The 144,179-nt window shown below is 43.3% G+C and overlaps 2 protein-coding genes across 8 annotated transcripts in view; both read right to left on the bottom strand.

Moving 5' to 3' along the window:
• LOC134169874 (putative autophagy-related protein 11) overlaps positions 1-15,712 on the bottom strand; it is a 17,845-nt gene extending 2,133 nt beyond the window's left edge. The window contains exons 1-10 of one of the 6 annotated variants that reach the window (XR_009967043.1): positions 15,314-15,707; positions 11,521-11,606; positions 9,504-9,615; positions 7,489-7,624; positions 6,410-6,638; positions 5,494-5,616; positions 4,155-4,266; positions 2,635-2,716; positions 1,220-1,345; positions 990-1,100 (exon numbers count right to left, since the gene is read on the bottom strand). Coding sequence is in view for 2 of the 6 variants with exons in the window: in XM_062630779.1 (XP_062486763.1) it covers positions 990-1,100; positions 1,209-1,345; positions 2,635-2,716; positions 4,155-4,177 (353 nt within the window). In the remaining 4 variants the exon portion in view is untranslated. Of the gene's footprint in view, positions 1-989; positions 1,101-1,208; positions 1,346-2,634; positions 2,717-4,154; positions 4,267-5,493; positions 5,617-6,409; positions 6,639-6,794; positions 6,933-7,488; positions 7,625-9,503; positions 9,616-11,520; positions 11,607-13,958; positions 14,993-15,313 lie in introns of those variants that run through there. The other 5 variants (XR_009967041.1, XR_009967042.1, XR_009967044.1 and 2 more) reach the window with 5 other exon arrangements.
• Positions 15,713-25,108: 9,396 nt separating this feature from the next.
• Positions 25,109-142,598, bottom strand: RTN1 (reticulon 1). 2 transcript variants are annotated; one of them, XM_062630777.1, is made up of 9 exons: positions 142,063-142,598; positions 79,831-80,568; positions 74,746-75,522; positions 30,264-30,471; positions 29,064-29,202; positions 28,138-28,207; positions 27,717-27,763; positions 27,568-27,626; positions 25,109-25,914 (listed from the first exon to the last, which is right to left on the bottom strand). In XM_062630777.1, the coding sequence occupies exons 1-9, from the start codon at positions 142,250-142,252 to the stop codon at positions 25,872-25,874; spliced, it is 2,271 nt and encodes a 756-aa protein (XP_062486761.1). In that variant the 5' UTR covers positions 142,253-142,598; the 3' UTR covers positions 25,109-25,871. The 2 variants fall into 2 exon arrangements, with proteins under 2 accessions (XP_062486761.1, XP_062486762.1); XM_062630778.1 differs by lacking the exons at positions 74,746-75,522; positions 79,831-80,568; positions 142,063-142,598 and adding an exon at positions 42,417-42,748.
• Positions 142,599-144,179: the final 1,581 nt, after the last annotated feature.

The following is a 144,179-nucleotide window of genomic DNA, read 5'->3' as shown; positions in this document are numbered from 1 at the left end:
TTTCTTACTTTTTAATTATAATTATATCCATAAGTAGGGCAACTCCACAATAACAGATCATTCCTCAGAAGGATTTAAGTAGCAGGTAGACCCTAGGAGCGCAGCCACTTCAGTGCCACACTGTGAAAAAGTTCCACAGAACCAGCACTATTGGTGTCACTCAAAACACAGAGTGTGTGAATATATTTGGCTCTCCTAGGTTTGAGGGATGTAAGATTAATCGGCTGAACCTGTTAACGTTTTCTTGCAAAGAATGACACTCCAGCAGAGAAAAAAAGAAAGGCTCTCCCTTTTCTCAGGATTAACCTTCTTACAAGACAGAAATTCGTTATTAGTGTTCAACATAAGGCCTTGTTCTCCTGATTCTCTAGGAAATAAAGGAACTAGATCCAAAGCAGGATATCTGGGCTCAGAACACACAGGCTTGTCCTCACCTATTGCAGCAAAATCCCAAATCTCTTCCACCAACTACAGGCTAATAGAGAGCTGTAGTTCTTTGGCCACACTCCTCCCAGCCATGCCCTAATTCATAGGGCACAAGGAGACTGTTCTGCCTAGACTACACAAGACAATGATTTCCTTTTTCAGAACACTTCTGTGCACAGGGCAAATCTCTGCTTACTAGATTTATCTGAGTAAAAGCAGATTTTCTTAGATGCCACCATAACAAACAGGGAATTGCTTGGTCCCAAACCTGGTACCACAGTACGCAGTTCACAGTCACAACTATTTGTGAAGTTTTACATATTGCTCTGCTTCAATACCCTTCATCATCTGTAGGTTCATTGGCTGGTGGTAAGAAACTGCAGATCAAATTAGGGTAACTGGCAGCTAACCTCTTTGTTTCATGAAAATCCATAACAGCCTACTAGTACAGTTTACAAACCCATTCAACTTCCCTACTGAATGTTTATTTCAGTATCTCTTTAATCAGCTGAAGTGCTGAGCAAACTGACATTTACCATTGTCAGTATTTAAAGATTACATACAGTAGGTTGTCTTCGAGATTTTTAATTATTTTCTCTAGGTGTTTCTTTTTCGTCGCAAGATTTTCCAGTGATCTAAACTTTTTCTTCAATAAAAAAGAGAATTCCTCCCATCTACCAGAAGAAAAAAGTAAGTTAGATACTCTGTCAGCAAGAAAAGCCTTAGTAATGAAATCACAAACTTAAAATATCTGTCTTCAAGAGCTGAGGGGTAAAACCTACTTTGCCACTACCTCATCTCTTTCTATAGTCCAGAGCTGCTGTTTTTCCAGTACTTGTTCATAATTTTGGCGCAGAGCTTCAGTTTCTAATTTCAGTTTTTTATTCAGGTATTTAGCATTGCATAGATCTTCCTTAGTCTACAAATAAGGACCACAGATGTTAGCTTATTATTATTTCTGTCTCTGTTTTACCTTATAATAATATTCTATACTTCTAGAGTGCCTTTAATAAAAAAAACCTCAAAAAACTTGAAAATGAACCAAGATTCACAGCATGTATGTAATTAACATACATGGATATTATATCAAGATTGTTTCTGTATCCTCATTTCCATTGCCTCATTTAAACCAGCCACTTTGAAACAGTCTGCAAGCTGTGTGCTGCTCCCAGACACATGGTGCCTTGCCCCAACTGGAGGTAGTGACTTCCACTGTATGGACTACAGAGCAATAAAGTGGAAACAGGGAAGGCTTGATGATGTAGGAACACTGGGACGGTGAGAACTCCATATCAAGATGGAGGAAAGCAGGAGTCATTGGTCATGGCTGAAGGATGCAAGGGCAGGAAGACGGAAGAGAAAAAGGAAATAGGAAGATGATGGCTGTGGTTCTGGCTTTTGATGGTAGGAATTCAGTAGAAGAGCAGGAAGGGTTATCATGGGATGGGTAGAATGTGGCTCCCAGCTAGTGCTGCCTAATGCCAATATGGCAGAGGTTTTAATGGACCAACATTTTATTTGATATGTACACCTTCAGAGGAGAGGTCAGGAACGCAACAAGGAAACCATGCCAATAGATGTGTATAACATCTACATAACAATGATGTCAGGCAGCTGGCATTCTTTCACAGGTTCAGCAGATGGAAAGCCACCACTAGTTAGATTTTCTCCATATGTAATAAGAGCTAAAAAAATGTAAAAAAGCATGAAACAAGTCGTCAAGAATGACTATCAAAACTGCACGCTCGGCCTCCCATCTCAACTTCATCCTTGTTAACAAATCTCGTCAATCTTTCTACATACATCTGTCTGTCCCATTCTCTTTTATACTCCTTCCAAATCAATATCCCCTAATCTCATAAACCCTTGCATCCCAGCACACAAAGCTATATATACCCTCAAGCTCAGCCCACTTCTCAGTGCCCCTTAAGTCTTTTAACATCAGTCCGTGGCCTCAGTTGAAGAGTAGATCTCGCCTCTACATCCAGCATGACCTCCTAAGCATGAGTAGAAGGTAGAGTTCTCATGTCCTGCAAGTGTTTGTGTTCCTTGTCCCTGCTCACGCTCATTAAGCACAGAGGCACAGGCAAATCAAAGCACCTAAAGCACTTCATGTCACACTTCCTGCAGGTCTGTCCTCATTGAGTGTTTCAGCAAGACAAGGCCTAGTAAAATCTCTGAGCCAGAATAAGAAAAAAAATCTCTTACTTTTACAAGTTCCTTATTGAAATGCTCCTTTTCTTGGGCAATTTTTGATTGTAAAAGCAATAATTCAGATTCAAGCTGAATCCTATTAAACAAAGCCAATGTAGACACATTTAGGAGAGGATTAACAAAATACGCATGTTTAAAATTAATTAAAAAATCATGCATTCTTACTTTCAGACCCCTCATGTGAATGCAAGCTATATCTACATATATTTGAGTTGTATTCCATTCAAGCATCTTTATTAATTACTTCCCTTTGATATATCTGATGAGAAACTACCAAACCCTACAAAGAAGGTAAGGACTTACAGAACTAGTAGGTTTTCTACTACAAGATTTCAAAATACAAGCCAAGAATGACTTGTGGGGAAAGACAATATTTTCTGTAGACAAACTTTGAGAGTATGTGCCAAACACTGTGAAGGTAAAAAAAAATACATTGACCAGATCCTTTCTTTGTCTTAACAGCCTAACTCACCTGCTACATCAAATAGTAAAATAAGTTATGAAGGACAAATGCTCTAAAACAAATAAAGACATCCATAACACTGAGCAGCTATAAAAATGCAGCAAAAAAAGAACACAGACAGCGTATTTGGTATGCTTGGGCTATGAAACTCAGCACAGCCTACACCTCTATGGTCATCACCAGATCATAACTGTTTGGACTCTTGAAACATGAGTGTGGTCAACATCCCTAGCACCAATATTTTTACTGAAGTTAAACTTCAGGAGAGCAAAGATAAGCAATTTATAACTGTCTGCAGGATCAAGGGCCACAGCCGGATGCTAGCTGCAGCTCATTTTTTACAGTAATTACATTGTTAATTAATGGTAACATTAATTTCATGAAGACATTAATGAATTAGTTCTGCCATGACGAAAAATAGTAGAATTCAGAGCAATAATTTTACCCAAGTTTCCAAGAACTCATATTTTTTTTCTCTGTAAGGATTCTTAGCTCAGATTGTAAAGGGAAATGGGTTGAAACAAAAAGCTTGAATCACCAGGAAGAGTCTCAACTTTTTTCCCCATCACTTTGGTCATACAACCTTTCAGAAGGCCTATGGCATAGTCAGAAGAGAAGCAGTTATGGACCTAGGTTGGATAATGATAAATTGAGGATCTCCATATTAAGTTCCCTGAATGTAACATAGAGAGGTCCATAGAATGATATTTGGATTATATTGCTTATTCACATCAGTTGTGATACTTTGCATCTCGGGTAACATACAGAAGAAGAACCAATCTCTGTGCCATAGCAAATGTAAGTATTCCAGCTGATAGGATGATGACAGCATATACAGGGAGTAATGACTACTCTCCTAACCAGACATATTGTTAGAATAACAGTATAACCCTCTTCCAAAGGGCACATTTGTGAATATTTGTTCCTAACAGCTAATTTAGATTAACTCCAACTGTCCTCCAAGTCTTTACTGAAGCCAGTAGAAAGATTCCCTCAGAAAACACTGATACAGGTTTAGTAAAAAGATCGAATCAAATAGTTTAATACTTACTTCTGTTCTAAGAGTGCCAGCATATCTGTTTTTTCTAAATTCCAAGCTTTTTTTCAACTTGCTTGCTTTCTTCTCTCAGTTTTTCTAAGGCAATTTCTTCATCAAGTAGAACCTATAAAAATACAACAGACTATGTCAAAATATGTGAAGTTTCCAAAACAGCAGATAATGAATCACTTCATTGCCACTGGTCTGTTATTTTTATTTTTTTTATTTTTTTAATTTCCTAACGTACACATGAAACTCTACTATTTTCTAGTCACTGAGATTTCAAAGTAAAAATTACTACAGCCTGCAAAGAATGAATTCTCAGAAGCAATGGGTAAGGCTGTATTTATTTTACCACTTAAAGAGGTAAAAAAATAAATTAAAAAAATCAATGCAGGTTGGTAAGGAAAAGAAATTAAAAAAAAAACCAAAACCAATGAAATCTGTCATTTAAGGGAACCTCAGTGCAGATTTAACTCCGGTACAATTCTGAGTTTTCACTAATATTCAGACAGAAAGGACTTTTATCGTCAAGGCAGCAGTGCTTGAAACAGAAGTTGTCAAGATTAGGGCAGAAAATTATGTTTTACAGTTCAGTTTCTCTCAACTCCTTACACAAGTATTACTTTTGCAGTATGGTTATTTTCAGTAGTGCTGAGATAACTCAGCAGATCTTAAACTGGATGCACAGAGTTTGAATTTATGCTACAAGAAATCATAAAAGGAAAGATGAAGACAATGATCTTCCCCTATTTTCTCTGATAAGTTATTCCTGATAAAAGGGAAAAGTAGTTCTAGCGTAGGCAGGGTTGAACTGGAAACCAATATTAAATAGGTGGTAGACAGAGAAAGCCTGGGTGTTTTTTCAGTCTATTAGCTTTGACTTTCCGTGTCAAAAAATTGTCATGTCCACCAGTGTGGAGTTATGTTGCTGAATGAATTCCCAGGCAGCTGAACATAATATAGTCTCCTTAGTTTAGTTTCTACAACACTTTCCCAGTGCAAACTCTTTCACACTATCTGAACAGTCTTCCCTAAATTTCTCCCAGTGTCTTCTCCTTATATCATAGTTTGCATCCACTAAATATCTGTGATTATAATTTCTCTTTTTCAGCTCATCCTCCAGCTAGCTCCACTAGCAGTATGTGGATGACTGAGATCCAAGACTTTTTTAATACCCCCTGTATGTCCCGATAAATAGCTTGACCAGCACAGAGTAGCTGGCTGGTTTATTATGCTGGTAAAAACAGTCTATATGGACATTCTATTTTTCAATTTTGATAATTTTTTTTATGATTCAATTTTGATCTTTGCCCTAGTAAACCAAAACAATTCTATATATATAACTTACTGTTGAATTCAGACTTATCAAATGCTGCAGATCTGAAGATTTTACATTCAAGTTCTCAAATTCATGCTTTTTCTGGGATGTTTTTGCCTCCTGAGATTCAAGGAATTTTTTCATTTCTGTATTCTACATTGAAAATAATACAATTAATAGAGCAATGTACTATGTATTGTTTAAAGTGTATAATAAAACATTTGAAGCCTTCTAAAATTAAATAAGCACAAAATTTACACTAGAAGAAAATAAGTTTCTGAAAAGCCACAGCTATGTACCAAATGACAATTCTATGTGAAAAAGAAACAATTAATATAACATGCAGATTAGTACCTGATCTGCCAAAATTTCATGTGATTTTATTCCAGTATAGGAACATGACTATACCATATTTTCTACTAGAAAGTTTTCTTTTAATCTGATCGTCTGTTTTATGTTATCATTTAGAAAAGTATCAAATATACACAACTGGAAGTAAAGCAGAATATAAAAAAATAGTAAAACCTTATCTCAGAGCTTGCTGGAAAATATAGGTACCTTTATTTTAAGCAGTTTGCCTGGGGGGATTGATTTCCTGGTACATGATTATTTGTCCCACAGTTAGTAAGAAGCACCAGTGCATGACATTCTTAGATGTGCTGCTAGAAAACAAATTTCATATACCATGCAATTTTGGTGTGGCATGTTTGTGGGTGTATGCATACATGTATTCATACCACAAACACAATCACATGTATACAGAAATCAAAAAAGCATGTGTGCACCCAGTGTCAGAGTCACTTTTCTGCTTGTGATGCTGTGGAAATATATGTTAGCTCCATAAGAGAAAGAAAAATGCAACATCTGGAATAATTTCTAAGGCAATTTCCTTTTTTGGCACTATATCTGTAAAACTTTTAAAAAAATTACATTTCAAAACCTTTACCTCTTTATCATATTCTTCTTTCTCTTTTTCAAGTTTACTCATTTTTTCAGCTATTTTTTCTTTAAGTCCTGCTAATGCTGCCTTTGTACTGATTATTTCTTTTTCTTTCACTCTTGTTTTATCACAAGTTTCAGTTAAGAGAGCATTTGTGTTAACTTTTGTTGCCATCCTTTCATTCAGCAAGTCTACTCTTTCTTTATGCTGTGTCTGCAAATATTCTTGCTCCTTACTGGAAAAAATACCACAACAGATGAAAAGTATATTTCCTACCATTCATTCAGATCAAAGACTTGGTTCAGATGTTCATTGAAACAAATACTTGCCTACACACACATTATCAGCTCAGTCTGTTACAGCGCTATACATGCATGACATGCACTGGTACCTGCGATGAAGACCATCTAAGACCTTCCATTCCAATGAAATGGCTTTCGGTTATTTGTATTGTAACTTTTAAAAAGTTTTACTTTTTCTGATGTGATTATTTTCCACACGTTTCAGTAAAAATGGAGTGGCTGCTTGCAAGTTCCAAAAGAACAAGGAAAGCAGGCGCGCTTCCCTTAAGAAAATACATTGTGATTTATTTTTGAACAGCTCTTGCAGCGTGGCAGAAGGTGACAGTAACATGAAATCTGGCAGGGAGAAAAATATCTCCCAGCTCTCTATATCTTCTTGGGGTAACTCTTGAAAAGGAAGGTGGATCTCTAGCACAGTTGCTAATTCAGAGTTCCTGCCTCTTTTTAAACTGAAAACTATGAATTTTGCCTGTAGTAGTTCCTTAACATTAATTGTTGAAAGAGAAAACTCTCCCTTGCAAGTGTGAGAAGCAAAGCTGCAGACAGTTTTCTCTAAGCGAGCTTATCTGGGCTACAGAGGGCATGCAGCAGCGGGCAGGCTCTGCTGTTCATGAAAAGACATCTTAAAAATTAGTCTTGCTGCTGCAGCAGAGTTGCCTAGGAACATTTGTGGCAAGCTGCAGGGGTGAGGCCAAGCACTACTTACCATGCTTTGGTAACATTTCAATTCTCCTTAATCATCTTGTCAGTATTTATTTTTCGCTTGTTCAAATTAATACATACCACAGTTCAGCATTCTGTCTTTCACAAAGGGCTTGCTTCTCAGTCAGTAATTCAATTTTATAAGCAATGCTTTCCAATGCAGACAGCAGCTGATGTATCCTAGCAGCACTAGATGCACATGCAGCAGTGACAAGAGCTAAAAAGTAAATACAAAACATACAGAAAATAGTACATTAAGTGATTGATCCATAATCTTTAATTCACTACTATTAGTATTGTCACCTGGAAAGGGACAGCTGTGATTCTAAGACACTAATATCCCTGAAGTTGCATACTTTATTTTGATAGTTTCATCTTATCACATTTTCCCTGAGTCAACTGCATTTACCAACAAGAGACAGCCTGATGCGTTTGCACAGAATAATTGCTCTTTTTCTTACTATATGTCTAAGAAATTTCCTAAACATATAGTGAACTGATAAAAATTACTCCTTTCCCCCCCAGTGATCTGCACAACCAGCTCTGGCAGCCAGGGATAAGAATCAGGATCACCTGGCTTGAAACTGAATAGCATTTCTCCCAGAAGAGCCACTGCTGTGTGGAAGTGAAGAGCCTGCATGAAGAGGCTCTGTGGATAATGCTCTTCTGTGCATGGGTGTTGTACCACAGCACCTTTTCAGCTGCTGAGTGAAGAGTAACATTACTGTGCATCCACCCATGCAAACACACTTAGGCAGTGCAGAATGGGAGTAGCTAGTATAAACAACTAACTGCACAGCAACCACGTGCTGTAGGCAAAGAGAAAGTGAGGGAGGAAATCGGCTACAAGAAAGTAATCAACAAACATAGAATGTATCTGGGGGGAAAAGGAAAAGACACTGAAAGGAGATGAGTGAGGGGAAGAGGAAGTTCTGTTTGCTGTTTCATGATGAACCTAAAGCTGATCTAACTCCATCATACTCTAAAAGGAGTAGTCCTACTCTCCCTGGTGACCCTGCCATCCCTCCTCCTGTGCCACCACTAACAATCATACTTAGCTCATGGTTAGCTAGATAAAAAACTCTAACTTCCTTACTTCTCACAAAAAAGAAGAAATCCAAGCATTCATCTAGATCAACTGACTGCTTTGCTTTACGACTACAGTGCAAATAGAGGGGTGATAGCAGAATATGCCTTGGTCATCTTAAAAGTAAAGCCATATCTGAGAAAAAAAAAAAAAAAAGAGAAATAGAGCTCAAAGTTTGTTTTCATCCAGATACCTACATTTGACCTAAGGCTTTAGCCTCCCTTCAGTGGAGAGAAAGAAGCAGTTCTAGCCCATGATCCTTCTGACTTGCTTTAAAACATTTATTATGGAGTGAGATGAACCAGGCATGAGGAAGACATTTTTTACAGTGAAGGTGGTGAAATGCTGGAGCAGGTTGTCCAGAGAGGTGCTGGATGCACTGTCCCTAGAGACATTCAAGACCAGACTGGATGTGCCTGGGTGTGGAGTAACCTGGTCTAGTAGATGCTGCTGCTCATTAAAAGAGGGTTGGACTAGATGACCTTTGAAGATCCCTTCCAACCCAAACTATTCTATGATTCTATGCCTAGAAACGCCTCTTTCTCTTCACTGTCTACAAGAGACAGTTGATAATCATTTGCAAAATGAACTCCACCCAAAAGTAATGTCACATCAGATAAGCATCCCCTGCTTCAGAACAGGGGAATTTGCAGCACAGAGCACTCAAGTGCTCCATCTCAAGGATCAGACAAAGGTTGTGGCATGGCTGGGATCCAGATTGAATGCTGCACTTCTCCAGTCATTCCTGTAGTGCTTGTGCATGGTCTCCAGTGCAGGTATCTCTAATTTATACACTTATGTGAGAGAATAGTCCCTCACAGTATCATACATCAGCAAACACTTATCTTCATCCATTAATAAGTTATTATAGAAAGTGATTTACCTTTAGCAGTAAGATTTATTTTATAGAATACTTCAAATTGTTTAAGCTCACAGAAACTCATAGAAACTCATAGAAAATTCAGTTCTCTTAAGGGGAGGTTTTTAGAGCTGTTTAAGTCAATACTACCTGTCATCTCTTCAATATTCTCTCCTGAAAAATTCTGTATTCTGAAGCAAAGATTGCTGTTTTTTATAGTCTCCTCTTCTAGGCATTCAAGGGTATGTCTTCGAATTTCTTCCTGCCAATTAAAAAATCCACTAGTGAGAACCAAGTAGTACAACAGATGAAAAAGCACTTTCTCCTTACGAAACCATTATTTTTCTTTTTTTTTTTTTTTTTTTAGTTAGTTGATACTGGGTATTTTCCATGCCTAGCTATATCATTCCCATTCCTCCTACTTGCTCTCTTTTCTCTTTTCTTTCACTCTTTGAAATAACAATTAATTTGTTCTACAGGTAGCTGAACAAATCTATGCATCTCCAGGAACTGCTGGCTTCTGACCAGCAACAATCTTGAGGAGTCTGTTACCTACATCTCTGCTATAAAAGCTGTGCTGGCAGGAAGGTCTCAACTGTCAGCTTCTGCCACTGTGCACAAAAGGTGTTATTTAAGAAACAGAGAACTGCATTGCCCTATGTCCTGAAGCTTTGCTGAAGAAGGGAGACTGTAACTGGCCCTGAGACATGCTAGAAAGTAATCTTCTGGTTCATGGTTAATAGTATGATAAGGGTCACTTTTAGAGTGAAGACAGAGCAAGAGAAAACAGACTGAACGGACTGTGGGAGAAGCCCTCCAACAAATGAATCCCAAATCTGAAAGACTGAGAATTGTAGGTGAGTTAAAGCCCCTAATGTCTGGGAAATCGGTTCTTAAGTGGATGTTGACTTTGGCATCACAACTTATGCATAAAACCACTCCTATCTTTCTCCTTTGGTTTCGCCAGCAGTTGCAATCACCAGCTGAGACACTGTGAGAAGAAAATACACTTTTGAATTTTACTGTCTCTAGAGCAAATTCTATATGCATGCATATAAATTATTCTCATTTCCTTGAGAAGATGAAATATTTAGAGGTGTAAAATAAATGTGTAGAAGGTTTTAATTTCATATGGGTTACATCTTCAATTAGCTGAAACAGAGAAAAAGAAAACTTTATGATTTCAGAACATTACATAAAACAATCATCTGATAGACTAATGCAGAGATGGCCTGAAACTGATGATTTAGAGGTCTCCTGAGAGAGAAAGTCAAGTTTTACAAGATTTACATCTACCTAAACAAATACATTATGGAGATACTTTTAAAACAGTCTTTGAAGCCATTCTGGCTTTAATGGCTCCAGAAATCTTACAGCAAAAGTTAGCTACCTATGAACAGCCATCCTCAGCTCATAATTGCTGTAACATCTCTCATTATCACACATAATGCAATTGTTTCAAGGAAAAACAAACTCTTAAAAAAAAATAAATCCTTTTGCACCTAGTCATAGGGCAAACCACCTGCCTGATGAAGTCTGTACCATCTGCTGAATGCACTAACACTAGCGGGTGTATCCTCACAGCAGCCCTGAGAGAGAAGCATGATTTTTCTCCCTTGCACTTGATGGCATTAAAGCCCTTATGACGTAAAAGTCTCTACATAAGTAGGCCTTTACCTTCAAGTGATTTTTGTGATGTTCCTACTAAGTCACTGTAAGGTCAGAGATTATACTTCTTACACAAACTATGAAGACACGATAGACCTGGGAACAAAATTTCAACCCTAAGTCCCAGTTTAATCTGCTAGACGTAAGATCCTTTCTCTTTTTACTTCAACAGAAGTCTGGATATGCCTAAAATGTCACTAATACCTAGTGTAAACAGCATCTACTGCTCCCGCATCAAAACACCAGCAGGTGAGCTAAGGCTTGGATCAACTGTGTATCTAAACTAGTCAGGTTGGCTTGTTCTATCATAGCCAGACTTCTGCAGCTAGCAAAGTGCATGCAAGCACCCACCAACTTCACTCCAAACTGCCTGTCTCTCTCTTAAAGGTAGACTGTAACTCACACAAGAGAACACTTCTAATAGTGTAAAAGAGTAGTTACATGGTTATCAACTAATCCTTTCCCATGTATTGGAAACTAAATACTAGATCTTTCTTACCAATTTCTTAATAGCAGCAATAGTACCTTCAAGACACTGCACAGTTTCCCCACTGAATGAAATATCTTCATTTTTCAAGTGTTTTTCTAAATGAAATTAGAATGTAGTTTTAAATCTTCAAATATTGCTCCATCGTTCTGCAAGAATTATTCTGAAAGAGGAGGAGTTATTTTCTAATTATTTGCTAAATCTGTTTTCCCTTGTTCTAAAGTAGGTCAGCATCTTTCACACTCCTCTTTCTGGTGCATAGAAAAGCAGATGGAAGAGCGGCATATGAAGTCCACAGGACCTGGTAAAATTTTCAGTCACAAAATCCGTCCAAATTCATATCTGCAGCATTAATCTTTTAAAAGAGTAAATCAGAGAAGTTTACAGAGGTTATTAAGATGAAGTAAAAGCTATGGGTCAAAATAATTTCCCTTTAAGCAGGGTGTAGCTAATCTTTAGAACTTTTCAAAGCAGTCATGGCTTCATTATGTCTCTTTCCAACCAAAAATACTAATCCGGATTCATCAAAGCCTGAAGTGAGATTTACATTATTCCAGAAGCTACTCTTTGTATTGTTAAATTTAATTTATCTTGAGCTCAAAGAATAATTGCAAGGATTTGAATTCATCCAAAAGATTATTGTACCTGTTACAGTGGCATGAAATTTTTTATATACTGATTTTGTAACAGAGACTAAATCCTCACAGAAAGGGGGGAAAAGAAAATTTGTAAATCCAGGCATAAGTGAATTTGTAGTGAAGACAAGGCACTCAGCGAGCTCTCGTTTTAATTTGACATACTAACTTGTTTGCAAACTAGCAGCTGACCCATTTCACTAGGACCTTTATCTGGAGTTGATGGGAAGAAAGGTCGGGTGCAGCCTCTGCTTCTGCCCTACTTGCCTGTTTTCAGGCCTGATGATGAGCACCTACCAGTATGTAACTTTCTGTTAGGAGCAGGAGAGATGGCAGAAAACAAGCCTATGTATGTGGCAAACAGCAGAGTGGGTGGCATAAGAGCAGAATTTGCCCAAGCTTCACAAATTCGTAATAATTCTAGACAATTATTTCTAATGATAGTAGTCTGAAACCACAGTCTTTTTACCATCTTAGAATCAACAGAACTATGAGCTATTTTTTTCATAAACAACAGAATTTAAGGCATCTTGGGCATAAAAGAAAATCAGTATTAATATCTAATATAAGTTCTGCTTGTGAAGACTTTTTTTCAGTCCTTGAGATCTTCTCTCTTCCAGACCCTCTTTTGATTTCTTTTTATCTATTTAATTTTCTCTCCACTTTTGTACTTGCTCTCTCAAAACCTCTATTTCCTAGATGAAATATCTCCTTCAGAAAAAAGTTGAGATAAAGCATTCAGACATTTTCAGTTGCCTTCTATGCCTCTTATAAAACCAAAACTAAATGCCAGACTTGAACTAACATTAGTGAAGTACTGAAATACAGGTTTCCCAAATACAGAGTTTTTATTTAAAAAAAAAAATTAAAAATGCCTCTGAAAAGTCTTGGCGTTTTTCCCTACATGCTGCTACAAAATCCAGCCAGCCTTTTGTCTCATCAAGGTGATATGCAAACAATTGTCAGCTATCCATTTTTCATCCCTCCTGCCATCTCTCATTCAGTGCCTCTCAGCACAAACTTCCAGCTGCGGAACAGCATCAGTTTATTCTCCCAGCACAGTAGAGCACTACTTGCATACCACATTCTCAAAACCTATAGTCACTGCTTTGTCCACCTGAATCCTTCCTCAACCCCCCTGGCTCTTTTGGGATGAACGGCAACCTTACAGTGGCCAGGAGGGCAGAGTACCAAGACCACAGACATTTACTGGTGAAGTGTTTCCACATCATCTTAGATCTTATGCTACAGCTTATGTCACCCCAAACCATTTGTCTCATTTGTGTACACCTTTTTGTGACCTCTAGGGTATAAGTTCTTTGAGGGACATTATATTCATACAGCCTTTCAAACCAAGCAGTTGAGATAATGCCCTGCAACCAATCTCAAATGTAACAGGAAAGCTCAGGCCCTAGTTCCATACAGTCCTTAGTCTGACAGCTGAGGCCTCCAGAAGTGAATATTTTGTGATATACGTCTATAACCATAAACTATGGCCAATCCTCGCTATCTATAATAGACCAGTTTTGTTAGACAAGAATATCTTTCCATTAAACAGATTTGACAGCGATGGAAAGTTTCGAATGTTCTGAAATTGGAAAATGTGAAATGCTAACCAGAGGCAGTGTCCACCAGCAGCATGGAATCCATCCCTAGAGGCTGCTCAGCTGTAATACATGTCTGTTCCTAGCTCTCAAAGAGGAGTATTTCAGAGACATATAAAATCTGTTTGAAATGCATCTCTTGGTACTTAGTTTATTTGGTGCTTTTTTGTCTGGCTAACTTCATTACTCATAGTGCAATTTCTTTGCTTACATTTGAAGCAATCGTTCTCTTGCATGATGATTAATCTTTCCTTCTAAAGCAAATTTATTCTGGTTTTAGTCGTTACTTGATCTTCTTCACAACAAGTTCTGATTGCTGAATTGTTCCAGTTTTGCACTTCTGTAATCCATCCAACTACCCTGAAAGCAGGCTATATTTCTTACAAGAGAAACTGTGATAAATGTGATTCTATAGGTCACATTTATCTTCTGAGAAAGCCCAACATCTCCATAAACAGGTTCTTGTCTGATATGACACAGGAAAAAAAATAACATTCAGGACAATTCAAGGGCTTGTAACCTCTCAGGACCTGAGGGGGATGAATTTGTGCTTTAAACATAGTTTAGATTTCTTTCTGCCATGCCACATGCTCACCTCAGAGGCTGAGGGGACCTCAAGCATCTGTCTCACACCACCTGTCACAACTCCTGAAGCACCATGCAAAGTGCATTTGCTTTCTTCATGTGACACCAGACTTGTAGTTGAAGCAGGACTTTTCTCAACGTTGTGCTGCAGTGTCAGCACTGGTGACAGTGAGAAGGTTTGTGTTACAGGTAGAGACTGCCCACAAAAACTTTTTTAAGCAGGGTTTCTAGAAATAAGATGTAGTAGAAAGGCTTGAAGAGGAAAAACCCTAGACATCTTCACGCATGTGCTTGCCAGAAAGTCTTGGGAGTCCCACAGAGGAACCAGATGGTCCCATATGTGATAGCAAAACCAAAGAGACAAGGGGGAAATGCATTAATAACCATGGCAGCCAGCTCATTTAGAAACACATGGCCCACACATGGCCCTTCCCCATCAAACATTTGCAGTGACTCTTCCCTTCAGATTTTGTGTCTTCTACACTAACTCCAGCAAACCAGGTAAACAGGATAAGAAAGCCCCCAGACACTGCAGCCACGAGGATAACATTAGCCATGTTTTCTTAAGCAGATATTTAAAATGACAAAAAATGGTAAGGTAAAATAATAACCATCCTCCCTATTAAGCCCTGGCCCCACACATTCCCACAGTAGAAAATATATGTACAATACAAGATTTGGGTCTTTCCCTGCTTCTGCCAACCCAGCACTGTCCCAAGGAGACCAGCCCTCCCTCCCAGCGCTGGGGCAGAAGGCACCTCAGCAGCCCCCAGGCCCTGTGCACACGTACCCAAGCTCTGCGGGCGGTGAGGGTGGCCGGTGCCACCGCAGAGAACAAGAGCGCTGTGGTGATGGAGCAGGCCGCATCATGGCTACCAGGCGGACCCTCAGCAAAGTGGCTGGACCTTGCTGTTGCCAGGCAACAAGGGCCCTAGGGCACAGCTGTGCTCCATCCTCTCTTCCCGGGGCAGAGGGACAGACCTCCTGCTTATCAGGCTGGGACTGTCCCCGATAGACCTCAGGTGGTTACAAGGGGTGTAATAACCCACACCCAGGCCAGCCTCCCAGTGGTGCTGATGAGGAAGTCACAATGTCCACAGGCACCTGAGAGAGGCCCTGGGCAGGAGAAAACCTGACCACCTTCCACAGATCACATCCATGGGTACAACAGCCAGGATGCTATTCCTTTAATTGCTGTAAGGTCTCTCATTATCACACATAACACAGTTGTTTCAAGGAAAGACAAATTGTTAAAAAGAGAAAGAAGAAGAAGTCAGTTTTGGCTAGTGGTTGGTTGATCAAGAATTTTCTTCCTTGTTGCAACCTCTGTGCTTCTGGTTCAAGGCTATCCTCCATCATGGTTAATGCATCACTTCGAGATTATATCAAAAGATTACAATAAACCTAGAAGAGTCTTGGCCAACATAGGAAATAGTCATCTCACAAAACAGAGCGCATACAGTACTTTTAGGTCCTAGCAGTTGAACTTGATAATTTCTGGCCTTGGAGACCAACCTTTCAAAACATGTAAGATTTTAAAATATTAGTAATAAAGCTTAGATTCTTTATTTGCTTTTCCAGGCCTGCAGACTGCTGTTGAGTTGCATTTTGAAGCTTTTCTCTAGATCTTTTTAAATGCAGGCAGCTATTTTACAGTTATCACTGTAAAAACGGGCTTTAAGAACAAATATCCTTTCATCAAAATGGAAGATAAAATAGTGATTGTATGAGGGGATATCAGGTAGCAGGGTCGATTATTTCTGTGTGAACTACTCTAATACAGACAAATAATCAGCAGGATAATATCACCTCTTCTTAATTATCTAAAGGAGTGACTAATAAAAAGTGCTGCAACTTTGCTCTGGAGAGAACAGGCTTGTCAGGAGATGTTCCCTTTCTTTCCTACATATTTATGGCTGCTGCCACCTGGTCAAGCTATTACCAGAGACCTTCCTCGTTCACAATCAGTGTCAATTTATGGCTCAGCAAGGGACAATCAGCAAAGGTGTTATCATCCTTCACCTCCAGCACTTTGAGAAATTGCTTTGGAAATTGAACTGTGCCAAGAACAGCCATGTGTTAAATGATCTGCTGTTAATCCTGTATGTTGGGTACATACACAGGTCCTGATCAAAAGCAAGATGTGTGTCTTCTCTTCCTCCTGGTGTTTGTAGGAGATGAGGGCAATCGGTGTCCACTGCCTTGTAGACTGTGGTAACGCTCTTCTACAGTTTGAACACACACAGTATCTCTAGTTATCCCTCAGATAGATCCATGTCTTCATTTCACTATTGACAGAATACAACTATCTGGGTGAACATACTAATCCCTGGACTAGTAGAAGATCTGCTCATCAACCTGGACTAGTAGAAGACATATCTTATCTGGCTTAAAATAGTCATCTGTTCATTGCATGACAGCCAGTTTAGTAATTACAAGATAACTCTTTGCTAGGAAGAAGGGAAGGGCTCTGTTTTCTTGAAAATCTTTCCAAGTCTTAAACAGGAGTCAGGCCTCACTGAACTCAGTAGTTGCAGAGTGCAGGCAGTTTCGTATGCAACTGAAATTCAGGCACCTCTGTGCCAAGTAAACAAACTGATTTCTATAACATCAAAGTAATGGGGGCGAGTTCTCAATTCACTTGGTGAGTTTAGCCCCTCAACTGGAAATTACACTTGAGAAAAATATATAGATTTTTTCCTTTTCAAATAATTAAGCATTTCTAGATAGAAAATTTACCCATTCTTCCTGGGGTTTTTGGTTTTGTGGTTTTGCTGTTTTGGTGGGGATTTTTGTTTTGTTGGTTTTGTTGTTGTTGTTGTTGAGGATTTTTATATTATGGTCCCATTGTTGTAAATTTTTTTTTGCAGAAGATATTTCAAGACAGGACTTCACTAGAACTTAAAGCACTTCTGCAGAGCTGCAGAGGACTTCAAGCTCTTTAACACTTAACAGAAAATTTCTAGTGGCTCTTACACAAAAGATCCTATCTCCTCTCCTAGGACAGGCCTTTTCAATTGCCTGTCCTGACTTACGCAAGCCCAATAAGATGTTGCTTGCAGATGTTGCTTTCAAACTCCTGTCAAAGATGAGGGTGGTAAATATGGTACAGACATCTAAAGTGCACACAGGATCAAAGAATAGGTCATAAACTCAGATGGGTTTACAAGTGCTGCAGGACATTTAAGCTAATAAGTGGTTTGATTTCTAGCTCTAAAATTATAAGAATTTATTGCTGCCCTGTACCTGAAGTAAATTTAGCAACTGCATTGATCAGCAGTTCCGGAAAGTCAAATCCTTGCCCAGCCTTATGGTGAGAGTAGATGGGCAGTGCAGCATTAGCTTACAAAAGCTACTAGGATATTAGATTTGATTAAGCAGAGGAAATTTTGGCTAGGAGGAGCGGCTCCCTCCTTCTCCTTTACTACAACTCACAGTCCGAACATTGATAAAGCAAATGCATATTCAGCGTGAAGAAGAAATTTATAAGTCTCATAAATCATTTTCTTCCTGACAAGTTCATTAGAGTAAAAAACTATGAAGGGGATTCCAGTAGACTTCCCTCCTCTGTTTACTTATGCCGGGAAAAAAAACTTCTGTTTTGCTTGCACTCACTTCTATTAACCTATCCATCACAACCTGAATCTAATCTGCTTACCCTTTTCCCTGCATACAAAATTACGTCGCAGCAAACAGGATTCATAGGCCAGTCATTCTTTTAGCATCTTGCTAACTCCCAGGAAGCAAGAGGAGGCATGAAGCCCTATGTGTATTTGCAAGAATTGATAAACCTTTGAAATTTGAACGCAAGCCTAACGATGGCCTCAGTGAGGCCTGGATGTCTATGCTGAGCCTGGAATACATTTCTTGGGATCACAAAGATTACCAGTTAATAATAAATGACAAGGGCAATTTTTTCTTCCCAAAGAGAACAGGACAAATTTTGAGCTCATAGGATCTGAGAGAGCTGCTCTGACTTCAGTAGATCTACTTGGCCACATCAGATGGGCATCTGTAATATTCTCTTCCTGATAGATAAACATGGAGACTCTCTACTGGTTAATGTGCTAGTGCAATAAACGCTGTGGGAAAAAAATGTGCATAACTCCCTTCAACCATCTCTTGTAAATTCACTTTCAGCACAAAAGAAAAAAAAGGAGCCACATGGGGAACTGCCATCTGCTTATTTTATCAACAAGGCAGTTGGCATTGTATGTAATCTATTTCCTGCACCTTGAACAACTGAGATTCACAATGCTTGTTTCTAGCTCCTATTTAGGAGCTAGTGTTAATTTCTCTGACCAATAATAAATTTTAATTTCCAAACCAAAACCATGAATGTATTTTTTTTCCCTGTGTCATCATTAAGTTGCTTAATTAAGGACCAGCTTAAACAGCCTTTAACCTTCCTGGTGCTTACTCCTAGTGTACATGTAAAAAGCAGCTATATCCCCCCTTCCCAGCCTTTATTTTGCTAAAGTAACAGAACCAAACTCTTCTCCACTCCATTCCTGTAATGGCACCTACATTCCCTTGGACACCCCTAATAGCACTGTCATACTGTGTTTGACCAGGGTTTTCTCATCAATATTTGTTTATAAACATCAACTTTCTAGCCAACAAGAGAATTTGCTGTTACCAATCCAGGACACAACTCTGCATTTGTGATGCAAAATATCATCTGATTTTTATTCTTCATAAGCTTTAAGATTATCCAGTTTCTTTCATAGGGCATCCCAGGGTCTCCTCAGAAGACTTCACCACTACACCACCAAAGAACTTTAGCAAAGTCCATTAGCATCCTCTGCATATTTTATTTATTTTTATTTTATGTATGGAAAGTTGAAAACCAGATGATATTTGGGAAACTTGAGTACTGACCTCTCCTTTTAATGCTACCAATTACCACCTGCTTCTGAAGGTGCCCTCAAAATCTTCTGTTATACTTCAGAATTTTATCTGCTCCACTCATAATTTCTCTCATTGCACCATATCAGAGACTCGAGGTACACAACTCTCTAGCAGCTTCTGATGTTTTTGTAAAACTTATGATACCATAGTTCATCCTGCATAACAGAGACCACAGCATTTCACTCTAGAAGGCAGACTTACTCAAGTCTCTTGTGACTGGAGAGCTGTGGGAGTACCTTTGGCTGAATGGCAGTAGGAACAACGTTTTCTTTTAATTTGCAGTATTGGTATAGTATGTGAGTCATAGACTTGTGATTGCTGTTGGGAAAGTGGGCGAGTTAAAACACTTGAGATGAAGAGAGATTCTTGGTCATATCCTGATGTTAGAATTAAAATTTAAGCTTACTTCTCAACATCTGGTGCTCAAAAGTGACACCAGCAGTATCAGAATTTTATGCCCCTTTAGTTTTTATAAGCTGGCATGAAAACTTGGAGTACACTTTTTGATAGTTTTGCTCTCCGTAGTTTGTCAGATCTCTGTATTTCAGCTGAAAAAGTTTTAAATTGTCTAGCTTTTGAGAGGGGAGATTGGTGAGGAAGGATTCAAAATTTCTAACTAGAAGGAACATAAGAGGAGCTTCCTCAAATGAGCTCTTCTAAGAAAGTTAAGCTCCACCTCTCCCTAATTAAGTGCTGCAAATTTGCTGAGAACTGACAAGTTAAACTGACTTTCTGCTGGTAATAGCTCAGTTTAGCTTGCGCCAAAGGTGATACTTTTTCACTCAATGGCGGGCTAATAGTCGTGTGGATAGTGGTTTCTCTAAGCAAGTGTCTGTGGAACAAGGAGAAATTAGATTAAGGCCTCATGCCTAACTTGGTAAACAAAGAATATTTAGGGTAAAGACACCTGCTGTTCCAGTCACTCCACCTGGATGTTATATATATATATTTTTTTTCCCGCATCTATAAAACATTATCGATATTTTTGGACTGGTCTGGGATACCTCACATCACTTTAGCTAAATTAGCAGCCTGTAAAAAAGAAGTGAAAATGTAACTAATATCCTCTTTAAAGCTCCCTCATAAAGGAAAATATATGCAGAGGGAACTTACTGTGAATGATGATTAGCTACACTGGACTGAATTATTTTTCAGCTCAAACAAAAAGGGCCGTGGGAAGCATAAATTGCAACCTTGAGGCTGAATCACTTTGATATTCAGTGAACATGAGAAATTTATCTTGCATGCTCATTAAGGGGCAGACAGGTGGAAAAAGCAATGAAACATGTCAGCACAGGGCTACCTTGTCTTTTGGGTTCCTTAGATAGACTCCTTCTGCATCTGTATCTCACCTTCTTCTTTTGATCCTGGTCCCTTCAGCATCTCCCGGCATTTTGGCTGAGGCAGAGCAGGAATGAAAGGGAAGGTGAGAACACTATCAACGTGCCTGCCCACCTGTGTAACTTTACACACGCTGCACGCACACGTTGATGGCCCCCTGATTAGACACTTGGCAAACTTACATGTTTAGCACTCTTTCTGTGGAAACCACAGAGGTGGTGAAGATAGCAGGGCTTGCAGCATGTTCAGGGGCTCAGGTGCCCTTCCTGGCTCTGCAGAGCTCATCCTTCCTCAGTAACAGCTACCCATACAAAGAAGAAAGTAGAGTTGTAGAAGTGGCAAGCTGTAGGCATCTGACTTGCTAGCCTGAAGTTCGATTAGTCGTTGACCAGAGGAGAACACCAACAGATGGTTCACTTCCAAGCAAACACCAAAGACAAGGAAATGGGCAGCTCAGGTAAGAGAGAGAAGCAGGTCAAGCCCATGTACCTGCTTACAGTCAACTCCCATTTCCATATGCATCTGTGGAGAAGGACAGTCCACTCTCAGTAACGTTGTAACTTTCCCTTACTAAGGCAGAGGGTAAGCTTTTGCCACTCTCTCCTGTAAAGGTGCTGAGCAGCAAGAAAGCCTGGAAGAAATTAATAGAGATCATTCCTCCTTCCATTTTCAGGTGCTGCAGCTATTGACTCTTTCATCAGTGGACATATCTCACCTTTACCTAAACACCGTATATCCTGCATTGGTTGCAAGTGCCAGCCAGTCTTACCAGGCTTCTTCGTGCCAGCAGCCTCACTTTGCTGATTCCTGGCATCCCAGGAAGCTCATCTGCAAGTTCACTGATGGATCATCTTTTAATTCTGTGTCTGAGAAAAGAATATATTAAGAGAAGCCAGGAAGAAATACAACACATTTGGTGTTTTCGAAGATGCACTGGGCAAACACATGGGCTTGCCACACGTTTCCCTGGGCCCATATGGAGAAGGAAAGGCTGATAAGCTTACAGTTGACTGACTTGTAACCCACCAGGACAGGGACAGGAGCCAGCTGCCATCTGAAAGTGTGCAGGGAGATAGCAAAAGCTATGGGGAAGCAGACAGACTCTCTTTAACTGGATTAGCTGCTTGCAGAATTTTAGATCATTCTTATCTCCTCCCAATTCCAGGACTTCCCTGACACTGATGTGTTTTATGATCCTGCTCTCAGTAGCTTAATATTAAAGAGCAGAGGAAGCACAAAACAGATTAGTAATAGCTCTGAGGCAAATACATAAGCTAGAGGAAGAGGGGAATACTGCTGAAGCACCATGAAACATGGAAAAAAACCCAAATATTCTGAAAAGCTTAAACCAAACTTTACAGTATTCACCTTTCACATCAATCTACCAATGAGCATTCATTTCAGGGTAGAGAAACAGACACCAGAGTTACATAAAGCACTGGCAGGTCTCTCCAGTAACTATCAAACATCTCCTTAAAAGGCAGCCACTTAGGAGCAAGTTCATAAGGTTTCTGAAAGGTACAAGTGAAACCATGGAGAAGAAATTTTAAAGCCCTAGAGTATAAAAAAGACACATTTGCAGGTGCTCTAACAATTTCTTCTTCTCCCAAGAGCATGCCACTCCTTACTTCATGTCCCCAAGCCCGAGTTAAACTGGTTTCAGTTCAAATCAGCACAGTCATTTGGGCTGGATTTCAAACTTAGCAGGTAGACCTGTTATCTTCCTGGAAAGGCAAAACCATGTTAAGCAGATCAAAACACAGCTGTCTTCTTTACATTAGTCAGCCCATTCCCAGCCTGGAAAGGCCTGGTCCAAATCTGTCCTTACATCTAAACAAGACTCCCAGCTGAGACACCCACCTCAGAAATTTCTCCGATTCCTCTCCAGAAAGGGAGTATCAGCATCTCAGACTACCCAGAGACAGAGGATGAGAGACACTGCTCAAAGTCTTGAGCACCCACCTAATTCCAGCCACCTGAACAACTTAGCTAGTGGTAGTCTTCAAAACACCCATACGCTTGCATATTTTCTTTAAGCCACCTTTGAACCAGGACAAGGTGACTTCTGAAGCACAAGTGATGTGGTATAATGTCCAGGTTCCTCTAGCAAGGAACATTTTGAAGAGAAAAGAATGGTTTAATGCCCCCACCCCCATACAGTGTAAGCTGCTTCCCAGGTTTCACCTGCATAAACACCTCACAAATTTGCCACTTTTACTATTCAAGCTTGTCTCCAGCTGCTCTTCATTTTGAATGGAAATGAAGATCAGAAACAAAAGGGCTTTACAGCCTGTGTACCTCAGACCACAGCTTAGCCCATGAATGTACAGTATTGTGGTAAGTAGCTTCAGTCATCTATAGAATCACACCAAAATATTTTGAAATATCAGTGTAGTTTTTTCCCTTGAAGCTTATTAGAAAACAACAAAATATGGAGCTGTCATCACTTCTCATAGCATTGCTCTATGAACGAGACTTAGCAAGGAACACCAGGGGTATCACAAGCTTTCACTCCCTGTATGCACAGGCTCTCTGTTGCAAGTGGTAGAGCAGGACATTAGTATATTGAGTTAGTAGAGGTTTGCAAACAAGGCTTATGGGAGTCTTCATGTTCAAAGGTCATGGAAGGCACTGCTGTGTTTCCAGTAAGGTGATAGTGGCCATGGGTAGCACAAGCAATCCAATCTCTGGCTAAACTCCTCCGCTTCTGATATATCCTAGCATGGTCTTCCAGATTGGCTCCACCCACCACATCAACCCACCCCAGATGCTCAGGGGTGAAAAGTTAGGGTGACTGCAAGAAGTTTGAGGGCTGGGTTGGAAAAGTAAGATGTGAGAAAAGATAGAAATAAAAGGTATGGGTTCAAGAGGTGCATGTGCAGAGTATGGTCGGGGTGGTGAGGGCCAGGAGTGGAGGGCTGTGGGTTTTGAGAGAATGTGATGTTGGAGGAAACAAGAATGGGGCTTTTGGTCTCTGTTGGTTTAGGCTCTTTGGAATATTTGGACTGTGCCAGAAGGTTTTATTTTGTTTGATTTCCAAATATACAACAGATACACCTTTAAATCGTGCTTAGGGTTCGGCATTGCACAAGGCTGAACTAGCAAAGGCTGGTCTTGGGTATAACTGCATCGGTGGTGCTAGGGAAGAACACATACATGGGACCAGTTGGATGGGACATTAAATGTGCTCATTTTCAAAATTAACGTGTTGGATCCATGTATTTATCTTGTAAGTAGTAAGAATTCTGAAGGTCAATCTTTATCCTCAAGGACACTCATACAGGCTGTACTGTCTTCCTCAGAGATAGATACAGGCTATATTCTGGCCATTTGAATGCACTGGTACAAAAGTCTTGGGGGCAGTTAAAGCTTGGGGTAGATCTTGAATTGCAACTCCTGGTTGAAACTACACATGCTATAACAAACATATTCCACTAGATCAAAGGCAATATATATCACTGAAATGATCAGTTTTCATTGAGAAAAAAAGTTCATATCTAGCTGCAGGTGTCATTTAAAATATAGCCTATTATTTTTAAATAAGAATAAAAAAAGAATATTTAAATATAAGCCTTAAATGAAAATAAGGGTATTTGAAGATCATCACAAGAATTAAGTAGCCCAGAGCCATACCAGTGCTTCTACCAATCCCTTACATTTGTTTGGTTTGTACATTTATATACAAACAGAACTGCAGCCTGACCTAGGACAGATCTCACCATGTCCATGTGTAACTGAGAGGAAGATGCATTAAATGAATGAACCTAAGGAAAGACTTCAATTCAAAAAGTTGGTCTAAGTATTTAAAGATCTGGTTCTTTGTAGAAAAATTAATTTCTACATAAAAACTTCTGTGGGAGAAAAAAGGAAAATGGCTGAAAATGTTTTGATGTTTATACTTGTATAAAAATTCATAAAAGAAATAAACAGGTATGTTCAACAAATGGGCAAATTATTCAGGACTTAAGCAGCTGTTTTGAAGCTCTTTAGAAAATGTTTGACAGCTGTTTCTTTTGTCTAATAGTTCTGAAACACCAAATGCCAACTTTTAAAAACCTTCACCTTTGAACAACAGCAAAAGTTTATTTCAGTTCCCAGCCTCCAGATTCCATATTGGTCCCACAGTTTAAAGCAGATTTAAAAAAACAGGTTTGGATAAGAGAGGAACACGATGATATGAAAAATGAAAAGTCCTTTGTGTTGTGCTGACCCCTCGCAGAGTCTGTTGTTTATGATTTGCACAACACACAAATGGAGGAAGAGACAATTATTTGTGCTCCTGCTATTTGCTAACACCACCACCAAAAAAACCCCAACTATGCACTAAGATCCTTCTTTTATTGCCATACTCATCAAGATGTGAAACTGAGGGTGAGATACGTACAGATGATCTTGTTGGACTGCACCATTTTGTAAGAGCAAAGTGTGTGCGGATCTCAAGGGGGAAGAGAGAAAATGCTTCTTTTTCATAGCATGTGTCTTGTTTGCAAATGTCAAGATAATCCCAGTGGCAACAAGAGGGAGAACTTTTTACATTTAGTAACATTTATTTCTGCATTCGGTATCAAGTACATAAGTGCAAATATTCAGAGTCCATAATTAAGTCCATTAGGAACTACAGAGTATGTAATACAAATTGTAATAAATTTAACATGCTGGAACTTTCCAGTTACCATACATGTAAATCAGCCTGTCAATCCTTTACGACAAAAGTACTGGGTTTTGTTTTCATTTTTTTTTGAGTTATACAAAACTGATTACCATAAGTACTGATTACTGTTTATTTTATTTGTGCTGGAAAACACTAAAACATCAGTCTACAATTCTATATAGTTAATAAAGATGAATCCAACCAGCAACCCAGTGACGTAGAAGCAATTTTAACTATTGCATCAGTGCGCTAAGCAGGAAAGCCCCTAGCCACATGTAACATTAAAAGTTATAGAAGCAATGCCAATAGAAGAAGGAAAAACACTAAAAAAATAAAATAAAAAGGTCAATATTATTTAGGCTTTCACCATCATGCACTTTATAAGCAACACAAAAAACCACATCTAGTACACTTTTCTCTTTACTATACTTTAGTGCTTGACACAAGTGATTGCAAATATTCTAAGTGCAGAAGCAGCAGGGGAAAAGCACTGCTTCTGAGTTTTATGTTTCTAAGATCATGGTGTGGAGAAAAAAAAAGAACAATAAATTTGCAGTAAAGTGTAAGAACAGAGCTGTTTCATTCCAGATTCCCCTATTATTCACTACTGTAGTCGATGAATTCTTGGTGTCTGCTTTACTCTGCCTTTCTCTTAGCACCTGGGATTTTAGCTTGAATCCTAGAAATAAAAGGAAAAAAAAAAAAAAGAAGAGGATTATACGGTGAGGTAGCTATTCCATTCCAGTGGATCCCCATTTGGAGTCTTATCCAGATGTAATCTCTAGCTTGCACTCACTGTGTTATCACAACAGGTGGACTAGTGTCTAATAAGAAAAAGAAGTGATGCCCCATCTGTGTGCTCTGACAGGCTGCTACTTGTAAATGGCCCAGTTTGGGTGGTTCATGTAATCATGGGATATGCCCAGTGATATTCTCCTCCCTTCATTATTCTACCATGGTCTATTTTATATTGGAAGTCAGGAATGAAGCAAAGAATTTTCAGTACATATTTCTAGTCCTGCCCAAGGCTAAGGGTTTTGCTGAATAACAGAAATATTAGCTGGAAAGTATCCCTGGAAGTCTTTGAATCAACTTCCTATGTGAGGCAGGACTATCACCAATGCTAAATTAGATTGGCCACGGCTTTGTCTTGTTGCATCTTGCAAACCTCCAAGGAAGGAGGCTCTGGCACCTCCCTATGTAGCCTGCTGTGGTCCTGTCCTAAAATCTAGTGAAAAAGTTTCTCCTAATGTTCAACATCAACCTCCTAAGTTGAATTTATGTTGTTGCTCCTTGTTATAACATCTGCCAAAACTCAGAAGAGTTTTGCTTTATCATTTTGTAACTCCCTATCAAGTACTTATAGGCTACTATGAAATCACTCCTTAGTTCCCTCCTTGCCAGGCTAAAGAAGCCCAGTTTCCTCAGCATCTCTTCATAGGTCACTTGCTCTCTGTACCTCACAATTTTTTAAGTGTTTAAGGCCAAGTTGGAAGATGCTTTGAGCAATCTAGTCCAGTGGAAGGTGTGCCTGTCCATGGCAGCAGGGTTGGAACTAGACGAGCTTTAAGGTCTCTTCCAGCCCAAACCATTCTATGATTCTATGATTCTATTTTTAACCTTCCACCTGTTAGTTAGCCAACTTCTGCAAATCTATGGATATAAACTGCTGAGATGTACAGGATCCATCTTCCAGACCAGCCACCCTGCTTCAGTAATTCTCAAGTTTTGAGAACTGTGTTTAGATTCCCACTCACCCTTAGAGATTACAGAAAAGCTTTTGATACAGGAAACACATTAGGAACTAGAGCAGACTGCTTCAAAAATTCCAGCCAGGCCTTTTGCCTATTCCATGCTGGTTTGAAACACTCAAGATCATGGTGCTCCCAGGTATTTTCTTTCAGTGACAGGGCAGCGTTCTAATTCCCACTTTGTTTGTTAATGGTGTTATTAACTCTAAAGGACAGAAACCCTGAATGCAAAACCCCAGGCTTGGAGTGGTCAGTGGGGAAGGGGGTTAACATATTCTTTCCTGTTTTTCTTGGCCAAGTAGAAGAATAGACATGTGTCTGGTTGGGCTGCTCTGTCCACCCCCCCCAAATGGTAGGAGATGTGAGAAGGATGTAGGGTCACAGCTCTGCCTTCGTCTGTGCTCAGCTGAGAAGGCCTGTTTCTTCAGGGGTCTGCCCTCCCACAATCTCTTACATTTTGGGAGCTGAGGAGGATATCATTCATCAGGCATGTTGTCCCCAGGACCACCCAGCTTTTAGCCACCCCCAGTGTATCGCAACTTCACAGCAAGACTTCTGGTCAAGTCTGCTGCTGAACTCACTTTGCCACAACAGTGTTTATGTGGGTCCGCACAAGTCCCAAGTACTGATCAATCTGTGCCTGCAAAGAGCAAAGGGAGACCAAGTCAATCAGGCATCCAGAAGGCAGAACCACCCATTCACGTGAACTATGCCAAACTGACAGACTTACCTGGTACTTGTCATATACAACGGGGAGAGTAAACATAGACACCACAGCTGAGGAGAAAAAGAGCACACTGTTATATTCCTGTCAATCAGGTTCCTCCAGAGAACAGACCTACTTCAGTGACAAACACACATCATGCCACTTGGTCAGTTGATCCACTAGGGATCTTTGTGTTAGAAGCAAACTTTGCTCAAACCTTCCAAAAATGGAATTTCCCATTGCTCTAGTAGCTGCAAAACCATAAACCACAAACTAGTTCTAGCAGGAGGGACAATGTAATGGGAATAATGTATATTTACCAGGAAGGGAAAAAGAAATTGATGGTTTAACTGTGAGGAAGGCACACTGAGGATAGGCTATTTTGTCTAAGTAGAAATCACAAGGGGGTTAAAGTTAAAGATTTTAAAAGAAATGTTGCTTTTACCCATTATCAGAAGAGTCAGGCCATTGAAGAGGGCTCCCACATAAGTCAGCAGCCACATTAGTACTGCAAACTAAATTAAAGATGGATCATTACATCACCTCCAGTGTCAGCATCTGAAGAAATTAGTTCCCTTAACTAGCTAACATAACAGTACATTAGCCTTTTTCAATGTGTAATGGGAGTAATTAAGTAAGACGCATTAGGAACTAGGTACTTTTACTGGGTGTATAAACCCCATTCTCCTTTCTGGTGTTCACTGCTTCTCAGCCTCTTAGCTGAGCTTTCATGTATGTTTAGGGCTTAATTGAAGACATTTAGGACTCTGAATTGAGCAAGACATAGGCAGATTTTTGCATCCATTTTTGATGATGGCAGGGATCATCCCATACAGGTTAGTCACAGCCCAACAGTGATGAACCCAGTGACTGAAAACTCTTGAGGCTGGGAGATGGGTGCATTTTTCTAAAAATCTTTAGAGCCTAACCTATGTCTCCTCTCTTAATGATCTTCCCTTTGTCTGAAGAACACCTATTTGGGTGTAAGGCTGAAAATAAATAATTATTTCAGAAGGAAGGGAAAGAAGATCCATAGCAGGAAATGCCACCATTAGAGGAAATCCAGATAAACAGAGCTATTAACGCACTATTTTGTGGCAAAGTAATACAAAGCATAACACAGAGATGCTTCTAGAACTGCAGTGTTCCTTTTATAACTCCTGTATTACATATCAATAAGTTCAAATGCAGATTGCCAAACCTCTAAACTGCTGGAAGCAAGCAACTTGGAAATCAAAAAGGAGAGCAACTTTTATATTTGGAGCTACACAAACCTAGATTTTACGACAACATTGTCAACATGGGAAGCAGAACTTTGAAATGTAGACTGATCCTCTAGAGAAGGGTTAAAAATGTTTAAAGCAATCCTACTTTTAAAGAATCCACGAGGTCCTGAACGAGAAACAGTCTCCTCAGCTCTTTGACTGTGCTGTTGACATATAGCTGGAGACAGTCTGTGTATTTCTGAATCTGGTCCTGTGAAAGATTCATTTCCATCTCCAAGTAGGCTCTGCCAGGAACACAGGTCCAGTTACAAACCCAGGCAGGTTCACCTGTTATACACACTTGTGACTGTCTACCCCATCACACCCTCCTCCCCAGATCACATTTTCATGCTGGAGCAACACGTCCCCTTTCCTGTAGGCACAGAGCCACCAGAACACATTGTCTTCACCTTGCATGACCCATCTCGCTGCACTGTGGCTGTTTGCCTCCAGCCTTGCCCTCTCCCTATACAGAGCCTGGTCTTAAGGGGATCTCTCTTCAATCCACCCAAAGGGAGATGCAAATCCTCGCTGGATGGAGGTTCCCCACAAAGTTCTGTGCAACACTGCTGTGGCAGCCTTTGGAGGAACAAAAGCTGCTGTCTGGCCATGTATCACCTTTAGCAGCAGCACACCTTCTATCTCCTCCATCCTCTCCCTGCCCTGCACCTCTGAGCTATGCCCATGTCATGAGTTGCACCTCAGAACTGACCCAAGTGAAATAGAAGGACCAGCACCCCAACAAGACTTTTTTCAAAACCAGTTCCATGGCCTCGTTTACCAACTTGTTGGCAGAGGAGAGGAGAAAGCATTGGTGCTTTCCTGGAGCAAACCACCCAGACCCTACAGAGTGTGGGGAGGGCATGGACACTGGCACCAGCACCACCACCGAGGCTAATGGATTGCCACATCACAGCCAAGCAGTGCTAGAGAAAAGATATAAATAGTTTCCCTCTATGCCCAATATACTCCTGCTTGAAGAGATACTGTATTATCATTATCTGTAATTAAACTATTTTTCTGTGTTTGCTGAAAAGTTTATGGATCTTTTGAATTCCAAAAAAAAGAATTCCCATGTTTCAGAGGACAATGGGTTTTGTATTGTTTGTTTTTCCCCCAGGATCTGAGCCAATACAGCCTTACAGCTGTTGAGACACTGGACAACAGAAACAAATATTTTCTCTGTTTTCATCAAGAAAAGAATTTTATCCATTATACAAGCAGCAGGTAAAGAAACTTGAATTGCCAGTGGGAATCAATCCTTTGCAAGGTAAGTGGCCCCTGGCCATGACTTCAAAGCACTCACTTGAATGGGTGGCCCTCGTCCGTCTTCTGCACAGCCTGTAGGACCGATTTGTAGATTCTGAAGCTAATGGTGGCCGAGAGGCCAGCAAGGGCCAGATAGGCCACGACGCTGACAACGCTGAACTGGGTCAGGGAGAAGAGCAGCAGCAGCAGGCTGCCAAAGACAATCCCTGTCTGCTTGATGTCACGCCAGTACAACAGGTCGATAGCTGGAGAGAGAAGACCAACATGTTAAAGGCAGGAGCTAGAAGAGCAGGATAGCCACCATGGCCACTGTGATGCTTGGAGTCCTTGCAGAAGGGTAAAGGAAGGAGTGATGTTCCTACCAACATCAGCATCAATAGGAACTCCTCAACAGAAGCAGTGATGTGAGTTCTGTGATGTGCTGAGGAAATTACAAGCAACAACCTACTTCAAATCCTTGTATTTCATGTATCTGTGTTTTGGTTAGATAAGATGGATGAATACCTCCAACCACGGCACAGTGGGTCTCTTACAGCAGCAAGGTAAATGCACGCACGGGGTTGTGTTGTTGCTAGGATTGTATGGAAATTTTCAGCCTAGCTTGCATTTCCTTACTCTGTGTCGTGGTTTAAGCCCAGGCCGTAAGTCAGCCACACAGTCCTCTGGCTCACTCCCAACCTTTCTTCCCTGCCTCCCCACCTCCTCGGCTCCCGGAGGGATGGGGAGGAGAATCGAAAGAATGCAACTCCCACGAGTTGAGATAAGAACAGCACAGTAACTAAGGTATAACACAAATCACTGCTGCTGCCACCAATGATAATAATGATGGCTTGGCTTCGCAAATGAAGATCTGGGAAGGGCTTTACCCACACTTACTACAAGTGTGATGAGGACTAAAAGGCCACTGTGGGATAGGCAAATCCGGTTGGAAAAAAGGCTGCTTGGTCATTCAGGATGTTGCCGAACAAGACTGTCATCTCCTGGGTCAATCTCGAATGACCAATGTACTGAACAGCCTGCATGCAGGGTTGGGTCTGTGGCTTCCAGTGCACCTTATCACCTGCCGTTTCGTCCCTCACCTATCGCTACAGGGCTTTGCAAGTGTGGGTAAACCCTTCAGGCCTGGATTTTTTAGGTGAGGCACAGCCTGCGCAGAACTGGCCCCACCCTTTACACCTGAGGTTTATGTGCCAGGGCCTAGCGAGCTTGGATGGTGACAGCGAAGTCCTCAGGTCGTAGGTTTGGTTAGAGTGTCCTTCTCTTAGATGGAAGCCCTTACAGGGCTAGACGAGCTCCATCATCGTGCTTGTGGTGGGCGTGGGTGAAGCCCTTCCCAGGTCTTTGTTTGCGAAGCCAAGCCACCATCAATCAATCCTGTTCACTAGCCTTTGGGCAACCATTCTAGGAGAAGGAAAACTCTAAATTCACCAGTAATAACAATGATAAGGGAAATAACAAGGGAAGAGAATACAACCGCTCACCACCCGCCAACTAATGCCCAGCCCGACCAAGCAGTGATCTAGTCTTTCCCGGTAACTGGCCCCAGTTTATATAGTGGGCATGATGTGCTGTGGTATGTAATACCTCTTTGATCAGTTTGGGTCCGGTGTCCTGTCTCTGCTTTTTCCTGTCTTCTTGTGCCCCTCCTCACTGGCAGAGCATGAGACTCAAAAAGTTTTTGGTCGGAATAAACATTACTGAGCAACAACTAAAAACATCAATGTTATCAGTGTGGCTCCCAGGCTGAAAGTCAAAACCACAGCACTGCACGAGCTACTAAGAGTGAGAAAAATGACTGCTACTGCTGAACCCAGGACACTCTGGAAACTCTGAATTGGTTTTATTATGTCACCAGTCCAAATGCTTGATCAAAGCATTTTCTGGTTTTTGGTTGTTGATAAATGAGTGCAAAAGTTTGGGGTTAGTCACAATAAAGCACTTTCCCAATCAAAGTTTTGACAATATGGTTTGGTTATTTCATGTTTTGGGAAAGGAAAAGACTCCTGGTTTTACCACTGCTTAATAGTTACACAGTAGGAAGGCCCTTTTTTCAGATGGGGCCTTAAAATACAGAATAAATCCCTTTTGCTACTCAAATCCAACCACCTCAGAAATATATATTAAGAAAAAAGCTTTCTGCTTGTGAGATAATTTCCCTTGCTTAGGTCGATGGGAGGTGGTAGTTAGAAGAAAGCAAACGCAGAAAACCACGTTCAACCAATATATTTTTATGTTTAAAAGCAATTAATAATGACAGTGTTTTTCACCCAGTCTGTATAGTTATTCCAGGCCCTTTAGTAAACCATCTTACCATCAAGAATAGCCACTATAAAAGCAAAATTTTATGAAATGATTGTTGAAAATACAGTTCACAAAGGGGAATTTAATTTCTGTACATCCACACCCTGTTTCTGGGAGGACTCTTCATTCAGCCAAAGGACATGCTCATGATAATCGAAACAAAACAGCTTTAATTTCACACACTGCACAAGTCCTCATGAACAGCTTGAACACACCACCAGCCAAACAGACTTCATGGATGCCACTTGTCAAATCATTCTGAACAAAGAATAAATTCAAGAAAATTGCAATCTGTCACACCCCTCCCCCCCCCCAAATACAAAAAGAAACAAAATTAATCCAGCCTAGTAGCTCTTATCATCTAATCTCCAAAACCTGTGAGTCACCATGGCATGTTGCCTTGAGTCAATGAGCTATATTACTCATTACTATCACACATATTAGCATTGCTTTTCAAAGTAATGGGCTTGAATGCAGAAATTGTTATTACCGAGCTCTTTTCTCTTCATGAAACATCCCACTATATTCTCCATCAATATACACAACACCTCTTCCATATTTTTAAGTGTCAGACTTCAGCACTGGACCTGTGATCATATCACACAAGAAAGATCTGCATGGAAGGCAAGGGATGGGGGACCTTAGTGGCATATGCTGGGGTCCTGGGTGCTGACTTTACAAATCGGGGACCAGGCCAGAGTCTTTCCACATATATGCCCAGGTTTTCTTCCTACAGAAACCCAGGGGCATGGACTAGGGAATGCTCCGAAAATGTAGTTGCACAGAGTCAGAGCATGCACCTATGTCAGGGAATTTGGCAGGCATCATAAATTGCTTACAGCGTCAGGGTGCTGGAGTATGCAACTTGCAAACCATCCTTACAAAATGGCATGCAGTACACAAGTATGAAGGTTTTACCATTTTTCATACTCTTTTTCAGTCAAAGCGCTGCAAAACTCTGCAGCACAGCATAGCAACTGGGGTGCTTTTACCAACAAGCATTTTGACAGGCAGTATTCTTTATAGCCCAGTCATTTTTTCGCTTAAAAATTTCTCTGTCAGAGGATGATACTGTAAATTTGTACAAATTTCACTTTTTAATTACTTGAATTTTATACCGCACAATACCTTCATGTTAAATGAAATACACACAGATGAGCTCGCGCAGGATGATGCACTTGGAACATCATCTTCTGATGAAAGAAAAATGCCACACACTAGGGGAAAACACTATGTGGGACACAGGTAATAGACAGGCAAACAAATGAGAACTGAGCCAGAAAGTACAAAAGACAACTCATGTAGACTTTCCTAAGACAATTCCAACTGATGATAAGACCCAAAGTGAGCAACTAAGACCTCTCTCTTTCCTTTGAGGATCTTCCACCTCATATTCCTGCAGACTGGAAGTGTGCTGTATTCTCATGCAGAAAGATGCTGAACTGCATTTTCCTATTCCCCTCAATACAGAAAATGCTGAATGACTCAAGACTGACTTGACCAAGTGTGTGTATGTCCTGAAATATGCCCCCTTCTGCTATGAAATAGCTGGGATATTTACTAAGCTGTATCAGGTGAGGAAAGGCTTGTCACAACTCAGAGTGAGATGGACAGAGGCCAAATGACACAGTTCTGGGAATACCTGCATGCATGAGAGAGGAGATAAAAAGGCAGATGGCCTCTTTCACCAGCCAAATGAGACCTGGGAGAAAATGATCCTGTGTCTATTACACCTGAGGCAAATATTCCCATGTGCATAGAAAAAATATGTGCCAACTGCTAGGTGGAAAATCTCAGTACAGAGGAAGGAGATATGAGTTGAATGATTTTTATGTGGCTGTGCAGCTGCCCAGGTCCAGCCTGGGAATACACACACACACTCACACCCTGCAGCCTGCAATAGGTAAAGTTAGGATTTTCAAGGGGAGGAACCAAATCCGCCTTTTCCTTGTCTCCCCTGCAGGAATGGGGAGCTGTGGCACTGCTGCAATGTCCAGTTGTTCAGGCCAGATTTGCCACTCCTTCAGCCATTCCTCCTCTTCTCCCTTAGGGAGAAGGGAGTGAGCCAAACCACCTTGCAAAAGGCAGTGCAAGACAGAGATGAACCTCATGGTTCCTTGCACAGGGAAAGGGGAGAAGGAGCGTTGAGAGCTAGAAATCAGTGGAGACTTTTGGGGTACAGCCATGGTCCCTGGGCTTCCTTGGAGAAAGGACTATTTTTTTTGGCTGACAGTCTTCAGGGATTTGAGATGAATCAGTTCCCCTGATTTACGGATTTTATGAATTTAGATGCTGCTGAAAACACCTGAGCTATGTGTCAGAGGCATGTTAGCTCCTTTAGGTGCAGCTGCAGTCACTCCACTGGGTGTAGAATCCCCTAGCTGGTATCCTTTGCCTGGCTTCCTCAGGTTGCCATTTTCTTCTGTAATTACTTTACACAAGAACAAAAGTACCTGTCACATCAGTGTCTGGGCTTGTAAATAGATACCAAGGGGCAAAGGAATGACGCCAGGTTGGATGGGGCTTTCAGCAACCTGGTCTAGTGGGAGGTCCCTGCCCATTGCTGGGGGGTTGGAACTAGATGGTCTTTAAGGTCCTTTCCAACCCAAACTATTCTATGATTCCTTGACTCGATGAAATTTGCTCCTTCACCATCAGGTGAACCAAGAAGTGGGTGCATCAACCCCCTCCGTACCACTTTTTTATTATTATGAATGGGATGAGGTTGTTCACCACATTTATGTGTCTGCATTGAATTTCATCTCATCCTATATTCATATAAAACTGATTAATGTAGCTAACAACTCCCTCAAACACTTGCTGACCCCTCAGATTTACTGCCCTTAACAGGTCATAGAATAAAAGGTCCTAGAGTGGTGAAGGGTCCTGCAAGCTCTGGGTGTGTTGCACACGTGGTGTATGTGTGTGAGTGTGTGTGCACGCACTGTGCAGACCTGACTATAATGGCATGATTCTGAGCAATGCATGTTGAATATGCATGAAGCAGGAGGCTGGTGCCACGTAAGCCTGTCGATATGTGATGTATACACTTGGACAGTGGGTCAATCTGCCTGGCTAAGCAAGATACACTGTTGAGAACCTAACTGCCAATTTCAAACCACCTCAGGTTTGCAGCTAGGGTTTGGAAAACAGGAACTGAAATCAGCCTTGGCTCATAGAGGTTTGGGTTCCTTCCTTTTTAAAAGTCACAACTGTAAAATCCAGACCATGCCCATTAACATGCAGAAGCTGTTCAGCTCTAGCTCGCCATGATCTCCCTTAAGCCTCCTGGAAGGAGAGAAGCAGGGTCGGTCACTGCACTCTTTCCAGTACAACACACCAGAGCCCTGGCTCATTTGTGGAGGCATAAAAGGACTCTGGGTTTTGCCAGAACTGCCTCAGGCTCAAAAGTATTTGTATTTAGTAAGGAGGATTTGCCAGACATCTCTAAGACAGCAGTGCTGCAGGTCACTGCAACTGCCTTTTAAGAATTTTTCTAGAGAAGCATGTCTGGTGAGCTATTTATCTGAAAGTAGGGCCTGCCCATGTTTTTAAATGACAGCAGAACTTGTAAAATGCTACTCAAGTAGCCTTCTATTTGAAAGAAAAAGTTTTCAAGGGTGCCAAATCACCACCTCAACTATACTTTATAACTTTACCTCATTAAACTAATGTATGCATGAACATAAACTCTATGATACAAGCAACCATTTGTTACTATGAGTAGCTGATAAGTACCCATATTTGTGATGGAAGCTAAAACTAACCTTGCAAATATAAGTAACAGCAGCAGCACACAATGCTTGTGTCAGCCAGGAACTGCTACTGAGTACAGTGCCTGGAAGATCTACCAGCTCTCAACAGGCTTTCAGCAGAAAATGTTTCTGCTCATCAATATTTGACATCAAAAAAGCCAGAAGACAGACCTGGGGGGCTAGAAAGGGAAGCGCTGGAGGTAAGGGGTGAACAACTTGAGACAGCCAAAGTGGACTAGGCAGTGGTGCTCCTGAATCTATTCTCCCCGAGAGCTGGAGGAAACATGAGGACGCAGCCCTGGTGGTTTACATGGTCCCCAGAAGCACCATGGTGTGGGGCAACTGCAGCACAAGTCTTCTGAGCGGAGATCTCAGAGGGAGAATAGAGGATTCAAACTAACCTGTAAATAAAATGTCCACATACCTTCATACTCCTGCATGGTTATGTTTTTGAAAAATATTTCTGAAACAGAAATAGGAATCTTTCCATTCCATGTCTCAAAGAAAGCATTTTAACATGGAAATTAATGAAGATCAATGGAGCACAGACTGGACAATTCATATCTTCCACAGCTTCTCCCTTCCTGCCTCTGAAAACCCCTGTTCTCTCCTTCTTACCATGCCAGTTTTTCCTCTACTGCAGCAACTGTATGAAAAAAGAACATTCATCAAGAGCATGTACATGGAAGCTATTATAAAAAGTGTGTGCAAAACCCTTGTATCCAGCCTTAAATGAGGTCCTTGTGCCTTGATCATCAAATAAAAGGTTATATGCTCTTCTTCATTCAGTTATTAGCATACTAATAACACCTTTGGATGTGAGCAAGCTGCCTTCCACATAATGGAGGTCCTACTGGGCCTCTGTAGGAGGTAATATCAATTGGTTGTACAGCTTAATTCCCTATGTAATATTAGTAGTAACTAGAAGTGAGGAAAACCTACACACAGCCTTTAATTCTGTACACAGATACAGTATAGTGTTATGATTCCATAAATATAAATGACTTCATAAGGCATATCTCAGACTACTGGAATTGAAAATATCAGTATTTTAAGAAGAGCAATCTTCTTTATAGCATTGTCACAATAATATTTGAAAGAAATGCAACAAAGCTGTAAGTCTTTGAATAGGCTCACACTCAAAGAAATTCCAGTTTGCAGCTTTAACCACAAGCTGGAGGACCAGGCTTTCCCTTTTCTCACCAGTGAAGGATCCAACGTGGTCACTGATCTGCTCCCTACAACAGATCTGATTCAAATAAAATACAGATGGATACACCATCTAATGAGCAGTCTGGTGCCTTCAGGAGACTGCTGTGATTAACAGCAGAGCCAAGACAAAATATCTGTGCTGCTTCATGAGGCATCTCTCCTTATCCTTTATCTCTAGCCTTGAGGGATCTCACTATACTTCTCACTCTTGTACACACTTTGTTTATTAACCTCCTTGTCCTCAGCTCAGCTTTATACCTTTATTATCCACCTGCCCCAAGACTCAACTTGAAAGTTCAGACTTTCTTGCTCCCCAAACTCCAATGAGAGGAGATCTGGAGTAGGAATAGGACCAGGGAAAAGTCTATATATAGGATGCCCTCCACATTATATCCTATTCCACCTGCAAGATCAAGATGTGAGCAAAAAAGTATTAACGGACTGTCATATGTGAGGAACTAGAGTGGGCTTGGGTTGGCAATAAAAAGAGGATTGGAAATAAAAAAATCAGCCCTACAACCATGCTGCAAACAAGTCTATTGCATTATTATTGTTAATAATGTTATTATTGTTATTATTATTGATGCTATTATAATTTTCACAAGAAGATGTTTTAAGACCAGGATTTAATAGAGTGGCAGGAGAAAGCCTCCTTCACACACCTCTTGCTCATCAAATGATATCAGTACCTGCCTTGGCCAGTTTCTGTGAAGGATGTTATTGCTGTCACCCTAAGTGAGCAGAAACCAAAGAGACCAAGCAGACTCTGTGAATGCAGTCTCTGAATACATATAATGCTATGGAAATGTTCAGATGTTCCCAAAATGCTCCTGGACCAAAATAATAGAATTGGACCCTTCCCAACTATAGCCAAACATTTGAAAATAGGCAGATTTTCAAAATGAATGGCTCAGAACTATGTTGTTTCTGAACATTAAATATGACATGGAGAGAGTATCCCTTCTGATATCAAAAAAAGCCTCACCAAACCTTACTTCCAAGAGACTTAATGAAAGCAAAAGCAGCCCTCCAATGTTGCCTTCAACTACTGCCCCATCATCACCCTCTTGCTAGAGTTTAAATGACTCTAAAAGATGAAAAGCAAATCTGAAAGTGGAAAAAAATGACAAAATTAATTCAAATTTCACAGGAAATCAACTGTGAAATTAGGGAGTCAATTCCTCATAAATTAATGTACTTTTGTGAATATTAGCTAAATTGGTTACATCAGGTTATGGCTTGGTTCCAAGATTTTATCTCTAACAAGGTCCAACATAAGAACCAACTACTGGGACAAATCTTTAGATGCTAAAAAGAGGGATTGCTCATCTGAACAAGACATGTGGGTCCCAGCTGAGAGTTCAGCCCACAGTATTTTCTGGAAAGCACTCAAGGTACCAACTGGCTGAAGGTATATTCTCATGCTAATATCTGTAATTAGACTACAGAACTGTCAATAAGACTATAGATTAATAGCATGCACCAATATTATTGCCACTGACTTCTTTATCTGTCTGAAAGTGGGGACTGTTGCCACGAATAGTTGGTGTAGCTTCTCAGCACTCTTTGGAAATCAATTGATATATCAGTCAAGGGTATATCAACTGACACCAGGCCAATCTAGACAATCAGCAAGGAAGCTGGTTGTCTAGAAACAACTGCCAGGAAAATGCCACTCAGTAACTCCAGTCCCAGTGGAGTTATGTCATCTAGATGGATTTGGTGAAGTCTGCAGTCCTTTCCCACATTGAGTTATAATTATAATGTGGATAATATTTAGTATCATTTCTATGAACAGTTCACAGGCCTTTTTCTCTGCATCTTTCAGATTTTCTTTCTAATAAGTCTTCCAGGTGGTTGAAGCTGCAGGAACAAGCGTATCACTTATGACCACCCAAGAGCTGGCATGTAGAAGAAATAGGGGAAGAGGGAATACTCATGGGGACCAGTGCACTGTCATCAAATAGCTTCACCAAATTGTGGTGCAAAGACCTTCCTAATCTTCCTACTCTCCAGTTAGGTGTACGGATGAGTCCTGCCAAGCTGGGCCGAGTCTCTGGGGAAGGCACAAAGACTCCACCACCTGAACCTGAAGGCACACCTCATCCAGCAGCTCCCCACTAGAAGCTGTGCACTGTGATGCATCACGCAGCTGGCACTGGCTATAGGCTGTTACACGGAGGCCCACATCAACCAGCATGCCCAGTTGCTCATGAATTATGCATGGATCTATCCCAGCCTACTTCAAATGCATCACCTTCCAATGCGAAAGATGACTTGGGTGTGGAAGTCTGCTGCAATTCCCCAAAGCCGCCTATGACAACATGTTGAGTGAAGCATATGCCCAGCAGGGGCAAATTACTCTCTCATACCCCTGAGGGGCGGTATCATGAATTACTATTGATATAATCACTCTGAACATGCAGGGTGAACAGGTAAAACACACTGCAATATTTCTAAATCGACGCAGCAGTATCAGTTGCTTCATTGCAAGGAACATAAAAGTGTGTTAATTTAGTGGGCAAAGCCAAGACTTCACCAAACGTCCCTGCAGCTTCTTAAGATCCCCACCCAATTTTACAACAATTTTACACCAATTATAAGTACTATAAGGTCAAACCAATGATACAGCTAGTGGTGACTGCCTTTAATTAAAACTTATGTTAACCTCAATGTTGTATCTCCATAATTTTAGTAAAAATATGCTCTGTATTTACTGAGGTTGCATCTGCATCTGTTATGTTCACAGACATATTCCAGAGTTTTCAGAGGGGAACCATAATTCCATTGATAATGAAGCTGGCAAAATTATACAACTCCAGGTTTGCAAGAAACTGATATTCTGGGTTGAGACAGAGACTACATGAATAATAGATACTGAAAGAATCAATGAATCAAGTCTTTAGTCTTCATTCTTCTGAATTTTAAATTTCTTCTATTTTATCTGGGACTGATCAAAGAATTTTGCCGACAGAAATAATACTCTATGACTATTTCATGTTTGCTGCAGGACCATTTTTGAATCATAAAGCACCACCCAGGAGAAAGAAAAAGATATGCAAATGATGGGGAAGTGAGGCAAGTGATTTATTTTAGCTGCGTTGACTTTTTCAGGTCTGTTTTTTTTTTTCCAAATCAGAATGGGGCATACTGTGTCATTTAATTTTCAGGAAATCTAACTCCGTTTCAAAAAGGAAAGTGTAGAAGGAGAGAAAGCCCACTATTGTTAGTAATAATTATTGATTAAAGAAATAGCAGTATGCTCTTTGTTATTCCCCTCCTTTTAATTTATGATTTTTTTTCTGATGAAGAGGGAGAATATTCAGTTCGCCTCTAAATACAGGTGATTCAGCAATCTGACTCAGGAAATAAATGCTTTTATAAGGATCAGCAAAATATTGAGCCTTTTTGGAAACAAAAAAACCCAAACCCCACCTAACAAGGAAGTTTATCTGCAAAGCTCAGACGAAAAGACCCTGAAGTTTGGTTGTGGCTCTCCCATATAAGCTTAATGAATCAAGCAATCCTCTAGATATCGTATAGACAGAAACTTTATTAAGGTATGGAAAGCCCGAGCTGCTGGAGTCTGGCATTTAACAGGTGCATCTGTTTACTTTCCAGCTACTCATCCTCCTTAAAGAAAAACCCCTCAGACTATAAACGCAATTAAGTGCTGATTTAAGATTGGAAAAATATCACCTCCCCCAGGACAAGTGTCCGTCTGAAAGATCTCCCCTGCCCTGCCCTCTCGTCCCCTCCGCTCCCCCCAGAAAACACTTTTGGAGGGGTTTCTGGCTTCTGTTACATTAAGCTGTGCTTATAAAATTATGTCTGCGAGCATCTTGGACCCTCTAATGAGATGATGCTACAGAGTAATCTCTCTCCCAGAGACCCTGTTGAAAGCATCAACATTATGTACTGACTATTCAGCATAAACACGTACCTTAAAATTAAAAAAAAATACACTCAAACAAAGCCTGCCCAAAGCAGACAGCCGCCTGCCTGGCAGGATCAGCCGCTAGCTTTTCTCCCTCTAATCTGCCCACTGAGCAGCGTCACAGAGACTGTCTTTTATCAAAACAAAGGCTGGATGCTGGCTGGGAAGTGTGAAGCCGACTAAAAATGGCTGAAAAGCTGTGCAAGGCACCCGGGAAGGTAGCCAGCCCCACCCAGCACAGACACCGACCTGCTCAAAATAAGCTGAAAATAAGCCCAAAAGGGAGATGCTATTGTTCCCCTCACCTCCTCAGCAGTAAAACAACATCATCACAGTATTTTGCCCTGAATGGCTCCGCAGAATGCTTGAAAGCATAACGAAAGGATTAATTATTTCTTTTGAAGCAATCCTACAGCAAAGTACGAAGCGGGTGGCAGTGCCACGGCTGCCTCGGTACTATCGCACTTCTTGCCGAAGCTGCGTTTTCTTTGTGTCGACGCTAGGCTAAGCCCTCTCTATGGGTGTGTCCACAGGCAGGATGCACCCAGGAGCCCAACGCAACCGCCTCGAACCCTCACGAGCCCGAGCCTGCACAAATTCACAGTCACCCAGCTTTCATAAAACCCGAAAGGGATGAAATCATGCCAGAGGCAGCCCGATGGAGAGAGTCGGGATGAGAAATGAAACTGCTAACGGCAAGGGGGGATGCTTTGGGAATGAGCTGTAAGGTGGGAAGGATGGTCCTGTATCCTGGATGCTTTCAGGGTGAGACATCTGGAGACGGGAGATATACATTCAACGAACAGAATTACGGGCTTTTTTATCTTTCTTTCTTAAATTACCCCCAAAGTAAAGCTTCACAGGGAGGGAGAGAAAACAGCATGCAAAGGCCCGCAGGTGAACAATGCAAAAATGGATGGATCCTGCCTTTGCCTCCTCTGACATGCAGTCTTTCTAGCATGCAACACTAGAATAGATATAATACCCTGACATTTCCAGTTGCTCCAAAGACAGTCCATCTTGGTGGAATCAGCACTGGCTTGCATCTCGGAGAGCTGAGGAATTGCCGGTCCTTTCGTCGGAGGCACTGCGTTACCAGTCAGGCATTCCCGAGCATGGGTGGGTTAGCGGGTATCGCTCCCGTCTCCCCGCTCGGCTCCGGACTGATGCTGTAAGCAGCACAGGCGGAGGGGGGAGGGCATATTGTACGCGCTGCGGTCTCCACTGCAGCAAATCAGCAGTGTGATGTGGTTGCCCTAGGGAGCAGGCTCCTTTGAAAAGGGGATGCAGTCCCCTTTCAAATCAAAAGCTTGTGCTTGGCAGCTTAGCCTCCTAAGCCATGGAAATGGTTAAGGCAACCTGACGGCAAAGAAATAAAAACAAATTGGGTGTGGGTGGATGGGGGGGTAGCAGCGTTTCCTATGTGACTGTATGGTTGTGACTATTCATGTTCCAGAAATTTCTTGAGAGTGATGAATCTGGTGTTTTCTTGTTTTGGTTTTGGTTGTGTTTTTTTTTGTTTGTTTTTGTGTGGGCCAAATTTTACCCAGTCCCTCTAGGTTCCAGTACCCCCTTCTCATCTGCCCATCTCCATGAGGTCAGGGAGAAGGCAGAAGAAAACTAAGGTCAGAATCTGACCCCAACACAGCAACCCCCATTTTGCAATTTTTTGGACAAAACTATTTCAGAAATAGAAGAAAAGAGCAGAGTACCCACACCACCAGGATCACCCTTCTCCCCTGCAGATGTGAGTACCTGCAGGCACAGGGTGACCCACATGGCCTCCCAGCCCCTCATGCCAAGCCCTGCTACACCAGGATGCCAAGGTTAGGATGCAGAGTGTATGGGCGTTGCCTCCTCTTGCTGCTCAAATGCTGCATAAACCAGGATTGTAGGTGTAAGAGTGCAGGTAAACGGGACAATTTGGGAAAAAAACATGTGCTCTCTGTAGTAACTGTGAGCCTACTAACAGCTGAATTGTAACACCAGCCTAAATACTCTTACCCGAGTAAGACACTGCCTTTGCCTCAGTTTCCCCATCAATAACCTACTATAAGTAAACTTGTAGAGACATCATAATGAGGCAACAGCTGTACATGGCCAATACTGAGAAAGAAAATTCTTTACATCCACCCAGCCTGTTTGTCTTTTCAAATTTGGGGGTTGTTATTAATCACATAGAACCTCCCCCAAAAGTCACCCCATTTCACTGAGGAGTGCCCTGAGATACAGCATATCAGACTTGGTCCAGCCATTGTTGACAGAATTATCCCAGCTGGGAATACACCTTTGAGGCTGTATTTAATTTTTATGAAATCTGCTACTTTATGAAACTATTTTACTTTAGCCATGTTATACTGAATTTAGGTTTTTCATGTGCAAACTGATACCAGCACAGACACAGTGGGTCATGTACACTTCATCATGGAGAACAGAGTTTGAACTTTTCTGCTCTTTTAGCTCCAAAACTAGTCTTTAATGCCTGAATTAACAGAGATCTCCAACTGGCAGTAGTAGGTCACTTATCCTTCCCTCAGGTAACTCATCTCATAGAAGACAGCCAAAATTTAAGGAGAGATTCACCGCAGTGTGGTCTTAACCTTTACCTAGGAAACTCTGCTGGGATTACAGGGTCCAAGAGCCATTGTTCATAGAATCACAGAATCATATAATAGTTAGGGTTCATATTTTAAAACCATATTTAAAATTCCCCAACAGACTTACTTAGGCCTGAATACAGCATCTTTGGTCCCTTAACAGGGAAATAATTAACTGATTGGTGCAGAACTAGCTTCAGCTGTCATTGCATACAGTAAGATTAAATAATCTACAATGTTACAAGTCTAGATTTTCTGCTTTTTCCTGGCTTTGTTAAAAAAAGTAAGAAACAGGTTGGTAAAGGGTGATTTTTCAGCATGGACTGATTGGTTTAGACCCTTTGCAAGTGCAGAAAATACCCCTACTGGTACATTTTGCCCTGAATACTGTTTGTATCTCGGCGATGCCGTTCCCAGCACCAATCCATAATACAAGGTATTTACAGTGCATATGAAATAGAGCCATCATTCACATGAAATTCCTAAATCCTGGAGTCTCTGAAAAAAAAAGCTGAAGAGACCTCAAACTTAGTGCATCAGTGAAACTCGTGGCTATTTATCACATACCACCAGCAACGCATCAGTGAGAAGACTCAGAATCTCTGCTTAGTCTCACTGTCACCAACATTTTGAAGACAGGTATAAAAGACAAATTTCTTTGGACAGATGAGTGGTCTATGTACATTTAACATCCCAGGGTTGTATGAAACAGTGATGATGTCTCTTTTCCTTCACTGTTGGTTGGGATTTGTCTTGCCCCTGGTCTCCAACTCCCTCCTCAGGCTGCCAAAATAAATCATACCATCAGTTTTCCTGCTTTAATTCTTACTTCCCTTTGGAAAAGTGTCTCTTCAGACCTGGTCCATGTAAGTATTCCCGTGCTACTTCCAGAACTATTTTAATTCACAGGAAAGAAGGTCTTCCAGCATGCACTCATTTATCCCAAGAGCCAAGTCAGGTGAGGAACAGAGGCAGTGCCTGGCATTAACACTGTACGTGTGTCTACACAGATGTGCCAAAAAGTTTAACAAATCCCAGTCAGCACTGGGTGGATCCAAGACTAAAATGGCAATTAGTAAAATATGCATTTCTGCAACGAGAATTTAAATTATGCATTCAGTAAGTAGTGAGCCAGAATTAGAACTAAGTGGTTGGCCATCAACAGACAGAGAGTGAAAACTGGGTGAGAACTACTTCTTTCTAACAGAACTAAACCAGAACTAAAACTAAACATTGACTGAGCAGACTGAAAAGTACAAAAAACAAACATAGCACTGCCTGGATCTTGAAAGGGTGACAGTGCACAGGTCAGAGATCTTGGCATCAACCGCTGCATACTGAAATTTTGGAGGAGAGATTTTCTGCGATCATGAATAGAAGTAAGATTAAAAGCAGCAAGGGAATTTATTTCCTATCAGAGCACTCTCCATGGGAAGCCTCTTGCTGCAGGATGTCACTGAAATGATTACAGATCTTAAGATGTCTTACTGAGGTCATCTAAAGCTCAGTGTGTATGGCACAGCCACAAGCCAAGTGGGCTCATCAGTATTTGCCTGTTAAGTTGCTTTGATGGAGATAATGACCCATATATGTAGGATGTGTGGGGTAAGGACTCAGCCAAATAAAGCTACCTGTTTGCTTTCAGCCCACCCTAACCTCCCTTTGAGGAAAACCTCTGACCATATTAACACGAGTAGGGTGTTGCTGTCTGCCTCATTCCTTTCCATGTTATTACAGCCCTACATCAGGACTAGCTCTCCAACCCTACCTTGCTTTGAAAAGTGGGAGGGAAGTCCTCCCACTTTCACAGTGACCCAGCCTGCCTGTGCACTGCTGATGAGCTCTGATGAGGTCAGAGTTGGCAACATTTAAGGTTTTTTAGGTAAATATATTTGAATTGACATAACAGTCCATAGGAGCTCGGAAGTACCCACTGTTCTACCAGGCGAAGTCTCACACATACCCCTAAACTTCAGGATTGTCCCTTAACAATCCTGCTAGAGTACAGGGTGGAAATCAGCATTGGTTTCAAATAATATTTAATGTTAACAAATTCAGAGATAGAGCTGAAACCATCACAAGTTCTGTTCTAAGTGAAGTGACTTTGAAAACACTTTGGACTGATTATGCTTTTCAGAACAGCTCTCTGCATCACTCCGCGTCAACGCATTGTGGGACACATTGAGGGCAGCGCCAGATCTGCAACATGGTGCTATAAGATCCTGACATTTATCACTTTAGAACAATGGCATTAAGGGAGATCATTGTGTTTTTCTTCTACGTTAATTTGTTCTTAGCATTAGCAACAAAAATAGGGGGGATGCTATTTTAGAAGTTGCATTAGTATGTCCCAAAGCTCTAAAAAGCAATGAGGAAATTTTGCCTGAGTACTCCACACCAAGGGCAGCCAGCAATTACATTTTTGTGAGGAGGCTGTCAATAGCAGAGGGATGGGCCAGATCCTGGCTCTGTTCTCATTCCTTCTACTGTTTTGCATTTGTTCTTGCACGTCTTCTGGGCTGCAGAATTGCTCAGAGGCAGATTGGGTGAAAAGGTTATGAGCTAGGAGATGGGATAGCTATTTCAGGTCCATGGCTATTCACAATATAGAGGGTACACAGACAGCTCTGTCCTTGCTGTCTTTTGCCCAGGTCTTTGGTATTTTCTCTCAGGAAATGAAACACAGTGATAAATATTTTTTTTTATTTTTTTTTTACCTCAGGTCAGGACCACAGAAAGTATCAATAAACCGGTAAAAAAGACAACAAGGTCTGCTGAAAAAGTCTGGAGCTGAATACTCGTAACAAAAGAAGCCCTGTGTCCCAGAACATCACATAGTGTTCCAGCTTTCCTGCAATTTCTTTTAGAAGCCATTAAATGCCTGAGTTGATGAGGGTTTTTTTAAATCATCGATCAAAATATTTGGGTTGTTCACAAGAAGTGTGTTTAGAGATGTGTTGCTAAGCTCCTGCTCTGCTGCCTCTGTTTCACTTTCTGCTCAGCAGTGTTCTTTATGCACATTTTTGCTCAACTTCTGAGGTTATTATAAGGTCTTCAGCAACAACCATGTGACATGAGTCAAATGAGTGGGTGAAAGCAACAGGTGAGACACTTCATACTTGCTTCCCTCCCTGGAAATGAGGTGGCCTTTCTCTGAATCCTAATAAATGAGCCATGTGGGGGATAGTCCTCAGGTTTGGTACTATTGATAAGAAACAATTCTCCATTTTGGTTTTTGAACCACTGATGTGCAGTCCCTTGGCAAACCTGGCACATACCCTCTTCACCAGCCATCCCAGAGGTAGCTGATGCTTCTGCAGTGGCATTTCAGCTCACTGGCTACTGCAGACAACAGCACATCTAACACATAAGAATAAGCTTTGATTTATTCCTGTTTCTTCAGCAGTGGATCATTTCTCTTGGTCCTTTAATGTTATTTTTTGAACCATGAGTATCATAGAAATGAAGGCTCTATTCCTGCAGTTAATCAAGAAAAGTCTTTTGATTCTTTCCAGTGGGACTACTTTTTTCAGTTGCTAGGAACCTTAAAATTGGGTGTTTCTCTCCTCTGGGGGAGGTAGTTGGTACATCTTCCTTCCTCTGTTGACATTTGATCAGCGAAGCTGCTGAGACCCTTAAGCTCTGTCTGACCTACTGCATTTCCCCATTGCAGACAGCTCTTCTGGCACTTGCAGCCTACCCCCATTTTCAAGCCTTCCACTTTTATGCCTGTGCTGCTAAATTTTTCCCTCTTACAGCATTGCTGGTGCTGCAGCTGGCATTATTAATTCCATTTCACTAACCAGTCTTCCTAATGGACTGGAAGACAAAAGAGAAGACACCCTTGAGACAACAGTGTGGCTGGGCCTCAGGAGATCTAAGTTTAGTCCTCCTGCCTGCCACAGGCTTCCTATGTGACCTTGGGAATCATTTTGCTTAGGTCTCTGGGTCTGCTTGGTCTATTTAAATTTGGGGCATCATCTGCTTTTCAAGCTTTATTTCTGCACCAACCAGCCCAAGAATCTGCTGCTCTAGCAAAGGAGCCTCACCATTTTCACAATACATCTTGCAGGCTGCTGTTACTGGCTCTCATTCTTGGACCAGAGGAGGGCAAGCAAGACTGTAAAGATGAATTGGGGTTGCATTGCTCTTGGAAATGGTGAAATCCTGCCTGGTGCTCTGCAAGGATGCTGGGGGACAGAGGAGACCCCTCTTTGGCAAGCATGCCCAGAAGAAATGAAGAAGACACACTTTTATTAGATTCTCAAAGCAAGGTCTGGCAGCCAGTGCCTGAGCTGGGGAAACGAGGTCTGGACTTTGCCTCATGGGTGTGCCACAAGCCAACAGGGACCCCATCCCTGCCTGGGCAACGTCCTGTGCTGGGAGCAGAGGAGGGGGCCCTGGAGCATCCCACCTCACTGCACTGCAGCCGCCCTGCAGGACAGGCACAGCCCCTCTGAGCTGCTCTGCTGGGAGGAAGAGGCAATAGGAGGCAGAAATAAGAGCTCAAGCAGGGCCTACACCAGTGCGAGCCCACAAGCACAGTGCATAGGGGTGCACAGAGTGAGCCATGCAGGCAGCCCTGCTGCGAGCCCAGGCAAAGTGCCACACCAAGGCAGCTCTGCTGCACAGCAACACTAGACAGATCCTGCCTGGCCAAGTCCTGCCCTGTGCTCCTCCATACATCCAGGTTTAGGGCTGAGGCAGGTCTGGTGCAGCACCCAGGAAAGATGTGCCCTCACAAATGCCTGAAGCCTTGCTTACAGTTTACAGTGGCCACCCCTCACTCCTGCCCTACTGGGTTCAGGCCCAAGTTTGGAATCTCCAGGGGCTGATTCAGGGGCTAGGATGTTCTGTCCAAAATGCAACTATAAATTGTGCAAATGTGCCTGCAAATTAAACCAGCAGTCTGCAGGTAGAGGCTCAGAAGACTGAGGTTTCATTTGCAGCAGTGCCACAAGCCCTTAATTCAGGTTGAGAGTCTCAGAAGCAGCCAGGGGTGTTAGCAAATAAGCTCTGTTTTGTAGCATTTCTGCTGGTACCTCTGCTTCTTTACCCACCATTCCTCCTGCTGACTCAAGCTAGGTGGGTGAGAGAAGGTGCAGAAAGACCAAGCCACTTCCCCAGCCATTGTTACTTCCAAAAAAGCCATTTTCTGTGGGGAACGGAGTCAGTGAGCAGGCCCTGAGCTGCTCACCCCTCTGCATGGTGCTGGAGAGCTGCTTTGAATATCTCAGCATGAACATCTTTGCATCCTCTGCCACTGTTCCCACCCCACTGCACAGGGAGTCTGGGAGGATAATGCATTAGTGGCGGAGGTATGTGTGGATGCTGCGGCCATGCACACACCGGCATATCTGACACAGAATTGTCATGGCAACCCCAGCTTTCCCCAGAGAACAGCAACAGATCACTAATACACTGCTGGATGCAATAGCCACAACCGCTGCTCTATGGATGTGAGACACCTGGGTACCAAAACGCTTTCTGCACAGGGAGGGGTGGTGCTTGCAGAGCCACAGCTCTAGATCATACTTCACCTGGGAAGCTGGCTGCTAATATGGAAAAATCTTGGCAGAGGTTATAGAGGAAGGGGGGATAGGGGATAGGCAGGGGCAGGTGAAAAAGCAGATGCTCCTGCCCTGAACAAATGCAACCCCACAGAGCTGGCAAAGGTGATGGAGGAGGCAGAGTGTGGCTGCTTATTGCAGCAATACTAACAGTGCTGCATGGCATGAAGGGTTTATGCACAAGGAGTGTGTTAGTGCTGTCCAAGGGGAAGAAAAAAGCCAACAACAAAATGAACAAAAGGAGAAGTGAAGGACATAAAATACTAGTGTGTATGACAGGAATGTCAGTGCAAGGTTGTGGGAAGGGGAAAGCAAAGAAGGAGTATGAGCAGGGCTCTGGGAAGAGCCAGTATGAGTACTGGCTAGAGAAACGCTTTGGACAGTGAAGCAGCACTCTGATTTTTAAATGTTATTATGGGCCTCTAGGGTAATTAGAAGAATTAGATCAGGAAATGATGTGCCAGAAGTGTTGCCTGAAAAGTGGTCAGGGTTGTATTTGCTGTGGAAATGAGCAGGAAGAATGGCTTTGTGGAGTATTTTAGGACATCAGTTGGAAGAAACGCTACACAGAAGCACAGTGATGGTTTGAGTACCAGAGGGGGTGTCCCTGCCCTGGCACATCACCTCACATGTTGCAGTGGGAAGAGAAAAGTATGGATCATATGTATATATCTCATGGAAGATACCACAAGCAAGGTAAAGAAAGCTTCCAGCATCAAATCAGCAAAACATACAGTGAAAATCCACACCCTGGAGCCAGCTCATTAGGAACTTAATATCAGTCATCCCTAAAACTAGGTATCTTATGTGTACAGATGCAAAATGATGAAAAAGACAAGAAAAAAATGCAGAACCCAGATAAACCCACCAAATTTGTGGAAATGGGTTTCTCTCTGAAAAATAGATTCCATCTCTGAGTATTAGAGTATCATGTATCCTCACTCCCCCTCTCTGCACACAGTGAGAAAGTCCTAATTTGGATGCTGACGTCGAATATCAGAGAAAAGACAATTTCATTTCCCATTCTCAAGCCAAAGGATTAAAGATAGATTAGCAAGACTATTTCACATTTAAAAACCAAACTAGAAGGCCTAAGGAATTCAGATTTCATCATTAAACACCATAAGCCACATTTTCCTGATTGCTCTTGCAAAGGAATAATAGCCCTCTACTCTGGGATGAGCATGAATTTATAATAGGAGGTATAGAGTGAATATATATGCAAAATGGAGTTATTTTACCATCTTTATCATTAAGCAGCATGAAAGTTCACTGGACAAAATGGAACAAAGAGAAATGTTTTCCTTCTATCACAGTATATTTAACCACTGCTTCAATAATGGATAGCATGTGGATATGGCAGAAGTAGCATTGATTTCAGAGCAAAAGTGTAGATTTGCAGATACAGAAATAGCTGTTACCCCAGAGCACTGCACATGAACAATATGAGATGGAAGGATAGCATACTAAGTTTTGTACATGAATAGTGAATTCCCTTGCAACGGGTTTGGCTTTTGCAGAAACTGGGTAATTCCAAAGATAATAGTAAAATAGATTTGGGTGAGCATTACAGAAGGTCTGCTGGGACTTCTGAACTGCTTTCCATAAGTGTTTCACTCCCTGCAAAGATTTAAGTACATGTGGCTTTGCTAAAACTCCCTGAGACAAGTACCACAAAATATCCCTTTATATAACATCAGATACCTCATTCTTAATAAAAACATCCAGGGACCAAAAGCACGATATCCCTGTGTCCCTTCTAAAATGTTATCATATTCCAGATACTTAAAGTTGATTTATTTCAAACAAATCAGAGATAAAACATAATGGCATGACATTGATTTTAAATTACCATAAATTCAAGAAAACCACAGTCCTTATATATGCAAAAAGCCCCAAACCCAAACTCCATGTTTTGTTCAGATGAACCTCATCTTTCACAGGTATGGTAGATGTGCTTTTGCTGAATGCCAGGCAGATACCTGAATCCTGCTGGTTCTCAGCACCTACAGGTCAGGGCTTTGGAAGCCTCTGTTTGAAACTGAGAGACATCAGCTCTCTAGATTAGGATGTTGTGCTGGTTTTGGCTGGGATAATTTTCTTCATAGTAGCTAGTATGGGGCCATGGTCTGGATCTGTGCTGAAAACAGTGTTGATAACCAGAGATGTTTAAGTTACTGCTGAGCAGTGCTTACACAGAGTCAAGGCCTTTCCTGCCTCGTACACCACCCCACCAGTGAGCAGGCTGGGGGTGCACCAGACGTTAGGAAGGGACACAGACAGGACCACTGACCCCAACTGTGTAGTACTGGGGACCAGAAGAGAAGGGATTGAGACTTCATTTTTGAAGTAGCAGCTCTTACCTTTTCCAAAATACTCTTTTTTTTTAACTGTACTTTATTTTAATCCTCCCCTGCCCCCCCACCCCCCCCACCCCCATGTTTCCTGACATTTGAAATGATCAAAGCTTCCTGTGAACCACAGCTTCTAAATTTCAGATAAATATAGCCCTCTGCTCTGCATTTGTTTGTTTTCCTCAGGTTGCAATCCTGCAGTCAAGACCTACTTATTTTGGAGCAGGGAGAGCTGCTGCTTGTCACCACGTGCTTCAGCAACCAGGGAGGAGCACAGTCCTGCCTGTGCAGGATGCAGCACCGCACCACTCGAACGCAGGGTCTAATCCTGACCTGGCAACTCAGAGCAAATTAACCAGCAGCCCCTGTGCTGGCTCCAGGGACCAGAGCAACCCTGGAGTGGGCAGAAAGCAAAGGGAGGCGTGATGCATGGAGACAGGTTGCTCACAGGGGTGCACAGAGGGGATGATGGATGTGGGCATGGCTGAGCGTTGTGACATGTCCAGCCCACGCTGGCACACAGGGGGACAACCCTGAGCCCTTCGAGACATGGTGAAACTCTGTGGTCTCCAGGGTACAGATGAAACCTCATGCAAAGGCAGGAAGGTCCTGACCCCACCTCTCCCTTGGCCACCCACGTGTACCCGATCAGCCCACTGCAATTTATTTTGGCTTCCCCATTTGCTGAGAAATAAATGTGGCAATTACTTTGCACATCTGAAGTGTCAGAACCCTTCAGCACATTTCCCTGAAGCTAAATAATTAATGAGGGGCTCTGATTAGTCTGAATCTTGTGGAGTTATCAGACAGTGCTGAGTGATTTTTACCTCTCAGCACCTGAGATGGGGCTTTGTTAAGAGGCCAAGGATGGATGGACTTCCCAGCCACCAAACTGGGAGGCTTCCTGCAGCCAAAAGGGCTTGGCTTGTTGTTTATTTTAGAAAAGTAAGTTTCTGCCCTGCTTTGTGCTTAGGTTGCCACAGACAGAAGCAGCTTTCAAAATCTGAATGCTTTGCATGGATGTGATGGACGATAAAGTACACTTCCATGCAAGAAAGATATCCTGTGTAAGTAGCACCCAGCAACTCAATTCACCTCAGTGTCTCAGTAGAGGGACCTCACCTAAGAGGATTTTTTTGCCTTTCACCAACAAATAGGGGTCAAGTAGAAGGTACCAGGTGTGCAACTGCCAGGGGTGATCCTGCAAACCAGATCACTACAGCAGGACCTAGCTCCCACAGCAGGATCAGACCCTATGGAGTCACGCCTGTGGCAGTGGGTTTCCAGCTCAGCCTCCGGCAGCAGAGTGAGCTGATGTCCACATGGGGTGAGAGCCCCTTAGCAAGAGCTTGCTGCATGAGGGATGCAGGAAGAGCTGGTGGCTGTTGCTTAAGGTCCATTTTCTCCTACAGATTCTTTCTTTCTTAATCAATTCCCCATAATATGCAAGCCACCCAAAAAGCTATACTGAGCCCTGCTTATGCCATGCAGGTTTGTGTGAGCCACTGCCCTTTCCCTAGCCCTCTCTCATTTTGCCTCCAAACTGCAAATCTGTTTTTTACAATGACCCGGGAAGGAGAGAGTGTGCCCAGCAGACACATGCAGCTACTACATGAGCAAACTGGGTATCTTTGTGGTCCAGAAGTGCAGAAGACGGTATGATCTTCACATCTCCATGGAGGAGATGAAGATAAAAGGGATTACACTAAACCTGAACTCTCCTCACCCCAAATGCCACAGCCATAATGACACCAACTGCAAAACCCACTGTTCCTGCCCTGCTTCACACATTTCACCTCTGAGCAGCAAAGGGGCATATTCACAGGAGGACACTTTCAACTCTCACAACACCACCAGTCACGCACCTCAAAAAGTTGCCTCTCCCTGAAGGCATTTCCCCCTCACCCGGAGTTTTGTACAAACAGGAGGTAAAGCACTCCTTGCAAAGAAAAGCAAAGAAAGGTCTATGCCTGGTTTTGCCTCATCCAACATGTGTTTCCATGGAAGCAGAGGAGGGAGCGGGCAGCCTGCGGCTGCAAATCTCAGCTATCTCACTGCCTGCTCCCATGTCTGAAGAGACAAATGGATCATTAAAAATACGACTGAAATTTAAAAAATCCCCTTTGATAGTAGATAGCTGATGCTTAGTGCTGCGATGCTGTTTTTAGGGACTGGGGCTCAAGCATATCACAGCTGAAGGAAACCAAACAGGCTCATTCTCAGAGGAAACAGAGAGTATGCACTGAATAAAATGATTTTTGTTCTTTGTTGATCACATTGGTGTAGCAATTGTGTAAGCACAGAGAACAACAGCACAACACACAAAGGGAGTTATGTAAATAGATTAAAAAGATGTTTTCAACATGGTTTCAGAAGTGTATTGCAAAGATGGTTTAGGGAGTACAGATTGTTTAGGAAAATGAAAGGTTTGATCCAATCCAAAATGTTGATCCAATCCAGGTTCTGATCTCAGGGCTGAGTCTCCTGAATTCAGTCTTATTTTTAAATATCTGAAGGGGGCCTATAGGGATGCTGGAGAGGGACTCTTCATTAGAGACTGTAGTGACAGGACAAGGGGTAACGGGTTCAAACTTAAACAGGGGAAGTTTAGGTTGGATATAAGGAGGAAATTCTTTCCTGTTAGGGTGGTGAGGCACTGGAATGGGTTTCCCAGGGAGGTTGTGAATGCTCCATCCCTGGCAGTGTTCAAGGCCAGGTTGGACGAGGCCTTGGGTGATATGATTTAGCATAAGGTGTCCCTGCCCATGGCAGGGGGGTTGGAACTAGATGATCTTAAGGTCCTTTCCAACCCTAACGATTCTATGATTCTATGATAAATATAAACCACAAAGGTTTCCTGGCCCTAAACTAGCATCTTGAGGCATCACCACATTCAAACAACGTGCAGTTCCCAGCAGCTTGCAAGCACGTTGCAGATACATCTTCTTGCTGCTGAGCCAGGCACGTTTCACTGGGAGTAATTACCATATATCCTCAGGTAGGAGCTGCCTCTTACCCAAACTGTTGCACTCAGTGTCTTGAAAGTAGCTGCTGCACACAACCTCTCTTGAGTGACTGAGCTGGATCTAGCCGGTCGCCTTGTGCCAGCTCCCAGCAAGGTAATAAGGCTGATACACGTGCAGCCATTACATGAGCAAATGCAAAATGTCCTTCCTGCATTCATCCCTCTCAGAAAAATACAGAGCTGTTTTACGGCAGCCTGCCTTCTCCCGAAAGGCAGCAGAATTTCTCACCAGGAGATTTTTTTCTGTCTTTCTTGACTATCAGGCAAGAAAAATTAGACACACTTACAAAACCTGCCAATTAGAAAACACAGTTGCAGTCTCTAGAGAGTTAAAAATCCTGAGTTCTTAGTGCGTGTGAGATTTCCTCCCCACAGCTCTGTGTAATGGATTTGGAGCTGTTCTCTACAGCTGTCTGAATGCTGAATTTTTGAATCCTGTGATCAATACTGTATTGAATACCAATGCCTGGGATCTGATGACAGCTCTGCATGCATCTATTACTTAAGTTTAGTTGATAGCTTTCAAGGGGAGAATAGCAAAAACTGAAAGATGGGTCAAACCAATCTGAGTTTGTTAAATACTACATCCAAACATGAAATACGTGAGACAAAAATAAATCTACTGGGGAAAATGAAGAGATTTAGCTTGGATCAAGACTGACCCTATTTCCAGAGCCTGCAAAGGTTCCAGTCAACTCTATACCAGCAAATCCCAATGAGCAAATGGCAATGATGTGACCATAGGTATCACTCTTGCTTATTTTAGCCTCTGAAACCCATTGCTGAAAGGGGGGTTCAAGCCAGCAAATCCAGACAGGAGAGGGCCCTGCAAAAACCTTTATGTACAGGCTGGAGGCAAAGTCAGCAATGGTGCCAAGGACCAGTATCCTGGTAGGACCTGCAAGGAGTAGGGAAGCACTGGTTTGGTTTTCATCTCTGGTTAGTGCTTGGTTTCTCCAGCCCACCAACAGGAATTGCCTGGTGGTGCTGGGTGGTACCATGGACCAATAACCCAGCATTTCTTCTTTTTTTTTTTTTTTTTAAATATGGACATCAAATCGTAATAGTCATTTGTGGCTTGTTTCTACCTGTGCTATTGATGAGTGAGCCATTAATCATCTACTGGGAACAATGAAGGTAAAATGCTCTTGTGACCCATTCCCAGCCTGAAACCATGAGGACAAGGCCCTGCAAGTTCTACAAACACGTAACTCAGCAAGAACAGTGTACCTAAATTCTTGGACCAAGTAGGAATGAACTGGAAGCTGAGTGGAAAACTCACAGATGAGTACACATGAGTCTGGAGGATATCAGAAAAGCATTTGCTTCTAGACAGTGTGGGAGCACATGCTGGACAGAAAGCATCCAAAATGCATTAGAAATTAGCTGAGGGAAAGGAAGCAAGCTGACAACAAAATCAAGCAGTGAGAGGAGGAAGGAGGCTAGCAGTGCAGCTAGCACTGGAGGTATGGGTGTTTACCTTGCGCTGTGTATCAGTGACCTTGAGAGTGATGCCATTACCTAATAATGCCAAATTGTAGGAGGCACAGAGCAAATTAATTACAAATAGGAGATTAGGCTTACGGTCTGATAAGCAGCTCATGGAGTTCAATGAAGAGAAGTTTTAATGAGATTAAGTGACAAAGCCATCACTTAAAAGGAAGCATTAAACAGACTACAGACAAGGAGAAAGAACTGGGGTTGAAAGCAGAGAACTATTAAAACCATCTGTGTTATTAAAAGAAGAGTAAACAATGCCTGTGCCTCTCTGGGAGAAATGGATATTAAGGCATGCTAGCACTGCCAGTGGGAATTCTTCCCTTGAATGCGTTGTACACAGCATCTGAGTCAGGCTTTGGGGGATATTGATAGAGCACAGCAAGGAAAACCCAGCACGCATTTAGGACCAACACGAGGAGCAAAGCACTGACTGGCTTGGTTTGAATTATAGCAAGTAACAGCCCTGAGAATTGGTCGAGGAAGCCTGGGTTACTGGGGGACAGCAATGGGTTGGAAACAGCTTGATGGAGAAGAGCTTTGCTGTGGCCCACTTCAAATGCAAATGCATCAGGGCGCTGGGTGGTAATAATCAAGAAAAGAAACAGGCTAGCACTTAATATTTCAGGCTAAGAAGGGCAGCTCTTAAATGAGAATGGCTGCTGCTAATGATGAATAATTAAAGCAGACCATTTGGTCCTCCAGACCTTATGTAGTTCTGTTACTCTAATGTACAGCAGTAGCATCATTCATAGTACATGGCCTCACACAGTGCACTCACATGGACTGGCTGGGGTTCATCTTCTACCAAACCCACTGCATCCTTTTTATGAGCTGTATTTAAAGCTGAGTTCAAATGCAACAGGAATGGGAGCAGCTTCAAATCAGACTGATGCAACACTTTGGGTGTAAAGGCAGCCCCATCTTACCAAACCTGTGTAAGGGTAGAGATTGGTGCTAACACTCCTTGTTTACATTACCTGCAAGTAAAAGGTCAAAGCAGTTTCTGAAGAGAAGGAGACACTTATATTTCAGTATTTCACATTTCTGTATGTCTGCTTTATAAAGCAAATATTAGACACATTTCCTCATCTTTCTTCTTCGTGATGGGACAAGCACAGTTGAGGTACATGGGGCTGCCTGACATTGCTAGGTGTGTAGTGGCTTACTGGCACAAGAGTTTACCAATTCTCACTTCTCAAAAGGATCCAATAAGGGAAGAGGTTTGGGTAAAAAGTAGAGCAGACCCCTTGCTTGCTTTCCCCCTCCCTCACCTTTCCATCTAAACGTCCACTGTCTGCAAGGGGATTGGGGGCTGAAAAAAGGAATGGGCACCCGGTAAAGCAGACCTGACCTTCAGCCCACACAAACTGGTGAATGTCCTAGTTCCATGCATTAAACAATCCTTCTTAGACTGAAATTCAGCCTGAAAACTCTCTAAGGACAGGACCTTACTGCGTCCTGTTATCCTCACTAACAAAAGAGCCTGATCTTGACTGGGACTCCAGGCACTGCAACTAAAATAAGATCTAAAAACAATAATCAGTGCAGAGCTTTCTTTTTTGTTATGAAATGAGGGAGCAATTTGTGCACATTAAGAAACACATCTAGCACTACAGCCTTTCAAAGTCATCTGCCATTCCCCTGATTTCTCTTGCAATGCAGATTATCCAAATGTGGATCCCTGGATGCCCTCTGATATACATCTCCAGGAAATATTTACATCCCCTCTCTTCTTATTTTGGTTTGAAATATGCTAAAAGGATGCATAGGGGGTGCCTCATTACTTTGGTCAGCAAAAGTAAAATCCTGCAGAAGTGTCAGCCAAAAGCATGTTACATTCTCACCCTTCTGGAAAGAGTCAAACCCCTACAGTCACATCTTGTTTTAAAAAACTGCACAAACTCAAAGTGTTGCAGAACCTTCTTTAGTGATTTGATTTTTCAGATCTCTTTTCCTTTCAGTGGGGATTATCTAAGATAGGCTAACAGATGGGCACTCCCCATTTCTTAGCATCTGTCACTGAGGAAAATACGGACGTCAATCCTGAGAAAACACAAATCTTGGTGGTTTAGGATGCACACACATTGTGAATGCTTCCATGTTTGTATATCATTTTCCTGGGCAAGTGTTGATAGGGATGAGATAACTTGGCCCACATACTTGGTCATACCTCATGTGATCTGGGTGCAAGATGCCAAGGAAACCTGAGCATGAGCTGGATGGGGGCTATGGGTCCTTCTGACAAGCCCCTGTCCTGAATGATGGGGACAAGGACCTCAGGGCTCACCACAGCATGCCCCAGCAGGAACATCTTTAGAGACTGGTCATAGAACAGTTTGGGTTGGAAGGGACGTTGAAGATTATCAGTTCCAACCCCCCTGCCACAGGCAGGGACACCTTCCACTAGACCAGGTTGCGCAAAGCCCCATCCAACCTGGCCTTGAACATTTCCAGATTTCTTGTAAGCCCCCTTTGGACACTGGGGGCTGCTTTAAGGTATCCGCAGAGCCTTCTCTTCTCCAGGCTGAACAATCCCATCTCTCTCAGCCTGTCTCCAGAGGAGAGGAGCTCCAGCCCCCTGATCATCTCTGTGGCCTCCTCTGGACTTGCTCCAAACTGATCCACATCCCTTTTGTGTTGCGGGCCCCAGAGCTGAATGCAGGACTGCAGGTGAGACCTCAACACAATGAAGTAGAGGAGGAGAATCACCCCCCTTGACCTTTTGATGCTCCTTTTGATGCAGCCCAGCACACGACTGGCCTTCTGGGCTGCATTTCTGCAGGGTCATATTGAGTTTTTTGTCAATCAACACCCCCAAGACTCTCTCCTCAGGGCTGCTCTCAATCCAGTCTCTCTCTGCCCAGCCTGTATTTGTGCTTGGAATTGCCCCAAGCCAGGTGCAGGACCTTGCACTTGGCTTTGTTGAACTTTGTGAGGTCTGCACTTTCCCACATCTCCAGCCTGTCCGCGTCCCTCTGGATGGCATCCCTTCCTCCAGTGTGCCAACAGCACCACACAGCTCGGTGTCCTTGGCAAACTTGCTGAGGGTGCACTTGATCCTACTGTCCATGTTGCTGACAAAGCTGTTAAACAGCACCAGTCCCAATACCACCCCCTGAGGAACACCACTCATCACTGATTTCCACTTGGACATTGAGCCGTTGACTACAACTCTTTGAGTGCGACAATCCAGCCGGTTCCTTATCCACAAAGTGGTCCATCTGTCAAATTCATGTCTCTTCAATTTAGAGACAGTGTCAAATGTCTTGCACAAGGGTCAGCTGTGAACACCAGCTGCCACAATTGTTTTGTGGCATTTGCTGGAAGTAGACAGTATGGTTTACCCTCAGGTGTCAGTGGAGCTCAGCTCTGGTGGGGATGGCAGAGGGTTTGCCTTGCTTTCAGGTCTAGGAGCAGGAAGGGGCATTGGAGTCTGCAGGAGCCCAGAGAAACCAAAAATATGGTACTTGGATGCAGCTGGGCACAGCTGGACATGCTGATGTCGGCTTTGCAAAAGCCCAGACGATTCCTGCTGTATGTGTTGATGCTGCATGATTGTCCCTTGCTTTCTCTGCAAAACCTCCATTTAGCAGCATTGAGAACTCTCTACTGAGCAAACACAGAGCAGGCTAGAGGAGATGGCAAGGCTTAGGTATAGTAATATACATATGATATGCATCTATGGCTGACTCAAATCCATGAATAGAAACTGTAGATCTGAACTCCACCCTTGCCCATAGGGCAAAAGCAAAGCTTGCATCTGAATAAATCCCGTCAATCTCAGCTGCCAACCTCTCCAAATCAGAGCAACAACAGGAGCTGAAGCCAAGTGCTCTGAATATTTTCTTCCAGAATACCCAGGAGAGCTCAGCTATATGTAGCAGAGCCATTTACATGGTGCTTGAGGCAACATTTCTAGTCCTAGCAGACATAGAGTTGCTAGGAAATGATTCTGCTCCCCAGGCAGGACTGAAACCGCAGCATAGCCAGGCCTGTGAGTCCATGATTATCACATTGATCTTTCCAGTGCTCCCATGTAGCATAAAGCATGTGCTGGATAGCTACTGTTCATCCCAGATATGCATCTTAGCTACTGCTACAGGTTATATGCACTGAATACTGCAAAGGAAATGCCTCTACTCAGCCTTTCCTGAGGGCCGGATCCTAACCATGCTAAAGATAGGGCTTCATTTCCCTCCCTTCCCACAAAGCACAGTGGTGTAACACAGAACAGTTTGATGAGACACTGTTTCCCTGTTTCAACAAGATTTGAAGTTGAGGGAAGAGGAAAGGATACCTGCATACAACTGCCCAGATTGGTCAGGGAAAGGGGCTCTCACCTTGAGAAGGAGCACTGGGGGAAAACACTGCAAAACTTGTGACTGATTTTTAAGTGAGGGTGCAGGAACAGAAGAAAGCAAGGCACCTTTAAAAGGGCTAAGAGGAGATGGCATGTTCTCCAGACAGTTGTGACTGACAAAGGTTAATCTTCCAGATTTAATGGCTCTACCTGCTATATCACAGTTTTCCCCATCACCATCTCTGGCCCTAGACAGCTGCCTGCCAGCCATTACCTGCTCTTTGCAGTACCTCCCCTCAAAGGGAAGGTCCCCCATCACAAACTGAGCTAATGTGGTCCCACAGGCATCAGCAAAGTAGTACCTGTGTGTATGGCCAAAGCGTTCACTCTCTTCTTTACAAAAGGCTTGCACCTGGCAGCAACTGGCACTAATCCCCTGTGAAACCTGTGACACTGGGGCATTTTGCTAACACATCATTTGGCATTTTTTCTCCAGCACCCTTACTTATTTGCCTTTACCATGTCAGTTTGCCCAGCCAGATCAATAAATAATTCAGCACTGTTGAGCACGTGCCAAAGCCACTTCAGCACTTAGTAGGATCAGTTCTTTGGTTCTTTTCTCCATTTAAACTGCATTCCAACATAATTTCCTCTTCATTGCTGCTAGACAAACAAGACCTACAAGTAGAAAGCACATTGCCATATCTATATGGAAATATAGCTATATATATGGAAATCACCCCTTTGATAGAAATTATGTGTTGCTAACCATTCTGCTCGATTCATGGTGCCTTGCTGCTTGTGCTCACTGCCACTTTGAATGATGGAGAAGCCTGGTATTTTTTTACAGACATTTATTGGAGGTAAGGGTCAATGGCCTGGCCATAAACATGATCTCACAAACCAGGATTCAGAAAAACCTGAGGTCATTTCCCAGTTCTGTTGTGCATTCCTGGTGTTATTGCAGTGAGATCAATTCACTACACCAACAAATCAATTAAGCATATGATATACTAGTCAATCTCAGTCCCTTCTTCAGCAGCTTTTCTAGACAAAGGGGCTTTAAGATGGGCATGCACATGTTTCAGCATCGCAGTTTAAGATGACAATATCATCTCCTTTCTTGCCTTGCCTGGAGATTTGGACTATTTCACTGTCCCTTGCTGCCAGCCGGCAGTGTTGAGAGAACTGGGGCTCTCAGCATGGACAAAACCTGTAGATTCACTGCTTCTAGCGGCCCTGTTACTGTGATCAAGACATTTCTACTTCAGTCCCCCAAAATGGGACTACTTAGATCCTTTCCCTGAAAGGACTGAGAGCTGTTTCTCTGGAACATTAGACATAATTGCACATGCAATTTCTGATCCAGTTTACATGTGCAATTACCGTGTCTGGGAGCACCAGGCAGCAGAGTCAGCACATAATATCCCACTGCAATAACTGTACAAATAAACTGTATATATGAGTGCTCGTTTCAGAAGGACAATTGCTACTATGCCTTTTATTAAATCCCACTCATTTTATGACTCCCTGCTTGGAAAAATAAAGCCTTCGCTTTCAGCTAAGGGTATACATGGAACTGCTGTTTCAGTGACAGCAGCAAAGCTCCCGCAGCTCCAGTAGCTCCAGTGCAGGCATTTGAGAGAAAGAGCAAAGGCAGCTTTAGGAAGTAACTTCCATTCTTTGGAGAACCTCTTGCACTTAACCCAAGCAAGTAAGCATAGCTGCTTGTGTTTCAATGGTACATTAGCCAACAAAGTAACCTTCAGAAATCCTGACTATTAATCTCCACCGGATTTTCTGTAAGCTTTCCTACCCTGCTCCTTGCTCGTTGCCCAGATACAGGCCTTGTTTTGTTGATGCTATCAGCATTTCATTAGGATGCGTGCAATAACTCCCCCATGTCTCTGTAAGGAACCATCTATATTTCTAAAAGAGAGCAGAAAAACCTTCCTCTACAATGCCTGCTTCTGCCAACAGCACTCACTGAGTGAGTATAGGTCCTATGTTGCTTTTAAATGAGTCACAGTGCAAACAGGGTCTCTGGGATTGTGAAAAGCTGGATTTTGATCTTACACAACTGTGGATCCCAAGAAACAACAAGGAAGGCAAAGGGTTTATACCAGCCAGGCTGTGCGTGGTATCAGACCTTGGAAATCTGCATCTGTTTTTCCCTGAAATTTTTCAATCTTATCGCATCTTCTATTCAAAAGATAAGAAGCAATTAAAAAAAAATACATTTTGCTCATTTACACGAAATGTCCTGCTCCAACAGTATCTACATATACCCAGATGATTTAGCAACACCAAGAGCTGCTTCCCTGTCAAAGTATTCTTTAGGATTGAGTCTGTAAGGGGACAGTCTTTACTGAGATTCCTTCTTCACCTGACAATCTGGACAGTCTAATGCCAAGTTCTTCACGCAAGCTTAATTTGATGCCTTGGAAGATGTCTCTAAGACATGGCTTTTGCAAGTAATACTGAATATCTTTGTCCTTTCTGTGCTTCTCAAGTTACCCCAGCTCTGGAGGACTCCTGAGGTCACATCTCAGTAGTTTGTACTTGAACTGAGTTATAGATTATTTCCATAGGAACTGTGAGAAAGCTTGCACACCTTTTACAGTGACATTAGAGAATTGCAGGAAAGTACTGGAGGAATGATGACACCTGGGTGGACCTAATCAGTGCCACATTACATAAGACTCCTACGGGAAATCACGGCATGAAGCAAACTCTAACACCAGCTGAAACCTTTGGAAAAGATCACCAATTCCACATAAAATCACATGGCACCAGTTAAGAACAGGGTTTTCTGAGCAAGTGATACCGAAGGGCTCTAAATGCCCTTTTAAAACTGCAAGTCAACAGGTCCTGAAAGGAAAAAGCTTTCTTGAAAGGAAGAGCTTCCTGAAGCTGAAAGGAAGATAAACCCTAAAACGAGGTTTCTACTAAAGCAAAGAGTTTTCCACCAAAAAGCAGCCCCACTGGCAGAGCTTTTTCCCCACAAAATATTCACTGCTGTATAATGTAGCATAATGCTTTGTGTCTCCTGAGCCCTGAATACACAGGAAAAAACAGTCCTTTTGAATGGAGAAACACCTATTTCAGAAGCACAAGGATATTAGTAAGCCAAACAATGCTCAGATGAAGCCTCCCACACTCAGACCACTTGTAAAACCTATCATCACTACCAAAATTACAAACCTTTGCAGAACTAATTTAATGAACCTTGACATCACCACATATCCCCACCACAGCCAGGGTAGCATTTGCAGGTAAAACTGTGGTGGAGGTAGAAGATTATTGCCATCCAAACCAACATGTCTTAATGTAGCACTAGTTTTTTTTCTGTGCGTGTTTGTATTCCTCACACAAAAAATGAAATGCTGTGAAACCAAAACACCAGAATGACCTCTCACTGCTGCAGTTCCTGTGTCACCACTGAGCTGCTCTCAGAGCTGGAGGGAGAAGAGATGGTATCTGTGATACCTATCTGGAAAAAACAGTGGGCAAAATCACGCAAGTTGGGTAAAGGCCAAGAGAATTAGAAAAAAAAATATTACAGTAGGAGAATAAACCAAAAGAAAATAGCAATCAAAATGAGATTAAAAGTGACAACACCACCAGACGGTCTTTCTTTTGGAGGAAATCAAGCCCTCTGAATGTTGAATCATTGTATGTCACTTATTTTCTATGTTGTTCTGAACTGACACAACACAGCAGCCTCCCAGTGAAAAGTCTCCTATCACATGCCCACCCTTCACTACAGTCAAATATGTTAATTTTAACCTCATGCTAACTACCAGATACAAATAGCAATATTCAGGGAAGTACTTACTCCTCTTAACATCTGAAGAATTAGAGCCACTCTGAAACAGGCAGACATATTCCAAAGTTTGTATTTCACCTCTGCTTGAGAGCTAGAGATGTATTTTCTATCACCAGGCCTTAATCATAAATTTAAATCTGTCCTGAAACGAGTCCAAACTCTTCATTTGAATCAATCAATCAATCAATCAATCAATGAAACCGGTCACAGAGCATTGCAGAGGTTCAGAAGTGGCATTTCTAGCAGATCAGAAAACAAAATATACCAGAAGTTCCCTGCAACACACTATATTTATAAGAATATTGCATTAAGATGCAAAATATTGTGTGCTAATTAAAGAAAAATATTCTGATTTTTCCTTACCTGATTTGTATTATAGTATATAAACTTCCCCAAGCACCTTCTGAGCTAAAAACTTGAATTGGTGCAGGGAATGCTCTTTAATATCATTTGTAGAAAAGCCTTGCAACCAGTACAGCTTTTCCTTTTCATTATATGCAGGTTGTTCATTGTTTCTGGGTGCCCAGAATAAACTATATATTGTGTCAGCCACAGAAAAGTTAGCAGTAGGTGTTAGATTTCTCTGTCAACAGAGATCTTTGAGGGATAACTATCTCTAGGCACCTGGGAAAAAACAGCTGCCATCAGACTGTCAGTGTCACAGCCTTGCCTGAAAGCTGAGTCACTGGTCACTGATGCCAAGAGAATCCAAAATGGACACCGTGTCAAGATTCTGGCTTTTAAATCGTGCTTGAACTGTGATTCTGCAATTGAGGTGTGTCCACATGAACAGAAAAATCATTCATGCGCAGTTATCTTCTTGCTGTCTTCCCCAAAAGCAGGACTGAGTTCACCTCGGGAGCTTGGCTTTGCAGGGCATGGACATGGATATGGACAAGGGCAAACCAAGCAGTGGGCTTGTGCAGCCCAGCTCACTAAGATAGGTCTTAGCAGATTACATATCTTTTTTCTTCGGACGTCTTCTCAGCAGGTTCCTGCTCGCATACAGATACCCACCCGCTCACTGTGCTTGGCTTAGACTTTGCCATTCATGGCTTTGATAATTAAACATTAAACATAACCATCAGGCATCTGTGTAAAGTCAAACAAGTAGCTCTATCACTGGTCACAATGTAATCTTGACCTGGCAGAACCATTTTATAACACCACCATCTTGTGTCCTATCAAAAAGGTCTGTATACTTCTGTCTGAGTGCTATGACTAATGACAGCTCCTCAGAGGCAGTCCTTTGCTCTAGAAAGGAAGACATATGAAAAGGAAGGATAAAGCCTATAAATTTTTATAGCTCCGTACTTAACTCACAGACAAGCAGTGGAGTGGACAGCAGTCCCAAGAGAAGATGTATGATCCCCCTACGTTAGGCTATGCCCAATTTTAAAAGCACTTCTGAGCATCCAGACACTGTGCTTAAGATGCTTTGACACGCATTAAAAGTTTGACCTTACCCAACACATGGGAAGTAATTTTCATAAGCACAGCCAAAACTCAGGGGAGGAAACAGATGCCAGAGGTGAAATGTCCAAATGCTCAGGCTATGAAGAGCAAAGGTTGTGATCTGAAGGGCATGAGATTTATTGAGACATTTCTGAAGGTCACATCAAGGTCACTCTCTGATGTATATACATGGTGCCTCATGATAGGGCATCACTGCACTTGGTGGTTACTGATCCCTGCTATGCTCCCACCAGACCAGAACTCCGGGGAGAACCCCAGAGCCAGCATCTGACCAGCTCTGCTTTACCCCTCTACAGAGTTCCTGCAACCACTCCTGAGCCCAGAAAATGCCAAACTCCTCCTCTGAAAAAAAATGGTATGGGAGAAGCGGAAGAGAAATCGTGTATAGTACAATCTTGCTGTTGTGCACACTGCTCATTCCCACCACCATGACCTGCACATCTCCAGGTTTCTCCAGCTCAGCTCCAATTATCACAGTTGACTGCTGTAACAAGCTGTCATATGGCAGCTGAACTGCATTACCTGGCCAGAAATGTGGAAGGCAGGCCATACCATGCTCCAACGACAGAAACATTTCCATCTGCTTGGCCCACAGTGAAAAAGTGTAGCTGTGAAGTGTCCACTCCTACTCCATGGGCAGAGGAACATGCCTATGAGTGGCTGCTGAGGCAGCTCAACAAGGATGGAGAACCTCCTCCAGTTACAGTTCTTGGGGTCCTACTGCCTCGGTATTTCAAAAGTCTCTGGAGTGTGACCCTGTGAAATGAGACCATCTGGATTTGTCTGCAGATTCTGTGTCATCACAGCCCACTGTTTGAATCCTATCACATGTTCACAGTAATCCTTTAGATTCCTTTTAGACTCTGAGAAAGCAGAGCTGCAAGTAGCCAGAAGTCAAGACCTCTTGGTCTACCAATCTACTGCTGAACTTCCCAAAATATACATACCATGGAAAGCTGAATCCCTATTCTTCATATGAAAACCACCTCTCCTTGCCACAGCTCTGTATAGAATCATAAAATCGTTAGGGTTGGAAAGGACCTTAAGATCATCAAGTTCCAACCCCCCTGCCATGGGCAGGGACACCTCACACTAAAACATATCACCCAAGGCTTCATCCAACCTGGCCTTGAACACCACCAGGGATGGAGCATTCACAACCTCCCTGGGCAACCTATTCCAGTGCCTCACCACCCTTACAGTAAAGAACTTCTTCCTTATATCCAATCTAAACTTCCCTTGTTTAAGTTTGAACCCATTACCCCTCGTCCTGTCACTACAGTCTCTAATGAAGAGTCCCTCTCCAGCATCCCTATAGCCCCCCTTCAGATACTGGAAGGCTGCTATGAGGTCTCCACGCAGCCTTCTCTTCTCCAGAATGAACAGCCCCAACTTTCACAGCCTGTCTTCATACAGGAGGTGCTCCAGTCCCCTGATCATCCTTGTGGCCCTCCTCTGGACTTGTTCCAACAGTTCCGTGTCCTTTTTATGTTGAGGACACCAAAACTGCACACAATACTCTAAGTGAGGTCTCACAAGATGCCCCAGATGCTTTCATTTGGAACTGCTTTCTTACTCTTTACTGACCATTTTTGATCAATTTAGCCAATAAATACCTAATCAAACACTTTTGCCATAACTTTGGGTTGCTAGGCTACAAAGTCAAGGAAGAACATGCATCAGAGCAGAGAGACAAGAGCAGGCTGAAACATGCCTTTGCTGCATTTTCTCCTGTCCACTGCCTTAGTCTTAAATTCATCCCTGACCTTACACCAGGGAAGCCAAGTAGAGTCATGGAAGTAGAAGACTGGCCTGGACAACAGACTAATTGCCAGTGCTCCAGGTGTGTCCCTAGCATGGGGTTTAGGAATGCAGGTGTCATTTCTTCCTCTAAGACCCTCTATACTTAAGGTACTTCACTGGTTTCAGACTGAGACTGCACATTATAAGTTCCTAAAGAGGACAGATTGAGGAAGGGCCATGAATACAGCAGAGTAAGAGGAGATTTGTGAACCACTGTGGGCTGTAGGATCAGACATCCCAGGAGAAAAAGAAACTATTTTGCTCAGGTGAAGAGTCCGGAAGATTTGTGGAAAAGCTGTAAGTCATGCCCACAGGACCTCTTTCACTCAACACTTGTTCATGGTTCTTGGAAAACACCCACCTCCATAGGTTCATCTGCTCTGCATTAACTGAGCAAGCCCACTTCAGGTGGCATTCTATCTGAACAGTAAGTCATTCAAGTTTCTCTGTTTCTCGGAAGTGGGCAAGCTTATCATGGTTAACTCCATCTTTTCTACTGGGCTTCCCCAACCCTTCGAAAGATTCCTCTATCCCTGTTATCATGCAGAAAATTAACAGAGTCAAATGAGTCCAAGTAGGGAAAGGTGGGTCAGCACACTATGCTGCAGAAGTCTGAAGAGACATTTCCAAGCAATATGGAAGAGATCCCACCTGCAGCAAAGGAACTCATATTGTGCTGCTGCAGTGGGCTGTACAAGCCCAGTCCTACCCTGTAGGGCAGGCAAGTAGCCCACCATCAATGTGAGGATGGCCTCCATGCAAGCATTCTCTCCAGTTTGCTTCAAAAGGATTCAGCCAATGGTAGAAAAGAACAAAGGGAACAAGAAGACAGTTCGGAAAGCTCAAAAACATGACCAAAGAGGAAAAACTGAAGCGGCTAGAACTGCTTAGCCTGAAGTAAAGAATGATGGAAGAACAGCAACTGTTTTCGATAGATGCCTCCGAGCTGGTAGAGGATCTGCCAACAGAGGCTTTTCCAAATGAGTCACAAGCATCTGTCAAGGAATCCTGGCTGTGGGCCAGGATATGGGCTCTCTGGACCTTGTAAAGTTCCTGCCAGCCCACACTGTATGAAGCTACACTGAGTGGTATCTCTAATTTATCCTGCTCTGCAGTGTGCCTGCAGCTCATGGCGCTGAGGCAGCATCACAGGACTAACCCAGATTTGCAGGCTCCAACTCTCAGCTACCCCAAACCTCTGCCTTTGCTGTTCTCAGCATGTTCAGATGGACAGGTAAACAAGACCCTAAGCAAGCTGACCTAACTGCTTTGAGTAAGGGGCTGGATCAGGGACCTCCACAGGTCCCTTTCCACCTAAACCATTCCATGTGGGAGGCAAGCTCAGAGAGATTCACCAACCTAAGATTTGTGGCAAGGCCAGGCCTATATTCACATGTTTACTTCTCCAGGCAGGTTTTACCCCACTCCTCCTACAGCATCACATGGTGAAGCCACTCTAGACCCAGGCAGGAGATCCTTCTCCCTGCACCTTTCACGAACAGGGATTTTCCAAAGGATGCAAAGCTACCGGAGCCCCATAAAAACCAAACTGAAGCACACAAAACAGATGGGTGGGAGTGTGGCGGCACTTACAGCAGATGGCACTAAAATATTAAACTAACATTATCATATGCTTAAGCTGCGGCCTGGCTTACTGATGACTACAGAGCCAGTCTGGTGAAAGCACACAGATGAGAAATGAGCCTCAGGTTGCTAAATCACCCTTCCAAACATCCCCTTCCCACAGGAAAATGCCTCACTAGCAACTTCTCCAACAGCAGGGACATGCTAACGCGATGCAGATGATGTTTTGTTGAACAAAATGAGTTCCAAATAACTTCGTGTCTCTCCTAGATCTCTGCCGCAAAACCACCTCCTTGAGAAACTGTGCAAAATCAGTGTCTGGGGGACCAAGTGCAGCAGGGGGCATGGACCACATTGGGAGATTAAAGGGGAAAAACCCACACTGCTTTGTGCTTGTCCACTGCAGGACAAGCCCTGAACACTATAGGATGCGTCATGAGAGGCACCAGGGAGAAGGGGAAACATGTTCTTCGACTCATGGCATTTGCCAACGACACCTCAAAACCAGAAGTGATCCTGACTGCAGTTTATGATACTACCTGAGAGACACCTGGCCACCGCATAGAGATGGGTGGCTATGAACCTTAAGGGTGCGTTGTAAGTACACACACTTGTAGGGCACTAACCAGATTAATGCTACAAAAAGCCTTTTCTAAGGCATAAAAATCAGGATGCCTCATAGCACGGTAGCATAGGACTGTGCTGGAACCCTGTCTGGAGCCTGGGTCCTGCCAGTTGTGCCATCTAGCATGAGTCACAGCACAACCCCATAGCTCTGGGCCTGGTTTTTCCTTTTCCTTTGCTATATTCTGACATGAAATGAAAAGAAAATGAAAGTAAACATTACTGTGAATGTCCACATCCTTTTCTTTCTTGTTAATCTGAGCTCAGACATCTGATATGAAACGTAATAAGCTGCTGCACGTTTCATTAAAAGGATCAAGCAGAAGGAATCTCCTAAGATACTCACTGAAGGAGAGACTCAAGAGAGACATGATGACCCAGCACAGGGGAAATCTCTGACCAGGACCAGGTCCCCAGGTTGTGGGACACCAGCATACAGTAAGACAGGCCACCCTGGCTGAGAGCAACCAACATGCATGGCAAGAGAAGACGGGAAAGCATTCACAGCCAGAATGCTTCTTCCAAGCCCACTTTGGCCCAGGCTTCTCATAAACTGCCTCTGGCTAAAGGAAACAAGAAGCAAGTCTTTTCTGGAATTTCCTGCATGCACAGCCTGGATGTCACCAGGGCTATGCAATGTCACAGCCCTGTGCAGGGCACACCAACCAGTTGAATTATCTCCCAAAGTTTGTGAAAAATCTCTTGCAAGACAGGGTTTTCTTAGAATAAACCTAAAAATCTGCACTCCTTGCTCTGGCTACTGCAAAACACAAATGCATCTGGTCTTCCTTCTCTGTGGCTGAAACCTCCTTTCCTGCAGAGCCAGATGTGCTCTAAGCACTGTTGTGTAACAGCTGTGTCCACCTCTGGGAGGAGATGCCAGCAGTAAAGTGGGAGCAGCAACAACAGAACAGCAGATGTCTTGGTACAGCTTTACCTTCCCCTCTGCAGGAGTCAAAGGAGTCATAGATAGCAACTGCGTAACTGGCCAAAACAAAGCCTGTGTTGCTACAAGCAACGAGATCTTTCTGACCATGCACAAAAGCATGACCATGTTTAGCAGCTAAAAGCATGGGAATAGCTCCACTCCTTCAAATTATGATAGGCAGCTCCAGTAAAATGGAGGTAGGAAGTCGCTGCCCATTTTTGTTATTGCCACTGGATGGCAACAGACGTTAAGCAGAGACGTTGAGTTATTACTGCACAAACCACACATGCGCTTGTTGTGATCTACCTTCTATTTAAGGGGAATGTGCTTTCAGCACACCTAGAAGACCCACCAGAAAGGCCTCTGAGGGATTAAGCCACAGGCTGACAATAACAGAGCCAGCAGGACTGTTCCAGGGTCAGGTTGAACGCTGGACATTCACTTTGTACAGCTTCTCCATGTATTTCCTGGAGCATGCACTCAAAATCAATTTTTGTCTTGCCAGCCCAGGGCAAACTCTTCTGATAAGACATGCAAAGTATATTTAATGCCATGGGTATCAGTGAAAAACTACTTGGTGGAATGAAAGCATCACGCTGGGAAATAGTTAACACTTGTATGTGAAACTGACGGCTGACTTTTGAAAGTTACATAAACCTGGCTATGCACTGGCCAACAGACACAGATTTACGCATAAGTGTTAAAAACACATCCAGGCTGTTGAACAGTTTCACCTGAGCCATCAGTTTCCTATGAACCTCCGGAAATACTGGACTAGCACTGACTTGCAGTGGTACCACAATTTGGAGGTGACATGTTACAAGGAGTTAACAGGAAACAACGAAGGTTTTTCTGTTTTCTATCTTCTAACAAGCACATACTCACACCTTGTTGCTATTCTCTTAATGACAGATAACTATAATTAAGATAATTCTCAGGTAATGAATGACGACAGCGTTCTTGCTTTGGGTGACATCTCTCTGCTGCACCTCCATTGTGCGGCACTGCCACATCTCCCTCTATTCTCATCACTTTGGCTGAGTGTGGCCCATGACAAATGCCTGCCAGGTGCATCTGAGTTGGTGTATGACACACATGATGCAGTGACGAAAAGCTCTACCAAGACCTCAAGTTCATGCTATGAAGTCCCTGTCCCCTTGGATGTGCTCTGCCACATCATTTCACTGCCAGCCAATGTGGCTCCAGGCTGATGGAGGCTAGGAGGACCCATGGAGATTGTCTGGTCCCACCAAGCCCATTAACACATCCCTGAATTCACCTTTGATAACTTAAAGACTGCTGAAGGGTTTCACATTAAATCTCCAAGTGAGGGACAAGCTCTCCTTTCCTAGGTCAGAAGGAAAAGCCCTATACTTTCAAGGTGAAAATTTAACTAGCACCCAGACATGGCAACCTATGCAGCAAATACCCATGACTGGAAGGTAGTGTAAACTAGACCCCATTACCACCTGTATATCCTTATCCTGTGCCCACCTTGCAATACCTTGGAATCAGCTTTAAAATGTTACACAAGATTTAGCAATAATCTTCTTGAGAGGCTTGGGTTTGTTTTCCTTGCCTTGGGCACTAGAGTGTCTCAAGGGAGAAAAGCACATACTGAATTAGCCTTTGACACACCACAATTAGCTGTCTTGTGTCTGTCCTGGAGGAAAAGTGCTTGCCACTACTGTCCTATGGGAATGCAGATAGGAAACATGGACACACTGCAACAGAGAGAAAGTCTGCTTATGCACGCAGGGATTTTCTCTGACCACCATATGCGAACAAAGCTCTGTTAGCATCAGTCTAGTAATAGAAATTAAATGAGACACAAACAATAGGCAAAAAAAAAAATCTGAATACAATCAAGAAGCACTGAAAACATCAAAACTGAGGGACAGTCAATTAGGTGCCTGTGTGATATTCTCCAACTTCTTTCCCAAGTCCAAGACCAAACTGTTACTTGTCTGCCCAGAACAGCACACAGAATACAACACAGCTGCAGAGCCCCAATGCTAGACACTGCAGGAAGGCTGTGTAAGGCAAATTTAATCAGCCCTACAATCAGCTTCTAGGGTTTGCGCAGGGCCTGGGCCAGTCCCAGTCCCACAAAAGGGGAATTTAGGTAGGGAGAAGGAGATGATTGGAACTCATTCTAATTTTGAGCAAACTAAGCGATGGGCAGCATGACATTGTGACCTCTGAGAATCTGTCAGGAAAACATAAGTATTAATCATGTTCCTATTCAGCCTATTAATGTAATTACCACTAAGATTATCAGTATTAACATCTTATATTGCCCTACAGATCTTGCAGTCCTCAGCACACTGTGCAAGATCAGGCTGTTTCCTTACTAGATTTACACGCTTGGGTTCACAGCACTAGATAAATCAGTTGTAAAAGTGTGCCACTTAAACAAGTCTACCACATCTCCAGGCCATCATGTGGTCAAACACACAAATGCAGACAGAGGAAGATGCTCTCTAGGCAGCAGGGCTGGGGTTTGCCCGCCTCCACCTCTAGCCAGCTGTTTTCAAGGAAGCAGCAGCTCTCTCAATTGCAAAACAACACCTGACACTACAGCTGTGGACAGCCGCTGCCTCCCAGCCCAGCCCTGGGAGATGGCAGAGCAGGAGCGGGGCAGCCCCACTGCCGCTCCCTCTCTCTCACATCAGCCTACAAAGCCAGAGGCACACGAAGGTCCTGGCTATTAGAGCTGCATCTTGCAAAGAATGAAATGCCTTTTCCTCTTGTGTGCCTTTTTAACTAAGCTGGTTACAGGCTGCAGGGACACTGGCAGTGTCAGCGTGCGCTGACCGTGTGCTACCCCTTGGTCCTCGGGGTCTAGTTCAGACCAAAAGCTGGTAGTGCCTCTAGAGGTTTGGTGGGTCCAGGCAGACCTCAGTGCCTGGCACAGCAAGCCCACACCTGGCTGGCTGTACACTGGCTTTGGACGGATCCTATGGGGAGACAAGTGCCCTTGAGCCCACCTGTGTACCTGGGAAGTGTCCTGCCTTCCATCTCCCAGAGCTGGATTAGGGAAGGGGCTTTCAGAGGGACACACAGGATGCCCCCGCAAGGCACACAGAGCTGGGATGAGCATGCCCAAACCACTCGCCACCCTGCACTAGCCTGGAAGCGTATACAAACCCCTCATTATTCAGGATGGATGGTGTCAGCCACTGTGAGAGATTCATTTAAGCTGAACCAGCTTCAGAAACATCCAGACCCATCAAACTCAACCCCTGTCCTACAAATATCTTTTTTTTTGTCTAAACTTATCTTCAAAGACATTATCCTTACATTTCTGGGAGGGACAGGACCACCTCCCTGGTTGCACCCTTTTCCTGGGGCAAGGCAGGTATTTCAAAAGAAACAGTAATTTGTTGCTCTTTGTCCTCCAGATGCCTGATGTACAAATCAGCCTTATACTACTGGGGTTCCTGCTTGATCCAGTATACATTTAAGCCTGAAAGTTATTGTTGCTGGCATCTTTTATTGTTTCCCCAAAACAATAAAAGGGGAAGGAGAAAAAGATGATGATGGGAAGGTGTGATCATAGGTGCATTGTCACAGGCATGCCCAGCTTTGAGCTGAGGTTTTCTAGTGACAGCAGCTCCTCCTGCTCTGCACTACTAACATCTGCCCTGCAAGGAACAGCCACTGCTTCCTCCTCCCACTTCTCATCAACACTTCAAAGAACAGCATAAACATCTGCATTTACCTTTCTGCTTATTTAAAAATGGCAGTAGGGGTGAAGCCAAGAGACTTCTCTTTCCAGAGTCCTTGGAAGATACTTTACTTTGGTTAACAACAGTTTCTTCAATGGGTTTCTTCAGGATTATTCTTTCCTTCAGCTCCTCAGTGCTGATGGCAGAGGCTGGGGCTTCAGCACTTACTTTTGGTGCAGCAAAGGAGCATTTCAGATAGGATGTGGACTCTGCCAGGTTTTCCCTGTTCATCCTGCTCTCTGTCGTTTTACTTGCTTCATAGTCTGAGGCATCAGTGCGCGAACTGTTCTCTTCCTTGATAATGTCCATAGGCTTCATCACAGGGGAGTCCTGCTCCCTCTTTGGGCTCTCTTCAGAGGCCGATGAGGCATCACAGGACTCAATGATGAGCTCACTGTCGAGCTCAGCCTCCCGCTCCTCTCGTAGGATGCTGTACTGTATGGAGGGGGAGGCAGGTGATGGAGGGGGCCCTCCAATATGGCTGAAGGTCATGTAGTTGGAGTGCAGCACCTCCTCAGCAGCCAGTGGGTCCTCTGAGACCAGCTCGATCTCAGAGTCCCCTGATTCAGCGCTGCTGGCTTCATTATCCAGGGGTGAGGAGGCGGTAGGGCGCCCAGGTTTGACCCGCTGGTCTCTCTTCTCAGTGGAAAGGGCTGGCGACTGCTGCACCTCTGGGGTCTCAAAGGAAAAGCTTTTTGCTTCCTTGATGGCACTGATGAGTTCATCCTCCGACAGGCTGCCTTTGCCCTGCGACTCTGAACCGGATGGTTCTGCCATCCAGAAAGGAAGAGGAGAAAAAGGGAAAAAAGTGTTAAGAATGAGATTTTCTGGCTGCTTAGGCAACAAACACAACAGATTTCATGCCAGCACAGATCCCTCTGGCAGGGCTGGCAACACAGGCAGAAAGTCTCCCCATCTGGGATGACTAACAGTAATAACAGCTTGCCCTTACAGAGCATTTCCCATGCACATACTTGTTACAACAGAGGTATCATTAGTATCGTTTACTGAGGAAACAGCTGGAGAACAAGGCAGTGCTGCTCAGTGCTTGGCCAGTGGCTCAGCAGTATGGTTTTTACCAGGAAAACCACCCACCATGAGGAACACAGGCTCAGGCCACACATGACAGTGTCTGACTGTCACCAACAGATACAGGTCTGTTCCAGGGACAAACACACACAACAGGGCTGGTGGATTTCTGACACCACTGGTCATAACAAGCTATGTGCAGTAGTTTTGTCAAACTTTAACTTTCAGGTATGGAAAGTTTCAGGTCAGAGTTTTTTCTAAGCTTTTTTCAGGAGAGCAGGTGGCGAATTTTCTGTTTGATTTTATCTCAATTAGGTCCAAGACTGAAACTCCTATTTTTACCTTAATTCTTTATAACATTGAGAACTATGTTAACCAAAATCGTAACTGATCAACTTGTCACTCAAAATTTGAAACAAAAAAATTCTTCTGCATTTTCTGGCTCACACTGGAAGAAGATAGAGAGTAAAAATGAACCCTTGAAAAGGCTGCCTGGTCACCCAGGATTAGCAAGGAGATCACATCCCCTACTAGAAGTGGACCCAGCACCAGAATTTCTGCCTGTTCTGGCTGTATACCACTTTACCATGTAGGATTTTGTAATGAAATAACAAATAAAGTAAAACTGCATGCAAAACGTTCACAACATGAGGCAACGGAGACAGCACGAACCACTGTCCTGTGTTAGCGCGTGGGCAAAGATTTCCCTTGATCATTCACAGAGCACCAGCCAGCACAGATGCCCTGGAGCACCAGAAGCAAGGCCAGCCAGGCTGCCTCAGCCCATCTGTGCCACGGGGGACCACAGCAGCAGTGCACACCCTATCTCCAGCCAGCACCTGGCTGCCACTGCCTCCTGCTTTCCACCTCCCACATCACTGACCCAGAGATCTCTGCCATCCACACACAAGACCCTCCCTGTTGAGGGGAAGAAGGGCTGAATTCCCCAGTGTTGTTGAAACAGCCATCAAGCACACAGGTAAACTGTCCTCTGAGCGAAGTGCTCATTCACTAATTTTATATCATTATTAATGTGACAGAGGTCACTGAGCGGCATTGCAGGCGGTGGAGGTTCAAGAAAGCCATCAGAAAGGTAGACCATCAGGTTTCCTTTTGCTGATGCTGGTGAAGAGACTCATGCAGCATGCAGCCTGCATCCACATATCTGGGGATGCCATCAGGGGTAAGTTTTCCACCCCCTTGGTTGCAGGTGGGATCCCTGAGCTGACCTGTTCCCAGTGATATTTGCCTTCAGCCCAACTCCGCTTCAGGTGCAGCCACTGGCATCAGCCCCCCCAAGCCCACTCAGCAACACTGACCACCTCACGAAGCTCCTCTACAACAGGGGGTGGGAAAGAGATTTTATCAGACCTGACCTGGGATAAAAAAATACTATTTCTGAATATTTCCTGAATAAATTTTTCACGGCAATAGCACGATTTCTTCCTGGTCATATGCTTTCCCCAGGATGAATCAGATAAAGGGGGAGATTTTAATTATAGCACCCAAGCCATGATGTTCTGCTGGGAAATGGGAAGAAAAACAACCTCCCCATATCCCTTCAAGCAATTCTGGTTTGAACGTCTGCAGTACACATCATCGGTAATTTTGAGCACGTATCGTTGCCATGTCTGCAGCTCCTCCAACAAAACATCTCTCTTGTAACACATTCCTCTCACATGAGAAAGTCCTTCTGCAACCCATGGTATGGCCATAGTCAGGATGAAGGTGTTTGGGGCTGTTCCGACACACTACTGCGTGGACGCTGCTAAGTTTCTGTCGCATTGGCTGCGCTGAGCAGGAGCCTGCGCACCCTTTTCCTCCGGCTGCAGGAAGCCTGCGTGAGCTGCGCCACTCTCCCGCATTCCCATGTGTGAGCGTTTTCTCCCTGAGCGATGACTTAATCCGGCAGGCATCCGAACAGGCATGTGACTGCCAGCCCTTGCAGCGCAGCAACGCACGGTCGCTCGGCTTCACCCCACTCCTGCCCTCGCTGGCAGTTTGTAACTCTCAGCCATGGCATTTACCTTGCAAACAAAGTCCTTTGTGGCCAGCAGCAGGGTGTCACATCTACCACTGGCACGGGAAAGCATGTAAATACCCACCGCCTGTCAGCACCAGCACGGTGCATAAACAGACCACGTCTTCCTTCCCCAGAAAGAAGATGGCCAGTAATTAAAAGTAAACCCTTTTAAAAAGCCCTGATCCAAGCAGGGGGGAAGGAGGGGTTTTGCCAGAATACTTGAGGTGTACCTAGGAGGGACAACTTTGCTGGGTCACTGAGTAGAAACAGGGGGTTTCTACCCAGCCGTAGGTTTTACATTTCTTCCTCACTTACGAACACAGAGTCTGGCGCTGCATGTCCCTGGCTACAGGAAAGGGGGAAAATCGAGAGAAAACACTCTGCAGGAGCCAGCCCCTAAAAGAACCTGCCTGCTTCTTTCCTTAACGCAGTAGGATCAGTAGTGATTCTGGCTTTCCAGCACCCAGAGGCAAGGCAGTGGGACCTCCCAGGGCTACTCGGGCAGTGCTGGGGATCAGCTTTGCCCACGGAAAGGTACATTTCTGTGTTGACAATTACGCCAGCCGCTCCAGTGCCTCCCAGTCAGGCAGCAGTTATGAGGCTCAGCCACGCACTGTTCAGCTACTTCGATGGAATACGGTTATCAAGAGTCACAAAGGCAGCCTTGAACAGTCATCGAAGACTGAATAAATAACAATTAGTGCCTGGAGTTCTTAATTACCTTGTAGTGCAAAAAGTGTAAATCGATAAAAAAATGGCACATCTCTGAAGTAGCATGTGATGTCACCTAGTCAGATAGAAGAAGAAAAAATGGGATTCTGAAGTCTATTTACAAGCTAAAGTTTCTGGCTGATGAAGGCAGGATAAACTCACAGCTGCAGTGAACTCTATCTCTTTTCTTTGTGTGTGAAAAGTGTACAAATGCATACACAGTTTTGGGTAGGAGCTAGGTATTTCTCTAAGGGTAGGTATTAGTCTGGGTGGAAATCCCAAACTGGAATTTTAAGGAAATTCCAGTTGATTTTTAAATGTTTCTAGATGCCATCAAAGCAATGGAAATTTCAGCTTGGGGATGTTCATTGTCAGATGTTCCTTGACAAAGGGCTAGGATTCCAGGACACTGAAATTTAGTTTTAAGCCTGAAAATTCTTTTTCCTGTTACAGAACTTTATTCCTTTTTAAAACACTACCCTGCTTTTGTATTTTAGCAGTGTGAAGAGGGAAAATGAAGAATAGGTATTAAGTACTACTGCAGTAATCAGGCAATAAAGAAATGTATAAATATGGGATTTTAATGTCCACCCAACAGGAATCAAGAGCCTTTATAAAAGACTGGCCCTTTGATCCTCCAGTCCTCTTTGTAAATAAGGTGACAGCATTTCCCTCAGCACTTTTTAAAAGCAGCTCTTTCACTTGAAAACAGCACTTACTTTTAACAATTTAACCTTATACTCTACAAGAGGAAAGAGGTGTTAAAACAGACAGTAATATTTAAAATATGAACCCAGATGTTTGCAGTGCCCTGGTCCCACACATCTCATTTCCTTTGCGGAGCATGGCCAGCCATGGTGACTCCAAAATCACCATGATCCAGCCCGAACTGTTGCCTGGCTGACAATGTCCTCAGTGACACACACCAGCTCACAACTTCCTCTTAAGGAGAAATCCCCTTGGGTACCAGGCTCAGCAAGCCTGTATCTGGCCCCAGCCATCCTCCTGGGCAGCTCTCTTCAACATACTTCTGTAGATCCCCAGCCCTGTCTTCCCCTGTTCTCACAGAGAAAGGGCAGCCCACCCTGAGCAGTGTGTTAGTGATGGGCAGCACAGTTTGCACTCCGCTTCAGTCTGGCAATGTAACTGATGCTTGAGCAGATCAGAAAAGCCTCCAGATATGGACACCCATTAATGTCTGCTCACACCCACCTGGACCCACCCCACAAACCCATATTAATTCTCTAGCATGCAGGGCTACAATTGCAACCACTCTCTGAATACAAAAATAACCAGTGCCGTGCACCAGCATTACCTGTGCCAGAAGACGGTGGCGTGACAGACCCCGGGCTGTCATCTTCTGGCTCTGACACTGTCACTGTTGGTACCACCTCGTGGCTTGGCTTCAGGCCAGTCTCTGGCTGAGCTGGGCTTGACTCTTTGCTGACAGCTTCCCCAGCATTTTCTGTCTTGGTGAGTGTGATCTTGATGGGGGCTGTAATGTCAGAGGCACTGTGCTGATCTCCAGACCTTGTGTCTTCAAGCTGATCTTGCTCTTTGGCTTCCTTCATGCTCTCTGAAGCCGGTCGCTGAGGTTCAGCAGTGTGGCTGGATCTGGTGGATATTCCCTGGTACTTATCGATAAGGTCTGGGCTCTCGTCTTCTGAGTCAGGCTCATGTTTCTCTTGGTACTTTATTTCTTCTGATCTACTTATGTCCATGTATTTATAAGCTTCTGCTTTCATCGGATCTGCTAAGGTTTTATCAACTTCGGTAGACTCTGCAGGGGTCATCTCTATTCCCGAATCTGAGCTAAACAAACCATGGGACTCAAACCCAGTCACATCTTGAACAGGATGCCCCAGTGCGTTAAACCCCTCTGTGCTGCCCGAGCAGGGAATGGGGCTGTTTTCCTGCTGATAAATGCCCATGTAATAGGTGGAGTCCCGTGGGGTGGTGTAGTGGACGTCCGAGATCAGAGAGGTGTAGAAGGAGCTGTCACCCCCATTGGCAGTGGAGCCGTAGTCAAAGAGGTGTGAGGAGCCTGTGACACCTAAAGCAAAGACACAAAAATAATGCACAGTGAAGAGACAAGTGCCTGCATGCATCAATCTTTCTGCGAAGCTGTACTCACTCCCTGCAGATTTTAGATTCAGTTTGTGCACTGAGCTTAGCTTTGCTTGCAAGCTCTTTGGGACTGTCTCTTACTATACCTTTGGGCAATAGTGGCACATCTGTCAGACAAAGCTTCCAGCTGCTGTTGTATCTTAAAATAGCTATAACGATGCTGATAGCTGCTAAGAGTTCCTGGCCAATATTTATCCAGCCTGTGTATAAAAATCTTCAGTGGCAATCCCACAACCTCCCTCACAATCCAACCCAGGAGCTCACCATCAAATATTCTTAAAAAAAAATAAAATCTAATGTCCAATACAAACCAAATCTAGAGCTAAAAGGGGTTGGGTTGGTTTTGTTTTTGTTTGTTTGTTTTTGTTTGTTTGGTTTTTTTTGCTTTTAATGCAGAGGAATGGAAGAGTTTCAACCTAATGAAACTTTTAACAAAATAAATCTGCTGGGCAGAAATTTAGGTGCAAAGTTTGTAGGCAGCTTTAGATTTCATTTTCACTTTTAAGAGTAACCACCCTAAGTTTGTGAAATAGCAGGGCAGAGACTAAACAGCCTCATTTTGTTATTTCCACATGCCCAAAAAGCCGTATCCTGTGTGCATCATCTACAAAGCATGCCAGCATGAAAGTGGTTAAACCTCTTACCATACCCATGCATCATTTTTATTCACCACCTCTAATTCCCTTTGTCAAGCTTTAAGTTCCTGGGGATGATGCTAATTAAATTACAAACAATGGCCACTCTCTATTTGCAGCATTAATATAAAGCACAGTTCAACAACGGGAACAGCGAGATCCCCCATGAGGGAGGTGGGAGGTGGGAAGACAAATTTTTATAAGGGCTGAGGGAACAGGGATGTAGAGGAACAGAGCTAATGCCTGTAGGAGCTGGTGTCTGTAGGAGGGCGGTAGCCTGTTAACTGCTTGCGCGCAGATACACATTGCATCGCAGAGGCTGGCTGGCTTTCTCATCACCCTGCAAGGGATGTGGGGCTCCTGACATGCTCCATGTGTGCCATGTCCAGGGCTTCCATGCACAATGCAAACTGAACAGTAACATTAAAGGGGTATTTGCTGCTGCTGCAAAGCCAGAAACTGGGTGATGTCAGCATGAAAGCTCCTGAGCTACTTGCACTTTGTTATTTTCTTTCTCCTCTCACATACATAACAATACCATCTCTAAATACCATTGCAACTGTTTTTTCCCCACAGCCTTCCACGCATTAGATACATGCAGCTCATTTAGTGGACCCTGAAGCAATTCCCCCCCCTCCAACATTGTCCACTGTGTAGCTACAGGTTTTATTTTACTGCACAGCCTCACTGGATTTGACATGCACAACACAAGCCCTGCACAAAGGCATAATGACCATTTCCCTCACCATATTTTTGCATCGCTCAGTGCTATGATGACATGCAAGCAACTTCTCTTCCCTGGGCCTTCAGGGTAGGAATGACATGCTTCTCCTCTTACAAGAGAGTCCTGGTAGCATAAGGAAAAAGTGCCATTCCTTGCTTTTCAGCCTGTCTACGCTACCTGCTCCTGTGTGTCCATCCTCACTGACTTCAGGTGCTGCCAGTCCCCCTCCAGCCCTTACTGCTAATCTGCTACTGCACACACTGCTGACAGCCGCTGGCATGTGTGTGTAAGGATGGCAGCTGCCTTTGCCATACAAGAGCACAGGGCAAGGGGTACTGTAGCTAGCAGGTGAAAAATTATCATCACCATTCCCAGTCATGCCCAGGCTTCAGTTTTCCCTCTTCTACAGAGCACTACACAGAACTTTAAACAGAAATACTTATGTTCAAGGTAAGATCTTGTTTCACAGTGGTGAGGGTCAGTGCAGAGATTTTTCCTATGCATGTGAATTTGGGACTACTTTTTCCTCTCGGTCTGTGTAGATTTACATTCACCTACTTTAAATTTCACCTTCTGTTTTCCTGCCAGCTCATTCAGGGCTGCAAGCTCCTTTTGTAACTCACTGCAGGCAGCTCTCTTCCAAATGACTCAGTCTCATCAGGAAAGCTACGTGAGAACGGAGACTAAGCAGAAAACCACAGTGAAACAAAGCAGAGTAAGGGCTAAGCTGGGCTGTCCAGCATCCACATCAGGTCCTACCTGAGGTCACCCAGTGCCTCACAAGGATAGCGCATACCCAAGAAAACATTTCTAAATGATCAGTGAGCAAAAAGGGAGAGGTATTTTTTTCTTTCTAGTATTTTTCTTGCTGAAGTTGCCTTTTCTGAAAATTGTCCATAAACAGGCTTGGATTTTCACAAATGTGTTGGTTAGCTGGAATTATCTGATGCATTGTTTATGCCAATATATTTCAGGCTGTGAATTGCTGACTACGTACTTTTCATGCCTGTTGCTGCCAGTATCTGCTGTTCTTAATTTACTATTTGTTCTGGGTGAGTAGCTGTCTAAATCATAGGGTTTCGGGGCTGCTCTTTCATTAGATGTTTCTTCTGTGCTTACTGGTCCTCATCCAAAGCCCACCAAACTCACTAGAAAAGTTCCCAATGATTCTGCGTGGCTTTGGACCAGCTCAGGATGGCTGCGCTATACTTTCTGCTCTAAGTGCTCATGAAAAATACATCACATCACCATCAGTGAACAAAAATACATTCCTACAAACATTTCACTATTGCTAGCAAAGGGGGGACACAGGCAGAGTCTAAAGGAGATTGAAGTTGCTGTCAAACCAATATTCATAGACGCTGTTTGCAGCTTTCATTTCTGCTTTGTCCGTAGTATATGTGAGCCAGATGCACATGCATTTGCAGCACTTAGTAATGCTGATCAATATATCAGTGTAAGGGTTTCTAATGCATTTGTGTCAGGTGCTTCATAGCAGAAGTTATCACAAGCCAAGAGAGCTTGCAGAAGAGCCACTGTGATAAAGAGAGCCTGGGAAGATATTTTCCTATTCTTTAAGATATTCATCAGCAGAAAGAGAAATAACCCTGAAATAGCCATCAACAGAAACATCACATTTTCATAGAGAACAAATCCAGTTCTGTAGGAGATGTTAACAGAAGAGTTCAGTTAAAATGGACTCACTGTTGGCCATAAACCTTTATTTTTCTGCAGTGGTTTTGCAAATAACAACGAAACCAGAAAATGCATTTCTTACTGGGGTTCAGGAGGAAGACAAAGAGTTAAAGGGTGTGGAAGCATGTCCATGCGCATGTGTGAGCAGAGAGAGGGTTCACATTAGCAGGACATAGAGGAATCCCAACTGTCAAGGCAGCCGCAGAGTCAAGAGCACTGAAGACAGAAGAAACGACCTAATTGCCAGGATTTAATTCAAGTCTCTCTTTCCACAGGGAATGATTTAAAGCCATTGGTAAAACTGCATCTTATTTGGGAAGTATGAATCTATCAGCTATTAGGCTGGCTATTAAAGACATGGAAACCTATAATAGCTGAACAGATTTTTGTTGAAGAATAGTGTATTCAGAGCCTGGTGATTAAGCAATGTCCTCCCTTACTTGGGGTTTATTTAGTTCAATATCCGTGGGAAGGAGAAGTCTTGAATAGCACTGGTAATGGATGGCAGTATCAGATTTGAATTCACCATTGTTACAAAGGGGTGGGATTTTTACTCTGGATTTCCCTCGAACATGCCCAAAAATTTGCCTGCCAATTCAGGTAAAGCAAAGCTATTCAGTGCCTGAGAGGAACAGTCATGCTTTATTGTAACATAAGCCCTCAGGAAATAATTCCACTTCCTGCGACCAGCTAAGAAGTAATGGGTCTGATCCAATCATTTCATCACAGCTGAGATGCTCAGCAAGTTACATGTGTTTTCAACTGTAAAGAAAAAAAGTAAATTGAAAATGACTGGTTTGTTTCCTCAGAATGAGTAAATGAATGCTCCAGAAATCGTCTCCTACAGCACTGGATTTAGAGCTATTTAGCGATTTACACAGGAAATAATTTAGAAATCATTGGTTCCATGGAGAGTAACTCTTAATTTAAGAAAGGCAGCTGAAGCCAAATTTGGATCAATGCAAGAGGAAACAAAAGGTTACCTGAGGGTAATAAAAAAGAGCTAATTTAAATAAACTGATTTTCCCCCAACTACAGTATGCTCAATCTTCCTAAAATTGATCACTTCAGAATATTTTGTTCAATTTTCAATAAAATAACCAGCTTCTGCGTTAACCTGTCTTTCTTAATCTTTGCATGCAACTCTGGTGACCTTCAAGGGCACAGACAGACTGACAGAGAAGGACATGACATTTCAGTTCTGCAGAACAGCTGGCGACCCTGCAAAGCGAGGTTCAGTATTTATCATGTGTCAATAAATCAATCAGAATTACTAATTTTCAAGAGGGGGGAGAACTAATCTTTAATTAGATTATGCTATTTTTACAGCCTAGAGCTGCACTGAGGAGAGGAAGGATCTTTGGTTGCAATGGGAGGAATCAAGGTTTCAGCGACCTTTACAGACAAAAGCAGAATAGTGTGAGAAAGCCGCTTCCAGCAAATTCCTGTAAGTCTTTTAAATAGTTGGCTCTGACTTTTGCTTTGGATATTGAGCCTCAGGAGTCATTACCAGTGCTGCAGGGCTGCCAGCTCCCAAAAGCAGGGCATCCCCACCTCCCTGTCATATCCATGCAGATCACAGCCTCCTGGCGACAAGGTCCACCTTGTCCTGTTCAGACAGTCTCTGCCCTGTGGTAATTTATGGACCAGAGATAATAACAAGCAAAGCCCCATAAACAAGGAGAGTACTCTTGTTTGGCTGGCCCCAAATGATGCTAGAAGGTCTCTCAGGCCACATGTCACTCCCAGTACCTCAGCCCTTTCGGTGTCATCCAGAGATTTTAGATGACAAAGAGGCCAAAACTGAGTGACAGGTGTTTTCCAGCACAGCAACTTTGCTATGATCCAAGATTCCCAAAGGCACTGCAGAGCTCAGGGGTATGTAGTGACTTACTTTCAGCACTGAGACTAAAGCCTGGCTCTTAAAAAGATACCCCAGGTTGTCTTAAAGACTCAAGGAAGATTGAGTGCTTTGCCAAGCTTTCTATTTTATAATTACTCTCTCACCTAGGGAAACCTAATTTCATAGCAAGGCTGATTCTTTCAATCCAAGGAGCCATTATGGTGTCCCATTGCACCTGACAGCGATGCACGACAGTCTCATTGCCCAGACCTTGCCACCACCTAAACATCTGTATCAGGAGATCAAACCACAGCTCACGGTTCTCTCTGATGATCAGCTCAGACCATGTTTCCCTGCCCAACATCAGCAGCTTACTTTCCAGTCACTCCTTCACTTTTATCCTTCATCCATGACCATTAGATAGATGCATCTTCTTGCTTTCTTCCAAATACACAACAAAAGTAGCTATTGAACAGTCCTGGCTTTTCTGAAACAAATTGTAAATTTTGTCATCAGCCACTAGCAAAAAAGCCTGTGCTTGACTTTGGTTTTTCTTTATTCCCAACCTATCCTTAAAAAGGAGAAAATAAGGGAAAGACTTTTTCATATTCTTTTGACCTTGATACACAATATCTCACTGTTTCTTTTTAGTTTCCTAACTCAGTTATCTTCCTTTTTAAAACTCATATAATAGTACTTCACTGTTTTCTCATATATAGTCATGTACATCTTTATCCATATGTTCAGTGTTTTATCACTTTTCTATGTCTCTTTACAGTACCCAGATGGATGAGCTCTCCCAAGTCTATCTCCAAATTCAAAGCACACCCTGTTTTCTTAGATAGAGACCAAGCTGTTTCTTCCTCTCTGCTTGATTTCAAGTCCAACTCAAATCTCAGGAAAGCTCCACAGATTTCCATCTGTCCTTTGCTAGTACCAGTCCCAGCAGTGACTCAGGCTGCTTGCACAAGTAGCAGAGTCATCTCTCAGCCCCATGCCAAATCACACGATGCTTTGAAGTAGGCTGGCTAACCCCAGGGATATTTGACTGTACCACTTGGGAGCCATGCTCTCAATTTCCATAAATTTTCTAACCCAGGACACTTCAATATCCATACAAACCTCAAAAGGATTCAAGCGCTTGCGTGTCAACACAAGTAGAGCTTGAAACCCAAACAGCTGGGACCCCTCATGCCGTGTGCAGGCATCACCGTGTTGCAGATAGCACCACTAAGCCAGTTCTCAGTCTCCCTTGGATTAGCCTTTCTCAATAGCCAGAGCCAGCTGTCAGTCACGAGCTATCCTACCTACAGATGCCATAGGTCAGCTGCAGAGAGGAGCAAGCTGGTTGCAAGAGAACTGCGCTAGGTAGGCAGGCATCCCTGGCAGCAGTGCCAGCTATTCCCAGCTGCCAGGAGATGGTGCTCTTTGTTTTATCTCGGGATTTGCAAACCCGCTTTACAGGTTGGCAACTTCTTTTCCTTCAGAACTCTCATGACCCTGACTGTGGAAAATGTACAACTCTGCAAGTCACAGCATTCACAAACATAAATGGCCATAGTCCAAAAGTCACTTTGGGATTCATTGGCACAATAAATGTTATAAGAAAACTGGATGTATTGGAAGGATACATGCTTCTATTCTATTATTATTTCCTCCTGGTTCTCTGCATGGGCCCTGAACATGTTGGGGAAACTCAGAGCAGCAAGAAGGTTACTTCATGCTGCCTCAGAGCAGCTTATAGCTCTGTGCCTTAGCTCCTGGGGACAGGAGCGAGTCAATGCATTCAGCTGTGCAAGTTATTCATCCTTCTTGAGATCCACAGCAGCCAGAAGAAACTCTGCTATGCAAAGAGGCAAGTGCTCTCTTCTGCACAGGTAGGAGTGCAAAAGGACAAGGTGGAAAAAACAGGCTTAATTCTCTTGACACTGCGGTTGTCACTTCATTGACTTCAGTGGAGTGACTTCTGATTCATCCCTCCTGAGATGGAAAGCAAGTTCCAAACTCAAACAAGTTAATGATACGCTTTGATGCATGTAAAAACCCCTCCTCTGGGTCAATTTGCAGAGGATATGAGTTACTAACAGCCTTCATCCCTAGTGCTTTAGCTGTCTAATGTAAGCAGGCATTGCAGTTTCAAGTTCCAGGGCTCCCCCATTTCAGTTCTCTGTGTGTTAAATACACATGGGGGTCAGCTGGGACCCCAGCCCCCAGAAAACCTTGGCTGCTGAGGATGAGCATCCTTTATCAACCCACCATCTGCTTGTAAGTACAGAGGCTGGAGGGGAAGACAAATTGCTTTCAGGATCCAACCCCTGGAGGCCCTAACACTTTTGGGAGCTTCAGGCTGGGGGGCTGACCCACTCCCCCCAGCAGCTGTGTTGGGTCACCATCATGTTACCCAAATCTGGTTCTTTGATGTGGCTTCCCAAGATCCTGCCTGGAGATTTCTCTTGTTGCCCTAGCCAACATCTAATTTCTTCTAAAAATTGGGCAGGCATGGATCATCAGGTCCTGGCTCAGCTGCAAGTGCTACAGCCCTGTCTGTGGGAGGGATGTGTAGGGGACACTGATAAGCTTTTAATAAGATTAAGACAGATCCACCCTGGGGAACACGGAACACACTGTGCTGCCGGCACCATCATCCCATCAGGCTGTTAAAGGCATCATTTTTTTTGTCATGGTGTCTGCACCACAACAGATACTGTCTCCCTGACACCACAGCTCCAAAAAGATATCAGGGCCCACCTTTTTGCTGCCGCTAAGTAGGCACTGTGGGTGCCTGGTGCATCCCAGGCCAAGCCAAGTCAAACAGAGCAGAGCTTGTCTTGGTGATGCTGAATATCCTCAGCTCCCATGGCCATCCACAGCGCTCACAGCAACTGACAAGGGATGCTCAGCAGGTTCCCCAAAGCCAACCAGCCAGGGTACAAAGTGAATCCATAGTAAATGATTCAGCAGTTCATACCCTACGTGCCCTCCAAGCTTCGTGCTTTAATAAACGATCTCAGAGAGCTCCAGTTTGACCTGGTAGCAAAACCCTGGTATAAGGTCAGCGACAGTCCTCCACACTACTCTACATAGCATGAAAAGTGAGGAACTTTGAAAAAAGGACCCTGTGAAGAGCATAAGAACTGTTTAAAATGTGCATAAAGTTTCAAATGCTCCTAGAAATGCAGCTGCAGTAGATTTTAATAATTATCAGAAAAGGATAGAAAGAATCATGTAAGTTTTAACAAAAATCTGGTTCAGAAAAAAAAAAGCAGATTTCACTCTGGTGATAGGAGTAGCATGACTGGTCAGCCGGGTTCAGAAATACTAAGGTACTCCCTAAAATAGCAAATGCACTTTGCTATGGATAATTAAACCCAGCTTATGAGAATAATTCATTGTTATTTCCCTGTAGTCACATTTCCCCTGGAATGATCAAGCTCCACCAAGCCCCACTACAAAAATATTCTATGTACTAAATGAATTAGTACCTAAATCATGCTTTTCAATGACTTGAAGTGGGGCCCAACTCCCTTTAGAGCACTAGACACTGAAGTATCTCACAAAATCTGGATGTGTTTGACTAAGTCTTATGTGTCTTTAAGTTTGAAAATACGTAAATCCCATTTCAAACATGATTTAGGAACTTCAGCTCTTCACTGTTTTTGTCTCCAGACTGCTACAGAGCAGTCAATCATTCTCCAAACTCAGACCAGGTTGTCTTTCAATATCCCCTGCAGAAACACCCTCTTCCCTGGCTCAGCCTCCATCCTGGGGTTGTGTCACAGGCACCTCTGCCCATCCAGCCTAACCTTTCCTGGGTCCCAGTTACTTATAAATTAAACTGCTGACGATAGCTGTAAGCTAGTCCACAACCATGTGGCTTCAGATTCACACTCAGCCTGGAAAAGAAAGAAATGCTAACACCAGCTGCTTTTGATGCTGCAATAAACCCAGGACAGAAATTGTTGCCCTGCAACTTCAGGCTCTTCCATGGGGAGGTAAAAGTCAGTGTTGGAGAAGGGCTTTTGCCAAAATACAAGTCTGACACACATCTGGAGGCACTGCTGAGTTTTCTCTATGCTACTCATACCTGACTGGAACATCTCATGGAAATCCAACTATTAAAAAATGAGGAAAAAGAGGAAGGCAGGTTGTCTAGCACTTGGCTTCCCGGCCCAGAAGGTTGGAGCCACTCCAGCGGCATGAATCTTTCAGAAAGACAGAGCAACAACTGCAGTGAAGTTCAGCTGAAATCACTGAGGGCTCTCAAGAGGAAAATTAATTTTGTGGCAATGCATAACAGTGATGTGTCAGGCGTGGTAATTCAGGGAGAAACCCCTCAGGGCTGTGGTAATTCAGGAGGGACTCCAAGAAAGGCACTAGTTATACCTGCATGAAACTGTCACTGTCACCGGGGAAGGAAGTACGAAGCCCTGGCAGCCAGAAAAAAAAAAAGAAAAGAATCTGAAGACAAGGCGTTTCTGGCCACAAATCAAGATCAAATCTAATGCCCAAGGGACAGCAGGGAAATCTAGGTCAGAAAGGACATGGCCACGCAAGGCTGATGCAGGCAGAGACAGAGCTCAAAAATCACCATCTAACTCTCTTTTCACCCAAGGCTTTCCCATCACAACATGACCTATGACCTGCACCAGAAGGACCAGAGCATACTGGCTCCTGATGTCTACCTTTATTGGCAGCAAGAGAAACCTTAGGAGAAAAGAACCTGTATAGCATCAAGTAGGATGCAGAATATATATGATGACCAGGAGAAGTGATGAAATATGAGCAGCATCAGAAATGATTAAAAAAAACCCAAAACAAACCAGGAAGTTCTGCTGAGGCAGGCAAGGCAGCAGACTCTGATCCAAGCACTAATGTGGTTTCATTTCATGTTAAGTGATTTCTCTATTTCTAGAAGGTGGGGGCACTAAGAATGCATCTGAAAGTCAGAAAGTTTTCAAAAGTACATTAAAAGTTAAACCTCTCAAAGTAGTGCAGAATGTGGGGCACAGCCACTGCAATCATAAATCGGCATCAACCTGCTGGCTTCTTCTGCTTAAGGAGGATCAGGCCATATGTGCTATAACTAATGGTATAAGCGTCCTTGCTGTCAAGGTCTCTCCTTCATTTACCTGCCACTATGTCTCTTCTCCTGTAAAAGATGAGTTTAGTCCAAGCAAAGACAGAAAAAAATCTCCCCAGACACTTTGCTTCCCTGAAGGACATTTTTAGAGACTTATCCCACTCTTCACTTTAGTGAAGAACCAATACAACTACAGAACCCTCCATCTCCTGACTGAATATGTGACACCAAAAATACCCACCAAGGAGACCAGCCAGCAAGTCTGAAGAATACACTCCAAGTGGAGGCACAATTAAGATTTCAAGGAGCAGAGGTTAGTTTAACTATCGCCCTCTATGAAAGCCCAGAAGCTCCTGCTCCTTCTTTGCCCAACAGCTTTCCGTCTCTCCATTTGCAAAACCTGAAGGCTGGGACCCCTGTGGTGAGTTGGGGCATGGTCATCCGGCTGGCTTTTCTTTGGAACCTTTCCCAGACACTTTGGATGACACCCACAAGCTCTTCGCTCCTGGATACCCCCAGCATAAAACTCTCCCCTCTATACACGGACACCATACAGGCAGCCCCATGAGCAGCACTGCAGACTCACCCACTGTTTCCTGGTATAAGGAAACCCAGGACACAGGTATCTTTGGCTCCAGCCTTCTTCTGTCCTGCTGCAGCTAGCATGGCAGCGATAGGGACAATTGCTTTGCTCTAGATCAGGCAGCTGCTGATCCTCCACTCTTCCAGAAAAGCAGTGAAAGCCAAGGCAAAGTCATGCCTCTGCTGTTTACAAGGGGACCCAGCTCCCCACAGTCAGAGTTGGTGGCTAAATCACAGTCTTTTGCAGATTGAAAAACAGCAGAGGCTGTACTACTGAAAGCTTTTGATATTGTGGCAGAGCAACCTGGATTCAAACCAACCATTTGCTGGAATTACTGTGTGTTATTAAAGCAAGCGGGGGGCAGCAGCTTGACAGCAGCACTAGGACCAACCTCTCTGACAGGCACTTCTCTCTGCATTCAGCAGCACAGCCTGCTGCTTGGCTTCACAAGTGAAAAGCTGGGGCTAATTACCCAGATCATGATGCCTCATGCAGCTTTTCCAGAGTGTCTGACACACAGGAAAAGTCAGCAGTCAGGTAACTGTGGAGCAAGCTCTACCCTTGCTCTCCTGCTCTGCCTTGACCTCCCATCTGTGTGCAGACAGTGCTGCTGAAGCAGTTCTTGTGGAGCAGCTATTGCACACCACTGCCTCACCCACATCTGCTGAAACAGATCTATTAAAATCTGCGATGAAAGCTTAGCTTTCCAACGGCAGGGACGTCTGTTTTCCTCCAAAGAATGTCCCTTCCCCCAGTGAAATATCCAAGACTTCAAACCTGAAAAGCCTCTGACTTTGTTGCCATCCTGACCTTAGATGAGGCAGAAGCACTAAAATAGTGTTTTATTCATCCCAGGAAGGTTTCAGATCCCAAACAACTGAAGGTTTTTAAGAGTAGTTATGCAAATAATTTTCAAATGCTATCAGTAGAGATGCTCCTGCTTGGGGAAATGGGATAAATACATAACCTCCACAGCAGCTCCCCTGCTTCAGGCTCTAGCATGAGCTGCTTTTGGAAGACAGCTACATGACCTCCAGATTCACAGCTATGATTGCCAACAAGGACCCTTCCATCCCAGCAGATATACCAGGTACAACACTTAACCTGGGAAGAAAGCAGCTTTGAGATCAAGACATCTCTGCAGATATTGCTGATTCACCCACAGGTTTATGCCAAAACAATAAAATGTCTACAGAACAAAAGCAAACAGGGCAAGCAGTTTTTCTGCTGTGTTTTCAGAGAGACAGAAGGGGACATCCAGAAAACTTTAGGACAAATGAAGCAATATGTTCTCTGGGAAAAGCCCATTTTGAGTCTACCACAGTGAGTGAGCCAGAAGGCATTTAGAAGAGCATGTCTACTAGCCAAGATTAACCATTAGGTTGTGCTTTAAAATAAATAAAACCAATAGCCTTCTTGGCTGTATGTTTGGTGTTAGGAAGCAAAGGAAAATTAGTGAGTGTGGAGAACTTTATTTTCTCTTGTATTTTGGCATGCAGTCCTCTCTGGTAATCAACTCTTAATGTAAGTACAGGAAATCAGTAAACAGATAAAGTGATAACAGGGAATCAAGACACTAAAATGTGAATTCTCCACATGCAGTATCAGATACTGGCTAATAATCCTGTGCGTTATAAACCTCAGCCAGGGCAGTATAAATACACTGCTCAGGGATGTAGCATATTCCCCTTGGGCAGAAGCCCAGCATGCAAATGTGTATGCAGCACTGCAGACTGAGCATGACTAAGTACCCAGGCAGGACACTAAAGGAGGCAAACCAGCAAAATAAATAAAAGCTCACGGACCAACCCTGCAGTGTAAAACAAAGAGGGTCCTATACAGGGATGAACAGGGAAGGGAGAAACAACTCCCACTATTTATCTGTAGCTCGTCCTGTGGTAAACCTCTGATAAACCAGGAGCCAGGTATTTTCGTGGTTTGTTTTCTTCATTTAGGAAAAGCACAGAATGATGCAGAGAAACTGCAGAAGATGCTGATGGCAGAAGTGCTGGAGGGCAGGATATCTGGGACCAGTCTGAAGGAGGGAATAAGAGGGATAAATTTATATTGTATGGAAGGAGGAAGGGATGGGGAGAACAGGATCACAATCTATAAATACACTCAAGGTACCGGTACGTGTGAAAGGAGGGAATTAGTCACAGTCTTAGAAGATGGGAGAAAAAAAAAAAAAGAATAATGGCTTGAAGCTAAGATGTAAAATTAGGCTACACATTGAGGTGCATTTCTTGATGGAAAAGGGCAGAGGAGTGGAATGGAGAGCACAGGGTATGCCCATATACCATTTATTTCCCCATTACAGCACATCTAGATGGGCCTTAGCAGGGAATGAACTCCATCTCTGCTCTGGGAAGGGGTTCTAATAGGCATCACTGTTGATAGCCCCATTTTGCCTCTTGTAAATTAGCACTACAGATGAAATCTGGGCAAATAAGAGACTCTTCAGTTTGGCAAGAGAGAAAATTAAAGGAAAGTAATTCTGCTTGAAACTGAGCTGTAACAGACTTTTTTAAAGATTTTTTTTCTTTAGCGAAACAAAACCAAACCAATAAAAATCATTCTAGGTCAAATCAATTTAATTTGACCTGAAGCTAAATGTCAGATCTGGTTTACAGCAAGCTTTAAATATCAAAGTGAATTGCTGTGCATTGGGGTCCCTCATGGAAGCATGCGCAATATGGTGTATGCAGGGGGAATCTTCAGGGTGGCCTTCATTTCCCCACCCAGCTGCATCTGAAAGACTGCAGCTCCCTTCAGAGAAGCATCTAGTGTCTTCTTCCCAAGTCCAATGACTTCAGCATAGCACCCACACAATCAAAGTTCACAGGCAGTCCTAAATCACACGCAGACCCATCTTAGCTCCCAGCATTTTGAATTTAAGCCCATGTTATTATTCACCACATCATATAGTTACTATAGCAACATCCTATTGAGTATTATTAGAAATCACTGTCCCAGAATCCCATATATTAGAAAGAGTTGTACAGCAGTGATAAGAGTCATCTTTGCCTGCACAGCTTTCTATTCTCCACAGCTCCCAATAGCAGAGGATCCAGGCAGTGGATTAACCATGCCCTATCTTTCCCCAGTGCTATCAGTTGCAGCACTAAGCTGTGGAACAAAAAAAGCAAAGTGAACCCCACCTCCGGCTGTCCCAGCTTGTTCAAAGTAGTTGCTGTTTAAAGCTGCTTCTTCACTTAACATTTTCCAGAAGTGAATGACCAAAATATGTTCTAATTTAAATATAGGTATTTTTGTTAACCCAAGCTCACAAGGAAAAACTGAGCCCTTTTAATGGAATCATCATAGAACCACAGAGTGGTTTGGGTTGGTTAAAGAACATCTAGTTCCAAACCCCTTCCTCCAGACCAAGTTGCTCAAAGCCCCATCCAACCTGGCCTTAAACACTTCCAGGGATGGAACAGTCACAGTTTCTCTGGGCAACCTATGCCAGTGTCTCACAACCCTCACAGTAAAGAACTTCTTCCTAACATCTAATGTAAATCTACCCTCTTTCAGCTTAAAGCGATTACCCCTTGTCCTTGCAGTACTTGCTCTTATAAAAAGTCTCTCCCCTGTTTTCTTGTATGCCCCTTTATGTACTGGAAAGCTATAAGGCCTCTCTAGAGCCTTCTCTTTCATTTTCCTATCATTGTCCATAAGTATTTAGACTATGACCCTGCAGAGACTAAATTTTGCATAAGACCTTTCTGAATATTTCCTTTACTAAAAAGAACCATCAATATTTTGTTTTTCTGATGTTGAATGCCAGATCAGTGCTTATTCCTTAGCAAACATGAAATTAAGCTAGTGCAGGGCTCAGGATGAAGAGAGAGGACTGCATGGAGGAAGAACCAGGCTGCACCTTACTCCAAAACACAAGTCATTACATTCTTCCACTGAACACCTCTTCCTAGAGGAAAACTGGGTTTCAGCAGTTAAATACAACTGATTTATTAGGCAATGGCTTTCCATAAGTAATTAGGTATTTGGGGGAGTTTAAAATAGCATTTAATGTCTTCTTATCCAAATGCCACATGGCTCAGCTGCTACATTACTGCCCATGAGGCCAGCAGATGTCCACATCAACCAAAGTGTTGCAACACAAACAGTGTTTCTGAGGTCCATGCAGCTCCCAACCTGATCTGAAATAGCCCAAAGACAATAATCAGTGTTATCCTCCTTTAAAAACCTGAAACAGGAGCGATAAAGGAAGCTGAGGATGGGAGACTGCATGAAAAGTGTCTCCAACAGGCTATTTATAACTTACTGGCTCGACTTTTCACTTACCCTGAAGCCATTTAACACTATTTCACAGTGTGAAAGGGCCTTCATGTGGATAAACATTCAGGTCTGTCACTGTAAGGCACTCACAAACACATGGGAAGACTTCATTGTTAGTGTTTTCATCCACTTAGATACATCAGGCAAAGGCTTATGCGCTTCATACCAGCTTTTGACCAAGATGACAAATGTAAACAGCCATTCCAGTGAGATATTTCTGTCTGCACATGAAGGATGCAGTGAAACACTTCCCTTGGCTGCCATGCCTGTTCCCAAGCCAAAGGCTGTACTAGTTACCCAGGTCAGGTCCCCACTTCTGGAGACTGAGAGCCCCTATCTCCTGCCTGGATGTGCCTCAGGGTGTCTCCAGGTGGGTCTCACCCAATCTGCAGACCAAGGTCAGATTAGTCTTCAAGGGAATGAACACAAATGGCTTTTCCATTCTAACCACAGGTGGTCACCTTGATGCAACCCATTTCATCCCCCAGCCCAGTTGCTGCATCTTTCAGTTAGTTCACAAGTCAGCTTTTAGCCTCATACATGGGTTTTAGCCTACATGATGAAAAGGAAACAGCTGAGAAAGGAAGCGAAAAGGATGCAGAAATGGGAGAGAGAAGAGCTCATTGCTAAGAACAGGGAGAGGTATTGGGAGAGAGGAAAAAGACGGGGTGTGCAGGAGTGAAGTGGAAAACAGAAAGGGAAAAGGACAGTGATATGGAGAAAGAGAAGTAGGTAGAGCAGAGTGAGAATCAGAAGAAAGAGTGATGCAGAAGAATTATGGAGTCATCAGAGCAAAGGACAAGAGGTAGAAAAGAAAGAGACTAAAGTATGAAATGGGTGAGAAGAGAAGAAATTTTAGAAGTGCTAGGATTGACACACATACCTGTCTGCATGTACAGTCTGAACGTTACTACATTTGAGCTACACTTCCCTCATTCATTTTTATCCATCATACATTTCTGGGAAACTATTTTTAATCATGTACAAAAACATACTAGGAGCTTTTCTCGCCTCCATTTTGGAGGACAGGACAGGCACAAGGCAAATCTCTTTTTAGAATAAATTCAGAAAGACTATCAGAGCAAACCCAATGCCTATGAATAAATAACTGCTCCTACGGAGGAGGCTGTGGCAAGAAGCTATTCTCAGATGTGCACACAGCCCTGAAGAAGAAGATGCTTGGGAATGAATGAGGAGGTGGTGGCCACAAACCCTGCATAGCTTAGGCATTTTACCTGCCTTCCTGCAGGGAAGGAGCTTTTCCAGCCTGGAGCAGCAAAGGGCACAGGGAGCAACACATACACAAGGGCAAAGGAACACTGTCAACAGGTAAGCTGTTGTGCAGGTCCAGCTGCCTGGACAAAAGGCAGCTCCTTCTTGCACCCCATCCATACCATGCCCTCTGCACCAGTATGCTAGACACTAGCCTGTGACAGGTTCAGCAGCACCAGTTTGATACTATTTTTGTTCCACATCAGGCATTAGGATCTTGGGTGGAAGAGATCCTATGCTGGAGGGAGCAGGCAGATGCTTTGTTCTGTCCTGTTGTGCTGCCTTCCTCCTCAGCAGGGCCAGGATATTGCTAGCTAACAGGGCTGAAGCCGGGAATGGTGGAAAGGGGGGGGATTGTCTTAAGGCAGAAATGTGCTGATTTAAGGCTGAGCTTTGCCCCCAGTGTCATCTCTGTGATTCAATCAGTCAAAGAAGCTGCTGATAACAGCTGCACATTACAACTGCTCTGCTCCTTACCATAAGCTTCAGCTGAGGTCAATTTATCCAGTTACAGGAGGAGGAATACAGTTTTGTATAAGCTACTGATGTCTTCTTGGGTAGGAAAACAAGGACTGCAGGGATTGAGTCTGATGGAAGATCAGCACCAGTTTCCTCCCCTTAGGGTTGATTAAGGCTGACATGAATTAGCCCAGATGCAAGGCTGCTCTAACTCCACATTAGGAGAGTGACTGCGTGGAATAGTAGTGCATGGAGATGCACAAAGCCATTTCTATCCACCTGAGCCCCCAGCAACCCCTCTAGGGCACATGCAATTTGACCACACCATACAGTACGTTCAGCCTGAAAAGCACCTGTCCCCCACCCTGGTAGGTGGCTGAGGACAGACACAGGAGCTAAAACAAGGTCTGGCAGTACTCATGCAACCACCTCTCAATTATCTGTTTACCCACATATTTGTTCCTTTTGGCTGCTGTATTTTACTGATTACCTAAGTTACACAGCTTTATTCAACTGCAAGTGTATGAAGTAGGACATTGATACATTTGATAAGATGGTACTGAAGATGTTGTTTTCATGAGAGGTAAAAACAAAAGACTTGTCCATCTGCAATCCAACTTTACTCTGCCTCTTATAGCAGTTGGGCTGATGTGGATGCATCTTCCTGAGAGTCCAGACTAAAAATATAGGTAATGTGCATCAGAGTCTGAGTGCCTGCACACTTTATACTAATTTAATTTACATGAGACTTCCAAAACCTTTCACTGCTTAAAAACTGGTACATTTCCCAATTCTAGTCCATTCCCAAAGTCTCTGGGATTGGACCCCCAGAAGGCCTGACTGCAGCAGCAATGGCTTTAATGAAGTTAGCAGGTTGGGCTGTGTCCCATGGCCAGAGGAGTATGACAGAGATGCAGGGAGATGTCAGGAGGGTGAAGCTGGGTGAAATGCAGCACTGAACTCCAGGCAGAGCTGAGGCTCAGCAGCAGAGGCTCTGGAGATGCAGAAGTCCTGCTTGAGGGTTGTAGGCACAAATTTCTGATAAATTCAGTGATCATGCACACACAGGAAGTGGAGAATACAGAGCTGTTCAGACAAGAATCAGTCTCTTCCACGGTACTCTATCTCATGCAAAGCCATGCAGAGCACGGGCAATGCAGGAACAAAACACACAGAGGGTTTGAGATTCAGAAGAGGTCTCTGTTGCAGACTTTCAAACACAGTCTTGCCCTGATGTCACATCTAAAGAAGCTGGGTTTCAGATCTGAGGTTTGTTTCCAGCCTTGGAAATGGCTGAAGGTCCCTTCTGCTCATCAGCACTTCAGCCCTCAAAAATAAACCTATTTCACATTAGTACTTGGTAGGAGTCCAGAGTTACCCATGTTGCTGGAAGGGAATGGCAGTCTGTTCAAAGGGCATAATGAAAGTGGGGGTAAATGCCTCCCGGATGTGCAAGGGGGTAGGGCTTGCACACCACAAGGTGATACACTATGTATTCCTGTCCTCTCCAGCCCCACCATGACTTGCATCTCCATGACCTTGCTTCTTGACTGCACTTTCTGGGGTCATCAAATGAGACAAGACCATCCCATTTATCTCCAGCTGCAACACCTTTAAATCAGTGAGTCAGACTTTTGGAACCAAGCTGCTCAGTCACACAGGAGCCTGCTGCTTTCTGACAAATTTTAAGGACACTTTATGGGCAAAGGAAAGAGTTTTAAACAAAATTTAAAGCTATACATGACAAACATTGGGATCACTAAGTACAGCCACCCCCTTCCTCAAAAACAACACTGTCATGGGGCCCTTTTTAGGATGTCAACCTCTGTCTTAAAAACCAATTTGACTTTTGACTCCTTACACCTATTAGAAAACTGTTGCATGACATGACTGCTCTGATGCTTATGAGTCCTCTAGATTTCCAGCCTAAATTTTTTCATCACCAACCTACATCCATTAGTTCCTCTGTCAACATCAGCTTTTGCCCCTTGAAAATATTTATAGGAAGCAATCATTCCCTTGGAGCTCTCATTTTGCTATACTGAACAAATTACTATCTCTAGGCTCCTAGAGAAAGCTTTCCACTCCCTGACACTAAATCTCATGGAGAGTCTAGAATGCCTCATGCCACGCTCTAGGAAGTTTCTTCTATTTTCTGTCCTAAATTATTTTTTAGTACTATTTACTTTAAGCCACTCTTTAATGATGTTTCTGCACACAGAAATGCACTTTTAATGCAGCACAGACAGCTCACGCCATTATGTTGTTTGGCTAGGGTAGCATGAAAATAGTAGTTGGATATTTTCTGAAACATTATTCTTCCTGGTTCAACCACTGTAATTTCTCCTTTGGTATTATGAGAGGTAGAAAAATAGTAATAAATAAAAATAAGGTAAGTCAGAAATAATGCAGAAATTGGAAGCATACAGCACTGTCAGGGTCAACCAAGCAGTTACCAGTTTCCCTGGCAAGCATGGCCACACAGTAAATAACATAACAAAGAATTAAACCCAAACTACTTCAAAGCACATCCGTGTGTATGCCTGAATACTGTGCACACACACTTACATGCATATCCCTTCCTATCCCAAGCTGAGGTGATTAACTCTCAAGCCTCTAAATTATTGGAATCATATTTCTGGATGACCATCACTCTCAGTGCCCTGGCCCAATCCCTGCATCACCCTACCTGAAATGGAAAGCTCTGAGCAAGTCAGCATGCTCAGTGAATTTGAGCCAGATCATCGTGGCCCATCTGTTTGAGATTAAGACCACAACGGAGCAGAGCATTAATAAATGATCTGCAATTCTTACCCTCCTCCACTTGCAACACTAGGAAGGAGGGAGGTAGAATTCCCAGCGCCGAAATGCACTTTTCAGCATTATTTGGTTCAGCATTAAGCATACAAGAAAAAAGTTTAATGCAGAATCTGAGCACCATCTTATCTCTTGGGGCTATTGTTCCAGCATGAAAAATTATATATAGTTGAGTCTTTTTATTAGACTAATTCTTCAGCTGCTTAGACTGCTTTGCATATCCTTTCTAAATTAAGTTTTGGTTTCTATACCTGCAGCTATGGTTATCCTGCATATTTTCCTGTGTATTCCACTGTGAAAATCATGATTAAGTTCATTTGTCATAAAACAAACATGATGCCATGAATGATAAATAAGGAAAGTGTACTGCAGAGACTGGCTCAGCTTTCTCAGTGCTTGCAGGGTGGGCAGGGTTTCTGAGTTGCTCACGTCTGAGATTAGAAAGCTTTCTAATGAAGAAATCTGTCTGACAAATGATGTCACTTCTGGCAAAGCCACAAGCCTAATTTGGAGAGAAGGGCTCAGCAACCCCAGCATCACCTCCCCAGGCATGTGGAGGAGAAGCTGAGCAAGGAGGACGCAGTGCAGAGGCAGCAGTGGGGGCTGCCTGCCTGGCCCCTGTCCCTCAAATCAAGCTGCATGCACCCACACACCTTGCAGGGTTTAGAGGGGGACATTCACTCCAAGAGGACATCACCTTCACTGCATGCTTGGAGATACAGGCAGCCCATCCTCTGCTGCACTGCCATTGTAGTTACTTCCCCATTCCTGCTCCCTTCGACCCTACTTGTATCAGAGAGCAGAGGAGGTTCAGTATAACATTCACAGCCAGACTTTGCTAAATACATCTCAGAATAAGCCATCATATTGGACAGTATTTTACCAGCACCCGTGACAAGATCCCCAGCCCATACCCTGCTCCAAGCTAACAGCAGCTGGATGGGGTCTTCCACCTTCCCAATGCAGTACCGTAACCAGCAATCTGTGGGCTGTGTTTTTTGCCAGCTTTCATGTCCCACACTTCACAAGCTCCTGAAGGAGCCAGGCCCACCTCCAGGAGGGTCACTACAGCACCCTGATGAGACCCAGAGCACTAGCAATTGGAAATCAGCTCCCTGTCCCACTGTCCTCATCTTCTGGATGCCACCTATTTTATTATCACCCCTGAATTTCAGCACTTCAAACGATGTAATTGAAGCCCACTTTCCCCATCAAGATTATTTAACTAAGGACAGGTTAAATGCTAAGCTCAAGTCCAAGGAAGCCTTCAGTGTTTTGTGGAACCCCTGGATGGAAGATCAGGTAGATGTGGGCTGCAGTCCTCAGTCTGTGTTGGCCTGATCTTGCTTCTAACCTTCTTGCTGGAGTTTCTAGCTCTGCAAACTTGATCTGCATCAACTTGCTTACTTCCACAGAGCCCACAGGTTCTTCCTCAGACCTCTTAGTTGCACCTTTAATGTTAAACACAGGAGCAGGCAGAATGCAAGCTTTGCTAAGCCATCGCAAATACTCATGAGCCAAACTGAGGTCTTTATTCAGGTCTTTAATAAATAGTACTCTGGCTCTTCCTTCTCCAGTTTCCATCCCTGGCAGAGAACTTCCTTGCTTTCAGGTTATCTCAGACCTACAGCTATTTCTTCACCTAGTGGGCATCATTAAAACCTTTTTTTTTTTTCCATTTTCACTACCCTCTTGCTCCAGAGATCACCGAGCCCAATGACATAATGTTTTCCACTAACTCCAAGGTATCCATGGGGCTTTGTGTTCAACACCACCTCTGGCACTGACAAATCCCCTAAACAAAAGCCTGCAGGAACAGCCAGCTAAATGCAGACCTGCTAAATGCAGTAGCTGCAAGCACAGCAACTAAGCCATTAGGGTGCGAACACATGAGAACTGCCTCAGACCAGAGGCAGCTCTTCTTTCTCTACAGGTTTAAGGACCAAACTGAGGTAGGGATAGCCTGCAAAATTCAGAGCAAATTTGTGACCTCCCCTGTTGGTTGCAAAAGCACTGCCTCCATTCAACTGTAGGCTAATCCTTCTTTGTTTCCAGCCCTTTTGGACTTCTGTGTTCCAGTGTGGGTTCAAATTCAGCATTCCCCATTCCCCAAAATCCCTCTGACCTATTTTCTGCCTAAGCGTTTCAGCTTAAAAAGCTTCAGGTAGTGGCTGTTCAATATCTTCCCATTAACGTAGTATTTTTTCTTCCATCCATATTAAAAGCAAGATGCAAATATATCCTGGTTCCCTCTCCAAAGGCATCATCTCCTCTTTCTAGAGCCCATCAGACATGTACTTTCTTGCCTTTCTGACGCACTGATCAACAAGGTTGTCCACTCTAACATCAGAGCTAATTGATCTAATTATGTGTTGTCTGCTGTGCTCTGAGAAGCCATAAATAAAGAACTAGTCACAGTATCATCTCGGCTATACTGTCTTCCAAAGCAGCAGCCTCCATTGGGTCTCTGCTTGCAGTGCAGACAAGCTAGGGATATATTTTGTGCAGAGCTACCCAACCAGCAGATGCTATAGCACAAGTTAGCTGAGCATGGGCCATTCCCCACATACCTAAACTGCTCTCCACACCCAGCTTCACAATTGCAGTAAACTAAGCGCCCAGGTCTGGTCTGCTAGGAATTGTATTTTTACCTATAGTGATTTTTTTTTGGTAAGGATATCCTAGTTTTGCAAGTATTCACATGTTTGAAACCTAACCGAAAATTCAATTAAGCCATTCTAAATTGTTTCTACTTAGCTAAAGCTTTCAGTCAGGTCACCTCCATCTCCTATAGGAACAGAACATAGGATGAATTAATAAGTATTTTTAGGAATTATCCCAGAAATGGTACACAGACACATTCTAACTACAAGACCCTTTGGGACGATTTAAACGGTGCACAGGCAGACAGGAAGCTTGTGCTCAGTGCTGGGAATTTTCCCATAGACATTATTCAACAAGGAGAATTGCTGCTTGCGAGCAGAGGCACACTGCTCTTTTAATTCAGCCTCAGGAAGACCCACACTGAATCAATGCTGCATCTCTGCTAAGTGCAGGATGAGAGTTCCCCAGTCAGCCAATAATGGGGTTTGTTGGAACAAGTAAGTTAGAAAATGCATTTCTAGGTGTCATCAGGTCACCAGCAATGCCAGCAAGAAAAGTCAGTTAAAGAAGCTAACAGCCTGCTGTTTGGTGAAGGAAATACAGACAGTGATGCACTCCATCTGACTGCACAAAACCAGCTCAAGCACCGCACAATACAGGAAGCCACTGCCAGGCTTGTAGGAAGTAGCAGCTCTCCGAGGCAGTGCTGCAGGTTTGTATCCCTTTTTCATAAGCCACAGAGCAATCCAGGCATGGCAGAGTAGGGGCAATCTCCAACCTGCTTCCTTACCAATCAACCTGGTACTGCATTCACTGAACAGAGCATCACTGCTGGAGAGAGGATCCCTGCACAGGGCCAATCCAGGAAAGTTGTTACTCTCCCCATTTTACAGGGGGGAAATCATGAGATTGAAAATTTAAATGACATACCCAAAACCACACTGGGAGATAAGGAACTGAATGGCTATCTGAAGTCACTGGCCATCCCACAAAATAGGTGTCTTCCATATGTTCCTTCTCTCATGCACAAGCGACTGCACTCAGCAAGAAGACTCCTTACAGCCACAGAGCAAACATCTCTGGGGGTTTGCACACATCTGTTGCGGCAGGGTCATTCAGAACAGACCCAAGGTCTTCAAAACAGCAAGTTTTAAAATTTAAAAACCTTTTTCAGGGCATTGCTCTTGCATTTAGAAAAAGCAGCAGCAATGGAAAGGGGATTATTGAGCTTGGTGAAAGAGTCATTATATTCTCCCCAAAGGAGCGCTCCATCATCATAGTTTAAAAGTGTAGGTAAATGGGTTCATGCAGACATCCAAGGCAAGCTCCTCACTGTAGCACAAAGTCTGTAAGCATCCTGAAGCAGAGGGGAGGAATAGGCATCTCTTGCTGAAACTGCTGGAAAATAACAAGGAAAAGTTGAACCGAAAGTGCCCTTAAATTAGGGAGTGCCACTTGCCCCCAAAGCCATTGCTCATCAGCATAAATACAGCTACCAGCAATACTGGTGGAAAGTGTCATGTGAAACACCCTGCACAGAAAGGGTGGCGGTTTCCCAGGATGCATTTCCTTGCAGATCAAAAAATAAAATAAACCCACCACCAGACTACCTGTTGTGTTGCTCATTGCTTTAGCTAAACCGTACCCTAGAAAGGTTCAACTTTTATGTCAATGGAACAGCTACCATGTCCAACATGGAAGGGTCTGACACAAAGTACACAGGAAAACAAGCAGGACTCCATAACCAGTCAGACTATGCACTTGGAAGCAGAGACATAGGTTCCACTGCCTGCTACAGAAACACTTTATACATCTTTAATAGTTTATAAATAAATAAGCATATGAACAGGGACTGAAATTTAGGTCTTTTGCCTTTGAGACCTGCTTGAAGCATTAGCACTTTTCATCAATTTGGCCACATGCAGACTCCTGCACTTGATCCACTAGGGTGCAGGTTGTACTCAGCTCTCCTGAACAAGGGTAAGGCACTGATGTCCCAGACAAGGGGAGACTCACATCCCTTTTTCTCACCCCAAATAATCTGCTTTATCAACTATTTGGTTTCCTAAGCACTGTGCAGGTGGTCTGAGTCCAAAAGTCGACCTGCAGCTTCCAGCCAGCAAGTTCATCACTACCAGACCACTGTTGCACTGACCCAGTTGGAGATGCAAGCGACCCCAAAAGGAAGAGATGTTTAAAGAACAGAAGGGTGGAACCACAGCTCTGTTCCCAAATGGCTTTCCTCCCCATCACAGTTTTATTAAGATCTTGCTTCTCCAACTTTAAGGACAGGGCAATGCATTAAGTGCTTTGACTAGCCCGATGCCAAGAGCAAATTAACCACGTATATTAATAATACACATAATTCTTTCTGAAGATAAGGGCATTTTATGATGCATGAAATAGTAAGCTAAAAATGACTGATTTTTAAATCAATACAAAATTCACTCCCCAGTATTACTGCATAAACTGTAACTTCTATGCTGCGTCTTAAATATCAGAAGAAAGTGGATGGTAAACTCTGACTGAGAAGGCTCTCCTCTCTTCAGTCTCAGAGGTGAGCTTCTGGTTTGCAAGTGGTTTTGGACCTCCCTGGATGAAAAAAAACACAAACAACCCCCCCCCCCCCCAAAGAAGCAATTACTGAACATTGGGAAAGACCACTCAAAGCACCAAGTGTCATCTGGTCATACATGAACAGTACATGCTGGGCAGGCACAGGGGTGTTACTTTCTTTATCTCACAACCAGCTTGATGCAGCATGGGACAATGCCAATACAGATTATGGCTGCCTCCCCACCAAATCACTTTGCCTGGTCCAAATCTGCACATAGCACTCCTCTCTAGCCTCTATCCTCTATACACACCAGGAGAAGCTCACTAAAACATGTATGATCCGTTGCCCCTATTTCCAGTGCACTGACTTAAATCTAGGAAGACAGGTTTGTCGATCAGGCAGAGGAACAGTTGGTGCCACCAAATATTTAGGTAAACTAGAAGCAATGGAAAGGGGGCCATATTTGACCTTCAGACCCAATACTGGAGCAGCAAACTCACACTGCAATTTCTCGCAATCAGGAATGACCCACTGACCATCCAGCTCTTATCAAGCAAAGAGCTGTTCAAGTAAAAGAGAAGCACTTCAGAGAAAACCACCCTAACCAATGGAACAGCTTATGCTTAGGTCTACCAAGTAGCTGCAAGTCTTTGAGCTAAAGGGTCCCATTTTGTTTTCTGTTTCACCTGGGCCACAGCACAGCCCTGGAAAGAAAAAAAAAAAACAAACCAAAACAACTCACAACCAAACACAAAAACCCCACAAAGATTCCTCTTGATGCATCTCTGGCCATAAAGTTTTTGTTTGGAATTTTGGGGGCTTTTTGTTTGGGGTTTTTGATCTTCTTGTGGTTCAGTTTGGGTTGGTTTTGGTTTTTGTTTTTTTTGTGGGGCTGTTTTTTTTGTTTTTGTTTTTTATTTATTTGTTTGCTTGGTTTAGGTTTTGGTTTGTTTGTTTTTTTTTTAACCTTTTCTGGTTACATCTGTAAACACAAGCACCATGCCATACAACAGAACAGCATTTGTGAAGCACATCACCTAAGACTGTGCCCAGAGTGGTGGAAGGAGAGTAACTAGGAGCATTCTGAGGGTTAGGGTTAGCCCATCCAAAAACCTCCACACATGAAGAAACACAGCTAGGCAATAAGGAGGATAATGATCCAGTGTTTGAGCTGAACATCCTTGGGCTAAGAGCCCTTCATGGTCATGAGCACAAGATGTGCAACATTAAGAAAGGCATCTGTAAACATTCCTGCTCCCAAATCTTTGCTTCGACCTAGCTGAAATTCATCCTCATGCTTTTCTGTTTCTTGTCTGGCTCTTTCAGTTCTCTATAAAATGCACATAACTCTCAGCTACTTTAATCTGGACAGTCACTGAAAATAAGAGGTTCACATCCGTAAAGGACTGGGTCCTGCAAATGCTTTGTTTCTAAGAGCAGGACTGAGTTGGTCTGCATGCGTTCTTACTTATAGTAACCTTTATGGGTGCATACCTGAATATGGGTGTGCAACACCACCATTAAACAACTCCCTTTAGTTACACTAATCAGGAGGACTTGAGCAGTTCCATTTCTAAGTATGAATTCCCTCAGGCTCTTATAATATGATGTTAATGTGACTATACTACAGGTATTCATCACCTACTGCAACAAACTGGGAGCTCACTTCAGTCTTCCCTTTGCACAACATTGTGAAAAATGAAACCATGCAGATGCAATTTGGATTGAAAGAACAATATTTGCTACCCACAAGCATAAGCACCTGGCAATATACAAACATCACTGTTCTGTTGGGCTTTGCTGACTTCTGCAGAAAGGCAGAGTCATCAGAGTACCTAAACCATCTAGAGGGGTAAATCCCAATTCCTTTTCACTGGTTTGCATTAAGCAAACAGATTTTTTCTTATCATTATTAAATCTAAGCAGAACTAACACAAAAGAAAATTATAGTCTTCTTAATGTAATACAAATACTGGAAACACAATAATTTGCTTGCCATGTGCACTTCATTCTCCATTGTCTACAAGTGGGTCTTATTTAATTCAGTTAAACCAAAATGCCAACTTTTAAAATACAGAAGTCAGATAAGAGGAGTACTACCATTAAAAGCATCATATTCTGAGTTATAAACATATATAAGATCTTACAGTTACAGGCTGCCTAGAAATATTCAGTGTTTCCTCTTTAAATGTGAAACCATTGCTCCTTCTAGTCATGTCCCCAGCTGGTAGCAGGCAACAGTATAGAGTCTTAAAATAGATATGGATGTAGGACACACTCTATTTCCCAAGGCAAACTATGGGCAAAATACCATGGCTGCTATTAAAAAAAAAATACATACACAGTAAGCTGACAGAAAAGAAACAGATGAGATGGAACAGCGGTGATTTAGTGCAACTACTGCCCAGCTTCTGTATCAGCCAACAGAATAGCACCAGCACACGGACAGACTCACACACTTTCCCAGTACGCAGAGATGAAGCCACACCACACAACCCCCAAGAAAAAGCCTCATCCTACTCCTCCACATAAATCTTTAGCTCTGGGCTCTTTGCAAGCTCAGAGGCAGCTGAGGGAAGCACTCCCATTTGAGTGCTAATTAGATAAAGCTGAGCTAATTAGTAAAAGCTGGTGTTCAAGTCAAAGGGGAGCCCAGAGGGTTGTGGAAGTTTTGGCATATGTGTGAATAGATGAGCATTGCTGTCTGCTGAAGTTATGTCCTTTATATGTATGTTTATATAACTTCCATTAGCCCACTGGAGCAGTTACTTCTGCTGTAAGATCAGAGGCAGAAGTGGGCAGGATGTGGGATCAAAGAATTCCCTGCGGCTATGGCTTCTGCCTATATACCTGCACAGACACAGGTACCAGTCCATGCACCCAGCGGAGCTGCTGGGTCTCCACACAGCTGTAGAGATGTGGGCAGCTCTGCAAAAACCAAGCAGGAAGCTGAGCTGGAGACACCCTTGCTGCTGTAGAGGGAGAACAAGAGAGTCATGTCCACACAAAGGCTCCACACACCTCCGCTTGCAGCATTGGGAATCCAAACTACAGCCTGTGTTTTCTGCTTATAAAACTGCACAGGAAAACCTTGGTGCTGAAATCTGCCATCAAGCAGATAGGTGTGCCACCTGTTTCATGGGCACAGCACAGACATACCAAATGATGTGGTTAGAAGATGGATGTCTGGGAAAATAATCAAGCAGAGCATCTTTCATTCCAGTGAAATAAATCACATGCACGATGCAGCATGCTCTGTGAGTTGCATCTTACCAGAAAAAAAAACACCCACCCACCCACCAAGAGACTATATCTAAGCTACTGAAATCCAAGGACAGGTCTTTCGGTGAAGCACCATGTGGAAGCCCCCAGCAGAAATGCCTGGCAAACCCCACAGGTTGGACAGCAGTTGTACATGTCCTTATGCATATATTGAGGTTGTTTTACTCAAGTATTACACTGTCAGTCTGCATTAATGCCAGAATGCTAATATCTAGGGAAGCCAATCTGACTAAATACCATGCGGCTCTAATGAGCAATTTTTCTGTATTCACCAGCAGTAAGGCTCTGTTGTGGAAATGTAGTTCTCCATAATTAGCACCCACTCATCACACTGCTGTGAGCTGGTGTCTGAAAGCAAAAATAAGAAGGGAAGCTAGTAAAGTTGGAAGTGCTCCTCCAGTGATATCTGCATTAGGGATAAAGATGCACTACAGCCCTTTTTAGCACAGACAGAGGAGAGGGGTAGAGAAAGAAGTGAAAATATCTTCCAAAATGTAAGGAACCCTAGTCGTGGTCACTGAATAAAGGTACAGAAAATGAAAGCCAAAAATTATGTAATGGATTTTTCCAATTTTTAAAAGACCATGTTTTGAGGCTTTTTAGAACAGTAGCTACAACAGATCAGAGCACATTTGTGGACCAGTAAGCAAATATTCAAAAGTTTAGGCATCTTTTCCCTCAAATTCCTGACTAATTAACTGCTAAAAAGCTCAGGCTGAGGAAAATTACTATGTAACCAAATGTGGTAATCCTCAATGCAATTTAAGAAAGGGGAAAAGTGGATCTAGGATGCTTTTTTAGTTTCCAAATTTTAACTTTGAAACCTCCATGCTCTGTAACTGTTGGGGGGATATAGCGGGTTTTGTAGTCAGTTATTTCAGACATTAAAGCAGCTGCTCCTCCTAGTAAGTGCAGAAAGCAGCATGGCTTTGCATGGCTTTGGACCACTCCAGAGCCCTGTCCATGCTACAGAGCCCAGGTCCTTCCTGTGGGGACCAGAGTCTGCCTTCCAAATGCAGCATGAGTGGGAGTGTTGATGTTCTGGTGCAGCGAAATGTGATGCAGGGAAATGGGGTGAAATTCTCTGCATGGGCCAGTTCAGAGAAAGCTTAAGGTCATGGATGGAGCCCTAACTTTGGCATTTCAAATGCTTTTAAGATATGAAGATGTCAATCTATGCTGAGTATGTCACTAAGGTACAGTGTGCAATAATGTGGGGTGTGTAACAGAGGGCCATTCACTGCAGATTAACTCACACTGCTTTGGCTCAGCAGGGGATGACAGGAGTTGGTAAAGGGGATCAGTGTACCTGCTAAAGTATTTAGCTGTCAGCAGCTCCATCCACAAGGAGCACACTGAAAACATCAGATCCCCATTTTTGGTAGTTCTGGCTTGTCCTGTTATAAATCTTCACACAGAGCCACACTACCTCAACAGCATCCCATCTGCAAACTAACGGATCAGATGTGAATCTCTGCCCAGCTCCAAGCACACATTTTGATAAGGTGTAAGCTTAGGCAAACCAAGTGTACCAGCTGACAGCTGATACAGCAGGATATGCTAAATCCAGTCCCCATTTAGCCCCAGACCTTTCACATGTATGAGAACAGCTGAGTCACGGCCTGTGCAGGGTGGAAAACACTGGCCTTCCATAGTGACAATATATATTTTCCAAATAAAAACTCGACTGCATTACAAGTCAGTCTACCTCCACTTGAAAAAGGCTGAGTACTGGACACCATAGTCCTCCCAGTCTCCTCCTACAAGAATTCCTCTCAAGCAGATCAAGGTTATAAAGTAGACAAAAGGGTGAAAGATCATAAAAATATCAAATCACCTTCTTGTTTCCCCTCTCCACCCACCTCTAAAAAAAAGACAGCAAAATACCAAGCTCAAATAGCTATTTCCCTCCTATAAGAAGTTATAGAGAGAGGGAGAGAGGAAGCGAAGGGTCCAAGTCAGGCAGGAGACTTGCTGGTGGCATGGCCAACCCCATGGCTGGTGCTGAGACATGTGGGGAGCACAGAACCAAGACAAACAGGGCAGGAGAGGTGAGACATGCCCCTCTGATACTGCTGCAATCACAGAGTGCACAGGGCATAGTAGGGTATATCACAGGGCATCTCCATTCACATGGTAGGTTATTAAAAAGCCTTTCCCATGCAAAAACTGGATCATGCATAACCCTAATGTCTCCAGAGAGCTTTCACTGGAAGTTTACATGTGGAAACATATTTTCCTCTGTCCTTTTTCTGCAGTTGTCTCATGTGTGAAACCAACATCCTTGAGTGCCTCTACTGTGTAACTGCCTTTTGGCCTGATCTTCTTACTCATGTCTCTCATTTAGCAGGCATTGTGTCAGTATTTATAACTCTGTTCAAGCATACATCAGACTACACACAACGCCGCCACTCAGCTAGCTTTCTTTATAATGTTGTTGGGTTTGTTATTTTGTTAGACCTTCCACTGTTTTCTGATAACTCCAGATCTCTGTGAAGACACACACCAGTGGGGCTAAAGGAGACAGTTCCCACACATCTCTCCTAGAAGGATTAGGAAAAGCCTACTGATTGGTAAAACCTCTTTCCTCTCCTTTACTGTAGCAAAACAGGGGAAAGAGAGGCTGCTTTTGAGTCTGCTCCCAGCAGCCATCAGAGCCTACCTGTGGTTCTGATCTGAGAAACCATGTGTAAAGAAGAAAAAAAAAATTTTTTTTCCCAGGACTGCAATGGAAATTCTCATTTATAAGGATCCCTCTCTGCCTTAGCTGAGCTTGAGGAGCTGGTCCTTTATCCTGGTCAGCAGGAACTTAGTGCCCTGAAGACACAAACGCTTGTTCTGAATGAGTGCGATGCTGGAGATGGACCCCTGGCAAACAGAAGCAGACATAAGGAAGCATTTTTCACTGCCAGTATTAGTTGGGCCATTAAAAGTTGTTATCTCTGTTTATCAGTAGGCCTTGTGGATCCTCAGGCCATCACAATTACAACACTGTTATGACTTTGGCAAACAGCTCTGACTGACAAGTTTGAGGTGTTAGTAATGACATAAATATTGGGCTGAAGGGGAAGGAAGAGTAAAAGCATCAACTAATCCATGCACCCTTTTCCATATCTCACTGAACTTGTGGTAAAACATCACAGGATAATATTCTCATTGTTGCATTCTCTGGGAGCTCCACCAGTCTTCAGCATGATCAGAATTCACTCATCACTTCTTTCACAAAAAGAGGAATTTGGCCTCTTCCTTCATCCAGATTGTTCCTTCCTTTGCAGCATAGACCTGCCTGGGGGGACCCAATGGAATCAGGAGAATGAAAATAAAACCTGTTTTTTTTTTGGAAAAGAAATATCTTTCACTCCTTGTTACTGTCCGCACACCAAAATGCAGTGTCTGTGATGAGAACCAAGTGTTACATGCAAAAGCAAAGAAGATCCAGTGTATGCAGCAGTAGGCACAAAAATCTCAAATACACCATCCTGAGAGAAAGACATCTGGATCCTCTTAGGAGAGAGAGGCATGAGCAGTGTTTACTGCAAAGCAATAGTGGCGCTTGCAAATGCAAATGTGTGTGTGAATCTGAAAAAGCAACAGACTGCAGGAGCAACACCAGTGCGTGGGATGCGACACAGCATTAGCTATATCTGCTTGGGTTTTTTTTAAGGCTAGGGAAACAAAAAGCGAGTTAGTAATGCCAAGGGAATCTAGCAGCTAAACCTTGTCACTGTAAGGATTGATTCTGGGTTGGATGTTTAAAAGAAAGAAAGAAAGAAACAAATTACGCAACTAATTCATTTATCCTTCTACTTGAAGTCAATGTGTGTCATTCCCATGAAGCATGGCTAATGTCCTTTCACTCCTGTGTTGAGGGGTGGATGAAACTCACCTCCAATGGTCTATACTTAACAGACCATTACAACAATATACTTTTTAAAAAAGTCAGTCTTAAAAGCCTTGCCTGTATCCTAAAAAGCAACTTGGGAATTTCAAGAGCCCCTCAAAGGCTCTTTTGCGCTCACTAAAAGGAGAGATGGAGCAGTAGCAACTGTTGTTCCTGATCTGGACGTGGAGATACAACTGCTCCCCACTGATGCTTGACCACCATGGGTTGCAGGTGGGTTTATTGTCTCATGCAGAGCCAAGAGGACATAAGAGCTTCATCTGTCTCCACACAACACTCTTCTTAGGATACATAAGTGTAGGGTGCTCAAAATAGGTTAAAAATAGGTTTTTTTTGTAAAACGGACAAGCCCGACTTCCAAGCCATAGCTTCCAAAGAGAAACCCTTTTAAAAAGGTAATCTGCCACTCTGGTGCACATGTGGTACAATTGTACTAAGTCTATAAAGGTACAAGTACACAATCCATCAACGGTAGTACACATACTATCATTACTGATTATTTGAATTTCAATAAACCTTAAGAGTCCCAATAGGGAGTCATACACCTATAGGCTGAAAGCTGAGCAAAGAAGATAGTCATGCCGCAAACTGCTACAGTCTGAAAAGACAGAGGCAGAAAGTGAAGGAGTAATGGGGAACACAAAGAAGCCATGTCAGTTGTAAATGGACCATTTACTAATTTGGGTACATACACCTCAGAGGAAGAATCTTTCCTACTACATGTCTGTAACGTACCAATTTCAATAGTGCCTTTACCTTGACTGATGTTGTAAGCTAGATATCATAATAATGACAGATATTTTCTGAATGCATTCACCTGAGATCCATGCTTTTCTGCTGGCTGGACATAATAATCAAGTACTACCTTGCTTTAAACATGTTGGCAAAAAATTTGCTTAAGTGGAAACCGTATCACCAGAGTCAGACAAAAGGGCTGATTGCTTTTAACCAGCCACTGAACAGCCACATCTTTCACAGCCATCCTCCCACTGTTTTCAATAGGACCTGTGAAAGGCTTGAACTTTCAAAAAGTTGGAAATTTCATTTTTCCTAAATGGCATATGTACATTTTTAACCTGGATCTCCTTTACTATCTGTCCTGGGTTCAGCAGTAGCAGTCCTTTTTCCCCTTCTTGGTAGCTGGTGCAGTGCAGTGTTTTGACTTTCGGCCTGGGAACAGAGCTGATAACAATGATGTTTTGGTTTGGCCAAGGACTTTGTGAGCCTCATGCTCTGCCAGGGAGGAGGGGAAGCCGGGAGGAAGCAGAGACAGGACACCTGACCCAAACTGACCAAAGAGGTATTCCATACCACAGCACGTCATGCCCAGGATGTAACTGGGAGTTAGCCGGAAGGGCTGGTGCATGGCAGGGTTGGAGGAGGTATCGGTCGTTGCTTGGTTGAGCTGGGTGGACGAGTTATCGGTCGGCTGGTGCTGAGGTGTTGTATTCTCTTCCCTTGTTATTTCCTTTAACATTATTATTATTGGTGGTAGCAGTAGTGATTTGCGTTATACCTTAGTTACTAAACTGTTCTTATCTCAACCCGTGGGAGTTGCATTCTTTTCGATTCTCCTCTCCGTCCCTCCGGGAGCAGGGGGAGGGAAAGAAGGGGGGAGGGAGTGAGTGAACGAGTTACCTGACTGGGTTTAAACCACGACACTATCATATTGTTAGTTCTGAGTAAATTATCCAGAAAACTGGGCCTTTTAATTGTCCCTCAGTTCTGCTTTCTAGAAATATGTTCATTATTTGCATGTTGTCACTGAACACTTAATACTCTCTCTCCCACGGAGCTGTGTCAGTTTGGAATACCTACACTACTCATTAGCCACTGTGGAACTAAGCAATTAACTCACATTATGTCGTCTCCTTCAGCTGATGACAAGAACAACCAGCAACAGATTGTGAATAACAAATATCAATCTTATCAAGGAATAAATAGTCCTGTGCAAATGAAGAGAAGCATCACTTTCATACTGGTGCACTGGAGTCTATGAGATCCACCTAGCACTTGACTTAAGCAAGCACCTGTGAATGCTGCTTATGCATAGGAGGGGTGTGCAGTTTTGAGCACCCTACTTAATTTCTCCATCTGTTTATTCAGTTGGCCCTGATACTTCCACACCCACTATTGGAAGAGGCACAATGTGTGAATTGCAATCCATATGAAAATGTCAAAGAACCATTCAAGATAGGGGGAGTTGATTATTTCAAATGTACTAAACACTACACAGAAATGAAAAGCCTTCTGCTGTTTCCTATCCCTTTCAAATATGGACATGCACAGAAACACACAATTACTTCCAATATAATTACTTGCAGCATGAATTTGACCTTGCCATAGCACCACAAATGAAATCTTTAAGCATGAGTTCTGCAGGATATCAGATTAAATGATATAATGTTTTCTTCTTATTTAAATCCATGATGGACCATTTCCCTCCACCAGTAATCCTCCATCCATAAAATGCAATGGATCTGTAGCTTTGCTTTTGTTTGGTTGTTTGGTGGGGCTTTTTTATCTCTTCACGTTAAGCTGCTGGAGAAGGCCACCTGCTTATTTTGCCTGCACCTCAACTCTGCTGTATCCCAGGTGCCCACAATCATACATGGCAATTCCTGATGTAATTTCAGCCATCCTGGATACCTTTATCAACCAGGAAGATAACTATGAGTTTGATTTGTGTAACCTCCGAAGCCACAGAGCAATGCATTAACGCATTAGGGTGTCTCTGTAGGAGACTCGCCACAGCATACTGCTATTGCCTTTTCAATAATAGATGGGTTCAAATCTATTCACTTGGTTCTTAAGAAGGAGCATTTTTTTTATTTTGATATTTTACTTTATCATGATGTCAACAGCCATCAAGACTATAGGCTTTAGCATGTCATTATCCATCTGTAACACAGCATAGAGCATCTGATCTGCAGCAGATTATTCCTGCTTACAGTGCCAGTTCCAACCCAAAAGCCCCAGATAAACTGTGTCCCTGTGGACATCACCTTTGTATCTTGCTGTTCTGTGCTCCTGGCTTAGTCCCACGCTTCCAGCAGATGTGGTAGTGAAAGAACAGTGACAGGAGTGTACCTAGAAGGACCCCTAAAAGTGCACTGGAAACTGGGGATTGCTGATGACATGTGTGACTCACACAGCTCATGTCTGCAGAGCCATATGATAAAGATGAATCAAAAGTCTCAGGCATCAAATGCCTGTTTTTAATTTTCACTTTGAGCAGTAAGGGAAGTTACAGATGTTTATGGCTTACAGGATTTGCCCATATTCCTTTGACCCCACAAGAGGGACAGGCCACTACTGCGCTTGATGCTGAGGGCAGAATTTGGATACCACATTGCAGGAAGATGGACTGAAGACACTGTTTTGATTCCAACATATGTGTGCACAGTGTATCTAGCAAAGGAGACAGCTGCTCTGGGCAGGACAGCCAGGCATGTTTTGATGACAAAAGAAAGGAAAATTCCACCCAGATATCCTATTAAAATTTCCTTCACAGGTTTAATATGGTCACATATCCCACTTCAGACTTACATCTAATCTCAGAGCAGCCCTGTTTAAGAGGTCTCATACAGTTTGAATGAAATAAGTTATTCATCTCATGTGTGCAGTCAGCACCATAGCCATGTTGTATTGTTCCTTGGCCAACTGACACTGCACTCCATGGGCAGTGGCACTAGAGAAAGGATCTCTTTTGGGTTTTCCTACTTGCTTTGGTTTTTAAGCCTTAGCCAGTTGGTCTTTTTAAGCACCAACAGCAGGTGCTTATCAGAATACACACTGAGTAAGCACATCTGATATTTATAAATATCCAGGGGTAAAGGCATATAAACTGTTGGGATGCTAGGCCTGTATGAGAGTATCAAATCCTCTAGTTCTCTTCAAACAAAAATTTCAGGTGGGAAAGGAGGCTCAGATCAATATACAGATGAGCTCTGCCCTCTGTGCAAGCCCTGCTCTGGGCAGACTCAGTCCCCAGGGATCTTGGCTAATTCTGCCCTAATTACTGAAAGCTGAATAGTGTCTGGAGTCAGGCAGAAAGGATGGCTGCAGGGATTCAGCTGGATTGCTCTGTCCTACATGGCAAAGGGCTCCTGGGAATAAGAAATACTGGTTTCTATTCCTGGGTTTAGAAAGCAGAATAGCCTCTCAGTGATGAACAGCACAACCTACAGCAGGAATGGGCAGATGTCGCCTACTCACTTCACTGGCCAGCTCACATGCAATTTTATTCCTTATTGGTTTTCAAACAAGGTACTTTGTTGGAAGGGCAACTTAAGCCAGGATTTTCTCATTCCTCCTTGGGCATAAATCTTATGCTTAAAATAATGAGTTCATCTTTAAAAGAGCTACAGTAGGAGGCTTTAAAATGACTCAATACTGTATTCTGAAAAGAACTCGTGGATAGCTTGTGCCTCAGAGCTATTTATATGCTACCTGCCTAGGAAATTCACTGATTAACAAACTAGCAAGAAAATACTATTCAAGAGAGAGTTTCTTAGGATCTGGAGTCAAAAAAATCCACATAATTACATGAGGGTTGTGGTTCAAAGGGCTCTGCTCACTGGAGAGAAACTCTCCAATGTAATTTCTCCACGTGCTGCTGACAAGGGGCTCTTTCCTCTGCCAGAGAAAGTCACTATCAAGCAGGCTTGGAATCCAATGCATCCTAAAAAATTATTATTGCAGCAACATTATCTATAGTGGTGGTACCAAGAGCCTCAGCCTGGGCTCCTAAATAACAGTTCAGTCCCTGCCTGATGAGTGAAGAAAGGGACATCCACATTTGGCATGGGGCACAGATTAATTTCCTGCTGATTCCGACACAGAAAGCATCCTGGGAATGAGCATTAGCATGTAGCTGAGGTTTCAGTGCAGCACAGTAAAGGGGAAGAATGAGAGGCACATTGCATTGGTGAAAGAAGATTTTTTGGGGACATCCACTGGGAGAAGGGCTCCCCACACTTCCCACTACATTACAGGGAAGTTCTTGGATATTTCTTCCTTCTCTTCCTTCTTCTCCTCTTCCACCTCCTCCTCATCCCTGCAGGGCACAGGCAGTAGTAATCTAGGTTCCCAAGGGACACCTCCGTCCTGAGCGGAGCCTGGGCCACTGAAGATTATGGCTTGGAGGCAAAGGTCTCAGGTTTTGTCATCATTATCATACTTCCCTCTTTCTCAGGTATTTCTTCTGCTTTAGGAAAGGGCTGTCACTCTTCAAAGTGGATCCTTCCTTCCTTGGTGGTTAAAAAGGCTCATTGCAGTTTCAGCAAACACTTTAATCTTTTTGCCCCCTCAGGTTTTACCAAGCTCCATCGCTGCTAACCCGTGTGTTCCCAAACCAGTGCTTATTTGTGTGTGAGCTCTCTGCAGCCTACTTAATATGCACAGGGCTGTGGAAATGATGCTTCATAACCTCTCTTTAGGCAGCCACAGAGCAATCTGGAGGGACCAGGCTGGAGGACTAAGGGGCACACATCCACCTAACAAAGAGTAAAACCTATGCCATTTATCAAATCAGATGCATAAATCTTGCATGGGTTGCAGACATGGAGGTCATCCCTGTGTCTCACTGTGGCAGGCAAGCATGCTAGGCTGATCTCTCCTGACAAGTAAATGGAATCTTCACTTCTTCCCACTATTGCCCATGCAGGATGCTCTCCTGACAGGACAAAGTGCTCTGTGTGGCACATACAGGCCAAAACACTGTGCTTGTGCCTGCCACTTGAGGAAATCTTCTATCCTCTCAGACCCAGGCTAGGGTGGTGGGGGTAGGTTTGACCCACTGAGCTTTCACTCCCAGTCCCCCAGGAGAGCAGTTGAGACTGTTTGCCACTAAGGAGGTGAACAAAGTGCCTGCTTAGAAAAGCTGTTAGTTAAACACTTCAGTCACCTATGGAAACCTCCAGCTCACACAGGGTCAGCAGATGGGGTCTGGCACGTGCAGTGAGGTGGATGGAGGATGAAAGCGGTGCTGGGACCATAAAGCTTGGCTCTGCTGCACAGCCTCCTGAACTGTAATGCAACTCCGACCACAAGAATGGCAGTCAAAAGGCACAACGAGGGCAAAACTGCCACAAGACTTATTTCAACTGTTCTCTTTTATATTACAGCTATTCTGCTTCTTGCAAGTTTCAGAGGCTCTCACAGAACTGCTGCTGGAAAATGTACTTTATCAATTGAAAAGAGTGAAAAAACCTTCTCCCTTTGTTTCATGATCAGCTGTTTTGATTTTGTGTTTGATGAAGTCCTTGTCTCATATAATTCCCCCCCTTTCCCAGCAAACTCTACAATGGGCACATTTTCAAGTCAGCAGGATAATAACCCCACAGGGACAAGCCCCATCCTATCTACACCCCTTTACACTGAATGGCAGGAAAACAGCCCAGAAGACAATAAAAACCAGCTGATCTAGAATTCTGTCCCTTTAAAAAGGTATTTAAAAATTTCTTTAGGAACAGCTTCCCATTAACCTTAACAAGAGCAGTGCACAGGCGATAAATGTTAGTGGCCAACACTGCAGGCTCATCTACACAAGCAGACACCTATGCTTGTGTCTGGGCTCTATGAGAGGACTGGATCCATTTGCACAGACAGCAGTAGTCCTGGGCCATGTTATTCCTTCTTGCAAGATTTTCATGATTGACACCATACAGGGTTCTTGAGCATGGCCAAGGGCCAGCCATACCTCAGCATCTCAGCATTTTTGTCCTTTAAAAGGTGAACTGCAAACCAAATGCTTTGAATCCAGAGGACTGCAAAATGAGCAGCATCCCACCAGTGTTTCCCTGTTTTCCTTAAGATACTGGGCTATTTATAAAGAAAGACACAAAACAGAAGTCTTTCTATAGCGTTTCTATAAGCTGCTATAACCCTTTGGCTCCAGAGCAGATCAGGGCAATAAGGGCTGAACCCCAGCAGACCTTTGAGGTCTGGTTGTTGCAGTATCCTACTTGTGCTTTTCCCCAAAAGACAGATGGAAAAGAGAGGAGGGAGGCATCTCAGACATGTTGTGGTGGTGTCAGAAGGGGCTGGCTGTGACAGGCTGGTGGAGAAGAGGACTATCTGACACTGGGGCTTCAGCAGCCAGCAGGAAGGTGTGGATGGGGACCCTGTGAATCGTTTCCTATGCAGGGAGTTACAAGAGCATATGAAGAGATGTCCAGGTGATGCTCAGGGGGGAAAAGGAGAGAAAAATGAGCCTGATGAAGTGACAATCCCCTGCAGAAGCAGAATTGCAAGTTTGCTTGCAAGTATGACAAGCTTGGATGATAGGAATGACCTGCAAATATCACAACTGCTTGGAAATGGCCTGGATACAAACCCACCTATTAACTCCTACAGTAGCACAGCATGGTTCCAGGGGCTTTACTTTCTTAGTCAGAACATAAACAAAGAACATCCTGACTTCAAGCATAGATTTTAAAAGAGATAGTGAGGACTCTCCTAAAATGCACCCAGCTAATTTTACAGTAGGGGGAAATGTATTCCTGTTCCCAGCTGGTGAAGAGCTCAGCCAAAGCAGTTGATGGCCTTCAGATTTTATCCGTGCTGGAATAATCCCAATTTCGTAACTAAGGGATATAGATGACAAATTTCTCAATTTGCAGATTAGAGAAAGATCAACCCCAGCTTAATCAGCTGCTGTGACAGGTCAGGAGACAGAATAGCTCATAAACAGTGTGAAAATAATGAAAGTATTTAGTATTTTGTGTATGCAGTTTTCCATGTCTGCAATGCAAAGAAAGCAAACCAAAAGCATTCCAAGCAATTGCCAAATATCGTCTTGGAAAAATCAAGATAGGAATGTACTAGGGAAAAGTCAACAGCACAAAGAATATGAAGGATCAGATCTACCCTTCCTAAGGATAGGCCTTTGCAAATCCATGGCCCTCCTGAAAAGAAACAGAGGAAAGACCTCAGTGGAGTTCTGCTGGCTTACAGTGACCAAGGGTTTGGGTCTGCCACCCCCCATGTCACCCTGCATACTTACAACAAGGCACAGCCCATACAATGGTGGCAGGGCTGTTATGGATGCTACTGGTCTTACTGCAGAAACTCCAACAGATTTTTTAAAAGAAACAACAGAGTGCAGTCTTGTGCAAAAGAGGCAGTAAATATCTGTGGTAAATATTTCTGCTTTATTTAAACCTCCTTTCAAAACACATTTATGGCTTAACGGTAGGCTTCATATTTTGTTCAGGATTCAAATGCACATTTTCTTCCACTCCACCCAATGAAGGGTTGCTGGGGTTTCTGCCATTAGAAAATACTGCATTTTGTGCAGCTAAATGGCACAGCAGTTGATGTTTGGGGCAGACTGTATTAGGTTACTTAGGAAATCAAGGATTAAGAGCACAGCTTGACTTCTGCAAAACTGCACTCGTGAATGAGATGATATACAGCAGGGCTGCACACCTCATAACTTCTCTAAACCAACAGCAAAGCGTGGTAGATATATCTGGCATACCCTCACCCCTCTGTCCTTTGTGTGCCATGCCCATCCCCCACTTGACCTACAGTCTCCATGCAGTCCTCCATACCAGGACCTCCCAATGGGTGTCCTCTAATTTCCCAAACTTTCTGCAGGCTTGTTCCCATCTCAAGCTGGAGGCTGACTGTCTTCTGAAAACCCTTCACCTTTTGCAAACTGAATGATGGAAAATGTCCTCCTTGCCACTGAGCACATCTGCATTGCCCAGATGCATCTGCATCACACTGCATCACCACAGCAGTGCAGCATTAAGCCTCAGATACCCTTCTGAGAAGCTTCTTTTGCCCAGAAAGCCAGAGCACTGCAGAAGCTCAGCTCACCAGACCAAGATGGCCCCTCCACAGAGTGCGGCACTGCCCAGGATGGCTGGACAGATGGGTCATCTGTAATGCACTGCCTGTTACTGCCTGGTCTCAAATGCCCCTACATCTCAGTAACATATTCTCTTACCACTTTCCCATTCTCTCTATCTGGAGATCCTGCTTGTGTCTCTCTATGTCATCTGCAGCACTCACATACCCACTGCGGTGTTTCTGCTGGAGCCAGGCTCCCTAGGAAACACTCTGCACCTTGTTCATATCACAGCATTTGCTAGAGAAAGTTTCTCCTGAACTAGTCAAGGCCTGAGGAATGCCACGTCAGTACCTGATGGTGAAAGGACAGTCTTCATCACACCATCTCACACACAGCATTTTGGCCTCATTCAAGAAGATATTGAGATAGGTAATGATGCTTCTTTATTCTTTCCTGCCTTGTTAATATGCTGTAATGGCCCCATCGTAAGCAGAACAGCAGGAGAAGTACAATTGCTCATGGAAATTAAAACAGAAAATAAATGAGCCAAACCACAGGAGAGATGTGGCAGCCCCAAAGACTTGCTCTCCTCCATTTACCTGGGTCCAAACCAGCCAGTGTGAGCTGGGTCCCACCGGTGTGCAACTGGAATAAAACTCAGAGAAGGCAGATTCATGGCCAAACCACATTTCCTCCAGAGAAATCAAGACTTCTCAAGTGTTAATTGAGTTTTCCACCAATGAACCGGTAACACTGCACATGAGCAAACATCAGCACTTTTGTCAATACCTTGCCCTTATTCTATTATCACCTCCCATCTGCACAAAATGCTGCTGGCAAAGAGTGCCAGCTCCAAGAAGCAGCCATTACTCATCTCTGAGGATGGGGAAAAGAGGGAGAAAGGAAAAAAACATTCATGTGAAAATGTTAGCATGTGGGAAAATGGGTGGCTGTCCTCATTTCAGTTGCCTGGTCAAACTGCCTCACAGAAATCTCATCACTGCACCTTCACCTTTCTCTTTAGTTTCAGTCTAGCTTTTAACTCCTATAAAACAAGAAAAAACTCTCCATGCCACCTTAGCCCTCCTTGAAACCAGCAGCACCTTCACCAGTGCAAACCTCTGCTTTGTTAAAGAATGGAGTTTACAGCACAAACACGAGACACGGGATCTTCCTGCCACAGTGCCAGAACTGAAGGTGGGTGAGATTCTGGGACTTGATAGCTCACTTAATAGACTTAATAGATCACTTGACTGACCTCACTGTTTGGAAGTTTCTGTCAAATTCATCCAATGGTTTAGCTAAGAAAATAAAGATTTTCTTGTAAAGCCTTGCATTTACTGCACAGGGGTTGTGGCAAACTGGACTGCAATTTGTTTATGTTCAAGCTGTATCTTTTGCCAAAGCTGACTATTCATAAAAATAGTAAATTTCCAAAGTGAAATGAAAGGAATTGGTGGGGAGAGACTTGAACACCTGGGATTTAATAAAAACAACCTTTTGCTTGGTTTTTGTTTTCCTGAGGAAGCTGAAAATTTCTTGTCTCAGACCTGCAGAAATACAGGTGTTTTTAATTCATTAATTCAGTCTGTGAACCAGAAAAAGAGAAGGGACATACTCAGCAGAACAAGACACCAAGCTGGACTTGAGAAGCAACCCAAGCCCTTTGTTGGTGCAGAAGTGCTTCCAGGGCGGGGAGCCAACTTTTAAAATAGCCCTAATTACCTTTATATTTCTAATGGGAGAACAGGTGGAAGTGGTAGGTAGAAGCTCAACAGAGAAAAAGGTGATACAGCTGAGCCTTAAGTCACAGAATCATAGAAAAAAACATCCTTGAAGGGACCTCTGAAGGTCTCCAGTTCAACCCTTGCTCAAAGCAGGGCTATTTCAAAGCAAGCTCAAGTTGCCCCATTTTTTCCTTCTATCCACCCATGGAATACTTTCTCCTCTCAACTTGCCAGTTTTGCTCTTGCTAATACAGCCCAAACTGCTGACTCCAGTTCTATTCGCTGACACCAGAACCTTTGCACATAATTCTGACAAAACAATCGCACCATGTGTTTGCAATGTACACGTGTATTTGCATGAATAAATGCATTATGCAGATCATGCTAGCAAAATCCTAGTTAATTTTAAATGAATGAATTCAAGTAAAATTCTAAGAAAAACACTAAAAAGTGCCCCGTAACATAGATTTGTGGCTTTCTTTCAGTGATCCACATGACACCAGGGACATGCCACAGAGCAGGACCAGGCATGGGATGAGGAGAGTGACTCAGGACTGGAACAGGACAGCAGAGCCTGGAGCCCTATTAGGTGTCTTGCACCCACAGTTGTGCCACATCCTTTCCCCATGTCCCTGAAATATGAAGCTCTCAGTGGGTGGTGTTGCACCTGGGGATCTCTGAAATGTGGTAGCTGCACAAGGCGATGTACAGCTGCATGGGAGAATTAGCTGGTGATGATTTATTGGAGCATCCTCAGGATACCCTCCTGAGATCTCCAGGTGGAAAATGGCATAAGACCTTCTCCAAATTCCTCAGAAATCATGTTTTTAGCCCATGGGATAATGATACTATTACTCTCACTCAAACCCTGGTATTTGAATTTCAAACTCGAACTAAAAAATACCCGCAGTTCAACACCACTTCAATGGTATGTCTTATAAACATAAGTTTAAGATCTGTGAAAGAAATCCCAAACATCAGGTAGAAAATACATTAATTGCTTATTGTAGCTATTCAAGATTATATAAATTCATAAATACATAAATATATAAGTATATAACTTATGCATATTATCATGTTATTTTATTATTATATACATATTATGTTATATAGACATATTATTATGTTCCCTTACAAGCGTGGAAAATAATGTTACTCCAAAGCCATGTAACAAAAGTCTAGGGAGCTATTTAAAAATTTTATTTTGTTCTCAGCTTATCATAGTGGTTGATGGAGGGAAGTGTACATTTGCAGTTGAAAACATTTAATAATGAAATATTCAGTGCAGGACAATTTTCATACGCTCTTTCTTTTCTTTACAATTCGTTTCTTTGAGCTTCTTCTTGCTCTGCAAGGGTCCCAGATCTCTCAAGCAGCAACAGCACCACCAGCAACAAGCAGAAACTAAGAAAACTGATTCCAGTCAATGTCACCCTGCCATTAGCTCAGCAAGATTTTGCTGCGGTGGGAATATGAATTTTCTAATCATGGGTGCCTGGAGTTTGCCCCTCTAAATAAAATCCTTTCTGTAATAGGGGAGTAGCATTCTTAGATGCCAGCAATTGGAAAAGGAGTTAGGCGTTCCCAGCACTTAAAAATCTCAGGGCATTTTGGTTGAGTCAGCAAAGCACAGAATATTGAGCTCATTTTAAGCATGCACAGAGTTCTATTTGAGACCTTATTTTCCTCCTCACATACAGACCTAGATTTGTAAATATTGACAAACATGAAAATTTGGTCTTCATATTTTATAAGAAAAATACTAGTCCGATCAAAAAGGAAACAACCATCTGGCACTGCTCTTTCCAGATGTTTTTCTAAACATTCTCCATTTTTTCTTCTCAAATGTGTCTTCTGCATACTCAAAGGACTTTCACAATCCCCTCTTGTTTATCCATGCTCATCTTCAAATTACCAAGCCTGCTATTTCTTTCCCTTTTTTTCTTACTTAATCTGTCATTCTTTTGGTCAGTGAGTGGAATCTATTCAACAAATAGTATTGTGCTTTTGGAGAGAATTTGCCTCTAATTGTGCTTGTGGTTCAAGGGATCGTGGCTGATTTGGCAGTGGTGTTTTAAAGGACACCTTGCTAACAGTTTAAACCAACACATAGACCAAGGAATTTTGGAAATATCCATGTCACCAAGATGAATTTACACCATCTCTTGAACTGAGAAATAATCATAAATGTTTGGTGGAATCTCTGCTGGGACAGGAGATGAGTGTGTTGAACATGTGGGGACACTTTCCAAACAGATAAACTCTCACCTTTGTACCATATAAAAAAAAATCTTTAACCTCAGGAATAAGACATGTCAGGCCTCCTGTACTGTTGCAGCTGTACTGACCTTTACAGTGTGAAAAATGAAGATTGTATTTCAATCCAGGCAGCTCACTGACTTTGTCTTCTGTCAGCAGCAGCCTTTGCTGCTGAATAGAAGGAAGATCACATACATTATGTTTTATATTCATGAAACAGAGCTTTAAATCCAATGAAAAAGTGTTTCAGAGAAGGCTCTTCAGAACTTTGTTGTAGCTGAATGATTTAGATCTTCAGAAAATTTATTCTTTTTTCCCAAAACTTAATAAACAAACTAGTACGAAAAATGTTTGCAACAAGCAGTGTACCACAAATGGTAAAAGAACCAGTCTCCTCACACAGTGATCTTTTGTGGACCTTGTGATTCCCCATTAATGCTGCACACAGGATGAGACCCATAGAAGCAGAAGATGTAGCACTGGAGCAGCTGCATTGGAGCTGCAAGACCTACTCTTGCTCTGAGGTGAGAATTACAGCCACCCTAGCACCCAGGAGAAACCTAAACATAGAACAAATGCAAAATAAACCCCAAGCCTCCAACTTACAGCAGAGCTAAGGAAGCAATCAAATTGGCCTTCCTGAAGCTGGTTCTGACTTCACCTAATAAAATTTCCACAGCTGGACACAGTGCTGCCACCCAAGTGTATAGCACAAGTGAATCTTACTGTTATTTTCTGTATTTTGGTACAGAGGGATGATGTGGAAGTGGTTGAGTCAGCATCCCTGGAGGTATTTAAAAGACATGTCAACATGGTACTTAGGGACATGGCTTAGTAGTGGGCTTGGCAGTGTTAGGTTAACAGTTGGACTTGATGAGTTTAAAGGTCTTTTCCAATCTAAATAATTCAGTGATTCACTGTTTCTATTACATGTTTGAATGATTTTATATTACCTAAAATCCATATATCATTTTCCATCAGTGCTTGAGGAGTCATTTTTTTGGCAAAAAAAATGTTTGCCAAGACCAATGACAAACATGAATGTATCAGCATCAAGAGAAAATAGGCACTGAAACTAGCACAATCAAGTATGTATAAAAGATGTGTTTGTTCATTTCTCCAATCAAGGATCCTTGTTAAATAATCATATGACTCATGTAAGAGGTTACAATTAAGCAGCACAGCTCACATTTGAAATAGTCATGATCAGCGCACAGAGCCCAAATATAATGGGAATAATTTCCAAATCAGGCTCATGAGTTAGCCCGAGGAAATGCAGTTTGCTCATTGATACTAACACAGCCAGGAAGAGGTGCTCAGTTTCTCAGAACTACTTTAATTGATTATTTCCTCATACTTTGAGGAGGATGGAAAATTTTAGTTAAAAGAATTGGCTGGGAAAAATCATTTCAGTAAAACCGGATTTTTTCCTTTTTTTAAATTGAATTAAAACTGTTTTCAAACAAATGTGGTTTTGTTTTGGAAAACGTCAAAAGCAAGTGTCAAGTATTTAATTTTTTTTTTCTCTGATGTCATTCTTACTGCTTTCACTGTTTCATCAGAGGGCAAAGGTGACTCTGTACATAACCAGGGCAGAGTTACCCATGGCACAGAATGACAGTTGTGATCTTAAGGTCAAAGCAGAAGCTGAACCAGCACCCATACAAAGGCATAACATATTGTTCTAGAGAATGATACACCTTAATAAACACAAGTCTTTTCACCCTTGCAGGGTGTTGAGGTGTATTTCTACATCTTACGACTATCCACCTCAGACAGCTTCCTCTATAAGATGCTCCAGCCACCTCTCACCCCAATTCCTTGGATACTCCCCTAGTCTGCTCTAGCTCTTGGTACCAAACATTTTACAAAGGTGTTTAATAAGATGAACATTAAGAGTGACTGAGAAGCCCCACCAGCAGCTCCCAAGCTGCCTGAGCATATTCCTGTCAGCATAAGCTGTGTGTTCTTTGAGTAACAAGCAGCATGCCATGGCTGTATTGCCCTCCACCTTCTCCAGCTCAGCTAGCAATTTCCATATAGTACTGTGGGTTTTTTACTGCTGGTTTCACTGAAATCCAGCCAGAAAACAATTGGTATCTCTGAAGTAAACAATCAGGTTTGTCTTCACAGTCCACATTTATAAATCAATGAGGCATTTTTCCCATTTTCCTTTTACCTTAATGTTCTTAACAACATTAATTAGCTCAAAGGAATAAATGCTTCATCCCTGGCAGTGTTCAAGGCCAGGCTGGACAAAGCCTTGAGTGACATGGTCTAGTGTGAGGCATCCCTGCCCATGGCAGCGGGGTTGGAACTAGATGATCTTAAGATCTTTTTCAACCCTAAACATTCTATAATTCTATGAATAAGCCTATATTTGCTGTATCTTTTTCCCTTTCCTACTTCCTTGGATTCAGGCATTATGCTGTTAATCTCCAACTATCACTGCACATCTTCTATAATTTCTCCTTGCCAAGCCTTCATTTATTAAAAATCCTTGTTATTACTCTTTTACACTGAAGATTGCTCTGTGTTGTCCAACCAAAGCCACTGAATGCTATGTTTAGGTTTCTCTGCAGGAGTCAATTCACCTCCCAAGGAAAACAGGTTTTTCCTGCAAAACAAACAAAAAAGAGGGTTTTTCTTGGGGGGGGGGGGGAAGCCATCAAAGGACAGTGAAACACAAAATTATCATCCAGCCCTTCTTTTCTGTGATTCATGGCTGGGGTGTGCTTTCAGAGAAGAAGCTGCTGGTTTGAACAGAACAGGGACCAAAGTAAGATGGGAAAAGAAGAAATCAGTGTATATCCTGCTGCCATCCCTCATCCCAGCTTATAGACTCACCACAAACAGGGCCAGAAAGGCCTGAAAGACATCACCTAGCTCCATCACTCACCCCAGGCAGCAGTACCGCTTCCTATGTTATCTAGGTAATGTCCCTCTGCAAGCCCCATGCAGCCCTCCAGCAATGGAGCTGCAGCCAACCTACCCCGGCAACATGTGTTTCTCCATCCTACATTTCTACGTTCTCCAAAAGTTTTTTTCCAAATGTCTAATCTGAATCTCTTATATTGCAACTGAAGCCACATCCATTCCTGCCCACAATGGACCTGGACATCAAGTTAACTCAGCCTTTTTGCTTGGGCTTTCATGTATTTAAAGTCTGCTCTTGTTCTGTCCCCGAGCACTTCTCTCCTTTAGCTTAAATAAGACTAATTTTTCAAGCTTCCTTCCTACATCATGTTTCCCAAATATTGGATCAACCTGGTTGTTCTCCTCATGACTTTCTGCATTGTTCCTGAAGTATTGCGCTCCAGACTGGACACTGCACTCCCCCACAGGCCATTTGCTGCATTACGCACGCAAGACCCACGTTGCCATAACTCAGTGTAGCGTCTGCTGTTTAGCAACAACAAAACAGTAGAAGCTTTGCAGCCTATGGTGGCTTGCATTTGGCTTGTGACCCTCAACAGCCCAGGCTTTCTCTGATGGACTCATCTGTATTTTCCCCTGCAGTGTTTATGAAGTTGGCTCTTCCTGCTGGGACGCTCTGTCCCTACTGAGCCCCTGCCTATTTAGTCAGACCATTTCTACAGATGGCCAAGATCATTCTGAGTTTTCATGGTCTTCCTTGTAGTTTTCCAGTGCAAGACATAGGAGCTGGGAGAGGTTGGCCACTCTCCACGGGTCTGGAGAGCAAAGCGAGCACACTGGATACAGCACTCCTCCAGGTAGTACCTGCTCGGTGAACGACTGAACAAATTTGTCTTTACCTTGAAGAATGAGGATTTTATGCTCTTCTAGTTGAGCGAGATAAATAATTGAAAAAGTAAAATGCATTCAAAAGGTTTCTTAATATAAATTATCTTGATAGCTCCAACTGAACTAAGCATGGAGTTCATTATGCTAGGCTGCCTCCAAAGCTCATGAACACAGAACAAACGGACCAAAAGGCACTTGCTGAGTTTAAGTGCAGTTTAAGGGCTTAATCACCTACCACCACAAGCATCACATTGTCAAATTATCTCCACAAATTGCACAGAAATCTATCACTTGAGAAATCCAAACTCTTGAGAGTAGTTCAGATTTCTTTTTCTCCCTGTTAATTTTTCTCTCCATCTTGACTTTCTCTTCTCCGCAGCTTGAACACTCCTGTCCCATTTACACAATTTTATCCTTGTGCCTACACTGACTTTTATTGTAGCTCATTTCTAATGGTTGGTTGCCCCAAGCACCAGAAGCAAACACCCATTTTCCTCTCAACCTTCTGTCAGTTAGAAACCAGCTCCTCTAACCCAGCTTCTCAGAAACAGGCTTGCACCTGGCACAGAAGAGCAGTTGTGACTAGAAACCTGAGCAAGTAACCATGCAAGCAGCATGGTGCTTTGCTCATATCTAGCTTTTTCATTTCTAAAGGCTACAAAAGCCTGGGGCACCTGGTCCTGGGTGAAGGCAGGAGCAGAGGACTCTTGGAAAGCCTTAGGTCTTAATACTCTTGCAGTTACTGCCATCCAGCTGCATAGGCTTGAAATACATTGAAAGCTTCAGGAAGAGCCCATTGTTTTCCAAACAGCTGGTTAAAACACACAGCACAGCAAGGCTGAGGAAGAGGTTGTCATTGCAGCTCCAAGGGCAGGGCTGGGAAAGGGAACTTGATGATTTACAAAGACTTCACTTCCCACTCACGGAGAAGCCTGCATTGCTTTCCTGCTCAAACAAAGTGAGAAGGGGGGAGCATTTAAAAGAGAAATTGTCTTGTATGAAGCCTAAGAAGAAAGAGACAGATTTGTTGTCTTCACTGGCTTTTTTTCCCATCCTTACATTTTTAAGCAAGTAACTATGTAATTATTTGAATCCAAGGACACTGGGGAGCTGCTAGGTTGGGGAACTGTTGACTTCATGCCTTCTTCACCATAGTAGTGACAAAGCAATCTGCCAGAGAGGAACCTGCTTGGTGTTTTGGTTCAGTAGCAACTAGATGGGCTGGACCAGGAGGCAACTTCATTTTCACCTGTGATAGACAGCCAAGGTCACAATCCCACTGAGTGCATACAATAGGTGCTAAGAAATCCTACTTGCTAGTGCACTATGTCTCAGATTTAATGGGCATTTTCAAGCTGAGAGTAAGGTCTGGTTTTGCCACTGCTCTTCAGACAGCAATGGCAAAGAGTAAGTTATAAATGCAGGGTTGAAATTAAGCATACTGACTGCAGTTGTTTGTGTTTCCTGACTTAGCTGGAAGTGGAGCTACTGCAAAAGAAATGTGTCCTATGGGAAAATTCATATTATTTTCATTTTTTTTTTTCATCTCAAATCAAGGGGAAACATACAACTCTTTCTATGGAAGAGAAAACTCTACATGAAAAATGTTTGGAAACGTTGAACCACGTTACTTCAGCAAATGCAGCAATGTCAGTAGAGACAGCAAATAACACAGGGTATTCCCTCTATGTTGTTCAGCTGGAAGGGTGAATGCCTCTACAAAACATAATCAAATATCCTGGTATGAATTTAAAAGTGAAAAAAAGGCAGAAAAAAAAACCCACAACCCCAAACCTATCTTCATGCACCTAAGTAAAAATAGCTGTCCTACATTTCTCAGGAGAGAGGAATGACTTTTTGAGTCTCAGCCTGACAGGCCCCACAAACTGAGTCACCAGTGACGAAGCCGAAAGCCCTTTGAAGCAGACTGGCACTGCCTGGGCCTCAGCAGACCAAGACCTAGCTCAAGCACCTGCTGGGGACTATTTGTAAGACTCTTCATGCCACTGTGCACCAGTTGTCCCATCAGCAAAATAAAGGTATCTACTTCCTTATGCTTGCCCAAAATGCAACCCAAGGAAAAACAGCTTAGTCTTGCGTTCTGAGCTTTTCACCATCTCCTGGAAAGCAAAGGATGATGTTGGCAGAGAGCTAGCCAGAGAAGTTAGAAAGCAAGGCTCCAAGTACTACAGTCTTGCTAAATTCCTACTTCCAGTAAATACCCCAAGAGAGTTATGGGTTGGGGATGGGGATAACTGACTCCTAAGAAAGTGCTGGAGGATGTGGCATTTCCATTTTCAAGATGTTGCTGATATGCTGGAAAATCTTTTTTCTGCTCATTTAGCACAGCTGGAGCTTTGCTAAAATCAAACCCTCCCTGTGAAATATTTTTTGCAAATCAGCACATTCTGCAGCACATTTTTGTTCCTTTGGTGGGCAGGGAGGTGTCAGGAGTTACCACCCAGCTGTGATGACACCTCGTAGGAACAGTCAAAAGAAATTCCTCAAATCCATATTGCTGAAGCTCAGGCTTGGACTGATAGAGCAGAGGGACCATGTCCACTCACTGCTAGCAGCTGCAGGCAATTATTTGCAGTCTGAGATAGGAAAACATGTAACATTTTATGCAGATGTCAGACTAAGTAAGACCAAGTAGTAGAAAAGAGAGCGACTGAAGCTGCAATTCTGGGACCAGTTCACAGAACTGTGTAGAAACAGTTTGAGATTCATCCTGTGCAGATCACATTAGAAATTACCTTGATGACAAGGGAAAAAGAAATGAAGCTAGTCTGTGCATCTTCCTACTCTTTGGGGTGCAATCAGAGCCCATCTTCAGCATTGCTGTTAGCATTCCTCCACCAAAGGAATCTCTGCAAAGCATTGAGCTCACATTTTCAAAGATGATGCTGGAAAGCTTCCCAGATTATATATTTCCCTCTTTAATTTATACCTCTGAGGATAATGCTAATCAAGGAGGCAGTGAAAGTGGTGAAACATCCTCAGGCCCAGGTTGATTTATCAACAGTGGTTGCATTATTCTCACTTGGAGAACTATGCTAGTATCCCGAGCTTCCAGAAAAAAAAAGAAAGTTTGCTGGTAAGGTTATCAAATAGAAGCTGAAAATGTACTTGCACAGCAGATATGCATGAATGCATTGGATAGTATCATTCATCTGCAAAACATCTAGCATGCTAGATGCTTGCTTTAAAGTAGGTTAGAAGAACGAGTCATTAAAAAGCAACAGAAGCAACAGCAGAGAGGACTGGGGGAAGGGTAAGGAGAAGAAGCCCAAACTCTGAAATCTCCACTGGGAATGAAGAATTATTTTCCTCTCACTCTCTTCAGTCCTCTCCCCTCAGGTTGCTTCTGGATAGAGTCTGGATGGCAGAAGGACAGACAACCACGTAAAAATACACATAGCTAGATGAGTATTACAAATGCCATCTTCACAGCCTGGCAGATCTACCAAATATTCCAGGGTTTATACATGGTCTGCTTACCATGTTCAAAGTGAGAGGAGATTGCGTATATTTCACACAGCATAAATCCCCAAGCTGGTCTCTTGTAGCTCTGACCTACCACACAGCAACTGAATTATAAAGGCTAATGTCAGGAAGACTTTGAAGGAAAGAAAAAAAATCCCAAAATGGCAGCTGGCTGTTACTATGATAACTGCTGAGATGATCCATCATAATCTCCAGCAGTATTTTTTAGGGTAGGAGAAAAAAAAATTAAAAAAAAACAAAAACCACAAAAAAAAATCAACACCAAAGTTTGTGACACGGCAATTTTAAAATAGAGCAGAGAACACTGCAGGGCAGAATTAGTGGTTTTTAAATGAAATTTATGTGTATTTGGGATAAATATCCTACTATAAAACCAAATGTAGACAAGGTACATTTCTAAACACTGTTGCCAGCCAAATCAGATGAAATATATGAATTCATTTGGGAATAATTTCAAAACATATATGCTGATTTCTAAGATTCCACTATTTCTTCAACTATTATTTTAATCCATGTATCTGTTGTGGAAAGATGTTTTTGTCTGATGGAAAGTTTCTAAAAAAGTTCAGATTTCAGGAGATTTGGTCCTTTTTCAGTAGAAATAGGTATGCATTTTCAAAGGCAGTTCCTATTTCACCCATGTAAAAGTAACCCAGCTTTTACTGAGTGACTCCACATCTGTGCATATGACCAGTTATTTGCTTGCTTGACTTTTCAAACCTGTATGCAGCGCACCCCCATTAAACAAACATGAAACTTTTTAAGTAGAGAATTAGATGCCACCTACTAAAGAACTACTTCAAATTGTTCAGCAATGTAAGCAGCCTATTTTGCCTGTAACTAAGATGCCACTTACCATCCATTTTGACGTAAGGATTCCTGTTTTATGAAAGTGATAAACAAAGCTACTTCACAGAGGATCCAAAATGCTATTTTCTTTCATAAACAATGTGTTCAGAGGAGGTTGACTTCTCTGGGACTTCTCCTGACTTTCACACATCATCTTGGAGATTTGCCTTTGGGCCTAACACCTTTCCTACAATCTAATTACAGTCTGAGATTCACAGATCATACACACAGACTTTCAGGACAATCAGGAGGTTCTGAGAAATCAATTGCATATTCAACCATGCTGACACTTTTGCTAGAGCAGTAGAGAAAACAGCAACAACATGAATGCTGCATTAGGATTTATTTAAAGAACTGCAAAAGCTGCAGAAGAATCAGACTCAGCTTTAGGTCAGACCCACATCAAAGCCAACTGTCATAACTAAAATTTAGTGCTCAGCAATATTGCAGTTCAGAGCATCTATGTGGTCAATTATGTTGGCCAAAGATATAAACCTTTGTAATAAAAAGGAAACAAAACAAAACAAATCCAACCAAACAGCACACTGGCAAACAGGGTACATCGTAAGAGAAGAGATGAGCGCTAACCAGAAGACCAAAAATCAGTAAGCAAAATCGGGATACACATTTTTTAACTTTTGTAAGGAATGGGAAAAGGTTTTTCTCTTTTTATTACCACCAGTCTGCATGTAACGTATGATTACTGTTAACGTCATGCAGCTACACCTGCAGAAAGAGCAGGTGTACTTCTAGTTCAGCTGAAGCGCACATTTAATTTCCAGCATGTTGCATTGCACTTTATTGCTGAAGTCTACAAGAAAGAAAATATCCTAAAATGCAAAGCATTTTCTATGCACATGAGCAGCAAGTGCATCTCTTTTGCCTCTAAGTTAAGGACACCAGTGAAAGACCTAATTAAGATTTATTGGAATTCAGACCCGCCTGTACATCAGTAGTCAGTGGAGAAATAGTACTTGTGAAAGCTCATTGCACCCTCCCACAAAGCACACGGGCATGCTGTTTATTTCCCCACAGGAAACAGGGCAAAGCTCGATCTGGGGACAGCAACCCCAGCAAATGCCTGTTTGCTGCTTATGGCTCAATGCTCCTGGAAAAGTTTGGGCAGATCCCACGGGGCTGTTTATCATGTCCTCACAAACTGTCCCACAAAAGGATGCCAGTCCAGCCGTGTGGCCTGGATTGACTCGCGATACTCAGGGCTAACATCTGGCTCTGCTTTAGGCCTCGAGACCTGATTTGGTCCCAAGACCTAGTTATTTTGTGCATGTGCATTTAAGCTCAAAGTTCCTGAAATACCCATGGTATTGCGCTGCAGGTCCACACATCAGCAGGGAATGGAGGCGTTTCAATGGGTGCCTTCTTAGGAAATTGCCTTGCTTTCCCTCCTAAGTAGTTGGTACCTCTGAAATGGGCTGAGTACATACTAAACCTTTTCCATTTTTAATGTAGGATTTATTTCCTTGAGTCTGGTTTTCATGTTATATTCTCTTACTGCCAGACCTGGGCTGCTTACAAAATTCTGGGGATTCTTGTTTCTCTTAGGTTGGTTATTGTTTTGGGGTGGGTTTTGTTGGTTGTTTTTATTGTTGTTGGAATTGTTTTTTTTCCCAAAGAAAAGAACATAACATAACATGCTATGTTAACATAACAAACCATGTTTCAAGTAATGAAGCATTATTTGTAGTTGTTTTTGTAATTCAGGGAAAGTAAATATATGCACTGTTGTAGACTTAACATGATTCAGCACGCAGGAATTCTTGGTTTTTAAGACACTTCTGACTTATGGTCAGCCTATTCCTCTAAGAAACTCCATACCTTCAACAGTGAGAATAAACTCTTGGCACTCACTTGCAAGACCAGACTCAAAATAGAGGGCACCTTAATCACTTATTTAAGTCCTCCTTGTTTAAGTAAAGTATTTCAGATCCTAATTATATGGAACATAAGCACATTCTTAACTGCTTTAAAATATTAGGATGGTCTTAAGCATATGCATAAAGGTGATCATGTGTTTTGCTGAACTTATGGATAAATGAAGTAAAAGATATATAATGGGTAAATTGGCTTTATTACCCATTAGATCAGACTGCTTCAGGTCACTTGTGTGTAAAAATGGAGGCAACAGCACCTACCTATCTCATTACAGCACTGTGAAAATTAACGTTTAAAAACACTGAAAACTTGAAATGAAAATCCTTATAATGTTGTTATTTATTTTGTTCTATTGTGTGTGTCCAGGTGAGACTAAGCTGGAAATGATTATGGCCTTTTCAGCCTGTCTCAAATATTAAGGTGTTATCCTGTAAGCATTGGCTTTATACTTTAATATTCCTTAAAAGTGGGCTTTTCTATCTTTATTTAAATAACATCTGTTAAAAGAGTTCTTTGAATATTTCTTTCACTGCTGTGACGAGATGCCTGCCCTTGATACAGCCTCCAATTATTATGAGATCTTGTACCAGAAAAGGGAGCTGGTTTTTCAGAGATAATTTCAACACATTTGTCATTAAGAGCTGCAGCATTCCCAACATCTCCTTCAAGTAGCAGTGACTCCATGTCCCAGATGCAGTGCTAAAGCAGGGTGTTTGCCTGTGTATAGGTAAGGACAGAGCACCTTTGGTGCAGATGCTTGCCAGAAGATGTGACTATGCTGGGGTGACTGCAGACAAGCAGTTATGCCAGCTCGATGCTTTTCTGTGCTGTTCAGGATGAATTACATTTTATTTTCCAGCAGTGCTGATTTTATTAACTGCAGCTGATTTACTGTTGGTAGCTTTAAAGACATTGAAGGGTTTATTAACTGCAGCCAGTAAAAAGCAAATGTATGGGGCAGCCTTGTCAGGCTGGAAACCTTCCTGCTCCCAGGCCCTGGGGATTTTGTGCTTCTCTTGTCTCAGAGGTTTTTCTTCTCTGCAAATATCAGTCCATGTCTCTGGTGTGCATGTGAGTGCCACTGGGTGAACCCTATGGCCTCGGGGCACTAGGGCACAGCCTTTGGCCATGGGGCCAGGCAGGAGCCTCTTGCTGCCAGTGCTGGCAGCACTTTTGTCTCCCAAACACAGTCCTTGTGGCCATCCCCCACCCCACTGAAGCATCCTTCAGATGCACACCGCAAAGCCGCAGATGCAGAAGTTACAGATCTGAAAGACATCCCCAGCTTTTTGCTGCCTGTGCTGTTAGTCACTGGCTGTACGGCCCAACAGCCCAAAATTCCTCACCCTAGGCAGCCTCTGCAGCACAGCTGTGCAAAGAAGGGCTGCAGACAGCCCAAGCCACCAGTGTTTGTACTGATTTTCGTCTGCTGAGCCTAGCCTTGAACAGACTTCTCCCAAAAGCACTTGAGGACATCTATAGAGGAACTGCTCTATAGAAGAGAGTGGAGAGACAGGCTCCATTTATGGCTTGCAATCAGCAAGGGAATTTTGCCATTTACAGGCCTAATTCCCCTCCCCAATTTGGAGGTTGCAAGGCTGATGCAGGGAAGATGCCTACATGCACCAAAGACAGCATTTTACATGCCAGAGTTGGGGAGTCCTTCACCCCATATAGGTCCTGACACAGAACAGCACTGCTCAGAAATGCTTTTAATTCCAAGATCACTGGCAGGGCAAAGGGCTAGAACCTGAGAAAGTCTAAAAGTTGTCCTACATCTGCCACCACTGTACAAGTCTGCTGTGTTCCCCTCCCTGTATGAGGAACACGCACTGAGGCCTTGGCTGGGACAGGAGGTGAAAGCCCACAGCAGGCAGACCTGGGGCGCAGTGCTTCTGTGTGGGGAAACAGGGCAAAGACAGCTGCATTTTGATCTGTATGGAGTTGAAAACTCTATTTCTGCACAGATTTTAAACCAGATTTTATGTACCTCTGGTGCAGAGCTCCTCCTGTTGGGAGTTTAGGTCACAAAATACACTCTATTGAGACTTTTTCTACAGCAACTTGAAAAATCAGGGTTTGGACCTTGGCCTTTACAATGCACATGGGCTCGAGCCATGGACACATAGGGAGGGGGAGCTCTTGCTAAAACAAGATGAAAGGGGGTGGAAAGGCCACAAAGAGCAGCTGAGCCAGTTGCCTTGGGGAACCTGCTGCATTTGGTTGTTCTCTGACATCCCCAAAAGCATCAGTGCCAAACCCAAGCAGTGCAAATATTCACATCCATAGCCACTTCTCTCCACTCAGGTGAAACACAGACTCTCAAGCTGCCTGAAAACCATAGAATCATAGAATCGTTAGGGTTGGAAAGGACCTTAAGATCATCAAGTTCCAACCCTCCTGCCATGGGCAGGGACACCTCAGACTAAACCATGTCACCCAAGGCCTCGTCCAACCTGGTCTTGAACACTGCCAGGGATGGAGCATTCACAACCTCCCTGGGCAACCCATTCCAGTGCCTCACCACTCTAACAGGAAAGAATTTCCTCCTTATATCCAATCTAAACAAAACCATCAAAAACCTCTTTCATGTTGAGGTGTAAAGCTGCCAGTAACTCACCCTCTCTGACAGAGGAGAGAAACAAGAAACTGAGATTTATAAGTGAATTCTTACCAGTACAAACACAGGGTTATGATATGAGCACCTCACTGCAGTCACTTGCTGGCAGGGTGTTGGTGGGTTAGTTCATGGTGACAGCATGTGGGTACACAGCACATTTTCAAACTCAACCTCTACAAATCATGTGGATTAGAAAGGCTTTTTTTTAAAAAAAAAAAAAGAAAAAAAGTCTTTACTAAATGCACAGTGCCTAGAGAGTCTGTCCTTGTCACTGAGCAGCAGGAGCCAGGATCACTCACAGTCTTGTGCACTATATCTATGTCCATCAGAGCTTGAAACACTGTTGGGATTTGGTATTTCACTGTTCCTCAACTCATCTGCCTCATTCAAGCAGCTTCTAGTCCCTCCTTCCCACCTTGCCTCACTGGCACATACCATATTGGTGCCATTATGTGCCATATAGGTGCTCACTGAGGTCCCCCAGGGGATCCCAACCATCCCCTGGCTGCTGTTCCAGAAGGGTTCCCATAGCCATATTTGCCATCTCATTGTGTCCCCATAGACACATTCCAGTTTCTAATGCCATCTCCTGTGCACTGGCCACCTCTCCTTTGGACCCCACCTGCATCCTGTCTTTGAAGGTAGTTGAAAACAGGCCAGGTATTACCCAAGATGTCCTGACTGCTGTGGCCAGTTGGAAGACAAAAAACATTCTGGCATAAGTATCAGCAGGCAGGGCTCACTGGCAGCTCTCAATCTCAGCTACACAGATACAGGGGCATACCATTGCTGCTTGTAAATCAGTGTATGGATACCCACCAATGCACAGGGCTGCATACAATTTCCCAGATCCTGACATGAGAATTACAATTTGTATGAGTTCCTGCCCTTTTTCCCCTCATTTTCCCCTAAGCACATCTGTGCCATGGAGTTACAACCCATTCTTCCATTTTGCCATTTCTCTAAAGGAAACTAGATGTATTTATCTTGGGGAATGCCTAGTAGACTGTGTAATATTTTTTGAAATAGTTGTTTTCAAGGAATTTTAATCACTGTGGTTGTATAAAAATAAACAACAGAATCTGTGACCAGATGGTGTGTTGGGTGACATGGGGCTCTCTTCACCAACATGCAACTGCTCACCAGCCTTTCAGGACACCAGTCCTTGCAAGAGCTGCCTGCAAGCTCCTTTCACTCTGAACCAGGGTGAATCTTTGGGAAGGAGACAAACATTTTCGGCAAAATCCAGCAGCCAAGTATAAAAGAAAGAGAAACTGCTGTGTTCCTGCCCAGAAGCTACTGGAGTTGATCTTTTTTGTAGCTCTGCAGGAGGAGAAGCAGACATGGGATCTGCAGACCTTTACTGCCCTGACTTTGCTTGAGAAATCTCCGAGTTTTCCACTCCTGTTGGGAATTCTTTTCTGCAGTCCAAATCATTGCCGATTTTATTTGATTTGAAGAATGGCAAGTGAAATCCATTGCTTTTCATCATTCAGCAATGACTCACAAGGTTTTGACACAAAGCCAGTTTGGCTCAAATCCGAGCTTGTGGCCAGCTTGAAAATATTTCTGAATCTTTCAACAATCCCTGGCTGGCTTTCAAACTTAATACCAAACCCGAGATCAGGGTATATTTGCAAATTTTAGTTGAATAAGAAAAATTCTGTACAACTTGTGAAAATTTCCCACCATTTATTTTCATGCTGGGAGAATCTCTCAGCCTCCAAACCCTGCTCTTGCCTCAGAGAGCATAACTGTGTTTTTCACATAAAGACTGGTCTGAGAGGTGTGAAGAAAGATAGGGGATGTGTTGGGAAACTACCTGGAAAACATACCATCCAGTTCACTTTTGTTTGGATGCATTCTTCCTTACCTAAAGTGCCCCCAAGTGCACCGTTGTATAGGGAATGTTATAAGTTCACAGCGGTTTATGGCAGCATTGTAAGCTGCTGGAGTCAGGTATCTCACGCTGAGTCCCTTCCTGCAGCTTAGGAACACATAGAAATCCGCCTCTGAGCAGGGGAACTAAAGAGTTTTCTGAAATACTTGACAGTTTTAGATATTCAGCAATATGACAAATCTCTTATTCAGCAGCTTAAGAATATTTAGTGACACAGAGAGAACAGGGAAATTATTTACTTCCCCCAGTGAAGGGAGTGGGAGCTGCAGCTGTCTAGGTAATATGGAACAGAAATACAGGTGCTGCAGCTACAAACAGAAAAGAAGACTGCATGTGCAGGACTGCACTGGTTGGGATGCTTCTCAGTCTGCCATGGTCACCTAGACACGCAGCCAGTAACAGTTACTTTATTTAATAGGGAGAACAAAATGGGAAATGTTTAAAATACATTACTACTCTTATGCTAATTTGACAGTCTGTCAATCCACAGCTAGTAAAAACCAAAGAAGGTCTGCAGTGCTCATTTTATCTCCACCTTGCCACAGTTTGACACATGCAAACAAACGTATCTAAAGCGCGGTTGCAGAGGATTCCAAAAGCTGAAAATTATTTTCTTTGCATCTCCTTTTCCTTTCATTTTCTCTTTTCCTTTCCTTTTCTCTTTTCCTTTCCATTCTGCATTCCATAAGCCTGAATCTACCAATCAGGGTAAGCCTGAAGAAGCCTTCATTAAATGTAAGCAGTATCACGTTCATTCCACTTAATGGGGATTTACACAATTTAAGAGACCACCCCTCTTTGTCCTGTATGCTAAGATTCAGCATGGCCATATTTTTATCCATCAGTGAACAATAAAACTCACAAGATCCTTTCTCTGTTTTCATGTCATTATACTGTTGAGGCAACCCCACCTGGAGACCCAAGTCCTGCCCCTCTTCACAACCCCGCACCTAGAACAGCCCCACATTACAAGCCGTCTGCCTGTTTCTCAAGTAAAAAGTCACGTTTCACAACCTGCCACTCAGATCAGCGAATGAGTGGTACAGCAGCAGATTAGCCTTCTGCCCAAAGCTGCAAAACAGCAGAACATTTCCCACATCAGCCGATGAGCATTAGATCCCATTTTACTACTGAACTCCGTAGCATCAAGCAAGCAGAAAAGCACCGGGAAAATACCCATGTTGAGAACACACACATGAACAGATACTCGGGTCCTGAAAAAAAAATATACAGATGGTCATAAGAAGGATGATACACGTCGTCACACAGACTGTGTTGTTTCTGGCCAGCTACTCTTTGTGCTGATTGACTGGCGGGGATTAGAAAGGACTCAGCCCAAAAACGCAGTTCCTAATGCTCCTGCAGCTATTGCATAACAGAGATTGATTCCCGTCCCAAGCCCTGACCCTCAACTTTCTCAAGTTTAATGCTGTCTAGATGTATAATGGAAACAGGTACTTCCCTCTGAAGAGGAATCTAGGTGGGATCCATCAGCTTCCCCAGGACTGGGTAATTTGGTTATATGGGTTCTCTGATGGAAAGCAATGGGAAAGAAAGCAGGGAAGTGTCACCAAAATGGAAATAGAGTAATTTTCTCCCAAACATTTCTATCAGGAGCTACTAGAAGCTGAAGCCTTCTGGGTTTCATTAATAGATATATACTTGCTATTAACACACCCACTAAAGAAAGGAACCCTAAACCAAGGCAAAGCAAATATATCCCAAAGGTAAACCGAAAATCAAAGAACCAAAAGACCCTAGCTAAACTAAATGCACTGTAAGTTAAATACACCCAAAAAAGGAGAAGGAGGAAAACACACCAACCCAAAAGTCCATGATTGAATGAACGTGTCTCAAAAGCATGCAGAAAATATACAAACACTTCAGAATAAGCACTCCATTAAAAGCTACATGTTGAAATAGCATAAGGGGCCATGCAGGAGTTCCAGGTGCATGGGGAATAGCTGAAGTAACTCCTTTGAGATCAGTCACTCCAGATTTTTACAGGTGTAAAATAAATGAGGACAGAGCCCTATCAAGTCGGGTGAAATCAAACGCCCTCTATATAAACCTGGATATCCTGTGACAAACTGCAAAAAGCTTCAGGGAACTTATCTGGGTCCTGCGTCCACCCTCCCCCACATCAGTAAAACTGATTATTTGCAAAGGCCGCAATTGCTTGTTATTTTCTGTTTTCCTACGTCTGCTCACTAACTCATTAGTAATGTTTCCAAGCAGCCAGGCTGGGAGAAGAACCGGGAAAGGGACGGGAACGAGACAACCAGGAGCTGCTGCTGCCAGGGCCCCTTTGTTGAGCATCCCTGGGTACCCCTCGCCTTTTACCTGGGGATGCAGTCGCCATGGCAACGGGCGGGTGATCCCTGGCGGAGCCGAAAACCAGCTGTTCCCGCTGCTGGGCCCCATCTCCATCCCGCAGCGGAGCCCCAGCTGCATACTGGTCCGTCCCGTCAGCAGCCCAGTGCACCCCAGTGCCCGCCAGCAGCAGGTCCTGGGGGTCCGGCGGGGCTGACATGCTGCCTGCCAGGCTGCCGCTCGTCTCCGGCTCTCAGGCTTGAAGCGGGAGCCACCGAAAAAGCTGCGGTGGCCGCCGAGGGCTGGACGGTGCTGCGGCCGCGCTGGAGTCCGGCCGGCTGCGGTGGCTCGGAGCCGCTGCTGCTGCTGCTCTATCTCCACTAACGCTTATTACGCAGGTGAAAATGGCTTGTTAGTTGGAGCCTTCCAGCCCTTGCGTCACCCTGTGGCTGGCATATCACAGGGCAGGAATCTGCCAGCATGGCTGCTGCTCTCCTCTGTTTAACTGCTTCAGCAGGGTAGGCATCTGCTTGAGTGTCCAAAGGAATAAATGCCCCCTCCCAGGCAGGCACACGCCGCTCTCTCCTCTCCCGCGGTCCGTCCCCCCCCCCCCGCCCCGCAGCGCTCACCCCCCTCCTCTGCATCCTCTCCCGAGAATCCCACTGAGCGCCGCAGCCCGCCGCGGGAACGCGCCCGTTCCTCCTGCACCTCCAGGCTTGGCGGAGAGGGGAAAGACAGCCCACAGAGAAGGGCAGCCTAAAAGCTCCCCATTGTCCCCTCTCTCCGCCAGTCCCCCAACCCAGTGAAAGAAGCCGCGCTGCTTCTGAGCACCTGGGTTTGTTTACCGTTTGGCTCCTTTCCGTTTGCAGCCCCGCCGGAGAGACGATCACAGCTTATTGCATCTAAATGACACTTGTCAAAATAAACGCACAGCAGGTGTCTGTGTGCTTTCTTTCTTATTTGTTTATTTGCTTTTTCCCTTTTTGTGTGTGTGCCACTGTATTTGCTTGCTTACTGTCTCACAGAGCTAACGTGGGCTTCCAGAGGTGATGTGAACTGTCATGAATCCTTGCCATTAGTGATTTGGGAGAGCAGCTGTGGCATGAGCTACAGCAAAGGTGAAAGTGCTGGGCAGGATCAGAGACACTCTGCAGGTGCCCCTGGAACCAGTATCCTTGGTACCCTTAACAGATGAGGAAACAGAGTTAGGTAAATGGTATCGCACAGACCTCTGGCACTGACAGGTTAAACTAAGGAATTTAATGTCTTGTAGAAGGGCCTCTCTCTTGTGATGTGATAAGTCCAGCTGCAAAGCGGAGAGCGAGTGCCCCAGCCAGAAGACTTTACCCTATCTGGCTCTTTGTCTGTTGCAGCAACAGATCTCCAGCTGTGATCTTTAGGTCACAGCACCCCCAGGCATGCTTCAGACCCTCTCCAGCTCCAGCATGCTTATGCTTGGGTTTAAAAAATTAACACGTTTCTACTCACTGCAGGCAAACAGAGGAAATTTAGGGTAAGCCTATAATGAAAAATGAAAAGCCTCAGAAGTAGCCTCTGGCACTTCCATTTTTATTATCTTCTTGGGGAAACACCACCCTTAGCCTCACTCCTGTCCAGGATCTGTTTCTGGAAGCTGTCTTCCTGCTGCTTGAGTGTATGCTGTTCAGTCCCAGCTCCCCACAGCCCTTCAGAGATGGGCTTCTCTGCATGGTGGGGTGGACCAGGGACAGAGTTGTTCTTTTGGAGGTCTGCAGCCAAAGGTGCCAGTATAAGCAACATGCTCCGGGTTACCCGCTGGAAGTGAAGTGACTGCTGTGAATTCGGATAAACTCTTCTGTCTCAAGCTCTAAATAGCAAGGGTGATTTTAATGAATAAAACATTATTCTATTAGAGGTTGCATTGTAAAATTCTTTTGTGGAGATGCTGTAGGTTAAGATGAGCAAGATTTTGGCTTTAAAAAGGGAAATCACATGACTATTTCTACACTGTCATGAAAAAAAACCACTTCAGAAGTAGCTATACACCAAATGTACTGTCTTCTCTCTGCCCTGTAAACTCTGATGTCTTGCGGGACAGCCTCTACAAACATGATTCATGGCATACCATCATCAACAGCAATTGTACACATGAGGTCCCCTGGATTCTT

The sequence above is a fragment of the Pezoporus occidentalis genome, unplaced genomic scaffold, assembly GCF_034315485.1.
Source record: "Pezoporus occidentalis ecotype Australia unplaced genomic scaffold, CSIRO_AGI_Poc_V1 ctg36, whole genome shotgun sequence".
NCBI classification, from domain to species: Eukaryota; Metazoa; Chordata; class Aves; order Psittaciformes; family Psittacidae; genus Pezoporus; species Pezoporus occidentalis.
This window is presented reverse-complemented; position numbering and strand designations above follow the sequence as displayed.

What these genes read in the sequence shown, in the direction of transcription:
- RTN1 (XM_062630777.1), bottom strand. Translation starts at nt 142,252, where the DNA reads ATGTCAGCCCCGCCGGACCCCCAGGACCTGCTGCTGGCGGGCACTGGG. An exon ending in GACGAGGGCCACCCATTCAA is followed by an intron (nt 29,203 to 30,263) that starts GTGAGTGCTTTG and finishes TGTTCCTGGCAG; the next exon opens with AGCCTACTTGGAGATGGAAA. An exon ending in ATAAACACTGTTGTGGCAAA is followed by an intron (nt 25,915 to 27,567) that starts GTGAGTTCAGCA and finishes TTTTATTTCTAG; the next exon opens with GATTCAAGCTAAAATCCCAG.